The 118212-nt window shown below is 33.2% G+C and overlaps 3 protein-coding genes and 1 long non-coding RNA gene across 4 annotated transcripts; 3 read left to right on the top strand and 1 right to left on the bottom strand.

The window, feature by feature from the left end:
- The first annotated feature begins 5817 nt into the window (after positions 1 to 5817).
- Positions 5818 to 25817, top strand: LOC134267197 (uncharacterized). The gene is made up of 3 exons (XM_062749419.1): positions 5818 to 5903; positions 18989 to 19078; positions 23087 to 25817. The coding sequence occupies exons 1-3, from the start codon at positions 5882 to 5884 to the stop codon at positions 24010 to 24012; spliced, it is 1038 nt and encodes a 345-aa protein (XP_062605403.1). The 5' UTR covers positions 5818 to 5881; the 3' UTR covers positions 24013 to 25817.
- A 21236-nt stretch (positions 25818 to 47053) lies between these two features.
- Positions 47054 to 53524, bottom strand: LOC134267195 (mannose-6-phosphate isomerase-like). The gene is made up of 8 exons (XM_062749418.1): positions 53360 to 53524; positions 51916 to 52043; positions 51242 to 51442; positions 50888 to 51029; positions 50270 to 50455; positions 49980 to 50153; positions 49239 to 49450; positions 47054 to 47917 (listed from the first exon to the last, which is right to left on the bottom strand). The coding sequence occupies exons 1-8, from the start codon at positions 53376 to 53378 to the stop codon at positions 47702 to 47704; spliced, it is 1278 nt and encodes a 425-aa protein (XP_062605402.1). The 5' UTR covers positions 53379 to 53524; the 3' UTR covers positions 47054 to 47701.
- On the top strand, positions 53438 to 107522 carry LOC134267194 (equilibrative nucleoside transporter 1-like). The gene is made up of 14 exons (XM_062749416.1): positions 53438 to 53571; positions 60005 to 60111; positions 64520 to 64643; positions 65115 to 65196; positions 102462 to 102601; positions 104097 to 104191; positions 104419 to 104469; positions 104781 to 104866; positions 105281 to 105329; positions 105815 to 105912; positions 106043 to 106150; positions 106252 to 106354; positions 106471 to 106556; positions 107316 to 107522. Exons 2-14 carry the CDS (start codon positions 60033 to 60035, stop codon positions 107520 to 107522), a joined length of 1308 nt encoding a protein of 435 aa, XP_062605400.1. The 5' UTR covers positions 53438 to 53571; positions 60005 to 60032.
- Positions 76659 to 81577, top strand: LOC134267196 (uncharacterized). The gene is made up of 2 exons (XR_009992110.1): positions 76659 to 76755; positions 77178 to 81577. It is a non-coding gene; the product is annotated as an uncharacterized LOC134267196 (long non-coding RNA).
- Positions 107523 to 118212: the final 10690 nt, after the last annotated feature.

Below are 118212 nucleotides of genomic sequence, written 5' to 3'. Positions count from 1 at the left end.
TAGGTCACCTGAGTAACTCAGGTGACCTATTGCTATCAGTTTTCGTCCGTCGTCGTGCGTCGTGTGTCGTGCGTCGTGTGTTAACATTTGAACATTTTTAGCTTCTTCTCTGAAACCACTGAACCAATTTCAACAAAATTAGGTATACATCATCTATGGGTGGAGGGGAACAAAAATTGTGAATTTCATGGTCCCCGCCCCCCTGGGGCCTGAGGGGTGGGGCCAAAACCACTATAATTATTGCAATCTTTAAAAATCTTCTTCTTTACTCATGGACATCAAGCAGGCAAACTGTTTGCACGAATGTAATGAGCATTGAGTCCTCTACCAAAATTGTGAAATTCATGGCCCCAGGGTCAGGGCTTCTAGTGCTAGGGCGGGGTTCTATAGATTATATAGTGAAAATGCATTATTTCTTTGAAAATTTTCTTCTCTGCTCCTGGGTATTAAATATACTAAGCACATAGTTATGATGAGCAAAAGTGCCTCTTCCAGATTTGTGAATTTTATGGCCCCAGGGTCAGGGGTTCTGGTGTTAGGGCGGGGCTCTATAGATTATATAGTGAAAATGCATTATTTCTTTGAAAATCTTCTTCTCTGCTCCTGGGTATTAAATAAACTAACTAAGTACAAAGTTATGATGAGCAAGAGTGCCTCCTACAAAATTATGAATTTTATGGTCCCAGGGTAAGGGTTTCTGGTGTTAGGGCGGGGCTGTATTGTTTATATAGTGAAAATGCATTTATTCTTTGAAAATCTTCTTCTCTGCTTTTGGGTATTAAATAAACTCACTAAGCACATAGTTATGATGACCAAGAGTGCCTCTTCCAAAAATTGTGAATTTTATGGCCCCAGGGTCAGGGTTTCTGGTGTTAGGGCGGGGCTATATTGATTATATAGTGAAAATGCATTTATTCTTTGAAAATCTTCTTCTCTGCTTCTGTGTAATAAATAAACTAACTAAGTACATAGTTATGATAAGCAAGAGTGCCTCCTACAAAATTGTGAATTTTATGGCCCCAGGGTCAGGGGTTCTGGTGTTAGGGCGGGGCTCTATTGATTATATAGTGAAAATGCATTAATTCTTTGAAAATCTTCTCTGCTTCTGTGTATTAGATAAACTAACTAAGTACATAGTTATGATGAGCAAGAGTGCCTCTTCCAAAATTGTGAACTTTATGGCCCCAGGGTTAGGGGTTCTGGTGTTAGGGCGGGGCTCTATTGATTATATAGTAAAAATACATTAATTCTTTTAGATATTTTCCTAAACAGGGGGTAGTGTTTGTTTATATATACACAACAAATATGCCTTTATACAGCTGGAAGGTTGCTTCTGGGTTTTATGCCAATGATCCAAGTATATATATATTTATGATGAAGAAAGGTGCATCTAGCAAAGAGGTTTTTTTATGCCCCCAGGGTCAGAGGGGGAGGGGGGTTACATAGTCTGAAAATAAATTAATGCTTTGAAATCTGCTCTTTGGTATTAATCAACCATTTTATGATTAAATTTGCAAAATTTTGAAAAACATGTATGTGGCCTATGGGTCAGTGGTTCCTTTAGGGTGAGGTGCACAACTGGGTATAAAGTGGAAGTGCATTTTCTCTTTGTTACTCTGATCTACCTCTGGGTATTAAGTAAACTGAGTAAGCATGCTAAGTTAATAATTATGATAAGCAATGGTGCCTCTTTCAAAATTGTAAATTGTGAATTTCATGGCTCTGGTTTAAATCACGAACCAAATTTAATTGTTTGAAAGTTGTTACACAATACTCAGGTGACCTATAAGGCCCGTGGGCCTCTTGTTTATATTGTTTGTAAAAAGTCAGTTGATAATTTATTTGTATTTTAATATTATAATCTTTGTTGGGTCTTGTCGACAATATTTAAGTAGTTTTAAAGATCAGGTCTTTCAGCAAAATCTTGGGCCTCAAATGACAAATAAGTTGATGGTCACGAATTTAGAGTCTTAGTTTAAAGTCACCTTAAGGTATTCGATCTCTAATAGCAACAAATTCAATAAAATTGAATTCATAATACTATATTGGGAAATGTTCGCCCCCGTTTTGTTTTCGCCCATTCGCCCTCTTCTTGATTGGGCGAATTTAAAACGGGGCTAATTCAAATTACACAGTATAATTTCTTAAACGGAACTATGACTGGGCGAATTTAAAACGGGGCAAAATTGTTTGCAAGTGCAAGAGGGCGAAAATAACACGGGGCGAAAAATCCCTGTATAAAGTAGATATGTAGGTGTTGAATACTCGGTATATTTTGTCAAAATAATTGAATGATATATCGTTTATATGTCGTAAGGGACTTCAGAGACAAATGAGGATGCTGACTGAAAATATCGTGACTTTTCAGAACACTTAAAAGTGACGTTAAATTGAAACTGCTGCTGGTGTTCAAACTTTAAAAGTACTTGTCTTAAAAAATTGGTTGATTCAGAATTACTTCAACTTTCATATTAATAAGATTGTTTGGTTATGTGATTTTCATTTTTGCAAAAAAAAGAAAAGAAAAATATTTCGTTTTTACTGTCTTACTTTTTATTGAGGCCCCACAGTCGGGGACATGATTGCTGAAACACCCTGTATTATGTATCCAGGTATCCAGGTGAGCTTTAAATAAAAGATACCAGAGACTTTTATTGATGTATATTTCACTTGAAAGAAAAAAAAACCAAAAATGGTAAGAAATTTGCCACTTAGTTTTATGATAGACGTGATTTCACCTGCAGACGGGGTTTATATCTCTGTTGATTAGATACTCAAAAGCATGTTCTACATATGAACAATTTCCAAAATGAGGTAAATTAAAAAAAAGTCACCGAAAGAAGTCTTATTTAAAGTCATCATTTCGTAGGTCCTGTGGTCGATACAATGACCCATTCAACAAATTTATCATTAACGAGGTTCGCTTCTTAGCTTTTCAGCAGAGTTTTGTCCTAGCCTCTGTTTAAAAAAAAATCTACATAATCTTTTAGTTCTTACTATAAATTTGGATTCTATATTGCTAATTTAACTATAGTCAATTAAATCCCCATGATTAAATTCCATACCGATAACATTTGGTGAGGAACTGCCGGGTATATTTGTGGTGAATTTGTTTTTGAGAAGAGAATTCTAATTCTCATTAAAATCCATTTTTCCTCATTCGAAATATTCAGTATTGTTAAGTTTGGATTCGTATTTCTTATTTGCAGCCTACTAAAAGATTAATTTTGTGCAGTGAAATGTTCTATGCTGGTCCTGAATTATATATTAAATTTTTCATGAATTCTATCATCATGTTTGGCAAATATTTTTTTTAAATATACTAGTATTACTTAAGTCCTTAAAAAGAAATAGCCAAATTAAAGATCAAAATTGGCATTTTTTTTTTTTATTAATATTCAAAAATTAACATCACAGACCCTCACTGTTTATTTTATTTTCTGGAAATATAAGATAATTTTAACAACTCTGACATTACTTTCAAATGATTTTATTGCTTTTTTAATTTTTAACATATTGTGACAAATTTTAATGTGACTATCCAAGAAGAAAAAAAGACTGTGTTTGTTCCAATTATTCATTTGGATAAAGTATATTAAAGGAAAACCATTATATACATACTAAGTTGTGTACAGATTTTTCTAGATCAAAGAAGGAGCACACGGCAAGGGTTGGTCATTCCTCCATGGGACATGATCCTATCTCTAATGTTTTAAAAGTCTGTGTTTGCTTTGCTCCAATTTTGTATAGCTTAACACACCTTAAACTTTAATACTGTTCCTTATTTCCATATATTTTATTGACTTTTATTATCAATTAATAGTAGTTACATGTATTTTTATTTTTACATATCTTGAATACCACATAGTCTGATACATTTGTTTCAAATTTGTAATTTTACTAGAAAAATACGAAAGTGGTTTCTTAACAATAAATCTTTAAAAATCTTTTTAAAAAACTTCAGCTTTTCAATTTTCGACTTCCTTTACTAATGTATCTATATACCCTTATTACCTACATCTGGGGTTTATATCTCTCAGTTGATTTGATACGCAATAGCATGAACTGCATAGGAACAATTTCTAAAACAATACAAGCTATTTGCAAACAAGTTAGTAAAACAAGGACATCAACAGTGTCTTTTAAAGCCATCATTTGGCAAGTTTTATGGTTGATACAATCACCTCCGCAGTAAATACAACCTGAGTCAATTTCTGACTGACGTTTTTCATACCAGTTGTAATTAATTACACACTAAAGTATCGAGGTATGTTTCCGGTTTTTTTTTTCAGACAATGACATACATCACACGGCGGGTACGAAAGGTTGACAGGGAATGTCCACTGCTCAAGTACAGCTGATCCCACCTCTGATAGATTTGGGGGTATGTGTTTTCTCTGCTCTTGATTTGTGTTGCTTGAACGGACTATGAGCTTGAATGCTGTGCATTATCTCAGATTCTACATTCAGGTTATCCCTGGCAGTAAATGCCATATAAGTAATTCATGGCTGCACCTCAATACTATCAATATCATGGTACATCACAGGTGAGCGTGATGTCCCTGGCAGTAAATGCCATATAAGTAATTCATGGCTGCACCTCAATACTATCAATATCATGGTACATCACAGGTGAGCGTGATGTCCCTGGCAATAAATGTCATATAAGTAATTCATGGCTGCACCTCAATACTATCAATATCATGGTACATCACAGGTGAGCGTGATGTCCCTGGCAGTAAATGCCATATAAGTAATTCATGGCTGCACCTCAATACTATCAATATCATGGTACATCACAGGTGAGCGTGATGTCCCTGGCAATAAATGTCATATAAGTAATTCATGGCTGCACCTCAATACTATCAATATCATGGTACATCACAGGTGAGCGTGATGTCCCTGGCAGTAAATGTCATATAAGTAATTCATGGCTGCACCTCAATACTATCAATATCATGGTACATCACAGGTGAGCGTGATGTCCCTGGCAATAAATGCCATATAAGTAATTCATGGCTGCACCTCAATACTATCAATATCATGGTACATCACAGGTGAGCGTGATGTCCCTGGCAATAAATGTCATATAAGTAATTCATGGCTGCACCTCAATACTATCAATATCATGGTACATCACAGGTGAGCGTGATGTCCCTGGCAGTAAATGCCATATAAGTAATTCATGGCTGCACCTCAATACTGTCAATATCATGGTACATCACAGGTGAGCGTGATGTCCCTGGCAATAAATGCCATATAAGTAATTCATGGCTGCACCTCAATACTACCAATGTAATGGTACATCACAGGTGAGCCTGATGTCCCTGGCAATAAATGTCATATAAGTAATTCATGGCTGCACCTCAATACTATCAATATCATGGTACATCACAGGTGAGCGTGATGTCCCTGGCAGTAAATGCCATATAAGTAATTCATGGCTGCACCTCAATACTATCAATATCATGGTACATCACAGGTGAGCGTGATGTCCCTGGCAATAAATGTCATATAAGTAATTCATGGCTGCACCTCAATACTATCAATATCATGGTACATCACAGGTGAGCGTGATGTCCCTGGCAATAAATGCCATATAAGTAATTCATGGTTGCACCTCAATACTAAACATATAATGGTACATCACAGGTGAGCGTGATGCAGATTCTATGGACAGAAATTAGAATTTAAATGCTGCTGGCATCAGTATTGAAGTTATCGATTGGCGAGGTTCCGCTTCACGCCTGATGACCAGGTCGCTTGAATACATCAATAACAGTTTGTCACTGGAAGTTCTAATAGAGAGCCGTAAACAATGAAGAGTGGAAGACATTCTCTAAGGATGCTGAAATTGCAGCAGCTAGTATTGTTTTAATACATGCACAAATTGGAAATTCGAGGTAGGCTTCAGAAACTTTCAATTTTCTTGTATTGAAAATTCTTATGCCTAAAATACGTAAAGTGTATTCTTTAGATAATATATTTACAAGATACTTAGTACATCGTTTGAAAAATTCACCTAATTAGTCTTTTCTCATTGAAATAACTTAATTAAAAATGTCTGCCTTAATTAAAATGTCTCGTTGAGAAAAAAATACACTGTAATTGTAAAACATTAGCACGCAATCAAATCCTCTGGTTTGGAGACTTTATATATTTGTTATTTTAATTGCAGCATTTGCAGAAATGTTTAACCACCAAAATGATAATCCTGTTTCAGAAAGTTTTCATTATCTTTTTTAATACTGTATATATTTCAAAATCCTGCAATGTTTCAGTTACAAAAACGGAGTAATGTAAATGTAAGAATTTATTTTTGAGGGGACATTTATATTTTCAAATAATATATTTTTTTATGAAGTTTTATATACTTTTTTGTATAGCTTTTCTTAAAATATAGGAATAAATTTCCTTACAGTAAAAGATAACTAAATCTTGTTTTCATAGGATTTTTCTCTCATAAAACTTTAACTTTTTATTTCTCAGTACAAATGTAAATACATTTCTTATAATGGTTTATCGACAGAGTTAAATAATAAAAGAGATAAGCAGTTGAGGAAACTCAGTATTAAATGTCTTCTAGATCTGATGGATATAAACAGATTTCAGGGAATATAAAACTAAATGTCAGTTTAAAATAGTACGGCCCTCCTGCAAAGCTGTTGATATATAATTGAAAATGTTTACAAAAATGTCTTTGAGATCTTAAAGTGATGTGTATTCACCAACGGTAATTCTTTAAACTTCAGTTATTACATTTGATAATATTTTTAGGGGAAATAAGTAAATCTAAAATATTTTTCACAAATGCAAATAATAACGCCTACTTTGCATTAATTTAATTAAAAATTGATAAACAAACATCTTTTGGGTTAAAAAAAAATTCCACTTATTTCATAATTTAAATATATAGTAATTAAGCTTCCTATATACTTTTGATACTTAATAATGCATAGTGTAGAAAAATTCCTGTTATTGCAAAATATCACAAATTATTTCTAATTTACGTAAAATTAAAAGTCAAAATAAAGAATACATGTACAGTATCTATTCTAAGCAGATGCAAATTCATTATGCAGTATTATAAAAGAAAAAATAAAGCTCTGTGAATTACAGAGATCATTTTAGGCTTTGTCATATCAATTTATACCTGGTAACCTTATTACAAAGCTTCACGATAAACTTGATGACTTCAAATTATAATTCATCATGTTTACTTACTTGTGTAGCAATATTAACTATAATCATCTGCATATGGTTTTATATCTCTTAGTTGACTCGATTCGCAAGAACATGCTCTACGCATGAACAATTTTGAAAACGAGGTAACTTATTGACAAGATGATTAAATAAAAAATATCAGCAGCTTTATCGTTAAAAGTAATAATTTCGTTAGTTCTATGGTTGATACAATAACCTTATCAGCAAAAACATCTATCATAGTTGAAAACTGACTGACCTTTACATACTAATTTTTAGACAAATATTATAAAACTTTCCGTTTTTCCATGATCAATGAGCATACGGCGGGTGTGACCGATCGTCAGGGGTAGCTCACCACTCCTTCCTTACACCTTTGATATTAGAAAGGCCTATGTTTGATATTATAAAGGCTTATGTTTGATATTATAAAGGCCTACGTTTGCACTGCCCCTGATTTGTATTGCTTGAATTAACTTAATACGTTGAATACTTATCGTCATCTCCAAATTACATCAAAAGTACAGAAATAATGTTTAAAAAATAAAATAAAACTAAGACACGGAGATTTGGCTTAAAGGCAGAGATTTTAAGCACTGCTTTCAAAAATACCTGGTCTGGGTAGCCCTGTTAATCAAGTGCTTGAAGGTCCATCCTTGGATGCTGGAACTTGATTTACATTTACTTACTGTTCCTTGTGTATACCCTATACACCTTGTTTGGCACTCGCGGGGACCTTCAAATTAATTTTTGATCCTTCAATGTTTACCGAACATGGTATAGAGAAACTGTATTACTATGAACATTTTTAGCTTGATTATTTGAGAAAATTATCATATAATACACATTTTTAAAAAAAATTAAACTTTGGAACATAAAAATTTTTTAACCCGATATTTCTGTATTAATTTTAGTATGCTACACGGTAACCTAGGTTGAAAATGTTATTGATAAAGTTTAGAGCAGCACTGTGTGAAGCAATTAAATTTAAAAATACTTCTAAATGTTTCTAATCATGGGTAACATATTTTTCTTTTCTTATTCAGATAAGAATTTACAAGCAATCTTTTTAGCATGCTTCATGGTGACAAAGCCTTATTAAGATAAGAATAAACCTAGATATTTTTTATGAAATGTTTGTTAACACGGCTCTCTTTACAGGCTGTTACAGGAGGTTTTTTTTTTAAATTAACACATACACCAACATCCAAAATAATCTTTGTTGTAATATTTGAATTTATAGTATGATATCATCATATTTTTTTAAAGGGTTAAGGGGTGTTTTCAAACATTTAAAGATGAATCAATATAGATTGTTGAGAAACTTTTACTTCTAATTTAAAATTATCTCAAAATCCCCAACACAGGTAATGTTTGACACCTGGGTATTTCACTGTATATTAAATCACTTCATGTGTATAGGGATTAGGAGACAGATAACTACAGGTAGACTGCTAGCTCCCAAGGCATTCACACCTGTGCAAAATAAGCCCCTCCCTCACCTGGAATTTACCACCCGGTAAGAAATCTCTGCCTTTAAAGAATTGATGTCAGAATCTTCCTTACATTTGGTCAATACCTGTGAACGTTGATGGGGCGATGCGTTTAAATACCGTTTTAGAGAATCTTTAAAGATAGATCACTATTCCTTATCTTCACTTTTAAAAAAAAAAATTAAAAACATAAATTATGATATTTAAATAATAGCCCTTTATTGTTTCATAAAATGTGCTGTGTTTCTTTACGTAGATAGCCCCCTGGTATTTACTCTAGCAATTGTTTTTTTAAGAGAGAGAGGGGACGCTCATCATGTGAAAATTGTAAAGAATAACAAAATATTGAATTCTTTCAAAATGTAAAAATGCCAAACATTTTGTCCAAAGCAAACTGCATATTTTAAATCACTGAAAAGTTAATTATAACGTTTATAAAAATCAACTTGTATAATCAACGTACCGGCCAATCCTGGCATTTGCCTGTTTGTCTTTTAATTAGCAATTGCTATAGATTACGTTTCCGTCCAACAAAACAAGACCTGCATTATCTATACAAAAATGAAAATGCTCTCTGGCTGTTTTGCAACTATCATTGTGATTAGTGTTTGAATGGAACTAGGGACCAATTGTGCAAGATCAATATATTTTAATGTAACGACAACACAGTTTCTTGGAAAACTTGCGTCTATTGTCATTTATATGAAGAAAACTAAGTTTAAGAAATACTGCCGGCCTCACCTTTCAAAACACGGTTCAATACCTCCCGCAGGTCTGCAAATCATTTATGTGTGGATAAGACATTCATATTTCATAGCTTAGTGAAAGCATATCTTATTATTGGCAGTCTCGTTTAAAGTCATCATTTCTTAAGTTCAGTGGTCGATACAATGACATTGTCAGCATATACAATTTATCATTAAGTCAAATGCTGACAGACGTTTTTCATACTAATTGTTCGTCCATTATTTACAAATTAAATTAACAAGAGCTTTCCCGTTATTTCCCGATCATGACAAGGAGCACACGGCGGGTGTGACCGGTCGACAGGGGATGCTCACTCCTCCATGGCACATGATCCCACCTCTCGTGATTTGGGGGTCTCTGTTTGCTTTGTTATTATTTTGTATTGTTTCATGGACTTTTGCTCTAGAATACTGTTCGTTATCGCGATATGTTCCATTCTATGATGTTGAAAAATACCTACTGCTTCCCTATCGCAATTAATCCTTTGCATTGGTGCTTACTTAACAAGTTAAATTGATATGAAAACCCTTGAATTGACACGTCATGATTTGTAAACCAGGAGAATGATATAAAGGAATCCAAGCATTCTTAACAATCGTATTAATAGAAAATAGAACAAGTGTCCATTAACTTCGCTTTGGACAACAACACAAAAAAGTTCTTTTACTATCTTATAATTTTAGATCCCTAGAACTAAGATAAGTAAAATCTATCATTCAAGAAATAAAAAGTCATGAACAAATTTGGTCAGAATATGTTTTTGGAATAGAAAAAATGTCGATTCAGCATCTTTAATTGTTTCTTAGATGACTGTTTATTGATCATGGACCAATTATTGAAATATCTGATGAAATCTTTAACAAAAGAGGTTAACAGTGATCAAACAAAAAATACAGTAAACAATAAGAATAGGGAACATGGACCTTTGCAGGTGAAAACACAACCTGTGGGATCAGCTGCCTTGGAGGAGTAAATATCCCCTGTCGATGCTCTGTATCGATCACGTAAACAGCGTAATATGTATTTAAAAGAAGTGCATTTTAAACAATGGTCTTATAGTTGGTAAAACATCTGTAAATCCAAGTTCTATCAATGTTAGGGTGATAATTTCCATACCATAGGCCTTTATTTTCATTACATTCTCAGAAATTAATAAAACAAATATGTGAAGCTAACCTCTATGAATCTATCGAATAGGTAAACTTACGTGTACTCAAGCAAAATATTTCAAGAATAGAGAATTGTTCAGTTCCATAGAAAATGATAACTATAGCATTTAATTACTTTACGATTGACTCTCTATGAAGTGTCATTAAGATACATTGCGTATTTAAAAGGTCGGATTGATGTTAAAATATAGTAAAAGCACTGGATGTTGGCTAGATAATGGTAATAGCAAATGTACATGTATGTAAAGCTACACACTTTCTGATCAATCATTGCTCCTGACCCCTGGTTTTGTTTGGGGGGTCTTGTCATACAGGTTTTCTAACATGATTGTTCACTTTGCTCCCGATCAGGAGAGAACAGGAAAAGGCTTACAGTGACTTGTGTACTACATAAAGCACATTATGAATAGGGAACCCAGAACGATCGGCCAGAAATCAATTTAATAACTATTACAAAACGTTTTTATAAAAGGTGGCCAATAAGTGTTATTAGGTTCTTCCTATGAGAATCAGGTTATAAAAATTGATTGATATTACAGATAATAATAACTAATTTAAGGGGGAAATTATGAGGATTGATATTTCATCGGATATCGACAAAATTTCAATTTCTGGCACCCAGTCTCAAAAAGATTTTTCTTGAATACGACAAATATAAATGTAATAAATACTCTTAAATGGATGCTAGGATTAATAAACCGGTCGTCGTATTCTCGCAAGCTTTTTGAGCTTTAGATAACCAATCATTTGCTCTTGTTCACATACAAGATTTATCTTTAACTTAAATACTACGAATTAAAATTAAGTTGGAATATTTTCCTGACTTAATCTTTATGAAAGAAAAGAAAGTTTAAGAATGACGTCATCATAAAGTAAAGTCTTAACATGTTCATATTCTATAAATAAATTAAGTCGCTTTTTACGCCACTTGTTAAATAGACGTGTCTTAAATTTTCCTTCAAAGTTTTCAACAATGAGACGGAAACACAGGAATAAGCCAGTCCTAAAACTACAGTAGAAATTCGTTAATGAACACTGCAAGAAAATGTTCATCATTGAAACTGTTTATCTTGAATTGCATCAGCAAACAACTAGTTATCAATTTTTATTGTGTCTGGACTAACGCCTCTGTTTCTTTACTTCATTTTTATTCAACATCTTGTGGATTTCATATTATAATTCTTTTCATTGTAAATGAAAAGTAGCCAATCAAAAGTATTATAGAAAGTGAAAATTAATAGTCTTTTCAAGCTGCAACTAATCAATATACTGCTTACTCTGCATGAATATCTCCCATTGTTTGTTGTGCAACAACTAATTATGACAGCTAATTCTAAACAAACATATTCATTCCACAGTATTGAAGGCTCTAAACAGCTCAATCCAACTGAGCAATTTTATTTCATTATTTGAGACAATGTTCCATTTGCATACATATGCCTTACTTTTATGAGGCAAACAATCACTCTACAGAGAAATTATCGTTCTTTTAAAACTAGTCAACATTCTGCAGTTGTATTTGGTTTTGTGGATGTCTATATTTTTCTTCTAAGATACCTATGTAACAAACTTAACCGTTTCTAAAAGATTGCCTTTTGCGGTCTCCGTTTGATACCACCTTCTTTTGTTAAATATTTAGGCGTATCTTTCTTAAATGTCTTTGTGGAGTATTAGCTTTGTGGAGAATTACATGTAGCTCTCTATTTCTTGAATTTGGATTCGAGATAAAAGATATAACAGAGTCCGACACATCTATTTCATATTTGGATATTTTACTTGAAAACGACATTTATGGTAATCTAACAACCAAGCTCTATGATTTTAATAAACTTGATGACTTTAACTTTTCAATCGTTAAATTTCTTTACTTATGCTGCAACGGGGTTTATATCTCGAGATTCGATACGCAAGTGCATGCTCTACGTATGTACAACTTTTAAAACGAGGTAAATTATGGACAAACAATTTGATGAATAAAGAATTTCAGCAGTCGCATTTATAGTCATCATTTTGTTAGTTCTATGGTCGACTGCATGATCTTTTCAGCAAATATGATTTATCATTGAGTCAAATGCTGACCGACGTTTTTCATACTAATTGTTAGTATTTAAACACTGAATTAAGGACGGGTTTTTGTCCCCCGCTTGAAAAGTGGGGGATATTAATTTGGGTCTGTCCGTCCGTCTTTCAGTCTGTCTGTAACGATTTCGTTTCCACAAGATATCTCGAGAACCCCTTGAGCTTTTGCAATGAAATTTTGCATAGCAACTCCCTATGGACTAAAAAAGAACCCTTGAGGTCAAAAGGTCAAAGGTCAAGGTCATAAATTCGCAAATTCTGTCTTTTATAACACTTCCGTTTCCGCGCGATATCTTGATAACTCTTTGAGCTTTTGCAATGAAATTTTACATAACAACTCCCTGTGGCCAAAGAAAGACCCCTATTGATTTTGAGGTCAAAAGGTCAAAGTTTAAGGTCGTAAATTTATACATTCTGTCTGTATGAAACACTATCATTTCCGGGCGATATTTCAAGAAGATTTTGAGCTTTTGCAATGTAATTTTATACCAAAATCCCCTAAGACCTCTCTCACCCCTCTTAAAGTGTCCCGCCTCGTTTATTTTATTAGTATTTATTGTATTACATGTCGCTATTTTTAGCATAGGGGCATGAGGAGAGTTATTACGTATAAAACAGGTTCTCGGTGGACTTTATATTCTTATTACATCTATAAGAACTGTTTATAAAGGTTAAATTAGATATCACGCATCGTGTAAAATTTTGACAATATCGAACATGAATATATATACATGTATGTGACTTCATCTTTGCATACAATTTTCGCTAGTTTAAAGTAGTTCCGTGGTCTAGTGGTATGTCTCTGTCTCTCGCTTCACATGTGAGAGGGTCCGGGTTCGTATCCCGGGCGAACAAACTTCTTTTTTCGAAATACTTTTTTTTCTACTAAATGATAGCATTCAGGTGAAATGAAAAAGTTATGAGGTCTGTCTTGTACAAACTAAAAAATCATCATTACAGTGTGATAAATATTCCCCATAAAAAGAATCTTCTATACACTTAATAAAGAATAAGCAATCAAACCTTTATATCCATATTGGCATATTTTATTTGCTTCAGTATACATGTATACATTTACATGTAATAATTCTACAACGTCAGTCAAGGGGATCCGACCCCCCTCCCCTGAACTGCGCATGGTTGACTTTTTCCCTAAGCGGGGGACACAAATTCTCCGAATTAGCTTGTTTCCTTTATTTCCCGATCATGATAAGGAACACAAGGCGGATGTGACCTGTAGGCAGGAGATGCTCACTCCTCTATGTCACCTGATCCCACCTTTGATATTTTGGAGGTCTGTGTTTTCTTTGCTTCTATTTTGTATTGTTTTTGGACTTTTGATCTTCAATATTTTTCGTCATCTGTACGAAATCACAATCTTCTGAAACCCACATGACATAACATACATTTAAATATGAAATCAAACCTGTTATTAATTATCAAACATAGAATGTGCATGAAAATTTAAAAAATGCGAGCAGATGCTCTTATAGTTACGTGAAACTAAGGTTCTGGGGGAAATAATTAAGAGAATATAAATAAACTTATAATTAGTCTTTTATTCCTGGGAAGGTGATGGTACTTAAATAATTATAACAGCAATGTTATGTATGTCATTTCTGTGGATAATTATAACAGTAATGTAATGTATGTCATTTCTGTGGATAATTATTATAGCAATGTGCCCAAAATCCAGTCTTTAATATTAATTATAACGGTAATCAGTCACCTAACTCTAAGGGATGTTTTTTTGCAAACTGTTAATTTTAAGATTTACCCAATTATCAGTAATATAGAAACTGATATTATGCTCAGTCAATACACCGGAAAGAAAAAAAATCTTACTTTTAGTTATGTTTGAAGCTTAGTTGCAATTGTCTTAAATTATGACAGATTATAATAGTTCTAATCAATAAACTTCAGGCACTTTATTCAATGATATAAATAAATCATACAACAAAGAATTCAAATTGAAAATCAATCGATATAAATTCGACCCATGCAATGCATCAGTGTACTTATGCTACATTCAATGCATCAGTTTACAAAAGATATTGAGTAGTATACTGCATTCATCATCCCTGCTATTCATTATGTCATAACAAACCTTAAATCGAAGCCATGATACCATTTATCCTATAATTATTTGTTTCCTCGTCACCCAGACAATTAAAAATGTTCCAATCGATAGCCTGATTCTTCGCATTACCTCTGGTTGTCATCTATTGATTGTACATTGCATTGTTTTTAAGGCCTGCATTTATTGTCGCTAGTTTGAATTTCATTGCAAAACTCACAGGACTACAGAAATTGTCATTTAATTAGATCACTGGAGGCTGACATGTGTATAGAACGATCAATCTGTAAAATAAACAAAAATGTTCGTCTAATATGTCCCCGTAAAAGGCATAATTAACTTGTATAATTGAGTAGTTTTATTTCATATACTGTAGCATGTGTAGTATATACTTTTATGTATTCCATCAATTTACTGAAAGCCTTTAAGTTTGACCGACTCCAAAGTGTGAAATATGATTTTCAACAGCTTTGTTTATTACTTGTCTAGATAAAAAAGTTATATTTTTCTAAACTTTTTTCCCCTTATAGAATTGCGTAGTTCTCATTCACATTCAATATTTTGACAATTTTAATAGATAAACGCTGATATGAGGTAGAAGTGTATTTTTACATGGATAATAAAATCAGCAATTATCGGAGCAAACTTAACCAAACCGTATTCTAAATGCTGGAGGGTTCTAGGTTCATCCTATCCGATACATTCATCAAAAGTTACCACTGGAACTTAACCATACTGTATTCTAACTCCTAGAGGGTTGTAAGTTCATCCTATCTGATACATTCATCAAATGTAACCACTGGAACTTAACCATACTGTATTCTAACTACTAGAGGGTTGTAAGTTCATCCTATCCGATACATTCATCAAATGTAACCACTGGAACTTAACCATACTGTATTCTAACTCCTAGAGAGTTGTAAGTTCATCCTATCCGATACATTCATCAAATGTAACCACTGGAACTTAACCATACTGTATTCTAACTACTAGAGGGTTGTAAGTTCATCCTATCTGATACATTCAACAAACGTTACCACTGGAGAGCAATAATTAACGGAATACCTTGTTAATTCGATAATTCGATTATTTATTGTTCCAAGTAATTAGCGTTCCTTTTTTGTATATTCATTTGAAGAAGTATTAATTTAAAAATCTTCTTCTTAAAAAGAAGCTTGTTGTGGCCTTCAATTCGACATTCAGGGCGACGTTTATCAATAAAAAAAATTCATATTTATTTTTACATAGAATCATGTAAACAATTGAGGACAGATTTCTAGGTAGATCCACTTTAAACGACTTCTGTTTTAAGGTTATAAGAGGTTCGTGTTTACTCCACATGTTTTGATTCTTTGACTTATGATTATTATCACTGGATCAGGTGCCCAGGAGGAGTAAGTATCCCCTGCTGACGGGTCTCAGTCGTCATGAGCCCTGTGTATTGTTCAGATAGAGTAAGTCTCCCCTGCTGACGGGTCTCAGTCGTCATGAGCCCTGTGTATTGTTCAGGTAGAGTAAGTATCCCCTGCTGACGGGTCTCAGTCGTCATGAGCCCTGTGTATTGTTCAGATAGAGTAAGTCTCCCCTGCTGACGGGTCTCAGTCGTCATGAGCCCTGTGTATTGTTCAGATAGAGTAAGTCTCCCCTGCTGACGGGTCTCAGTCGTCATGAGCCCTGTGTATTGTTCAGATAGAGTAAGTCTCCCCTGCTGACGGGTCTCAGTCGTCATGAGCCCTGTGTATTGTTCAGGTAGAGTAAGTCTCCCCTGCTGACGGGTCTCAGTCGTCATGAGCCCTGTGTATTGTTCAGGTACAGTAAGTATCCCCTGCTGACGGGTCTCAGTCGTCATGAGCCCTGTGTATTGTTCAGGTACAGTAAGTATCCCCTGCTGACGGGTCTCAGTCGTCATGAGCCCTAGATATTGTTCAGGTAGAGTAAGTCTCCCCTGCTGACGGGTCTCAGTCGTCATGAGCCCTGTGTATTGTTCAGATAGAGTAAGTATCCCCTGCTGACGGGTCTCAGTCGTCATGAGCCCTATGTATTGTTCAGATAGAGTAAGTCTCCCCTGCTGACGGGTCTCAGTCGTCATGAGCCCTGTGTATTGTTCAGATAGAGTAAGTCTCCCCTGCTGACGGGTCTCAGCCGTCATGAGCCCTGTGTATTGTTCAGATAGAGTAAGTCTCCCCTGCTGACGGGTCTCAGTCGTCATGAGCCCTGTGTATTGTTCAGGTAGAGTAAGTCTCCCCTGCTGACGGGTCTCAGTCGTCATGAGCCCTATGTATTGTTCAGGTAGAGTAAGTATCCCCTGCTGACGGGTCTCAGTCGTCATGAGCCCTATGTATTGTTCAGGTAGAGTAAGTCTCCCCTGCTGACGGGTCTCAGTCGTCATGAGCCCTAGATATTGTTCAGGTAGAGTAAGTACCCCTGCTGACGGGTCCCAGTCGTCATGAGCCCTATGTATTGTTCAGGTAGAGTAAGTATCCCCTGCTGACGGGTCTCAGTTGTCATGAGCCCTATGTATTGTTCAGGTAGTCAAATTCCGTATAAAAAACAAAATACTTAATTGTTATGAAGCAGACCGGTCAAAATATGACCCAAACATAGTTTATATTTTCTTACAAGTTCTTATTACGACCAAAGAACAAGACAAAAACAAGCATTTATTATAATTCTGTACAGGGAAGACTGTGGTCGTTCTCTTGGCAGGCTACGGTAACCAGATCACGATTTTCTCTTCATCTACCGTTATGGCTTTCACTTCTGTAACAGAATTCCGAGATACTTCTAAATTTTTTGAACGTTTGATTGGATAATTGAAAGACCAAATGAGATGACGTGAATGGGGTTTCCTCATATCCTTGTGTAGCAATCTGTGTAAGCGGATCCAAGGATCTGATTTAATTAGATGGTCTTTTTGCTTAATAATTGCTCTCAGTGTAGAAAAGTCATCCTTTTTTATGTAACTAACTTTCTAAAAAAAAAATGTATATTTAAGTTTTCTGCACTCTTTGCGAATCCAGATCTGATTTATACAACTTATGTGTATTATCAGAATAGTTTTTAAGTTTCTCCGTAACAACAGTCAATATCTTCTAAGTTATTGTTGTAAGGATAGGGGTGAGTGGAGCATGAAATTGACTTTCCAATGCTTCTTTGTAAGGATTTTTATGAAGTTAAGGAATTCAATAAAGGTAGAGTAGATCGAATTCACTTTGGTTGATTGGAATATTCAAAATAATGCTGAAATAAGATTTTGAAAAAATCTTTATAAAAATAAACTGCTACTATAAATTTGGGTTTACAAAAGTAGAATTAAAATCCAGTGATAAAATTTTTTTTAAATAAAAAAGATATCATTAGAATCCACCCACTGGAACTTGTTGTTTATATAGTCTCTCTTATTTTCTTAATTTTTCTTTTTTCTTTGTTTTTTATTTATTTAGTGAAGACAATTGGCTGATTATGGAAAGTTGATTTATATAACATTTTTTTTTATAAAACATATACATGTAAAACATATTTTATCCAGTTTGATATCAGAGGTAACTGGTAAAAAAATGATATGAAATTGTGAATTGGTATTCAATTTATCGAGTTTTAATTATCAATAATAGAAGAAAGTATAAATTATTCAATTTGAGGCATAGTGTTTTGCTAGACCAATATCTTAACGATTTTTTGTACAGTAGAAATAGATTTAATGACAAATCCCAGTGGTTTCCTCAATAAATATGCGAAACCAGGAAATGGTTGCCACTTGGCTTTAGAAGACGGTGCTTTCTTGCTCTCTGAGATGGCTGATAACACAAATTTTATTCGTGTGTTCTGGGAGAACAGTAGACCTGTTTATTGATTTTGTCCATTAAATGACCGACATTACCTGTTTTATTTCTGTGGATGCATTTCTCTTTATTTTGTTTAATGTGAAGTGACTGGTCACGTGGTGGTCACGTGGTACAGCTGGTCACGTGGTACAGGTGTAATTTTATATTCCAAACTTGTGTCATTAGCTAACACAGCAGGTTATTGATAAATTATGTTCACCGATAAAAATATTTTCTATACATCGATTTATGTAATAAATAATATATTAACCAAAATTCGTGACTTTTTATTTAATGTGGCAAAAGCTGCCTTAACGAATACATTTATTATGCAGTAAACATGGTATTATTAACAATAGCCAATCCAGTTGTACAATGCACACTTTTCTATTTCAGTGGAGATGTTTCATTTACTTAAGAGGGGGATAAGAACATGTATTCTTCTACAGTTACAGTGGATGTGGTTCTATCTATGTATGATCAACGGTAAGTCACTTTTTAATCAATAATAAGTCATACACTTGTATAAGTGGTAAATAAATTTCTTATGGTGGTAAGATCCTTTGTATCAGAGATAAAGATTAAAAATATATCAAAGGTATTTCAGTGGTAAATAAGTCACTGTGTATTATAGTAAATGAGTCCATTTATAGCTTTGTATAAATGAGCCGAATTATAGCATTGATATAAATGAGAAAATTCATAGCAGTGATATAAATGAGAAAATTTATAGCAGTGATATAAATGAGAAAATTTTAGCAGTGATATAAATGAGAAAATTTGTTTTAAGGGTAATAAGTCCCTTTATGCAATGGTTAAAGTCAGTTATTTTGTATCAGTGTTTAGCTATGTTAAGGAAGATCTGAATTCACAGCTATTTATCATGTAAAAATGGAGCATTGTATTTAATTGTTATTCCTTTTGGAACAACCATACCAATGTATGATCGCTTTTCATGTTTTAAACAGACGCTTTGGCTGACAAAAGTATATAAAAAAGAACTAAAATGGAAAAAAGAAACTCAATAAACAAAGAACGAAGTACGGTGTCTATAAAACGGCCGTGTATTTCTTCTAAAATTTATAAGTGATGTAAGAAACTTCAATTCATCATTTCTGATTTAATGAAATTCCATGCAGTAAAAACGTACAAATCGTTTTTCCAATATGATTTCTTAAATGTTGATTGTGACGTCATGAACTTTTCCCGTATTTTCTTTAAAGTCGCAGAAGACATCAAATTTCCGTCGAAATTTCTTTCGGGAAATATACAGTGCATGCATCGCCCACAAAGAATTTGAGATATGTGAATTTTCAAACCAAGTTACAAAACATATCCAAACATTGATGTGGTCGACGGCTGCAGACACTATTTTCTAGAGAAAAAAGCACATAAATGAGTCATTTCGAAGCTTTTCTGCATAGAAATTAGAAATACACCAAATTAATGTCGTCATCTATTTCCAGAATAGTCCTTCCTTGCGACATACTGTGAAAACACAAATTTTCGTGGGGATTTAATTTTTGTTGTTTTCGAGGTGTGAAGAGGCCCACAAATTCATGTCCACCACGAACTGTTAAATGTGACATACATAACTACTCAACAATTCTACCTCCACGAAATCAAATCCCCGTGAACCAAGATTTTTTCCTCAAAGTACGAAAATTTGACGCCACGAAAATATAGGATTTTACAGTATTTTAAAAAGTAATTTATGATAATCTACCCAATTCATGTTAAAGACATTTTCAGAACTTTTCAAGATCATTAAATTCTTGGGGTATGAGAAAGCCCAAGCCGTACCTTCTTCTTAAGATTAAATGTATGCGTATAAATTATGGTTTAGATGCATGTTACAGATTTTGTTTTCTTCAGATGAGAAATATGGGGACTAAAATGTGACCGAATTGATATGTAACTGACAGAAAAGAAACGTAAAAAAAAAAAAACAATGAGAAAATATAAATTATCACAAAAAAGAATAAAAAGAAATTTATCCATGGCACCTGATCCACCTATGATGTTTCGGAGGTCCGTGTTTGCTCTGCTCTTATTTTGTATTGTTTTATGGACCTTGATATTGAATACTGTTCGTTATCTCACATCCATGTTATTAAATAAGTAAACGTAGCATTCAATTATATCCGGGTTTATTGGAAAACATATAATGTAAAACACAGGAGAAGTAATGTTTATATAATGAAATAAATGGTATTTTAAAAGGATATGATTCAAAACAATTTTCAAGTATTCATTTGTTTCCATGGCATGTTTACAATGTATGTTAACGCCGATAACTTTCATACACACCCTTACATAAATAAAACTTTAGTAATGAAATATATGGAGATAACGAACAGTATTCAAGATCAGAAGTCCATAAAACAAATAGGAGCAGAGGAAACACGGACCTCCAAAACATCAGAGGTAGGGTCAGGTGCCATTGAAGAATGAGCATCCCCTTCCGACCGGTCACACCCGCTGTGTGCTCCTTGTCATGATCGGGAAATTACGGAAAAAATCGGTCGTCAATTCAATGTTTGAATTTTAACCTAACAATATGTATAAAAAAATCAGTCAGCATTTGACCCAATTAATAGAAATTCAATTTCTGTAATTTCATATAACAATATAATGGTAGAAAAATTATGCATTGCCCGAACAAAATGGAATATTAGTAACCAAAACAAAATAAAAATTTTAATTAAAAAATAATCTTAGAACTATTTCTAAAAATAATTCAAAGTCTTGTACCAGTTTTGTTAAAGAATAGGACACTTAGCGCAGGAAGTTTGGCAATTGTTAAATAATTTACAGACAGATAGCTAGTTTGAATACAGACACCCGGGAATCTTCGATTAATGAGGACATTTTAACAGAAAACAAATTAAAGATTTATAAAAAAGAACCTTCTGATACAAGAAACCCAAACATTGGATCGAACATATTGAATAGAAAATAACTCAGCGAATCATATTGCAAACATCTAGCAACATCTTAATATTTACATTAAATCAAATAGAAAAACGTTTATGTTTGCATAAATATAGACCCACAATTAAGTATAATGATTATATTTACTGGGAACTTGTATTTTCATACATGTGATTTGCTGCTTTACAATTATGTATACTAGCCGCTGAAAAAAACTTGTTTTAAGTCTTCGACTAAAGATTATACAGTGACAGAAAAAATGTCTTCAACTTGAAAGCGTCCATAAACCTTTTTATACTAATTTTGTTTTAAGCAATCTAAAAGAAATCTTGTCGTGCACTGCTTAATCTTTCTTCCAAACCTTTTGAAACAAAGCTCGGGTAATGATCAGGCTAAGGGTTACTTGCAACAAAACTTAGAAAACTGTACATGCACAAATGTAATTCCTAATGCTATGATTTCCACCTTTATAAATCTGCCTGTCATTTTTGTGCCCCACAATTGGAGATGATTTCCTTAGATTTTTACCCACTTTTTAAAGCCTTTAAACCTGACCATGACCTTTTAAAGTCGAACGTAGCTATAGGGCTTTCCTATTTCACATGTTTACATGTATTCCTTGTGACAAGACCTTCCTTTGAATACCAACAATTTTGAAATTTTGACCTTGACCTTTGGAGTTTGACTTCAACCTTCACCACGATCTGCCATACGGGGGTATCAGTGTTTCACAAACACTTCTATTATTCTGAAACTGACTATAGCATACACGGTATAGCAGGGTGGTAACTTTTGCTTATTTTAGCAGTTTTGAAGTAGCCCGCTAAAAATTTAATCACTAAATTTGCACATGAATATATAGATACGGAAAATAAAGGTTTCTTACATGAGTATGCTCTTAAACAATATACATGTATCTTAACATCTTATGTTGGTTTTTACTCAATTTCTTGTCAATATCGCTATTCAGATATACATTAAACATACTGAAAACGCATGTAGAATATAAAATTCTCTGTTTTACCACTTCATGGAACTGAGTATTCACCAAACATTTACTTCATCAAAGTTTTCATCCGCTTAAGAAACCGGCTTTACTGGATATTTCTGTCATCACCTTAAGTTAGGTTTATGTCGTGCAAATAAAATCACTGAAATAGCACAATTATATTCAATAGTTTTATTTGAATATCAAAAATTTAAATGAATTTATTTAAATATTAGGAATGAGTCTATATTAATAAACTGATCTTAATTGAACAAACAAAAAAACAAAAAACCAAAGTCTTCAACAAAGTAGTAAATTAAATCAATTATAAAAATGAAAAAAAAATTTTAAAAATTAACAAAATTCAAAATAAAAAAAAAAACAAAAAAGAGGAAAAAAATTAATAAACGTTAGCGATAATTTGATGGATACTTATTGAATTGAATTCGTTTTTTAGTTGGGAGCATAAAAAACATGTTGTTCATTCAGTTGTTTGGTATACAGTATAAATAATTCCGAATTGGGACTGACTTCGTAGTAGCTGTTAAATTTTAACTATGTATTTGTTTCAGAGTTGTTTCCTAGTCAAGCGTTTCCAATTTCAACAGAGCATCCAGACAAAAATTGGTGGTCAAACATCGAATTAACCGACACAAGCATCTCAGGTAACGTTCATGTACGTGTAAAGCGATCCAACGATTCGGCACCGCCTCCCAAACAATATGCAAACGCAATCGAGGAATTCTACGCCGATCCGAATAACAGGGCGATGTACTTAGTCCTGCCTCTTATAGTTCTTATTTATGGGGGATGTAGTTCTATCTACTGCATTCACAAATGTTGCCGCTACGTCAAGAGGAAGAAGTTAGAAAAGGAAATGCAATCAAGGGAGCGCTTAACTTCTGAAACTGAAAGTTGTTCTGGCATAGAAGACACAGAAGAAAAAATGACTATAGAAGCAGAGAGGGAATCATCGCCCGTATATAAAGAAAATATACACATAACAGAAAAGAAAAATTCACCACCGCCTGCTTACGAGCAAACACGACAAAAAGTCGAAGATTTGCCACTTGAAGATGTTGAAGAACCTACGGACCCACATAACCAAACCATTGAAAAACATTCAGAAAACATTCAACATAAAGAAACTAGTTTTATAGAGAGGAAGGATGATGAGCAAAAGGTGAAAAAAGTCAAGACTCCTGAAGTGAACAGGAACACTCCTCGCAGTAACATCGACTCACGACCTTCGAGTATGACGTCATCAATCCGACCAAAGCCGTCGCCACCTCCAGCCTATGAAAAGAGGACCTCTCCGGACGGGAAATCATCAAAGGGCAAGGAGATGTTCGAATTGACACCACGTGACATTGAAGACATTCTGAACTACTACAGTGACAAGAAACACATGCCGGATGTGATTCCTGACGATACTGAAAATGTCATTCCATTGAGAAAGAAAGTTACGAAATGGAAACACAGAGTTTTTAATGGGTGAAAAATATTATCGGCTAAATACTTTCCTACAAAGATGATACGAAGCTGGAAGCTAGAAATTTGTCAATCAGACCGCATCATAAAATCTATATAGAATGACGATGCAATATTTTTTTCTTTTTCACTTTAGTGAAAGTTTAAGGCACCTTCTTCTTTGCGATTAAACAATTGGTCAGGTGTTCGAAAGATATCGCCTAAATAGAACAACTTGACCTACGGTCAATGCTTTTAAAATTGTTTTATGTTGTTGTTCTACAGAAATACAGCAACCTGCAAATATATCAAAAGCAAACAGAATATAGCTAGCATATCAATTCTCTGATTTGGTATCTTACAGCATTTTTTAATCGTGTGAATCGGGTTCATTATGCAAAAGTGGTACATTTATTTTTTTTGTATAATGCATTAAAATTTCTTCCTCTGTCTGTTAGAGATCAACAGAAAAAAGTATGGTTTGTTAATCAATATTTTATGTAATATAAATGCATTAACAACCGAATATGATGTTAATTCTAAAAAAAAAGAAAAAAAACTGTTGACAAGTCAGTCGACTTGGGTAAGCTCTGGTCTGAAATCAACCAAAATGTCCAATCTTATGATGCAATTTATACACCCTTCCGTCCAAATGTTCATTGAAAACACAAACACACACAAAATTTCCGATTATTAAACTCGTTTATAGAACTCAGAGGTTTTTACTGCTTAGAAATTTGCTTCGAAAGAACGTAACATTGATTCAAACCTGAAGTAACATTTTTCAATTTTTTAAAATCTCAAATCCTCTCAAATTATATCGGATTAATAACTCAGTCAAAATCATTTACCTTTGATATTTGATTCGTAATAGTTTAATGAATTTTTTTTAATAATTGGTTTTCTTAAAATATTTTAGATTGTACCTCATCAGCTTCAAAATACCGTAATCAATGACGCATTGTTTTTTTCTTTGAAATTATGTACATGTAACTGTGATAACTGTTTTGTAGCCAATCATATTTTTTAAACAATTGTATATATAGAAATTGTTATATTTAAATGCAACTTGCGAATTAATGTTAATCTTATTTTGAAAAAACAGAGCAAATATAATTGTAAAAATTGTCTTAATATTTTGCACATTAATGTCAAATGAAAAAAGAATAATGGAATGATCAGCTCTGAATTGATTGTTCTTTTAAAAGGGATATCAAGATACTGTAAACCAACTTTTATTCTCGAGGAAGAAATTTCCGCAAGTTTCGCGACCAGGTTTTATTTGGGAACATTTCTCCTAATTAACCAATGTTTCACTTATGTATTTTTGTGGAAGGTTGGTTCAGTCGGGAAATACGATAGTAGATTAGAACAGAGGTATCACAAAAAGATGTCTTAAATAATTGTTGGTTTAAGGTGCTAAGACACAGATTTGAAGTTGATGTTTTTTTTTAATTTTAACAACTTCCAGATAAAATAAGATCTTTGTTTTATTTCCGTGTGAAATGCTATAGCAACATATAAGTTCGATATATAACACAGAAAATTTGAGAGAATATGAACTTCAAGTCTGTGTCTTGGCACTTTTAACATAGAAAAGCATTTTAAAAGATCGTAATTAAAAGTACATTTGACGATTTAGAAGCAAATAACTGTTAATAGGATCATACTATCCTTTTCAGATATATTGCATTGACACTATTATGAAAGTTAATGTAACGTGTACATAAAACTCAAATTGTTTTTGATTGAATTGTGTGTAATGCAAATCATTTTTGTGTCATTTTTACAAAGGTTTCAGTCTTAATTTTATAAAATATATTTATGGAAAAATTTGATGAAAATGTTGATTAAATGAGTTATGCACATTACTTTTTCTTACTAACTTATAATTGCTCCTTACAAGTTAGAGCTATGACAACTAGAGTTCTAAGCAAATTCATAAAAATTGTCTTAATAATAATGTCTTACCAAAGAAGACGATAAACTTTGGCCAAATCGCATGTTTTACCCTTATAATACTCCTAACCCTAATGTTACGTTTTATCTTAAAATGAAAAAGGCGAAAAATTGTGATAAATGTCGTATACCATAGAGCATACTAACAGATGAGAAAGGTAAAAAGGACAAAAAAGAACACTAGGAGAAGAAAAGTAACCTTATTCAGCATCCGACAGATTGATTCTTATTTGATGAAACAAATGAAGGTAACGAACAAGCTCAAAAGTCCATAAAACAATACAAAATAGGAGCAGAGCAAACACGGACCTCCAAAACGTTAGAGGTGGGATCAGGTACCATGGATGAGTCAGCATCCCCTGCCGACCGGTCATACCCGTCGTGTCCTCCTTGTCATGATACATTGTATGTTTCATACCAAATCATGATACATTGTATTTTTCATACCAAACGTTAGGCTTTTGTTTTACAGTAGATTTGACTACACAATCCTCCATATCAATACAGAGGGTACACGGCGGGTGTTACAGGTGAACAAGGACTGCTTACGATTTCTAGACACCTGATGGTACTGTTTGCTACTCCAGGGGTCCATAGTTTGGTTCTGCACAAAATAAGCATAGTTTATACATAGATAGAATGTTCTACATAAATAGAATTTTATATAATTATGTTTATTTTTATTCATTTTTAAATTCTGCCTTTAAACTAAGTGATATGTAAATAATAACAGTACTTTAACATCAACAATCTTTAGCTCATTTATTAATTTCATAGATTCTAAATATTATAAAGAAATATAACATCTCACGACAAAGTTATCTCAGAGAGATTTAATAGCAGTTTTTGATCAATCTTCGTATTTTCATTGCATCAAGCGAAAGTTCAAAATTTTTTGAGGTTTCATACAATTCTTGTTGAAAAATAAATTTGTGATCGAATGTTTATATTGATGAATATTTATTTTTCATTGAACAAAAGCTATTCTGTCCAGACATCTATTATTTAATAAATTCAAGTATGGAGTATATTTTAGAAAATAAATCTTTTCCTTATTGTACACAGTAGTGGCCTTGGAGCTTCAATGTGTCAACTTAAATTAGAGAAACCCATGAATAATGTAAAGGTATCAGGAGACTTTGTCTATAGAAGTGGAACTACTGAAATGGAAATTGATTCCCAAAGGGTCTTCTTAGGGGTTATAAATATGTTCGTAATGAAATTTCTTCAAATTGTAGATTAATTTGTGCCAGCAGTTGACGCAATATAATTGGCAGTTCATATCTAATGATTTTTATTCGTCTCTGTATTTAATTGAAAGTAGAAAATCCTAGAAGAAAAATAATTTATTTTAAAAAGGATTTGAAAATAACTATATTTGTGTAACGATACGTGTAAATGTTTTGTGTTGGAGTTCATAGGAAATATCAACACTCATTTGCACGTATTAATTAGCAGTTGTTGACTTAATATACTTGTCAGTGAGTTAATAATATTGATAAAGGATACAGGACGTAAATTCGTTTTAAGTGTCCCTTGCATGTTTCTTTCTAATAGAAGTGTTTTACTTTTCTTTTAATTATTTGTTCATGATATAAATAATTAAAATGAAAGAGTACTAATTAAATACAAAAATTATATATATTAGATAAAAAGTAAAACACAAATATTATGGAGAGTACATATCCTATCCTTAAAATCTACAAAATGTATTCTTTCAGGTTAATTAGCAAGATAAATAATACCGGTTTTACATTGGATTATAAATTATACAAACCTTATCGTTCAGAATTATCAAAACAGCATTATAATTCAGTATACAACATGTCAACTTTTTATCACATATTTTAAGATTCTACATTAATATACACAAGAAAAAAAAATTTACTTTTCAATAAATCAAAGAAACTTTTCCAAATAGTACCCTTGTTAACGACCATGTTCTTTTATTCAGAGTAAATCAAAGTATAGAGTTAACCATCAATAATGGTGCACTTTGTTATTTGTATAAACTTTGTACTTTATAATTTCTAGACCGATTGACAGTGATTATTTGAAAACTGGCGATTAAAGACGTCAGTTGAAATAAATTCCTCATCTTTTGTTTGCAGGGAAATGAAGTAACATATGAAACTTAAACACTTTAATCTTCCGTAATCATTAAGTCAATAGCTTATACTATTACTATCGTAACATTTTCAATCTTACAGTTTTGCTTTACACTTAATTAACATCAAAGATCTACTTAGGGGGAAGATACTGGTGATTATCAAGGCTCCGGTGGCTGAAATAATGAAAGATGACTGAGACAGTTCGGTTTCCTGGTAGAATCTTTGTTGTCTGTGGTAAATACTTTAACATAAAAACTTTCACTTTGATACTATGGATTACCTAAAATTATTGCTATTTATTAGCATTTTAACTTATTTTATCTAGGTTATCAGTTAAACTATGTTAAGTCCGACATTTAAACAAAGTGAATTGCTTCAATACATGTACTCTGCACAACGATTTATCGAATTTAATTTCTGGATTAAACTGTTGATTAATTGAAGTTTATCTGTAATTCTATAGAAAATGTTGATATGTTAAATACTTTTTACTGTGTGTAATAACTATAATAATTATAATATAAAGAATATCAACCCATGTGATACTAAATATTTTGCAATCTAATATTTCTGTAATTTCTCTTTTTCGATTGATATTTTGAAAAGAACGTTAAGTTTTAAGTATATTTTGAAATAATTAATCTGGTGTGCAGACTGATAAAGGTCTTTTATGATTTAAGTCTTTTCCGTTGAATATTCGTAGTTGTTTCTTATATTAGAACTCTTTCAAAGCATCTTTTTTTAATGAATGGGTAACACTGAACCTGATCACAGTGTAATTGCCATTAATTAATATTGACCTAAACCAAGGCCTGAGCAGTCCATTTACATTATAAGTTAATGTATTGAAGCCCTGTTGGTCCGGTGGTAATGGCAGTTTAGAGCTAATATTGACTACTCGAGAGTTTGTTCATCTGTATCACTAAAGCGATATAGATTTAAGTTTCAGCGCGGAACAAAGAGGACCCCACTTGAAGTTCAGCTTTCCTACACAACCAAATTCCTACTCGACATTTTTTTCCGATACAGATTAAAACTTCATAATGAGATTTGGTTAATAATTATAATTCCAAACTATTGTTTTGGGGGCTTAGTGATATTCAGTTTTTGTCAATAAATAAGCACGTTTGTGGCAACGCACTTTGAAAAAATTACGCACTTTGAAAAATTTTTTCAAAGTGCGTTAAAATTGGGACAAAATCAACGCACTTTGAAAAATTTTTTGAAAGTGCGTTAAATTTGGGACCAACTCAACGCACTTTGAAAAATTTTTTCAAAGTGCGTTAAGAGTCTACATCAATATATTTTACCATGAAGACACTTAACGCACTTTGAAAAAAAAATTAAATCATATTTTAGTAATGGAAAGATATTATTTGTTATTTATCTTTCAAAAAACTTATGGATTGATTAACTCCCGTCGAAAAGAGGAGAAGACAGGTGTAAGATCCCTCAGTCCAAATCTTTATCTTTTGAATACATAGGTGTCGGTAACAAACGGGGGAGGGGAGCAATAAACCCAAAAAGGGTAAGCTGCATTTTCAATGCTTATACGATGTATATATATTTTTCCAGAATTGGGGGGCTTTTACTCAACGTTGAAAACTTTCAATATTAAATGAGTTAATTAAAACAGGTGTAAACTAGAAATATTGAAGTACAGAAAAACGTATGAGAGAGAAAGAATTTTCATTGTTTTGAACAATCAAAGTGCCCCCTTTTTATTATGATAAATGCTAAGTTGCTTTAAGCTGTCCACTGTTAGTGCCCCCTTTACATCTTTACATATACTTATCAAAGACTAGAATTTAAAGGAAAAAAAATAATGATCTTAAACAATCGTCACTCTTTTTTTCAAGACCCTTTTCCCTTTTATTTTATCAAAACCTCAAATATTTAAAACGTAAACTTCTCAGGTCCGGAAGTGACTTCATCATAAAAAAGTCATCCATCCAAGATCTGTTATTTATCATACCGATTATTTGTAAGAATATTGATCAATCTACATTTTTTTTTCAAAGTGCGTCAATATGGTCGATATCAACGCACTTTGAAAAAAAATAATTTTTTCAAAGTGCGTTATAGCTTGGTCCCAAATTTAACGCACTTTGAAAAATTTTTTCAAAGTGCGTAATTTTTCAAAGTGCGTTGTAACACACGTTCTTCTACGTGAAAGGAAGAAATCACTTGCAATGGCCTTCAAATCGACATTTAGATATATCGACGACGTATTGTCAATTAACAACAATGTTTTTTTTTTCGTTCTTACGTCTTTAAGTATGTCTGTATCTCGGTAATCTTAAAATAAAGATACCAGAGTCTGATACATTTGTTTCATATTTTTGATATTTACTTGAAAAAGATATTATTGGCATTCTACCAACCAAGCTTTATGATAAAAGCGATGACCCTAATTTTCAATCGTCAAATTCCCTCACTTATGCAGCAATAATTCTTCATCACCTGCATACGGGGTTTATATATCTCAGTTGAATCGATATCCTAAAGCATGCTCTAGTCGTATGGCCTTTTTTTAAAACGGGGTAAGTTACTGACAAATAAGTTAATTAAACAAGAATATCAACAATCTCGATTTAAATCACCATTTCGTAAGTTCTATGATCTACATAGTCACCTTTTCACCAGATACTATCATTAAGTCAAATGCTGACTGACGTTTTTCTATACTAGTTATTGTTAGACTATTATTTACACACCGAATTCCCGATCATGACAAGTAGCATAGCACACGACGGGAGTGACCAGTCGGCGTAAATATTTAATTCTCCAGGGAACCTGGTCCTACCTCTAATATTAATGTTTTAGAGATCCATGTTTGCTCTGCTACCGAATTCGTACTGTTTAGTAGACTTTTGACCTTGAATATTGTTTGTTGGCTCCATACAGTTCACGTAACATTATTAGTGAATTTCCCGGGGATTAAAAGATTTAAGTGGCCGTCAACCAATACTAGATATTTTTCTCTGCTTCAATTTTTCAACAAGCTTTCTTGTAGATAATATATATATGTTGCATATGCGCAAAAGGCAAGCTTCTAAGTGATTCCTTTAATAAAGCATTACCAATTCTCGTTTGTTTAATTGGTTTTTATTGGGTTTTTTTTATCATAAATAGTAATTTTACACTTATTTTCTCATTTTAAATTCGAAAGAAGCTATATTCAATCCAGAAAAAAAAATTTTTACAAATTTTTGAAAAAAAAAAAATGCAAATTTCAAATTCTTATTATTTTTATTTACTTATTCGTGGGTTTGAACAGTCTGGAAACTCAAAAAACGCTAAAATAATTTGGAATTTTGTGTCAAGGAATCTTGATGTAAACATGTTTGGTTTTGTTAATTCGTGGCAATGCGACAACTAGCCTAACATATGAATATAAAAAGAATTTATATTTGACTTGGACAAAATAGTTTTTCAAAAATGGGTCTATTTCAGTGACATTTGTATCCCACTGACTTCTATGCAAACATAAAATGCAACACAAGGGAAGGGTGAATTGTTTAGAAGAAGATAAAATAACAAAGATATAAATCATTCCTCGATAATAACTGGAGGAGATCGCTGTTTACCTTACATAAGTTATTCTCTCTGGCAATCCCTGATGTCTTCATTTGGTACAGGAAATATGCGAGTATAATATGTTAATTCAGACAACATTTTGTTCTGTCAAGTTTTTGCGTTATCAATAAATACTTGTAAATTTCTTCAGCGCTTTTGAAATGTAAACATTGGTTCAGACTCATCTTAAACTGGTTTAACGAAAAGGTTTTTCTTCTAACAAATTGAAAATTTGTTCAAACAAATATTTTGATTTTCAATATATAGCGTTAATGGCGGATGTGATCGGTCGGCTAGTGAAGTGAAGCACACATTGTATTACCTCTAGAATTTCCGAGGGTCGGTGGAATATATATGTCCTGGTCTCAGTTTTATATTATTTGTAGGTTGTTGACTTTTTCAGTTATCCTATTTTTTTCATTAAGTGAAATTCATATTATACTTTTCAGAAAAAATCAGAGAGTCGGATATTTGGAAGACTTTAAATTTCGGCAGATTTTCTTATTTTTATTGCTCTGATTCCCAGACATTAGATATATCTGTAAGATTTAGAAAAAATTAATCTGGCCAAAATTAAATTATGAAGCATTCGAACCAACAATATATATATATAAGTATATTTGTCAGATATAATATTTAGTTCATTAAATATGAAGATATCAAACAAAAATCAAACACAGAAGTCCAAATATACAATACAGATTTAACACAGAAGTCCAAATATACAATACAGATTTAACACAGAAGTCCAAATATACAATACAGATTTAACACAGAAGTCCAAATATACAATACAGATTTAACACAGAAGTCCAAATATACAATACAGATTTAACACAGAAGTCCAAATATACAATACAGATTTAACACAGAAGTCCAAATATACAATACAGATTTAACACAGAAGTCCAAATATACAATACAGATTTAACACAGAAGTCCAAATACACAATACAGATTTAACACAGAAGTCCAAATACACAATATAGATTTAACACAGAAGTCCAAATACACAAAACAGATTTAACACAGAAGTCCAAATATACAATACAGATTTAACACAGAAGTCCAAATATACAATACAGATTTAACACAGAAGTCCAAATATACAATACAGATTTAACACAGAAGTCCAAATATACAATACAGATTTAACACAGAAGTCCAAATATACAATACAGATTTAACACAGAAGTCCAAATATACAATACAGATTTAACACAGAAGTCCAAATATACAATACAGATTTAACACAGAAGTCCAAATATACAATACAGATTTAACACAGAAGTCCAAATATACAATACAGATTTAACACAGAAGTCCAAATATACAATACAGATTTAACACAGAAGTCCAAATATACAATACAGATTTAACACAGAAGTCCAAATATACAATACAGATTTAACACAGAAGTCCAAATATACAATACAGATTTAACACAGAAGTCCAAATATACAATACAGATTTAACACAGAAGTCCAAATACACAATACAGATTTAACACAGAAGTCCAAATACACAAAACAGATTTAACACAGAAGTCCAAATACACAATACAGATTTAACACAGAAGTCCAAATACACAATACAGATTTAACACAGAAGTCCAAATACACAATACAGATTTAACACAGAAGTCCAAATACACAATACAGATTTAACACAGAAGTCCAAATACACAATACAGATTTAACACAGAAGTCCAAATATACAATACAGATTTAACACAGAAGTCCAAATATACAATACAGATTTAACACAGAAGTCCAAATATACAATACAGATTTAACACAGAAGTCCAAATATACAATACAGATTTAACACAGAAGTCCAAATATACAATACAGATTTAACACAGAAGTCCAAATATACAATACAGATTTAACACAGAAGTCCAAATATACAATACAGATTTAACACAGAAGTCCAAATATACAATACAGATTTAACACAGAAGTCCAAATATACAATACAGATTTAACACAGAAGTCCAAATATACAATACAGATTTAACACAGAAGTCCAAATATACAATACAGATTTAACACAGAAGTCCAAATATACAATACAGATTTAACACAGAAGTCCAAATATACAATTATACAGATTTAACACAGAAGTCCAAATACACAATACAGATTTAACACAGAAGTCCAAATATACAATACAGATTTAACACAGAAGTCCAAATATACAATACAGATTTAACACAGAAGTCCAAATATACAAAACAGATTTAACACAGAAGTCCAAATATACAAAACAGATTTAACACAGAAGTCCAAATATACAATACAGATTTAACACAGAAGTCCAAATATACAATACAGATTTAACACAGAAGTCCAAATATACAATACAGATTTAACACAGAAGTCCAAATATACAATACAGATTTAACACAGAAGTCCAAATACACAATACAGATTTAACACAGAAGTCCAAATATACAATACAGATTTAACACAGAAGTCCAAATATACAATACAGATTTAACACAGAAGTCCAAATATACAATACAGATTTAACACAGAAGACCAAATATACAATACAGATTTAACACAGAAGTCCAAATATACAATACAGATTTAACACAGAAGTCCAAATATACAATACAGATTTAACACAGAAGTCCAAATATACAATACAGATTTAGAGCAGAGCGATCACGGAACCCTGAAATCTTCAGAGAGAGGATCAGGTGTCATGAAGGGGCAGGTACCCCCTGGTTTACTCACATCAGATTGTATTTGTAAACAAGTTCATAATATTGACCTTATAATTTGCAATTTTTTTAACTTTAAAGAGATTGTTAATTTCCTTGTAACATCCAATTATTTTCAGTGGCCTGTCTTGGTTAAGAACTTGAACATGCTCTGCTATTTATAATTAATTGTGCTCTTACGAAACAGATCAATCTGGAGATATAAACACCATATGCAAATTGTAATTTTATATTGCAACAAAATATAGGATTAAGTTGACTGCTTCTACTCGCTCATGAAGATGCATACGACTTCTGTTCAAATCTACACAGAGAACTAAAGGATTCGTCAATGTTGTGTTTATAATATACCGTATATAGAGTGTTTATAATATACCGTATATAGAGTGCTTCTCCGGAGTAAATTATACTTCTCGATTTATCGACTTTATTGTTTTCCTATGAAATTGTTAAAAGTTCAGCAGTTACTAGTATAATGTGTGTTCAGTCCTCCATGGAATTTGATCCTACTTCTGGTGTTTTAGATGTTCATGTTTGATCTGTTCCTGATTTGTATTTGGAATCAACTTTTGAGCAGGAATAGTCTTCTTTTCTCCATATTTTATGCATTTTTCCAAGAAAAATTGTCCATGCTTTAATCAGTCAGGTAGAATGACACGTACATATGTAGCAAAATTAAAAAAAAAACAATAATAAAGGAAAGAATTCTAAACATCAGAAAGATATATTCAGACAGTTACTGCAATTCCTCAAACTTTAACATATACACAAAATCAAACAGAACATATAAAAAAGGATCAAGGAACGGAATTGACGTCATCAAAGATGGACTTAATAAATCAAAATTATGGTGTTACAATTATCATCTTAATTGATTAACTTTATTGAGGGACATTGGGGTGTTACACCTAGGGATTACAATTACAAGAACTGTTTTATAATCGTCATTCTAATCAATAACTAAACAATTGGAATAAAATCGTCAACGTTGATCAAACGATCGACATATATTTCACAAATGTCACAAGAACTAGTTTATCAAACTATCGGCTTTTGGGAGCGAAAATAGGCAGATAAAACTGAATTATTGATTGATCCATTTCATCACGACGCCCCGGGGGAAGAGGGAGATATAACCTGATTTTATTGTCACCATAACACATTCAATGACTTCAATAATATCCGGGGACATTCCAGTCCCGCGTCAGTCGTTTGGGGGTTCGATAGACAGAATTATTTGCATCCCTACGAAAACAATGGTTGTCTTATCAAAGAAGACACTGAGATTTGAATGACACAGCCTCCATACGTCTTTGCATCATTTTTTGTTTCAGTTTAAAGGTTACCGAAGTCACCACGTCATATCTTGTATTCTGTCAGTTCACGTACTTCTGAGAATTTAATTGCAACCAATATGAAAGGATTAAAGAAATAGGAAATTTCAAAAGATTTTCTTTCATAAATGCACTGCTTTCATTATTGACGCATATCACTTTGTGAAGTAATTACGAACACAACAAAATATACCATTAATTTTATATGCAAAGTGACATGAATATTCTTCTGAATTTTTCTCCTTTCATCTAGAATTTTTTTGATTTTTAATTGTTTCTCGGTATTAATAATAAATCTGTCTTTTTGTAGTTCTGAGTAGGAGTGAAACTGTATATTAGATTTGTTTTTATGTTGGTTATCCTAAATACCCGGGTTAACTGGCAATTGTAAATGGGTATTGTTGGGAACTGTGTAATAAAAGATAAAAAAAAAGAAAATTCCAAAAAAAAAAAAACAAAAAACAAAAAAAAAGCTGTATATTAGTGTTGTGTAAACAATGTTTTGTCGAGACTTTGCATTTAAAAGCAAAAAAAAAAAAAAAAAAAAAAAAAAAACCTTGACCCCAACCCTAACTTTAACATTATATATGTATAAAACAAGAACCTAACACTAACCCTAAACTACACATAACATAACACAGGACCTTGACCCTAACTCAAACCTACACATAACATAACTCAGAACCTTGGTCCTAACCCTAAACTACACATAACATAACACAGGACCTTGACCTTAACTCTAACCTATACATAACTTAACACAGTACCTTGACCCTATCTCTAACCTTCACATAACATAACAAAGGACCTTGACCTAAACTCTAACTATACATAAAATAACACAAGACCTTGACCTTAACTCTAACCTACATATAACATACCACAGGACCTTGACCATCACTCTAACATTCACATAACATAATCCCTAACTCTAACCTACACATAACTTAACACAGTACCTTGACCCTATCTCTAACCTTCACATAACATAACACAGGACCTAGGTCCTAACTCTAACCTTCACATAACACAGGACCTTGACCTTAACTCTAACCTACACATAACATAACACAAGACCTTGACCTTAACTCTAAACTACACATAACATAACAAAGGACCTTGACCTTAACTCTAACCTACACATAACATAACACAAGACCTTGACCTTAACTCTAACCTACATATAACATACCACAGGACCTTGACTCTAACTCTTACCTTCACATAACATAACACAGAACCTTGGTCATAACTCTAACCTTCACATAACAAAACACAGTACCTTGACCCTAACTCTGACCTACACATAACAAAACACAGTATCTTGACCCTAACTCTAATCTACACATAACATAACACAGGACCTTGGCCCTAACTCTAACATTCACATAACACAGGACCTTGACCTAAACTCTAACCTATACATAACATAACAAAGGACCTTGGTCCTAACCCTAACGTTTACATAACAAAGCATAGTACCTTTGCCCTAACTCTAAACTACACATAACATAACAGGACCATGACTCTAACTCTAACCTACACATAACACAGGACCTTGACCTTAACTCTAACCTATACATAAAAAACACAGGACCTTGGCCCTATCTCTAAACTACACATAACACAGGACCTTGACCTTAACTCTAACCTATACATAACATAACAAAGGACCTTGGTCCTAACCCTAACGTTCACATAGCAAAGGATAGTACCTTTGCCCTAACCCTAACCTTCACATAACAAAACACAGTACCTTGACCCTAACTCTGACCTACACATAACAAAACACAGTATCTTGACCCTAACTCTAATCTACACATAACATAACACAGGACCTTGGCCCTAACTCTAACATTCACATAACACAGGACCTTGACCTAAACTCTAACCTATACATAACATAACAAAGGACCTTGGTCCTAACCCTAACGTTTACATAACAAAGCATAGTACCTTTGCCCTAACTCTAAACTACACATAACATAACAGGACCATGACTCTAACTCTAACCTACACATAACACAGGACCTTGACCTTAACTCTAACCTATACATAAAAAACACAGGACCTTGGCCCTATCTCTAAACTACACATAACACAGGACCTTGACCTTAACTCTAACCTATACATAACATAACAAAGGACCATGGTCCTAACCCTAACGTTTACATAACAAAGCATAGTACCTTTGCCCTAACTCTAAACTACACATAACATAACACAGGACCTTGACCATAACCCTAACCTACACATAACATAACACAGGACTTTTACCTAACTCTAACCTACACATAACATAACTCAGAACCTTGGTCCTTACTCTAACTTTGACATTACATTACACATGACCTTGACCTTGACCTTGACCCTAACCCTAACCTAGAGTGGAAGTTTACTCTGTAGATTTTTTGTTATTACCAAACTGCAATGTTAGTAGTTAACATTGCATCAGTGACATTCTTTGGGAGGAAATTTACCCCCCAAAATGTTGCTGTCTATTACACTGTTTCATTGTCATTTTGAGAGGAAATTTACCCTGTAGATTTTTGCTTTTTTCAAACTGTAATGTTAGTAGTGAACACTGTTCATGTATCGATGATATTCTTTGGGAGGAAATTTACCCCCTAAAATGTAGCTGTCTATTACACTGTATCAATGTCATTTTTGAGAGGAAATTTACTCTGTAGATTTTTGCCTTCTTCAATTTGTAATGTGGTAGTGAAAACTGCTTCAGTGATAGTCTTTTGGAGGAAATTTACTCCGTAAAATCTACCTATGTAAACGATGGTTGCTTTGGCTTTGAAATAATGAATGTACAATGCACCAATGTGAATTTAGAGTTTTTGCTATTTCTAAATTGTAATTGTTGTAGTGAATACTGTATCAGTGATATTCTTTGGGAGGAAATTTACTCCGTGAAATCTTGTTATATCAAAGATAGTCGCTTTTGAATTGCCTACTGTATGTTAACTGTATCAGTGTCATTTTTGAGCGGAAATTTACCCTGTAGATTTTTGCCTTTTTCAAATTGTTATGTGGTAGTGAAAACTGTTTCAGTGATAGTTTTGGGAGGAAATTTACTCCGTAAAATCTAGCTATGTGAACGATGGTTTGCGTTCATTAAACTTTTGATATTCGCACCAATAAATATCTTGTAAACTGTGTTATTTGTTGAGTTTTGTCAATACCAAAGGGGGAAAGGCTTAAAACAGAAAAAAAGATTTTCTGTTTTGATTTTGGAATGCGTTAATACAGATTTAACACAGAAGTCCAAATACACAATACAGATTTAACACAGAAGTCCAAATATACAATACAGATTTAACACAGAAGTCCAAATATACAATACAGATTTAACACAGAAGTCCAAATATACAAAACAGATTTAACACAGAAGTCCAAATATACAAAACAGATTTAACACAGAAGTCCAAATATACAATACAGATTTAACACAGAAGTCCAAATATACAATACAGATTTAACACAGAAGTCCAAATATACAATACAGATTTAACACAGAAGTCCAAATATACAATACAGATTTAACACAGAAGTCCAAATACACAATACAGATTTAACACAGAAGTCCAAATATACAATACAGATTTAACACAGAAGTCCAAATATACAATACAGATTTAACACAGAAGTCCAAATATACAATACAGATTTAACACAGAAGACCAAATATACAATACAGATTTAACACAGAAGTCCAAATATACAATACAGATTTAACACAGAAGTCCAAATATACAATACAGATTTAACACAGAAGTCCAAATATACAATACAGATTTAGAGCAGAGCGATCACGGAACCCTGAAATCTTCAGAGAGAGGATCAGGTGTCATGAAGGGGCAGGTACCCCCTGGTTTACTCACATCAGATTGTATTTGTAAACAAGTTCATAATATTGACCTTATAATTTGCAATTTTTTTAACTTTAAAGAGATTGTTAATTTCCTTGTAACATCCAATTATTTTCAGTGGCCTGTCTTGGTTAAGAACTTGAACATGCTCTGCTATTTATAATTAATTGTGCTCTTACGAAACAGATCAATCTGGAGATATAAACACCATATGCAAATTGTAATTTTATATTGCAACAAAATATAGGATTAAGTTGACTGCTTCTACTCGCTCATGAAGATGCATACGACTTCTGTTCAAATCTACACAGAGAACTAAAGGATTCGTCAATGTTGTGTTTATAATATACCGTATATAGAGTGTTTATAATATACCGTATATAGAGTGCTTCTCCGGAGTAAATTATACTTCTCGATTTATCGACTTTATTGTTTTCCTATGAAATTGTTAAAAGTTCAGCAGTTACTAGTATAATGTGTGTTCAGTCCTCCATGGAATTTGATCCTACTTCTGGTGTTTTAGATGTTCATGTTTGATCTGTTCCTGATTTGTATTTGGAATCAACTTTTGAGCAGGAATAGTCTTCTTTTCTCCATATTTTATGCATTTTTCCAAGAAAAATTGTCCATGCTTTAATCAGTCAGGTAGAATGACACGTACATATGTAGCAAAATTAAAAAAAAAACAATAATAAAGGAAAGAATTCTAAACATCAGAAAGATATATTCAGACAGTTACTGCAATTCCTCAAACTTTAACATATACACAAAATCAAACAGAACATATAAAAAAGGATCAAGGAACGGAATTGACGTCATCAAAGATGGACTTAATAAATCAAAATTATGGTGTTACAATTATCATCTTAATTGATTAACTTTATTGAGGGACATTGGGGTGTTACACCTAGGGATTACAATTACAAGAACTGTTTTATAATCGTCATTCTAATCAATAACTAAACAATTGGAATAAAATCGTCAACGTTGATCAAACGATCGACATATATTTCACAAATGTCACAAGAACTAGTTTATCAAACTATCGGCTTTTGGGAGCGAAAATAGGCAGATAAAACTGAATTATTGATTGATCCATTTCATCACGACGCCCCGGGGGAAGAGGGAGATATAACCTGATTTTATTGTCACCATAACACATTCAATGACTTCAATAATATCCGGGGACATTCCAGTCCCGCGTCAGTCGTTTGGGGGTTCGATAGACAGAATTATTTGCATCCCTACGAAAACAATGGTTGTCTTATCAAAGAAGACACTGAGATTTGAATGACACAGCCTCCATACGTCTTTGCATCATTTTTTGTTTCAGTTTAAAGGTTACCGAAGTCACCACGTCATATCTTGTATTCTGTCAGTTCACGTACTTCTGAGAATTTAATTGCAACCAATATGAAAGGATTAAAGAAATAGGAAATTTCAAAAGATTTTCTTTCATAAATGCACTGCTTTCATTATTGACGCATATCACTTTGTGAAGTAATTACGAACACAACAAAATATACCATTAATTTTATATGCAAAGTGACATGAATATTCTTCTGAATTTTTCTCCTTTCATCTAGAATTTTTTTGATTTTTAATTGTTTCTCGGTATTAATAATAAATCTGTCTTTTTGTAGTTCTGAGTAGGAGTGAAACTGTATATTAGATTTGTTTTTATGTTGGTTATCCTAAATACCCGGGTTAACTGGCAATTGTAAATGGGTATTGTTGGGAACTGTGTAATAAAAGATAAAAAAAAAGAAAATTCCAAAAAAAAAAAAAACAAAAAACAAAAAAAAAGCTGTATATTAGTGTTGTGTAAACAATGTTTTGTCGAGACTTTGCATTTAAAAGCAAAAAAAAAAAAAAAAAAAAAAAAAAAAAAAAAAAAAAACCTTGACCCCAACCCTAACTTTAACATTATATATGTATAAAACAAGAACCTAACACTAACCCTAAACTACACATAACATAACACAGGACCTTGACCCTAACTCAAACCTACACATAACATAACTCAGAACCTTGGTCCTAACCCTAAACTACACATAACATAACACAGGACCTTGACCTTAACTCTAACCTATACATAACTTAACACAGTACCTTGACCCTATCTCTAACCTTCACATAACATAACAAAGGACCTTGACCTAAACTCTAACTATACATAAAATAACACAAGACCTTGACCTTAACTCTAACCTACATATAACATACCACAGGACCTTGACCATCACTCTAACATTCACATAACATAATCCCTAACTCTAACCTACACATAACTTAACACAGTACCTTGACCCTATCTCTAACCTTCACATAACATAACACAGGACCTAGGTCCTAACTCTAACCTTCACATAACACAGGACCTTGACCTTAACTCTAACCTACACATAACATAACACAAGACCTTGACCTTAACTCTAAACTACACATAACATAACAAAGGACCTTGACCTTAACTCTAACCTACACATAACATAACACAAGACCTTGACCTTAACTCTAACCTACATATAACATACCACAGGACCTTGACTCTAACTCTTACCTTCACATAACATAACACAGAACCTTGGTCATAACTCTAACCTTCACATAACAAAACACAGTACCTTGACCCTAACTCTGACCTACACATAACAAAACACAGTATCTTGACCCTAACTCTAATCTACACATAACATAACACAGGACCTTGGCCCTAACTCTAACATTCACATAACACAGGACCTTGACCTAAACTCTAACCTATACATAACATAACAAAGGACCTTGGTCCTAACCCTAACGTTTACATAACAAAGCATAGTACCTTTGCCCTAACTCTAAACTACACATAACATAACAGGACCATGACTCTAACTCTAACCTACACATAACACAGGACCTTGACCTTAACTCTAACCTATACATAAAAAACACAGGACCTTGGCCCTATCTCTAAACTACACATAACACAGGACCTTGACCTTAACTCTAACCTATACATAACATAACAAAGGACCTTGGTCCTAACCCTAACGTTCACATAGCAAAGGATAGTACCTTTGCCCTAACCCTAACCTTCACATAACAAAACACAGTACCTTGACCCTAACTCTGACCTACACATAACAAAACACAGTATCTTGACCCTAACTCTAATCTACACATAACATAACACAGGACCTTGGCCCTAACTCTAACATTCACATAACACAGGACCTTGACCTAAACTCTAACCTATACATAACATAACAAAGGACCTTGGTCCTAACCCTAACGTTTACATAACAAAGCATAGTACCTTTGCCCTAACTCTAAACTACACATAACATAACAGGACCATGACTCTAACTCTAACCTACACATAACACAGGACCTTGACCTTAACTCTAACCTATACATAAAAAACACAGGACCTTGGCCCTATCTCTAAACTACACATAACACAGGACCTTGACCTTAACTCTAACCTATACATAACATAACAAAGGACCATGGTCCTAACCCTAACGTTTACATAACAAAGCATAGTACCTTTGCCCTAACTCTAAACTACACATAACATAACACAGGACCTTGACCATAACCCTAACCTACACATAACATAACACAGGACTTTTACCTAACTCTAACCTACACATAACATAACTCAGAACCTTGGTCCTTACTCTAACTTTGACATTACATTACACATGACCTTGACCCTAACCCTAACCTAGAGGTTTGATCGACCTCTAACCGCTACGTAAGAAAGGAACGTTTTACTAGACAATGATGATTGATTGTATATATTATTTAACGTCCCTCTCGAGAATTTTCCACTCATACGGAGACGCCGCCACTTGCCGGGGGAGAGCTGCAAATTTTGTTCTATACTCGGCACTTAGGGCCATTGAGCAGGGAGGGATCTTTTTTCGTGCCTGAACCTACTGCGACAGGGGACCTGGCTTTATACGGTCTCATCCAAAGGACAGGTCTCCACGTCCCACAGTGGGATTCGAACCCTTCGCGACTCAATAGCAGACGCTCTAGATAACCATTGCGCCACGCGCGACCTAGACAATGATGAAATCTGATTCAAAATAAGCAGATAAATTTTGTTTTTATTCAAAATAAATTTATTTTGTCATATCATCTTGTCTAATCAAGTTTTGTACTTTAATTAATTTATTTATTTATTTATTGGAATTTCACAGTTGGGATCGTTACCTAGGAGTAGATAATTTCCCAATAGACTATTTACATTCGCAGTAAGTCCTATGCATTGATCAGATAGTTACCAAAGTCATAATAACGGCCAAAAAATCAAAATGTGAAATGTTTTATAGATATGAAATTTAAATAAATATACGTATTTATTTTTGTCCTGTTTTCAGCTTTGTATTTTATTTCCTGTAAGATATACTACCGCTCGTTTTCTTCGCCCTTTTCATTCTTTACACTGTATATAACTTGCTTAAAATATATTGTTTCCATAGAAATCACGCGAATCTCTATCTTATAGCACAATTAAGCTTTAAATTAAAACGGGTATTGCACGTATGATTTTCTTGTCAACCATTCGTCAAATAAACATCAAAATATCATATAGAAGATGCTTGAGTTTCTGATTGACAATATCTATGTCCTTTTTGGAGACCAGGTCTTCCTACCATCTATTGGAATTCCCATGCCCTGTACCAAATTAAATGCTCTCCATTATTAGCAGACCTATATTTGTATTCAAATAAAGCAGAATTTGTGCAAAATCTTATGCGTGAAAAGAAGAAAACACTTGCTGTGGCCTTCAACTCAACATTTAGATATATCGACGACGTATTGTCAATTAACAATGGTAATTTCCATTCTTATGTCGATAGGATATATCCTGGAAAGCTTGAGATAAAAGATACCAAAGAGTCTAAAAAATCTGTTTCATATTTGGATATTTTACAATGTACTTGAAAAAGACGTTAATGGTAATCTAACAACCCAAGCTCTATGATAATCGTGATGACTTTAATTTACAATCGTCAACTTCCCTTACTTATGCAGTTAAATGCATGTACTTTCATCATCTTCATGTGGAGTTTATATATCTCAGTTGATTCGATATGCAAGAACATGCTCTATGAGCGATTTCTAAATTAATTATTGACAAATATTTTGATGAAACAAGAATATCAGCAGTCTTATTTAAGGGGTTACGACCCTCTGATAAGATAACTTTCAAATTACAAAATATGAAAACTACTCACAGTTTTCTTAATAATAGTTTCCTAAGTGAGACCTTTGAGTAGTCAATTCGATAAAATCTAACATAAGATCGAAACATTACTTTCTATTTCTTTTGCCAATTTCTTTTTAACTGTTTGATTATATTCAACAATAAAACACTAATAACCAATTTCAAAAGCCTTATCAATTGAATTCTAGTTGTATCTTTTTAAGGACCATTTAAAAATGGTTTAATGTTTCAAGTACTTAATATAGAATTTTCATTTATATGACATTTTTTCACATGAAAAAATATTAGAAGAAACTCCTCCTCACAGATGTACTTTTTCTGGCAACCACATAAAACATTTTGATTTTCTGACTTAGGAAGCATCGCTTCATGGTGTTTTCTAACATGATTTTAATAGGTATGATACTAAGTATTATTTTCATATACACCTCACATTTAAAACTTAATGTTATGATAATAAATTGTCACTATTTCTATTCTCTATGTTGAAATTACTTTTTGATATAAAAATCATTACTTTAAAAAAAAATCTGCGCTTCATACTTCAAACTATTTTCCATGTGGCTCTAATGTTGATGTTCATGAAAACCAATATCAGAAATTTTAAATTTTAAATCGTGAAATTTATAGCAGATGGTCGAGATTAAAGTCATCATTTCGTAATTTCTTGGTCGATACAATGACCTTTTCAGCAAATACAATTTATCATGGAGTTAAATGTTGACTGGCGCTTTTCATACTAATTGTTCATCCATTATTTATTTATACACTGAATTGACGACGGATTTTTTCCGTTATTTCCCGATCATGACAAGGAACACACGGCGGGTGTGACCGGTCGGCAGGTGCTTACTACAACATGGCACCTGATCACACCTCTGATGCTTTAGAGGTCCGTATTTGCTCTGCTCCTATTTTTTATTGTTTTATGAACTTTTGATCCTGACTACTGTTTGTTATCTCCATATGTTTCATCAAGCAGCTCTAATATTTTGTGTGTGTACAAAATAAAGCGAACAAACAAACCCCTTACAAATATTTCCTCTCACATCTTTACCTTAAAGTATACTTCAAAGCAAAAATTATAGATAAAGATATTTTTTTCTTATTTGCTACCGTATAAGCAGAGTACTAGAACTTTTAGCGAGGATTTCATTCTGGCATTATTAGCGAAAGTGCTGAGATTACTAAAATTGAATATCGCTAAAAATTAATTGTGTTTTACTTGTAATAACTTCTTAAGTGAGCATTTTAATATCATTTAAATTATATTTAGCTATAAAATAATACCTATTTTTAAGGACAAATCGCTAATTTTTCTTCTCCGTAAAGAACTCCACTTATACTTATTACAATGCAATAAACTAATCCATCATGACCATTACACATCCATGTACTGGAGATCAATTTATTGTTATTCTTCTAATGCTATGATTGAAAAGACCTATTATTGAATGATACATAAAAGATAAGTAAAGACTGGTGCAGAGTATCATATCAACGGCAAATATAAAGCATGATGTTTTTTTCACAAGAAAAAGTCCAGTGGTCCGTTTTACAAAAGAACTTCTGACTAAGATCAAACCTTTATTCTGATTTAACTTTTTAATTTATGATAAATTTGGTATGGTTTTTATATTTTTCATAGGAATATACAGTTTGTATAGATATTTTTAAGATAGGAATTTAAAAAAATTAATTAATTTTGCACTTTTTAACAAACTTTAGCATCCACGACATTAATATTGCACATCTGCAACACTTTCATAACATTGTTACACTAACCCAGGAACAGATCTTACGGATTGGGGCTCAAAATCACTGGAAATTTCATCAAATAAATTCTAAATAAATCTTCAAATATTTTTTTTACTGATATGAACCAACTTTTGAGCAAAAGTTCATTTGGTAACTGTTTACATTAAGATTTTTGCCCCCCCCCCCCCAATCTTATTTTGGCCTTACTCACTTATAGCAAATTTAAAATGGAGTGAATGCAAAGAATTCAGTACTGAATAATATATTCAACAGATCTGTGGATTGGCAAATTTTAAACTGGGGACATTGTATACAAGTATGCAAGGGCAGAGAAAATTTCACTCTGTGATTTATCTGACAAAAAGTCAAGTAATAGTTTTATCCCAAACATTGCCTAAATGTAAAGATAAAAGAAAATAACAATGCTATGATGTTAACAGATCATGAGAAATGAACGATAAATAACAAAAAGCAATTTGAAAAAAGACACAATTTCCATCATAAGCCCTTTATTGCATTTGATACAATAAACAAAGAACTTTGGTTTCACCTTCATCATCGAGAACTAATTTTTAAAAGTGGAATAATGATCCATCGGATAGAGGAACAAAAGCTCATATAGAACAAAATAAAATAAACAAACATCAAAAAAGGAATAAAAATTAAAAGCTTAGCTTTACATACATTTTGAACAAATACCACACAAATAATGCACCATTAAAGATATCTCATACAATAACTACACGTAGCCCAGTCACGATACAAGTTGACAGTCAAGTATAAATTAAGTTTTAAATATCAATGGAAATTTCCATTCTGGTAACAAAAATATCAAATTAAAACTTTAATTCCAAGTTATGTTAATTTGTTTAGACTTTCTAACTTAATTTCACTTGTGTGAAATCGTAACATTTGGCATGTCTAACTGCAATTTATAATGATAAAGATTAAGAAGAATAAATCAAGCAAATTAACATTATATAAAGCTATTAACAGATTATAGATTGAAACAGGGAGATCATCCTAGCAAGGGAAAAGCTTCAACTATACATAATAATATATTGGGAATTATGCAAGAAATAAACTGTCAGCTTTAGACAAGGATTTGAGGTCAGGCACTTCTACTGTCTATGAAAGCCTTTACACCGCAGCGTAGGCCTGGAACAGAAGCATGGATTCCGAGGACACATCTATCGTAACCTCCTGATTGACCGACGTGAAGAAGATCTCGCCCCGATTGACAGGAAGTGATGACTCCAGTGTTGCGTTGTTTGCGATTCCGTTTCCCTGAATCACGATGGTAATGCTAGGGCTGGGTAAAGCGGCGAGCTTTAGAGACGTACAACCAGGGCTGGTCTAAATAAAAATGTCACAAGTCTGTTTACAGCAATAAAAAGTTACATTTAATATATTCTAGTAAGACTTCAAAAACTGTGAAATCACAAATTTCTGTGGGGGTTCAATTTTCATTGATTTCAAGGTATGATGAGTCCAATGCATTCATGTCCACGATGACATGTGAAATTTTATGTTACAACATAACTACTCAACAATTCTTCATCCTCAAAATCAAATCCAAATGAAACCCAGTTTTTTCTCAAACCACAAAAATTTGACAAATATTTGATTTTAAATTTCATGTTCAATCACAAGAAGTGAAAATAAATTGCAGGTAAGATTATTGGGCATCTTAGAGAAATATTTTATTCAGTACTAGTGGGAACATTGACATAATAGCCAGAATCTAAGCAAGAAAATCATTTTGTACAGTCATTCTCATACACATTTCCAGAGAAAATAGTAAAGTGAAGGTTCATGTATACTTAACATTTTAATTTCTTGGATTTTATATTACCGAGTCTCTTTGTAAACCAGAAGTCTCTGTCGAGACTGAAGCTCTACTGGTTTGTACTTATAGCAAAGGAAGAGAAAAGTACTTAAGCAGTTGGAAATTGAAACTTTTCAACAGCAATAAATAGAATAATGATCCTTGATTAAGTCTCTTTATGTTCTTAGTGCAGTCTACTTGCATGCCACATTTATATTATAATCAGACTAATATTGTATTTGGAGTAGCATTTTGAAAGAATTTCACAAAATGTCTATTTTTAGTAACCACGGCAACACCGTTCATCGAAATCAAAAACCGATATACAGAATTATGTATCTTATTGTAGTCTACTTGTGTGCCAAGTTATATTAAAATCAGACTAAAACTGTAGAAGGAGTATCATTTTGAAAGAATTTCACAGAAATTTCTATTTTTAGTAACCACAGCAACACCGTTCATCGAAATCAAAAACTGATACACAGAATTATGTATCTTATTATAGTCTACTTGTGTGCCAAGTTATATTGAAATCAGACTAAAACTGTAGAAGGAGTAGCATTTTGAAAGAATTTCACAGAAATTTCTATTTTTAGTAACCACGGCAACACCGTTCATCAAATTCAAAAAACGATACACAGAATTATGTATCTTAGTGTAGTCTACTTGTGTGCCAAGTTATATTGAAATCAGACCAAAACTGTAGGAGGAGTAGCATTTTGAAAAATTGTTTACAGACGGACAGACAGCTAGACAGACAGATGAACGGACGACGGACGCATTACTATCGCATATGCTCTTCTGGTCTCTGACCAGTAGAGCTAAAAACTGCAGTAATTCACAACAAACCTGGAATTTCTTGACAGCGAAGTCTCTGATTGCCGGACTGAAGGTCGTTATTGTGACTTTATCCTCCGTGACGGATTTTCCTGTGAACTTGGTTTTACTTGCTGGTTTACCCGTGTAGTCTAACATTTCACACAGCGTATGAACATCTCGGAATTTAGGGGTCAGTCCTGCTCGCACCACATTGTCTGAACAAGCCATACACTCCATCGTATCTGTAAAACAAAAATCATTAAAATATTGAAGAAGTTTTCGTGTATGATTCAAAAAATCTCAAAACAATGTCAATTAAAATGTTATTAGTTATCTCGAGGTAAATATTGAAAACAGAATCTTATGAGAAATAAATACAGTCATGTTAAGAAAAAAAAGATCTGTTCTTCAAAAACACATGATAGCATTTAAGTCAAGTTTTATCTACCTAACCAAATTTTGTTTTCTTTATCTTTAAAAAGGATAAGCAGTTGTCTCCTCTTCAAAAATTGAATATTATCTCATTAAGAACTAAGCTTACGAGGGGGACAAAAATTTATACTTACCCCCGAAGATAAGCATGAGGTAGATTTATACCTACCCCATGAAAGATATGAGTGAGGTACATTTATATCTATATGTCTAATACCCTGAGAGATATCTCTGGGGTAATATTTATTTCCTCCTGATTTACGTACCCCGTGAGAGATGAGCGTGAGGTAGATTTTTACCTGGGTGGGGTAGTATTGACTTACCCCCTGATTGACTTACCCCCAGAGAGATAAGCGTGAGGTAGATTGGCTTCTAAGAACATGCTTTCTCCCGGCTGGAGTGTTATCACGTTAAGGAAGTACACAGTAAAACAGCCCACATCTCCAGGGAACTCCTTGTATAACTTATAGAGAACCTCACTCTCAAACACACTGGTGTCAGTCCCAGCATTGTCTACAACAAATAAAACAATACAGTTAAACAGTCGAATCTCCAAAGTACAGATAAAACATCAAAGTGTAACGGCTCACATCTCACTCTTTAACTGTGTGATTGTGTGTCACTCTCACCTAGATTCTGTAATCTATTGATGAGAAGTTTGAGCTCTGATTGGACGCTCTCTGGGTCCCGTTTCATCAGCGCCGTGAAGCAGTCTTTCATGGCCTCCCTCTGGAGGGGCATGTCGGGGGTCTTACTCGCCGAGATCAGTTTACAGGCCTTGGGTCCACCCACCACGGCTCGTAACTCCTCAATCTCTGCTCATAGGAAACATGCATAATATCAACAAATTGTGATAAATAAAGAACAAAGTTAAAATCTCAATAATAATATCACCTTACAAAGAACCATACTAAACATCGATCAGTTTTAATCTGTTTGATTTTAAATGAATTAATAAAAATGAATACATTCCTTTTGTATCTTGTTTCATGTTTTACATTACATTTTACCTGTGCCCCTACATATTGTTCGAATCTAGTCTAAGATTGTTTTAAATGCTTTAGCTAATGAACTATTAATAAACAGTTATCTCTGACTAGATTGTAGCTCTAGAGATGTGTACTTTGTGCACCAGTGTACCAAAGCATGACATAACAACCACCATATGATGTTATTCAAAAAGCAGTGCTTAAAAATGACTGTTTGAACAACAGAATGATGTTTTTTTTTTTTATCTCTCTACGTACTTGACAGGAAATCAGCAACTTCCTGAATGGGACGGAATCCACACAAGGCTTTGAATGGCGTCAGGGCGATGGCCAGTTCAGGTTTGTGATTGTCATCCTTGTAAATGTCAGGAAAGGTTTTATGAAGCTTCTCTGCCTGAACCTGCAATTATTCACATGACATACACTTACATTTTTGGTATTAACAATACCTCACAGAATAAAAGACTATGTTACAATTTAATTTTGTATATTTAACCACTTTTTAAAAATCAAAATGTAAATTACTTCAGTGTAAGAATTTTCACTTATGAGATAAAATTCACCTGAAGGAATAAAACTAACTTTAACACAGATTATCCTCTTTCTACAAACCTTGTTTGGGTGAGCTTGAACAGACAGTGATTTGTTGACACTCAGAACCTTGAACAAGAATGGTAGGTCATCCCCAAACTTTTTCCTGACTGCCTCTCCCAGCTGCTCGGGATGCTGGGTAATCCAGTCTTTCAGGGAGAGGTTGCTTCCCTTGGGTGTTTTTACCTTTGATGGGCAGTTGACATGTGTTCCCATCCATAACTGAAGAAAAAAGGATGACTCTTAAATTTTTTATCTGTATTGTTTTAACATACTTCTAAAGAAAGAACTGACATTGGTCTTAATGTCATGATACATCTGAGACATAGAAGAGGGTAACTCACTCCAGTACCAATCATTTGTAAGAAAGTAACTTAAGAATAAAGCTAAGTGATTATTTAAAAAATAATTGCTGACTTTTTCATTTCAAAGGAGCAAGCATTATTTTTCACGGATGAAAAAAATGGTATCCACAATGGTTTTGATGACATTATATCCAACCCAATTATTGACTTATGAGATGGTCATAATGGTTTAAACATAACATGTTTAATACTCATATAATTTCTTTTTTATACATATACAGCTTGTATTTCTTCAATGGAGCCAAACAATTACATATTGTCATGATTCTTAATGTCATTTGAACAAGATAAATTAGTTCAATGAAAGAAGCTTAGTAAAATCTGTATAACCTCAGCGTAGGGAGTATCATCATCTATCTGGAAGGATGGATCAGCGGCTTTCTGAAGTGAGGCCACTTCACTCTCACTGCCAAGTTTACCCCAGGCATAGTTCTGTACAGAACACTTCAGAGGAAACACTGTAAAACATAAAGAATTAAATACTGCATGAGAGTCGAACCCAAAGGTTTAACTGGTAATCGCTATCAAAATTTATGAACATAAGCAATCAAGCCTATCTTACAAAGAGCAATCAGAACAACTTTACTTTATCGGTCCCCAGACAAACATACTTAAATATAATGTCACGTAGCTGACTTCCATATATATGAGATCCTGTGAATGATCAATTGATGGGGACCAATCCACATAATAAACACAGAAGAAAGACATACTATTGTCTGTGACTGTGAACACGAACCTATATCAGTATATAGGTCACTGTTGTGTGACCACAGGGGCTTGTCACGAAATATTTATCTTCTTTTAATAAGTTACCCCTACTATAAAAATACACAAGGGAGGAATCTAAAAATAAGAAATTCGCTACCACAAATTTTGACCGGACTTTCTATCTTGTTTCTGGGCGACTTTCGTTGCGGACCAAGTAGGAGTGAGTGGAGTATAGATTCAATTTTAATATTCTTCAGTCAAATTCTAATCAACCTGTACCGTTAGTCATATAACTAACCTCTTTTCTCGATATTTGGATCTGGCGACAGTTCTTTCCATATGCGTCAATTGAAAGCAGCGCTCTGATTGGTTGCTTTCTGTAGATAACTCGTACACAAAATATAAACTGTAAGGATTGACATGCTTAGTAAAGGATATTTAACATGTTTATATAAATAAATATAACCAAATATAGTAAAATATGTACCATGAAACCACAGCTGTATTGTTAAATCCCATCACAACAGTTTGATTTCCCTCCGTTTTGGTGCACTAAATTAAAGAGCTACTTTGTGTACGAGTTATTTACAGAAAGCAACCAATCAGAGCCCTGCATTCAATTTACGCCGGAAATTCATATGGAAAGAACTGTCGCCAATTCCAAATATCGAGAAAAGAGGTTAGTTATATGACTAACGGTACAGGTTGATTAGAATTTGACTGAAGAATATTAAAATTGAATCTATACTCCACTCACTCCTACTTGGTCCGCAACGAAAGTCGCCCAGAAACAAGATAGAAAGTCCGGTCAAAATTTGTGGTAGCGAATTTCTTAATTTTAGATTCCTCCCTTGTGTATTTTTATAGTAGGGGTAACTTTACTAAAAGAAGATAAATATTTCGTGACAAGCCCCTGTGGTGTGACTGTTTCAAGTAACACAATTTACACTTCTCTCTTTAACAAATCTTATCAACCGGGATATGTGCCCCTACAATCTATTTTTTTTAACATAAAATATATTCAGTGCATATTGTAAAATAAAAACTGCAGAATAATGCATACCAAGCTCGCCTTCTGACATTCTTTCGTCGATGAGATTTTTAACTTCAGCTGGTTTGCAGTGTATTTCCGGTGTGACGAGAATTTGTCAAGTTGTTCGTGTTTTAATCTCCCGAGGAGTTCCGAGATTTTAAGCGCCAGGGAACTAAACAACACTACACACTAACAAGGACCAAGGGTTTTACTCTACTGTGTTTAGGATATCCGTTTGGCAGGTTTGTCTTTGGCAGCATTGTCTTAAAGACTCTTTTGTGGATAAAATTGATTGACGTATACTTGTTTTACGTCGATGGTCACTTTGGACACGTGCCAAATACGAGCACGTGCTATGTCAACATCACCATTTTAGTGTATGATAATACGAGAAATCTACAATATTATTCCAATTATATCGCTATGTACTGGAGTATTCAACATAATTTTCATCAGGATGTCTTATGACACTTTCACGTTTCTCCTTAATTTGGTGTTTATGTGGTTACTGTCACAGTAGCAAGTCAATACAAGTAGGCCAATGTCCTCCTACTGAAAAAAAAATATAAGGAAATATACATTGAGATTTTTGTTTGATTTAAATAATTAACTTTCATATACATATTATAAGTAAATTTAATAGTAAGTGAAGTATGCTACATTGCAGTTGCTTCAAATCTTCACCTTTGCCAAATTTTAACATCAAAAGTGGGACTTCCAGAAAGAGAAATTTATCAGTTACTTAAACTGTTAAGAAAAAATCTTGATAAGTATCTGAGGAAATAAAAGCAGAATTATTAAATGACAAATTACAGGAAAAATTTCTAATCGGTAAAGGATAATATTTTAAATGCGCAAATTATATTCTGTTATAGTCTAAGCTTTGTTTTCTATTGAGGTCTAGTTTTAATTAACAGTCAGTGGTGTGATTGAAATCCATCATTTTTAAAAATGATGATTTTCAGTCATTAAATTGATTTTTAATAATGATGGAAATTCATCATTTTTTAGTAAAATGATGAAAAACAGTCATTTCTATTTTGAAATTTATTTTAGAAATAGAGTTATCTCTGATATTAAAAATGACTGTTTTTCATCATTTTTTATCAAATTGTTAGGTCTGGGCGCACTTAATTATCTCATTAGTTTTACGGGGCGCACTAAATTATTTTGGTTTCAATTACTTGTCAAGATGTTTCTCTTCACAAGGGTCTATGGCAGGATAGTGTACTATATCTAATTACTGTAGTAAATGGGATGGGAAAATTGACTTGAGAATGGAAATATGATGAAAAGACGTCATATTTACAAAAATCAGAAAATTGTGTACATTATATACTTAGAAGAAATGACCATTATCCATCATTTTCAAAAATGACTGATTTCAGTACCACCCCTGACTGATTAAATTTTGTGGAGTAGATAATGATGAAAATAACATCCTGCTCTGTTGTCGTTTTTCCTAATTCCTAGTCAGGTAGAAGGAGTGGTTCTAGTGTGTTTCATTATGTTTTTGGATGCTGCATTTAATACAATTTTATCCATTCATGTTTTTGGACTCCCAAGTATAACTATATTAAGCTCTAGGATGACTACAGTTGCATGGTTGATGCATCTTTTATTCTAGGGATACAAAATTGTAGACTAGCTTCAGATGCTGAATTTGACAATAACAGGTTAATCATTTGGAGCAGGTCCACTCCTAAGTAACGCTGTATGGCAATTAAACATGCATTATTGAATCTAGTGATGCAAACTACCAGCTCTGCTTTCCTGGCCCGAGGATCACAAACGGACAAATTTTTGATTGCCTGTAAAATGTTTAATAACTATCATGACTATTGTATGAATCTCTAAATTTGCAGATAACAACACTTTTGTAAATCAATATTTACAAATATTTTAATTTTTGTCAGCTTCACTTAATCAAATTTTTAGTATGACATGAATACATGTATTTTGACTTAAGTTTAGGATGTTTCATGGTCCTGGAGCCTGGATCTAACCTACAATTTCTACCTGAGTGACCATTTTGAAAGTTCAAGAGCAGGTTAATTCCTAAATAATTCTATTGTATGTAGCAGACATGTGATAATTTCCAGACCCAGATACTGTACAGCAGCCTTCAAAATTCTGGAATTTGGGTGAAAATACTGTACATTGCTAATCAAAAAACGGTACAAAATATTGACCAAAAAACAATGTAAGGTGTTTATTTTTTTTTTAATAATAAATTTCAAATCAATGTACAGGTGCACCACTGCATAACATATATTATGATTTATTATTCATTTCAAGAACAGTGTTTAAAAACAGGAACAGTGTTTAAAAACAGTTTATTGTATGAGTCTGTTCGTTTCCATTCAGCTGCAATTTTTAAATTGTACTAAAAAAAACATTTCTCTTAATCTGTGTTTAAAAAGACAATACGTATGCCTAATCAAATATTGGACTAAATTTCGTTTTGCTGTCACAAAGTGTCTCCAATTCTTGTGAATGGTGTTTCCTCTTTGAAATGTCTTTAGTTTTAATAAATTACAATTTAAAAATTCCTTGATAAAGGTCCTATTAAAAAGCAATCAGCCAAACAAAACGCTTTGATATCCTCTAATTACGATGTAATTATCACGGGAATATTTCACACCTTCGTTCATGATGTTCTGTTTACATTAATCAAGCGCAGTAAATCACGCATAGTTTGAGATTTCTGGCGTTGTGAGAGCGGAAATGAAAGAAAAATGGCGATTTTCGGTAAACATTTCAAAATACGGTACACATTTTCATTTCCCGTGAATTTTGGTGTACTGCCGGGACACATTGATGGGGGTCGAAAATACGGGACATTTCCTGTACAGCCAGTACATATCACATGTATGTATGTAGGGATGTACATATTATCTCAGCATGTTACTAGTTCAGGAGAAGATACTTTTGATTTGGCATCTGATAACCCCCATCGTCTATAGTATTTTATGAATTTCTTGTCACTTGAACTTTCTAGTGGAAATGAATTGCTTTTTTTAAAAAAAAGAAATACAGGTTTGACATTTAAGGATGTCATCAACGATTGGTCATCATCTGCAATGAAACTTGTATTTGAAATATTGTTTATTTTTCTTCTTTAGAGGTCAGTGTTTTATTTTGTAAAATTACGGCAAAAATCAAGACAGGTTTAAATTGACCGTTTCACGGTAACTGCGGTACTGCTCTTTTGCAGGGCAAAATGATATATTTTCAATTGGTGAAATATGACGTAAAAGTAATTGTTAAATATTACATTATTTAATTGTCTCTCAACAAAAACTTCGCCAAAAGTTATTATTTTGCCCTGCAAAAAAGTAGTACCACAGTGACCGTGAAGAGGCTAATTGAAGAATCACCAATCGATACATTTTTAAAAAAAATGATTAAAAGAAATATGAAATACTCTAGTCTTTGTTTTTCCGAAAAGCAATCTAAGCACATTAAATTAATTAGAAGTCAAATCATGATGATTTCATAAAAAAATTCAATGTTATTTAACGAACACTAAGCATACTGATTAATTTAAAAATGGATTATACAAATTCTTCTGACTTCAGTACCTCATGCAGATATGGTATACTTGAGAATAACTTGTTTACAATCTATTTCATGCATAAAAAATATGTTCTGACCAGATTTAAACTATATTTCGTTGACAAATAAATGGCCGATATGGCAAGGTTCGGAGGATTTTAAAGAGCAAAGGGGCATTAAACTTTGAAGGCTCTTACTTTTACCACATTTGGAATGCGCATTACATGGTATTGTACCTAAATTCATTTGTTTTAAGACTTTGATCTCAAATTTATAAAGATAAGTAACATTTGTCAAAGTGAGCTTGTAATTTTTAGCTCACCTCGACGAAGTCGAGATGAGCTTATGCTATACCCCTGGCGTTGGCGTCCCAGGTTAAAGTTTTAGGAGCAAGTCCATTCCCAAGTAACTATAAGCCCTACCTGAACCAAACTTGCATGGATGATGCATATAGGGATGGACACTACCAGACTTGCTTCAGATGCTGGATCTGACCTACATTTTCCAGATGAGTAACCAGGTTAAAGTTTTTGGAGCAGGTCCATTCCCAAGACAAGATGAGTGACTAGGTTAAAGTTTTTGGAGCAGGTCCATTCCTAAGTAACAATAAGCCCTACCTGGACCAAACTTGCATGGATGATGCATCTACGGATGGACACTACCAGACTTGCTTCGGATGCTGGATCTGACCTACATTTTCATTCCAAGTAACTATAATACCTTCCTGAACCAAACTTGCATGGATGATGCATCTAGGGATGGACACTACCAGACTTGCTTCGGATGCTGGATCTGACCTACATTTTCATTCCAAGTAACTATAATACCTTCCTGAACCAAACTTGTATGGATGATGCATCTAGGGATGGACACTACCAGACTAGCTTCCTGAACCAAACTTGCATGGATGATGCATCTAGGGATGGACACTACCAGACTTGCTTCGGATGCTGGATCTGACCTACATTTTCATTCCAAGTAACTATAATACCTACCTGAACCAAACTTGTATGGATGATGCATCTAGGGATGGACACTACCACTCAGCTGACTTGCTTCGGATGCTGAATCTGACCTATATTTTCCAAACAAGAGACCAGCTGGTTATAGTTTTTAACAGATTAATCCCGATGAACTTGAAGTACTTGATATCTGCAGTATTAACAAAGTTATGAATATTTGTTTACACTATACATGTTTTTCACGCTACAAGCGTAGAAATGTGTATATGCCCTGTAAGGGGTTAAACACAACTTGCAAGAATATTGTTTTTGGGATAAATACTAGATATTAAGAAAATGTGATGTGAGATTTGCATTACTTACACTGATAAGATTCGTCGAGGTGAGCTTCGTAATCTTTGATTACCTATGTGTTATATTAATCGTACATATTATATACCTATAGATTTCTAGTACACCAGTTAGCACACACCTGACAGTAAATCTGACAGATTTGTTTATGTCAATTCTGATAAATCTGGTACATATAAAGAGCCTTGCTTGAAACTAAGGGAGTAAATTTATAATGAACATGATGAAGAAACTAAGAAAGTATATACATGTACATGATATAACTACCTAGAATGGAAGAAATTGTCATATCCATAATTTAGATGTGATACAAGTGGATGTTTGACACAGGCCACTAAGGTCAGAGGTAACCACAAGGTCAAAGGTCATCTGAGTTGAGTGACCTGTGTAGATTTGTGATGTGTCTGTCCCCATTAACATAGGGGTATGATGCTCACTACTGTCTCAGTCTTGTTCTATTACAATCAAAGTGCAAGTTTAATGATTGACATCAAATTGACCAACATTTTTTATTCAAGTACAAAGTACAAATGACAACAAATTATTTTATCCTCATTTTTTTTTTTTTTTAATGTTTGCTGTCGACTTGTACTGAATCATCCCACTTCTAGTTATTTTAATAATATCCGTTCCAAGTTTTTATTTCCTTTCAGTGTAGATCTTGTTTAGAGTCTGATTGAGTCTTATAAAGGGACATTAAAGCTGTCTAATCCCCCGCACACTTTCTTCTTCCTTGTGGCTTTTGAAATGACGACATGTTGAAAAAGTTGATCACCTGATTAAGAATGCAATATTATCATTGACAAGGATATTTTTGGACAAGTAAAGGGAGAATGTTTAATATAGTCATTGAAAAAAAAAATCGTCAAAAAACCGAATCAATGGATTCAGAATAAAAAAGCTGAATGGTTCAGGGTTAGAATATTGACACAGCACTGTAGCACAAAGATTATAATGTCATTTTTACAAAGATATTTCTTCTCTCATTTTCCCATACAGTTATGAACAGAGGAATATATTATGTAGAACACATTTCATCTCTACAGGCTTTGTCATGTTACAAGTCAGCATTGTTTTAGTGAGTTACAAATGCCAAATGTAACCATGATGAGGACCATTGATCTCCATATGATAATATAATGCACAAAACACGGCCTGAAGTGTAGAAATGTGTTGACCATGTTTACATAGGACAGCTGAGACAGAAATTTATAGATATTTATACCCAGATCTATCCCTATTGACCTTGAAACCAGAAATCAATAGTGAATTCTGCCATACCTTTATAATTAAGCTATATCTGTTTGATTTATAGGGAAGCTATTCTGTGATGTAATCTTGTATCATAATAAGATAATGTGTTAATTCATTCTTCTGTAGGAAATGTCAAAATATCTTGGCTTTCAAACCTCTGTCAATAAGTTGTATTTATTATACATAATATTTAAAGGTACAATGTTATTTTATTTATTACCTAGTTAAAAAGCTGTGAACTCGGTATTTCTCTGTGTATTATATAACAGCTATATTTGTATATAATGTAGTAATGTTTGCCAGCTTTGTGATTGTTGTTAGGTTTATGTTTTGAATGCTGGTCAGCTCCCATGTGACCTAGTTTTTGGGTCAGCTTCAGAACTCTAGCTGTTAGTAAGGAACTGCCTGTGTACACACTGATTAGCTGCAGTAGTAATTAACTCCTGTCAAGACTGGCGGTGATTTCTGTTTTATTTTTTATCTGGACTTTTCATTTCTTACCTGGATAAAATTAAAGTGTGCTGAAAGAGTGTTTTTTATGTCATTGTAGCTATAAATAGATTTAACCGACCGATAAGATGAGCAGTAAGGATTACTACCCAATGGAGACCAAAGGAAGTCCAAAGAGCTACAGCCCCCACAAAAACGGAAGTCTTAGTAAGTATAACGCTCTCCTTGTATATAGTACAATATTGTCTGTAGTAACATGTATTAATTCATTAGTAAATCTTAGTAAGTATGTACTTATTGACTATATCTACAATGTCTGTAGTATTAAACCTGTATCAACGTATTAGTAAATCTTAGTAAGTACACAGATACTAACAATATATAGCACAGTGTCTGTTAATACTCTTGTAACATATATATATATATATATATGTATATATGAATTAATAAGTACATCGTACTATGTACAAACTTATTCACTGTAAAGTACATCTGTCTCTAGTATACACATCATGTAAACTGTACATCAATTGTCAAGCACTGGTACATGCTTGTCACATCTGTATACGGTACATATCAATTTGTGACACAAACTGATGGTAGATGCAGACAAAACTTAAATTACAAATAAAAATGAATAAAAATCCTATATCTCATTCTGCAAAATGTTAATTTCAAAATAAAGTTTATACAGCATAACAATCTTATTCATAAAACCTTTAATAATGTCTTAATTAACAAATTAAGAAACACACATGTACATCATATTTTGATATACAGGTACAATTTGTATCAGAACAGGCTGAAATTTTGAGAAGTCTATTAACTGAAAGAAAAAAAAATCCAACAAATAACATTCATGAACTTTTGAATACTTGAATTAATTAACTTAAAGGCCTTTTCCTCAAGGAGAAATGCTGCCAGCGATAAAAAGCTATTTCATGGTTTCTTGCAAATGTAAAAGGATACAGCTACCCATCCGGAAAAGAAGGGCAAACAAACTACTATAACAAATTACTAACAAACCACTATGGTTTGAAAGTAGTTTAATAGTATAGCAAATCACATGCAAATGAGCTAACAAACTATACTCTAACAAACTACTATCAAACCACACTTAACAAACTACTATCAAACCACTCTAACAAACTACTATCAAACCACTCTAACAAACTACTATCAAACCATTCTAACAAACTACTATCAAACCACTCTAACAAACTACTATCAAACCACTCTAACAAACTACGAACAAATCACTGGGAACAAATCCATCACCAAAACACTGTAGATTTGAATTTTCCTTTACAAATCCACAAGTCTTAATTGAAAACACCTAAAACAATCACATTTTGAAATATTCAACAAGTCTTGTTTCAGGGTATTTAAATTCCAGGATTCACAAGTTTAGCCAATGCAAGTGCAACATCCAACATGTTTCCTTTTGTTTAGGAGATGCAATTCCAAGTCAATGTCCATGTACTTATCACATATTCTCCTTCATGTTGTGTACATCTTCATAGTATTTTTCACCAAAAAATGTTCTTCAAGCTGATGATTGACATTTAAATATTTCCCTGCTTCCTCTGGCATGGAAAAAACTGCAATTTTTCCTTGTTTCTGACCTCATTGCAACTTTGAAAGACATCTTTATTGTCTTATTTTCAAGTATACTTCCCATAATCCAATGCATAACTGATCTAAACTAGGATAGGAATTATAGGTCAATCTGAAAATGAATAAAAATCCAAAGCTAGTAAAAAGCATATGCATCCACATTCACAGAAGGTTAATTACTTCATGACATGCATTAAATACCTCTTCTGTATCCAGATCCATCTTTTAATAATGTTAATTGCTGCTTTTTCCAGTCAGGGATCATACATATAAAATGATACTATAACAATTTGAATGTCCCTTCACCAGTTCCTTAATTTGTTTCTGACCTGCTTGGTGGTTTGAAAATTGGCGCAAATAGCTATAACACCGGATGTAAAGAGATAAGCTGTTCTTGGAAACTTCAACAATTCTAGATAATTCAACCCTAAACACATCTGTAAAGTAATTTCCCATGTGGTTAGATGCAAATGCTATACTAATAAAACACTGTTGCAAGATAGCAAGTCTAACAAACTATAAAGAAATCACAATCACCAGAAGTGAAAGACTAACAAACCACTGCAGCTATTTTTAGAAAAAGTGGTTTGTTAGTGGTTCATTAAATGCTATACTATCAAACTACTTTAACAAACCACAAAAGTATAGTTTGTTGGTAGTTTGTTGATGGTTTGATAGTAGTTTGTTAAAAATCTTTTCCGTTTGGGTAACTTGTGGTAAAAAGAAACATGCTTAATGGAAAACACATTTGTTATCAAATTACCTGTGGAGTGACCTTTGACCTTTTCTCACCAGAGCTGTCAGGCTAATTATGACCAGATATTTACTAACAAGAAATAATTTACATCATGTACATGAGTTATGAATGTGCATTTTTGTATTTTGATTAAGGGTAAACCTGTATTTAAACTATATGTAAGAAATAAATTGTTACAGTTAGCAATTGTACATGTTGTAAGAGGCAGGAAATATATAATTTTCCCTATAGAAACTTTTATTGTTTTGAAGACTTCAACACATGGATGCAAGCATTTACAGGGTAGGGGTGGGGGTGGGGGGTCATCATTATTATGTAAATAATTGTAAGCAATTGTACAGGAAATAATTTTTTCCTGTAAAGATCTGTTAATATTTTGAAGACTTAATTCCACATCATACAAGTAATTACAGGGAATGGTGATGTGGCCTCATCATTATTTAAATGACATTTCTTAATTAAAAACACTGATGAGCTCTTATCTGTGGAAATAATTGAACAATTTTTTTCCCTTGCCCAGTCCTTTTCTCTGTTAAATCTTATTAATATAAAATATGAATATCCTAGTAGTCATAATTTTCACATTGGCTCTGGTTTAACCTGGAACATTAAACCTGCTGCTGTCAGATGTACTTGTCTGTTATTATACTATAGACATGCTAGGTGTGAGCCAAATGTGGAGTGTCCTGAAAATAGACTCTCAGTCACTGGGTTTATATCATATTATAAACAGATTTTAATAATGATCATTATTAAAATCTGTTTATATGATTATAGATACTTTGAGTATAGATATTGTAACAGTTTGGTTAATAATTGTGGAAAGCAATGCCATAATTAACTTAGTGTTACCATTTTTGTTGCAGGGATATTATCTTTATATCAGATGTTAATGGAATAACAACCAACCCCAGGTGTTGAGTTCATATTGAAGTTTAGTTCTGATGAACGAATTGGCAGATTGAATGAATAAATGGCCTTATAAAATAAGAAAATAAACATGAAGTAGTCATCTTCAGTGAATTGGTATTGATAATAAATTGTATACAATATAATGAATATATTTTATAGATCAATGTACCAAAAATAAGTGTAACTATAAAACATCAAAAGACATATCTCCCTTAATTCAAATATTTAGCATGTATAAATTAATAAATCACATACTGTACAATTAATCTTTCTTAACACAATTATTAATTACAGAAGCATTGCTACTGGTGTAACGATATATAATTAAAAACTTAAAATATACAAAAGGTAACATTAAAAGTAGCTCTCTAAAGAGACAAACCAAATTACTTGAAACATCAAAATGAATAGCCTGGATGCTTCATGCAGGTCTACATATGTAAATATATTATATGAAATACTATTAACTGACTGTGCAAGCTAAAGTACATGTACTCATACAGGGATATGAGATATGGCATATTTACTACCGATATTCGGTATTTTTCCCCAAGGGAATATTTCCCCTAGATATCCCATTTTCCCCCTTTGATGATTAAAAAATTCCCATGGCAATGATAAAAAGCTCAAATATTTTTTTTCCTTTGTAAAAAATGGAAATTTAAAGTAAAAAGGTTCAGAAGATGTGAGATATGGCTTTACTTTGCTATTTTATGCACTTTAAATGATCATTAAAATGAGGAAATCCAGTTGGGACCACAAATTATGCCTGCCCTGCACAAGCTAGTTGGGACCACAAATTGTGCCTGCCCTGCACAAGCTAATACATGGCTTAGGGGTCTTGAGTGGCCCCCAGCTGATTTTCCCAATTTCTCCAGAAAGGGTAGTTTCCCCCAAAACCTAGATTAATCCCTGTCATAATTGACACAAATAAGTACATACATGTACTAAAACATGCTGGCACATTAAAAAAAAACTGATTTAGCAACATATATATTAATTAGTGTAACAATTCGACATATCAAGGTTCATCATTACTCTGATAAGAGAGATAACTCTTAATGACATAAATGTTAATCATTATTCCTTTATAAATTTTGTCAGGTGAAGTGTCTTTTTCGTCCAGTTTTGATCCTCAAGCTATGTTATAATTGTTTGTATTGTACTTATAATAATAAAATACATTTCTTTTGGAAAATCATTAAGGTTCAGGCAACATTTTATATGAGTTAGCAGAGGGTTTATGAACCTTAATTTGTAACTATTGGCCCATTCATTATTATTGTCTGATTTGTTTGCATGGTTTTATTTTGTCTGATTTAATTGTAGTGGACAAGAATTCCTCTGAACAGACAGAGAAGTTCCTTCCTGTTATAGAACCAGGCTTGGACTCCCTCAACAAGAACCCAGAGGATGTGGATTTTATCCCCGTGGACCACACCCCACCGGACAGGTCAAGTATCAGATGGGGGAAGTTTACGGATTTAATTTACTCTATCAACTTACTTTGTCTACCCGTCTGTAGTTCACATCCCACCGGACAGGTCAAGTATCAGAGGAGGGGGCTGGGGAGATTTTCCATATATTTGATTGACTCCATTAACTCACCCTGTCTGTTTGATGACATTTCATCCTGGTTGATCAGATTCCATCAGTCAGGTAATGAGGTAGTCATGTCTGAAAAATCCTAAAACTATTCATGGACAAGTTGCTGTCAGGCAAAAAATATAATCTGTGATATATATTGTTTTTGGTGTGTCTGACATGTCACTAAACCCAAGGAGACTCCTTATCAGGTCTCCACAATACTTATATTTCATTACAGACTTATTGTACCTAAACATTAGACTACACGTTATGTCATTTTTTTATCCTGTTTGATTCATGATCACCATTTAGATGACAATTATTATGTGTGTTGCAGGTACCGTATTGTATTCTTCATCATGGTCGTTCATGGAATTGGAATTCTGATGCCCTGGAACATGCTGATTAATGCTAAACAGGTAAGCTCTATCACCGGGAAACAGTGAAACTTTTAAAAAGAGTCAGATATGTGGTTCAACAAAAATATATGTACATAAAATGTAAAAATCTAGAATTAGGGGAGCTATTGTTTTTTACTTTGAGGAGCTATGTTTTTCTGATTTCAGTACTTTGAGGAGCTATTTATTTTCTGTTTTCAGTACTTTGAGGAGCTATGGTTTTCTGATTTCAGTACTTTGATGAACTATGTTTTTCTGATTTCAGTACTTTGAGGAGCTATGTTTTTCTGTTTTCAGTACTTTTAGAAGCTATGTTTTTCTGATTTCAGTAATTTGAGGAGCTATATTTTCTGGGGTTTTTTTTACTTTGAGGAGCTATTTATTTTCTGTTTTCAGTACTTTGAGGAGCTATGGCTTTCTGATTTCAGTACTTTGATGAGCTATGTTTTTCTGATTTCAGTACTTTGAGGAGCTATGTTTTTCTGTTTTTAGTACTTTAAGAAGCTATGCTTTTCTGATTTCAGTAATTTGAGGAGCTATATTTTCTGGGTTTTTTTTTTACTTTGAGGAGCTATTTATTTTCTGTTTTCAGTACTTTGAGGAGCTATTTATTTTCTGTTTTCAGTACTTTGAGGAGCTATTTTTTTTCTGTTTTCAGTACTTTGAGGAGCTATGTTTTTCTGATTTCAGTACTTTGAGGAGCTATGTTTTTCTGTTTTTAGTACATTTAGAAGCTATGTTTTTCTGATTTCAGTAATTTGAGGAGCTATGTTTTTCTGTTTTTAGTACTTTAAGAAGCTATGCTTTTCTGATTTCAGTAATTTGAGGAGCTATATTTTTCTGATATTTTTGAGGGGCTTTTTTTTTTCAGTAATTTGAGGAGCTATTTATTTTCTGTTTTTTTTACTTTGAGGAGCTATTTATTTTCTGTTTTCAGTACTTTGAGGAGCTATTTTTTTTCTGTTTTCAGTACTTTGATGAGCTATGTTTTTCTGATTTCAGTACTTTGAGGAGCTATGTTTTTCTGTTTTTAGTACATTTAGAAGCTATGTTTTTCTGATTTCAGTAATTTGAGGAGCTATCTTTTCTGATTTTTTTATTTTGAGGGGCTATGTTTATTGATTTCAGTAATTTGAGGAGCTATATTTTCTGGTTTTTTTTTACTTTGAGGAGCTATTTATTTTCTGTTTTCAGTACTTTGAGGAGCTATGGTTTTCTGATTTCAGTACTTTGAGGAGCTATGTTTTTCTGATTTCAGTACTTTGAGGAGCTATGTTTTTCTGTTTTCAGTACTTTTAGAAGCTATGTTTTTCTGATTTCAGTAATTTGAGGAGCTATATTTTTCTGGGTTTTTTTTTTTTCTGATTTCAGTAATTTGAGGAGCTATATTTTCTGGGGTTTTTTTTACTTTGAGGAGTTATTTATTTTCTGTTTTCAGTACTTTGAGGAGCTATGGTTTTCTGATTTCAGTACTTTGATGAGCGATGTTTTTCTGTTTTTAGTACTTTTAGAAGCTATGTTTTTCTGATTTCAGTAATTTGAGGAGCTCTCTTTTTCTGATTTCAGTATTTTGAGGGGCTATGTTTATTGATTTCAGTAATTTGAGGAGCTATATTTTCTGGGGTTTTTTTTTACTTTGAGGAGCTATGTTTTTTTGTTTTCAGTACTTTGAGGAGCTATTTTTTTCTGTTTTCAGTACTTTGATGAGCTATGTTTTTCTGTTTTCAGTACTTTGAGGAGCTATGTTTTTCTATTCTAAGTACTTTGAGGAGCTATTTTTAGGTCACCTGTTTTCAGTACTTTGAGGAGTGCGTCAACATTTGAACATTTTCAGTTCTTCTCTGCAACCACTGAACCAATTTCAACCAAATTTGGCACAAAGCATCTATGGGTGAAGGGGAACAAAAATTGTGAATTTCATGTTTTAGGGGTGGGGCCAAAACCACTAAAATATGCAATCTTTAAAAATCTTCTTCTTTACTCCTGGACAACAAGCAGTCAAACTGTTTGCATGATTGTAATCAGCATTGAGTCCTCTACCAAAACAAATTCATGGCCCTGGGGTCAATGCTAGGGCGGGGCTAAATAAGTATATAGTGAAAATGCATTATTTCTTAAAATCTTCTTCTCTGCTCCTGGGACCAAAAGTACATAGTTATGATGAGCAAGATTGCTGACAAAAATTGTGAAATGGGGGTCAGGGGTTCAAAGTGTTAGGGTGGGGCTCTATTGATTATATATAGTGAAAAAACATGATTTCTTTGAAAATCTTCTCACACCTTTGTATTAAATAAACTAACCCCCCCAAGTTATATCCTGTTTTACATATTGTGAATTTTATAGCCCCAGGGTGTTCTGGTGTTAGATTATGTAGTGAAAATACATGAATTCTTTGAAAATCTTCTTCTCTGCTCCTAGGTATCAAATAAACTAACAAAGTGCATAATTATTATGAGCAAGAGTGCCTCTACCAAAATTATGAATTTTATGGCCCCAGGGTCAAGGGTTCTAAGTGGTGGTGGGGGTAACATTTTACATTATATAGTGAAAATGCATGAATTCTGTGTGTCCTCTGCTCCTAGGTATTAAATAAACTAACTAAGTACATTGTTATGATGATGCCCCCAAAATTGAGAATTTTATGGCCCCAGGGTATTCTCTCTTAGGGTGGGGCTATCTTATATATAGTGAAAATACATGTTTCTTTGAAAATTTCTTCTCTGCCCCTTTGTATTAAATAAACTTAAGTGCATAGTTATGATGAGCAAGAGTGCTTTTACCCAAATTGTGAATTTTTAGCCCCAGGGTCAATTTTGTTGGGGGGGGGGCTCTAATTATGTAGTGAAAATACATGAATTCTTTGAAAATCTTCTTCTCTGCTCCTAGGTATCAAATAAACTAACTAAGTGCATAGTTATGATAAGCAAGAGTGCCTCAACCAAAATTATGAAATGGCAAAGCAGTTCTGGTGTATTCGCAAAATGCATGAATTCTTGAAAATCTTCTTCTCTGCTCCTAGGTATTAAAAATCTAACTAAGTACATAGTTATGATGAGCAAGAATGCCTTTCAAAATTATGAATTTTATGGCCCCAGGGTAAAAATTTGTTAGGGCGAGGCGCTATTGATTATATAGTGAAAATGCATTAAATCTTTGAAAATTTTCTTCTCTGTCTCTGGGTATGAAGCAGACAAAATAGTTATGATTTCACTTTGTGATCACAATTAGTCCTGTATATACTGAAAATGAATTAATTGTTTGAAATCTGCTCAATTTATATAACATTTATTTTTTTTCTTTTTGGGATAGGCAATTTTAAGGGTGCCTTTAAAAAAATTGTGCAATATGTCACCTAGGGTCAGGGGTTTATGTCATGTTAGGGGCATTCTCCATCATTGCTATATTATGATTAGTTGAAATGCAATTCATCACCACGGTATGATTCCTAAGCAACTGCTAAGTGTATTGTTATGATGATCTCCTCTTTCAAAATTGTGAATGCCATATAGCATCTGTTAAAACATAAATCAAATTAATAACTGGAAAGTTGTTGCAGCTCATGACCTTAAGGCCCATTTTTTGTTTTGTTTTCAAGATTGAAAGCCATAAGAAAGCCATAAGAAAGTAATTGCTTCTTCAGCAAATTTGTTATGAGTGTTATAAAGACAATTTTTTAAAAAACTTAAATTTATTTAAATTTTCTCTGCATTGAAATAACTTTGAAAGGGGGGAGCAACAAAGTGATTTGAGGCCAATCTTGTTAAGGGGACACCTCACACCTCACCCCCCCCCCCCCCCCCCCCCCCCCAGTCCCCCCTTACTATTGAAATATCCTGTTTTCATGGGTTCGAATTTTTGTAGCTTGTGGAAAAAAAAAACCTCTTTGTTCATGTAGGGTCTGTGGATGAATAATTGTATCATTTTACATTTGGTAGTGGACATGAATTTGTGTCCCTTCATACCATGAAAACAACAAAATTTAAATCCCCATGAAAATTTGTGATTTCACAGTATATTCTCTCTTGCTATCTTCAAGGTGTATGTTTCGCATTTCTCCTACTTTGTCCTTACAATCTATCTGACTTTCACTTTGTCATCACAATTAGTCCTGTTTTAATCCTTAAGCAGACAAAATCTATCTGACTTTCACTTTCCAGACAAGCGTCACCCCGGAGGATCATCATCTCCATCAGTATAATGATTATTGTCTTCATCACCACGGTGATCCTAGCAATGGTGGACTCCTCAGACTGTAAGCTTGTTACTTGGATTATATATTTTTGTTGACAATATTACTGATAGATTTTCACATTAATTTGTTTATTTTAACATTTGCTGTTGTTAGCAGATAAGAAATAATGGCAAATTGTTATATGAAAATGGCCGCGAAGATGTCGATGGGGCACCACTTCCAAGTTCCATTTTCGACAGAAAGATATGGCACAGAGGATAAATAAAGTTACTAAAAGGCAACACCAATCAACCACGTAATTCATTTGGATTGGCAGCCATTCTTTCCTTATTTCTTTTTAATATTGAGATCGTTATGACAAATGTGGTTAGGTCGTTTGATCCTATTGGTGAACAAAAATTTAAAATCACAGGGAGATCTTACCGTTTCTATTGTGGCCAAAAGACTTTGTAAGCAAATCACCAATATTTTTATGTTTAGAATGATAATTTATATGAATTAAATATTGGGTTTGCAAGGATTTGTTGCCCATGTTTCATCTTTTAAAACCAATGACCAGTATCTTTATTAATTTGGATTTCCAAATTTCTTGTTTTTGTAATTAGAACATTAGGTATTTTCTTTGTTTTCTTGGCTTTACATACCATTTTATCTTAATAAACCTTATAAAACATGTATAAGTATAAAACATTATTTATCAAAGTATGTCTTATGATTATGATGATCAAAGATTACTGATTTTATACAAAAAAATAAAAAAAGATCTATTTCTTCTGGTTATGAAAATCGAGGTTTTTGATGGTGGATAAAATTTTCTGATTGGCCTTAACTCCATGGATACAATATAATGATAAAAAAGGAAGGCATGAATTTGAGCCCATTTTGTGTTTTGTCTAAAGATTGAAAGCCATAAGAAAGTAACTGCTTCTTGCAAATGGTGGTGCTATAAAGACATTTTTTTTTCAACTTTTATTTAGATTTTCTCTGAATTAGAATTTTATAAAAGCTTAAATCATTCCAATCTTGTTCACTCATCAAAGTCCCATAAAGTGAGTCTGATTCCTTTTTCCCTGTAGGGTCTGTGGAGTTTTTCTGGATCACCATGATGACAGCTGTGGTACTAAACAGTGAGTAGATATGTTCCTTGTAACAAATTAGTCATGCAATTAATGACTTTGAATGCAGTCTCCAGGTGTAAAGTTACAATGTATGTACTAGATATACAGGAATATATCAATATTTATCTAAATTCAAGTTTAGTTCAATAAGTAGTTTGATTATGACCTACAGTATCTGTCTATAAATTGTCCTGGTTATATTTTATTGACAATATTACTGATAGAATTTCACATTACAGTCAAACTTGTTTTAAGAGGCCACCTTTGGGAATGAAACTTTATGATAATTTCGAAACAGCCAGTCGGTCAATAAAAAAACAACAGTAAGCACTACAGTTAAATTTATTAACCAGATAATTAAACAGGTGAATTTCACAAAAGTTTTTTAGGTGTATATATAAATTCATGCTCTTATACCATTTTAAAAATATAAATAATTCCAAATTGTTAAGGTTTTGTGCATGTTTCTGTTCCTACATATCAGTTAAATGTCATACATTCCTCAGTGTGATTTTTTACATTGAAATATTAAGTAAACTCTTTTAATTAGCATTTGAAGAAATACATGTGCTTTACTGTTATCTCTTTTTTATTAAAAAAAATTAACAAAAACATACTAATTAAAAGACAGTTTAGTTCTCAATAATATAAAGTCTAGAAATTTAAGTAAGTTCAAGTAATGTTCAGCAGTGTAAGTCCCCCCCCCCCCCCCCCCATTTAATTAATATTACCTTACTTGCTGGAATTTTTAATGTCTGGTCTTTATTTTTATATAAAGTTGTCAGAATTTCTATGTAATATAGATAGATACACAAATAAGATTAACCAGTTGACCAGAGAGGTGTAATTTACACAGTTGAAAATCATTCTACAACACAGGTGTCCTGTGCAGTAGAGCGTAACTTATCCCTATCAATCGTCTCTTGATAGTGAAACTCCCAAGATAATCATGCAATTAGGGTTTCTACATGGAATCAAAATTTAAAAGGTGTGAAAATATCGATAGCCCTGTATTATGTCACATACCTTACAGTAAACAGTCAAGGTTATGATGAATTAATATTGAAAAGTACAACATCTAGTACATGTAGAAGTAAGCTTTAAGATTTAATTTCTTTAGCTGTGGAAAAACTATTAATTGTAATTAAATTCTTTTAATTTTTCAATTGTTGATCTTGAAAAAAAATTACAAAATGGTCTAACAGGAGAAATATATTTTTTTCATTAACACAAGCAGTTAAGCGAATCTAGAAGTAATTGCTTTAATAGGTCAAATTGACTATCGAGCATATAATTACCCAAGCGAATGTGTTAAACAGACGTGATATAATTGCAACAAGTGACGAAATGGCCGCTTATTACAGTGTCCATAAGACTGTGGGTGATGATTTGAGTGGCCGCTGGCCGTGTTATACAGGTGGCCGTTTATTCCAGTTAAAATATATAGTAAAAGTCGTCGGGGGGAACTGAAAGTGGCCGCTGACCGCGAGTGGCCGTTGATTGGGGTGGCCGCTAAGACAAGTTTGACTGTAATTTGTTAATTTTACTTGGGAGATACATGTTTTATGATTAGTTGATATTTTTAGTGGCCACAGGAGTTTACCAGAACAGTACATTTGGACTGGCAGCCATTCTGCCCATGAAGTACACAAATGCCATCGTCCTGGGAACAGTAAGTTCAAGGGGTCATATCGGTCGAACAGTTCTCTCGGAGAAATTACTGCCTTAATTGTTTTGCTAGCTTTCAAACAAAGGCTAAGTTTCAAACAGAGGTTAAGTTTCAAACAGAGAATGAATGGACTACTGTAACAGTTACTATTACAGTTACTATTACTCAAAGACTGGCTGCTGGGGTAGTTCGATGGTTTTCATTGTTTTAGATTTTTCATTCTTCTTTTTTATATGACTTCATTCACATGTAATTCTCCTTTTCTTTTTTAAAAGGAATCATTTCATTCAACACATTTGAAATAATTCTGTTTGATCTGAGTAAAATACTAGTATGAAGGTATTGCAGATTCTTTAACAAATTAAGTCAACTAATCAGAAAGTTACTTCTAATGATCAATATCGGCAGATCACAAGGCACAAATGTAAAACATGTCAAAATTTAAAAAAAAAAAACTGTTATTTCCTGATTGAACATGCTGTTTTTAATTTCAGAATTTTTCTGGTGTGTTTATTGCTGTCATCAATATCATATGCATTATCAGTGAGTATAAGAAGATTTTTTTCTTAAGAGTCTTCAAAGTTAACAAAAAATATTTGATACACTTTATATCTTTTCAAGGAAAGAAGTGATTTTGATTTAACTGTGTGAATGTACATACTGGGTAGACTAAAGAAGTTCTCAACATTATATCATTTACAGGTGCCCCTCACCCAGGCTATCTACTATTTTGTGTGTGCTATAGCTGTCCTGTTGTATGTATTTGATGTTTATATATATATAAACATTATTTTGTTTAGGCCATATAAAATTGAAATTTTTGTGTGTGCTATAGCTGTCCGCGCGCATCCGTTTTATATATATGTTAACATTATTTTGTAGCCGCATTGCTAATTTTGTGTGTGCTATTTTTGATAAATATATAAAAGTTGGTATTGCGGTGCCCAATAGGAAAAAAATTTTGTGTGTGCTATAGCCTCATTTGTTTATGTGTGATGTTTAGTATTCAAATATCACTTCCGGTGGCCATTTGCAATGAGATTTTGGCTACTTCGTTTGAAAATACATTTGAGGACATAACCTACGATGTTTACACGCTGATTAGCAATGGATAAAGCAGGAATTTTGACCAGAAATGGAAAGTATATCATTCGGTGATTAAAAACATTATCTTTATGTTAAAGAAAATTCGAAAATTAAAATTAAAAAAATACCTCCCTTTTCATGTGTTTTATTGCCAATAAAATGATTGCTGCTGTCTAAAATGCCGCCCTCCCGCATCTGTTTTGGAGAAAATTGGCCTGAGAACCAGAGAATTAAATTTAGATAGCCTTACAGGTGCCCACTAGGACCCAGGCTATCTATTATTTTGTTTGTGCTATAGCTGTCCTGTTGTATGTATTTGATGTTTATATATATGTTAACATTATTTTGTTTACAGGTGCCCCGGACCTTAGGACCCAGGCTATCTATTATTTTATCTGTGCTATAGCTGTACTGTTGTTTATGTGTGATGTTTATACATATGTTAACATTGTATCATTTACAGGTGCCCCGGACCCTAGGACCCAGGCTATCTATTATTTTGTGTGTGCTATAGCTGTCCTGTTGTATGTATTTGATGTTTATATATATGTTAACATTATTTTGTTTACAGGTGCCCACTAGGACCCAGGCTATCTATTATTTTGTTTGTGCTATAGCTGTCTTGTTGTATGTATTTGATGTTTATATATATATGTTAACATTATTTTGTTTACAGGTGCCCCAGACCCTAGGACCCAGGCTATCTATTATTTTGTGTGTGCTATAGCCGTCCTGTTGATCGCATTTGATGCATACTTTCTCCTACCATTAATGGTGAGTCAGCTTTACTCTGGGTGTGTAAAAAATGAATTATAAAAATATCAGCCAAATCTAACGTTATTTCAGTTATTCAAAAGAGATAAAGATGAATTTTTTTGCACTGCTTCACAGGAGTAACGATTCTCTAACTTTTTTCATGTGTTTTTTATTTATAGAAATTTTATCAGCATCACCGTGCGGTGGTGCGGCATCAACAGAATACATCAGGTCCTTCAAGGTCATTCTCGGAGACCTGTGCCCTGTTTGGTCAAGTCCTGAAAAAGGTGAGAATATTGTGTAGAGAAAGTTTTATATTGTATGAGAAAACAATCCTTGTATGTCTCATAGTTACTTATTTTCTTATTAAATGACCTTGACCTATTTTACAGATCTGGGTCCAGGCTCTGTGTGTGTGGTTCATTTTCTTCGTTACCTTGACAATATTTCCTGGAATTTGGAGTAATGTCACCAAAAAGGATTTCCCAATAGAAAGTAAGAAGTTTGAAATAAATTAACCATTTTTCATGCCCCTCCATGAATATGGACGGGGCATATAGTGTTTGTCATGCCCATGTTCCGTCATTCCGTCTGTCCTTCCATCGTGCTTTGCATTCAGCTCAGTTCAAAGCTAAATTTCAAAGAAACTATTCAAGATAGTTTTATCAAACTACATTTGCTGATAGTAAGTTATTCAAGTACATCAGCATTTTTTTTATCTTGACCTTTCATTTACCTTGACCTCACTTTTCCTAAAATAGTGTTTAGCTTCATTTAAAGATACCATTCAAGATAGTATAATAAAACTTAATATGATATTTTTTTTTTTTGAATTTGATTTATGCAATATTTTTTACATAATACAAAGATTTAAATGACTGCACTTCATAAGAGTAAAGCTCAAAACCCGACACGGAGACATTGGACATTCCTGTCTGACTTAAAAAATGACAAATCGGACCTGAGGCACTGCACATCGGTAAGGTCAGGTCACTGCACATCGGTAAGGTCCGACGGTACAATGACCTGAGGCACTGCACATTGGTTAGGTCCGACGGTACAATGACCTGAGGCACTGCACATTGGTTAGGTCCGACGGTCCAATGACCTGAGGCACTGCACATCGGTTAGGTCCGACGGTCTGATGCCTTTTGCATGGCCTGTCTTGACTTGTTGGATTACTTCTCTAAAAATTGTCGTGGTCTCTCAGGACTGTTAATTTTGTTCCTTGTTTTACAGATAAATACTGGACGGCCATTTTCTGTTTCCTGAGCTTCAATGTGTTTGCATTCCTAGGAAACATTGTCTCAGAGTGGAAGAAGATTGTAAGTTTTTGCTTTATAAGTTTGGGAAGTTTAATATTGATAAAATTTTAAAGTGTTTTGTACAGTTTGTGGACATTACTGACTTCTTGTACATGAAAGTGACCATCCACAAACATTTAGCTTTGCCAACAAACACAAAATAAGATTTTTCAAATAAGCATAACCAAGATTTGGTCAGTGTTGTTTTTTTAATATCAAAAGAACTAATCACAAAGCATGGGAGGCCAAATATAAATACACAACAACTGATACCTTTATCATTTGTGTTTATGCTGTTTTCTTTTACACATTTTATCATAACTATTACAGCCTGGTCCCCGATTTGTCTGGATCCCCGTCCTTTTACGAGGCCTCTTCATCCCGTTTTTCCTGTTCTGTCGATTTGAGGTGGAGAACAAGGAGAGAACATTCCCAATTCTGATTGACAATGATTACGTGTACATCGTGGGGGGAATTCTCTTGGCCTTCACCAGTGGTTACTACAGCAGTCTTACCATGATGTACGGACCTAAGTAAGTAATGATTCTGATTGACAATGATTACGTGTACATCGTGGGGGGAATTCTGTTGGCCTTCATCAGTGGTTACTACAGCAGTCTCACCATGATGTACGGACCTAAGTAAGTAATGATTCTGATTGACAATGATTACGTGTACATCGTGGGGGGAATTTTTCACCAGTGGTTACTACAGCAGTCTCACCATGATGTATGGACCTAAGTAAGTAATGATTCTGATTGACAATGATTACGTGTACATCGTGGGGGGAATTCTCCTTGCCTTCACCAGTGGTTACTACAGCAGTCTCACCATGATGTATGGACCTAAGTAAGTAATGATTCTGATTGACAATGATTACATATACATCGTGGGGGGCATTCTACTGGCCTTCACCAGTGGTTACTACAGCAGTCTCACCATGATGTACCTTCTGATTGACAATGATTACGTATACATCGTGGGTGGTTACTACAGCAGTCTCACCATGATGTACGGACCTAAGTAAGTAATGATTCTGATTGACAATGATTACGTGTACATCGTGGGGGGAATTCTCTTGGCCTTCACCAGTGGTTACTACAGCAGTCTCACCATGATGTATGGACCTAAGTAAGTAATGGTTCTGATTGACAATGATTACGTGTACATCGTGGGGGGGATTCTGTTGGCCTTCACCAGTGGGTACTACAGCAGTCTCACCATGATGTACGGACCTAAATATTTATGATTCTGATTGACAATGATTACGTGTACATCGTGGGGGTTTATTCTCTTGGCCTTCACGAGCGGTTACTACAGCAGTCTCGCCATGATGTATGAACCTAAGTAAGTAATGGTTCTGACTGACAGTGATTACGTGTACATCGTGGGGGGAATTCTCTTGGCCTTCACCAGTGGTTACTACAGCAGTCTCACCATGATGTATGGACCTAAGTAAGTAATGATTCTGATTGACAATGATTACGTGTACATCGTGGGGGTTTATTCTCTTGGCCTTCACGAGCGGTTACTACAGCAGTCTCGCCATGATGTATGAACCTAAGTAAGTAATGGTTCTGACTGACAGTGATTACGTATATGTACACTCTGTTGTTTGTGTTAAATATGGGGGACATAATTAATGACCACGTGTACATTGTGGGAGGCATTCTAATGACCTTGACCTGCATACTTGAGCAGCCTCACTATGATGTATGCACCAAAGTAAGTTAGTAGAGGCTTAACCTCTTGATTATTATATCAATGTTGGGGACGCACTCATTTCATGGCTACATACATGTATACAATGTTAGAGGATTCATCTTAGTGGATATTATTGTAGCTCTAATAACATTTATGTTCCTTTTCATTGACAGGTTGGTAGAACCAGAGGTTGCTGGAATTGCCGGGATGATCATGGCGTTCTGTCTCGTGATGGGCATCACAACTGGTGTCAACTTCTCATTAGCTGTCGCTAGTATGGCAATACAGTGACCATGGAAACAAAAGATCAGAGAGATACTGCCGAAATTATCATGTACTGCCCAACGAGAATCGGGGGTCCAAATTCATGCACCAAGATAGTTCCTGAATCACCAGGGACCTGGTTTTTCTATCATTCACAGCTTATTGAAGAAAATGAGAGTAATAATAAATAAAAATGTGAAGGTCTGATTGAAATTTACAGTCCCAACCTTGTTATTCAAGTACAAGAAAGTTTCTTCATTTGATTAATATGCATTAAGCTATAAAATTGCATCGTCACTAAGAACCAGTTTAAAATGATATAAAATTAAATGTTTTATGTCTAAGTAATTAAAGACGTAGATATCTTGCAAAATCCTTTAACAACAAAAAAATAAATAGAACTTGCTTCATTCATTCGTAAAAGAATTTGATTAAGAGTTCGCCATATTTTTTATCCCTTGTATGCAAGACAACAATCTAAATAAATTAGTGCTTGTAAAGAAAGATAACTGGACAAAAGGAATCATGAGTAAAATCCATCATGTCAAACAATGATTGATTCAGCTCTAGAGAAAAAGTGGAGAGACCAGAGAATACTGTATGGCACAACTGTCCTGTCCCAAAATCAGTTGTCAAGATCTCTTCCATGTATATGTGCTATTATGATATTCTCTATAGTCATGCTCATTTATTGAGAAACACAACATTTATTTTTTATTTAAGGAATGAAGCTTATTTCAACTTATGTTATTTGATATAACATAACATAAATGCCCCAAGTTTTGTTATATCAGATAACATAAGTTGAAATAAGCTTCATTTCTTATGATTTAATTTCAATGTAGACAATGAGACAAGATTTCCTCCAGAAATAAGCTTCAAAGTGAGCATTATTTTAAAAGTAATGTCAAGCGGAGTGATACATGTTTGACGTAACTCACTGTGACAAAGGCAAGTTAACGTTATACAAAATGGATAAAACCGTTTAACCAATCAAATGACGCGTTACAACTGAAATTAAATTATTTAGAATTATCTTTCTGTACAATGCCCTGCTTATTAAACTCTGAAAACTTGCTATACATGTAGGTATTTAATGTAGAAAGATTAAGCCAAACTTTTTGATTGATAAAGCCTACCTCCATTGTGTTAATGTGTCAGAAGTATATCTCATAAGAAACCTATAGAGACAGTCTCCCATAGGAATATAAATGACTGCATTATAATTATCACTTTTTATGTTCATACTGTTTGAGTCTTGGTTTCACTACATCTTATATTAGCTTTGCTATCTTTAGTTATTTGTTAGTACCTGATAGGTTTGTTGGCTTACTTGTTGTCTGATGGCTGACTAGTAGTGTGTTGGCTGATTCGTTGTTTTTAAGTATTGCTTTTTTAGGCAGCTTTATCATCACTTCTCTGGCATTACTGTATGTTCTGTTTTATGAGACTAGTACAAGTGTGGTACCCTTTCTGAAATGTACTTATTTTTGATCACCACTTATAAAGAATATCACACAATTAGATGTGATTAATTAAAAGGCAGTGTTATTTTAATACTGCAATAATTAGTACACCAGTAGAAGTACTTACTTTAAATAGACTGAAATAAATACATGCATGGTAATTTCTTAGGACAAAAGCAATGTGTTTATGTACAGTTTACACTATTTTCTACATATACATGTATGTATAAAGAAGAAAAGTCTCATCCTTTAGAGAGATGATTCCTTTTGTTTTAATGGGACAATGACCTGAATGAAATGTTAATTCTAAAATGTGACTACTAACTTGAACTCGTTTTTGGCTGTGTATTTAAATCATCTTTAAAGTCACAAAATTCAGACATTTAATAGTTTTCTGAATTTTCAAATTACTCCTCTTTGTAAAAAAGATTGAGTCAGAATAATAATAAATTGTTGACAATCCATTGCTTGACACAAGTATATCGTAAAAATCTGCCTCTGAAATCCAGGGTAATTACATGTAAGTCAGCTGAGTTTGAACTGACTTAACTGTAAATATTGGTGTTTTATTCTGAAGTGAAATGTTAATGATTTATTGTGCCTGTCTTTACTTCTTGTACACATGCTGTATCTGTTTCAATACATGGAATTATTCAGACATGTTTTGGTCATTATTGTAATCTTTTGTGACCTAAAATGAAGTTATAAGATGATTCATGTAGACATGCTACTACATGTGCATGCTTTTTGTTTTTATTACCCAGTAGAAAGAAATTGTTCTTTTTATGTTTTTGTATTTTTGTAAAGATAGTAATTTGTTGCATTAAAACCTACATGTAGGTTTTAAGAAGTGCTGAATTTTAATTATTTGGGATTAATTCTTAAATGTCAAACTGTTATTGTTACCTAAATGCATGTACAGTAGCTTAGAATGATTCAGTATATGGTTAAATAAAATCAGGTTTGAATTATTATGATAAGTACATGTGGGCATTACTGTAATCATGTCTAGTTTACAATTAAACAGTCAAATGATGTTAAAAAAAAGGAATTAGTATAAACACTACTTTATACATTTATATGTATTAAAGAAAAATAGAATGATTTCTACACTTTGATGTAAGGTATTAGAATACTGTGAATGTACTTAATATAGTGTATTTTGCACTGCTTTATGTCCAGTTATTCATGTACATATTAATACACAGTTTGAACAAATGTTGTTCTCATGACTAAAGTGCACTATAATGTAATCTGGTTACCCAGTTCTAGAGGAAAGTTGTACTTAATTTTGAGTGTGCCAACTTATACAGTTGTTTCTACATGTATATGAATATCGGGTGCATTCAATATGAAAAACATACAGAATATTTGTAGATTAATGAAATTATTAATTGTTTTAGTCTTTAGTCTAACAGTGGGCAAATCAGACAAACAAGAATGCAGATGTTAAGCTTTAGATATAATAGCTGTATATAAATGTAACTTATGATTTGAAACTGCTTCTTTAGATAAACTTATTATAAAAACATGAATACAAAGTTCTACAAGGATAAAACACTTACCGGTACTTCCAGTTCATTTTAGACTATTTTGATCTCCTTTAGAAGAAGAGCTCCACTCACTTCCAGTTCAGGATGGCTGAAATCCAATTTATCCACAAGTGTATGAATAAACAAAACACTGCTCAGAATGATTTCCCCAAAAGGATTTATGTCAGTGTGTTTAAGTGGTGAATAGCAATAGAGACAAAATGGCGATTTTTGAAGGAAAAATTATCTAGGTGAAGCTTACTAGTTATAAGTAATATTTAATGCTGTAAAATGCGTAAAGTAAGATGATTTAAATGAGTTGTATTCCTAGAGTGTTTGTTAATTATATGACATGGCATTGTTTATTTAGTTGTTGTACATTGTCTCTTTCTGTTTTACTGTATCCTTGTCTTAGCACAATGCCAAAATTTTGTTCATTTGGCTTAATATTCATTTGACTCGCTAATTATATTTTTGTTTTATTCTCATCTATCTTCATGATCTTTTTGGAAAGAGTTTTCTTTTTTTTCGCATGATTTACTGTTGATTATTTTCAAAAATCAAGAAAGTTCTTTATGAGATAAATTATATTTCCTCTGCACTGTACATTATTAGTTTTCAAAAATTTCAATCATTTTCACATCAAACTAGTGTTTATGGTATTTTCCTTAGAACATTATACATGATGTATAAGAAGTTATAGGCACAGCACATAGAATGACGTTGATGTATTTGTTGACTCCATAGATTTTTGCTTCATCTACATTTTGTAACCATGCATGTTTTCTTTGACCCATTTGTATTTATGATTGCTTTTATTTATGCCATGGATAAACTTTATAAATTGTTTTTAATTGATGCTCATCAGTTCTCAGACACTTATCCTTAGTTCACCCATAACAGATAAGAATTTTACATTCAATACACATAGTGCACTTTCCTTTATGAAACAATTGTAATGTAAAAGTGCTGTTTTATTTTTTGAGGACATTTATTTTAATTATCTTTTTGTTTTGATGTTTTGAATTGCCTGTTAATTTTAATTGACACATTAATAAAGGTGACCAACTGAATTGGTAAGCCTTTTATGATTCACAATTCATGTATTGAACTACTGTTGAAGTGACACGTATCTGCTGTAAGGTTTTTTTTGTTTTTGTTTTGTTTATTTTGTGTGTACATGTGTGTGTGAGTATTCAATATTTTCCCTTCATTACGTATATTGTTGTGCTAGGTTTAATCTTTAATGTTTTGTCTGTGTTGAAGTATAGGACATTCATGTTTTTTAAAATAAAAATTAAAAGAATGTTAGTTTGAGATGTGCTCCTTTATTAGCTGACCTGCTTTAAGATTCCTATGAAGCAGAATTTATATTCAAAAACTTCTACAGAAAAAGAAGAAAACACTTAGTGTGGCCTTCAACTCATAATTCAGACATATCAATGACTTTTTAGCTCACCTGAGCCAAAGGCTCAAGTGAGCTTTTCTGATCAGAATTTGTCCGTTGTCTGTCGTCGTTGTCGTTGTAAACTTTTCACATTTTCATCTTTTTCTCAGGAACCACTGGGCCAATTTCAACCAAACTTGCTACAAAGTATTTTTGGGTAAAGGGGATTCAAGTTTGTTCAAATGAAGGGCCACGCCCTTTTCCAAGGAGAGATAATTATGAATTAGAGAAAAATTAATGGCATTTTAAAAAAATCTTCTCAAGAACCACTGGGCCAGGAAAGATGAAACTCCTGTAGAATCATTCTCAGGTAGTGTAGATTCAAGTTTGTTCAAATCATGAACCCCGGGGGTAGGGTGGGGCCAAAATGGCCGATCAAAGTTTCATATAGGAAAAATCTTTAAAAATCTTCTTCTCAAGAACCACTGGGCCAGGAAAGATGAAACTCATGTGGAATCATCCTCAGGTAGTATAGATTCAAGTTTGTTCAAATCATGACCCCCGGGGGTAGGGTGGGACCAAAATGGCCGATCAGTTTTACATATGAATATACAGGAAAAATCTTTAAAAATTTTCTTCTCAAGAACCACTGGACAAGGAAAGATGAAACTCACGTGGAATCATCCTCAGGAAGAGTAGATTTAAGTTTGTTCAAATCATGACCCCCGGGGGTAGGGTGGGGCCTAATGGCAGATAAAAGATTTACATAGGAATATATAGGGAAACCTTTTAAAATCTTCTTTTTAAGTACTTCAAAGCCATGCTTAGTGATATTTATAGGGAATCATCCTTAGGTAGTGTAGATTCTAGTTTGTTCAAATCATGACCCCTGGGGGGTTAAAATTCAAGGCCCCCTCCCCCTCCAGTAAACTTTCAGTTCTGATCTGATATGTGCTTTTCACTAGCCAATTGCTCAGGTGAGCGATGTGGCCCCTGGGCCTCTTGTTATCGATTGACATTGAATAATTCCATTCATATGTCGACTTGATTTTTCCCATTTTGAACTTGAAATTAAAGACGTCTTAGAGTCTGCCCCATCTGTTTCATAGTAAGATGTTTATAGACTATAAGACAACAAAGACCAACTAAAAACTAAATTGTATGACAAACAAGATGGATGGTTTTTCCATTGTTTGCTTTCCTTATTTATGTAGTAATATTCCACTATCACCTGCATGAAATATAGAGATAAGTAAAGGTATTCAAGCTCGGAGTGTATTTAAACAATGCAAACCTGGAGCTAAGCAAACACAGACCACCAAAAACATCAAAGGTGGCATGAAGGTGTGAATGTCCCCGCCCACCGGTCACACCCGCCGAGTATTTCTCGTCATGATCGGGGAAAATAGAAAAGTCCGCAGACAATTCACTGTGTATAAAAATAGCCTAAGAATTAGTATGAACAACGCCAGTCAGGATTTGACTTAATGATAGATTGTATTTGCTGACAAGGTCATTGTATCAACCCTAAAAACTTGCGAAATGACGACTTCAAACGAGACTGTTGACTTGCACAGGTGCTTATGTCTCCCAACTTATTTGCTACTGAAGAGCATGCCCTGAGTGCGATCAATTTTTATACCGGGGCAGGAATTTTGGCTTAAGAAAATTTTATATATTATGATAATAAACTGCTACTCTCACATAAGTTGATGTTGCAGGAGATTCAACAATCTCTTTTAAAGTCAGCATTCTTTATTGTTGTAATGACCTTATCAGCAAATCTAACCTATCACCGGGTTGTATTTTGGCTGACGTCTTTCATACCGGTTTGTACTAACCCTGACTATGGAATGTTCCGTCTATTTGATCAATACGGCGTGTGTTACCGGTCAACAGGAGATGCTTTATCCTCCTAGGCACCTGATCCCACCTCTGATATTTCCAGAGGGTCCGTGTTTATGCCGTGTTCACATATTTGTATTGTTTGTAGTTATTTTATTACACAGATTATCCTCTTTCATTTGGTGTAAAATCAGACTCAACATGTTCTACGTATGAAAATCAACTTGACATGTTGTGTTTCTGTTCACTATGCTGGATTAATCCGTTCAGTGTTCAGAATAGTGGGTTAATAGAGAGGTTTAGCAAGCTCACTTGTACGTGTACAAGTACGTATAAACTACAAGTTAGAATTACACGTACACGTTAACATTTTTTTCTTGTTTAGCAAAGTAAAACTTGTACTTGTACATATAAGTTTTTAAATGTAAAAGTGGTTTACATACGTTTTTCATACCAATTGTTAGTCCATTATTTATACACTGAATTGACCACGGATTTTTTCCGTTATTTCCTGATTATGACAACGAGCACACGGCGGGTGTGACCGGTCAGTTCTTTGGATGCTATTAAATATCCATGGCACCTGATCCCACTTCTGATGTTTCGTAGGTCCGTGTTTGCTTTGCTCTTATTTTGTATATTTGTTTAATGGACGTTGAGATTGAATACTGTTCGTTATTTCCATATCCTTCCTTACATTTAAAAAACATCCGAAAAAGCAATGATTTTAATACGTATATTACCGTTTTACATAAATATATGTATGTACTTACATGCATGAGAAAAAGATTGTACAGATTTCTTATATTTTTAATCAGTCAAAGCCTGTTTCAAAAAAATCTAGATGTTGTGATTTTAACTCCCTATATATTAATATTTTTCAATTACTGACGTTCAGTTCTTTTATCAGTATTTATTAAATATTCAGGATTTAGAAAACGCACTCTTTTTGAAAAATAAACACTGGTTAAAGAATTATAAGCTACAAGTTTTGACTTACGTGTACTTGGCAATCTACACGTAACCTGCGTAAGAAATGTAGAAATTCGTCATTAGCAAAAGTGATGACGTAATGAACAGATTTCTGGTGCTACACGTACACGTACGCGTACACGTTAACCTCTCTAATGCCACACAAGATTTAGAAATCTAACAATTACAGTCCTCTATTCTTGCCGTTAGATACATATACCTAGGCAGGGCCTATGTTGATTCATCCGTTTGTTAGATATCTGTAAGAAACTTTGGTGTGTGTATATGTCTGTTAGATATCAGAGAGGTTTAGCAAACCAATGTGTACGCGTACGTGTACGTGTAGCACCAGAAATCTGTGCATTACGTCATCACTTTTGCTAATGACGAATTTCTACACGTATCTTCTTACGAAAGGCTACGTGTGGTACACGTAAGTCAAAACTTGTAGCTTATAATTCTTTAACTGCTGTTTATTTTTCAAAAAGAGTGCGTTTTCTAAATCCTGAATATTTAATGCAAATACTGATAAAAGAACTGAACGTCAGTAATCGAAAAATATTAATATATAGGGAATTAAAATCACAACATCTAGATTTTCGAAACAGGCTTTGACTGATTAAAAATATAAGAAATCTGTACAATCTTTTTCTCATAAGTACATACATATATTTATGTAAAACGGTAATATACGTATTAAAATCATTGCTTTTTCGGATGTTTTTTAAATGTAAACCACTTTTACATTTAAAAACTTATATGTACAAGTACAAGTTTTACTTTGCTAAACAAGAAAAAAATGTTAACGTGTACGTGTAATTCTAACTTGTAGTTTACACGTACTTGTACACGTACATGTGAGCTTGCTAAACCTCTTTATTTGTAAGAAACTTTGGTGTTTGTATATATCTGTAAACACAAACTGCGTTGCTTTTCCATGTTTGATTGATTGATTGATTTTATATTGTTAAACGCCGAGTCGGCAATATTTCAGCCATATTTCGGCGACCCCTTCCGGGCCTCGGCTCCATTACTAATAGGAAATGGAGCGCTACTCGTAGATTAATCCTTACATAATCTTGTCTTCCTCTTTTGGACGTATAATTAAGCTTCTGATAATTGTAGACTTCTTGTTGTCCTTTGTTGATTATCTTTTCTTTTATGTTATTCTTGTTGTTCTCTGTTGTTCTTGTTGTTCTATGTTGTTCTTGTTGTCCTCTGTTGTTCTTGTCCTCTGTTGTTCTTGTTGTCCTCTGTTCTTGTTGTCCTCTGTTGTTCTTGTTGTCCTCTGTTGTTCTTGTTGTCCTCTGTTATTCTTGTTGTTCTCTGTTGTTCTTGTTGTCCTCTGTTGTTCTTCTTGTCCTCTGTTGTTCTTGTTGTTCTCTATTGTTCTTGTTGTAATATGTAGTTCTTGTTGTCCTCTGCTGCTCTTGTTGTCCTCTGTGGTTCTTTTCAGTTGTTGAAATGGTTGACTCTGTTGTTCTTGTTGTCCTCTGTTGTTCTTGTCCTCTGTTGCTCTTGTTGTCCTCTGTTGTTCTTGTTGTCCTCTGTTGTTCTTGTTGTCCTCTGTTGCTCTTGTTGTCCTCTGTTGCTCTTGTTGTCCTCTGTGGTTCTTTTCAGTTGTTGAAATGGTTGACTCTGTTGCTCTTGTCTTCTGTTGCTGTGTTGTCATTTGTTGTTATTATTATCTTCTGATGTTCTCTGTTGGTCTTCTTGTATTCAAGTTGTCCTCATTTGATTCTTTACTCTGTTATTCATCAAAATTTATTAATAAATCGTGTTGTCCAGTTGTTGTCCTCTCTTGATGTTGTCTCCTATTATTATAGCTGTCTTTTTTGTAAAATCCGAGAATATGTTGGTTTTTTTTCCACTAAAATGACAAAATTAGGTTTTGATAGCAAAAATACGTCAAAGAATTACATTAGAACATTTGTCTTTTATCGTAAAATGCATTGAAATTTCCAGTTGATATTTTGATAATTGCTGACCTTGCAAACTCTGATATAGATAGCATTATACATGTATTATTTTTTTTTATTACTGAAGCTTAGGATTATATAATGATTGGATCCCGGGACTCCCCGATTGTGGACAAAAGAACTTAGTTTACTTTTTATAAATATATACACTATACACTATACTATGCATGTAGTCAAATATATACAGCATATATATTATCTGACAACAAAGGAGACATTAAGAACTTGTTTTTCGTTGACTTGCCGTTTTTCCAGTGGTAAAACATCTAAAGACACTAATCTATATTTCTGGTTTTGTCTTCTTTACAACACCCACTGGTACGGTCAAATTATGCACATCAAAATAAATTGACTTGTTCATAACAATATCAGTATGTGACTTTAATTCAGAAGAGTACGTGCCTCTGGATTTTATTTTTTTAAACACAGATAAATGATAACTACAAATATATCTTGAGTTTAACTTTAATCTTTTCCAGATTAAAGTGCCTGTATTTCAATGTGACTAACAAGAGCCTAGAGTCAGTGTCTCTCATTTTTTAACCCTAACCTCGCCATTACTGTTATCTAACGTCCTATTTAACGTCCTTCCGGAGAATTTTTCACTAATATGGAAGCGCTACCACTTGCTTGTGGAGAGATACGTTTGTCCTATACTCGGCACTCAGGACCAATGAGCAGTGAGGGATCTTTTTCCTGCCAGCACCTACTGCGACACGGAACCTCGGTTTATACGGTATCATCCGAAGAACCTGTCTCCACGCCCCACAGTGGGATTCGAACCTGCGACGTAAGGATTAACTCCTTACTTCGCGACTCTAGATCAGACGCTCTAACCACTGCCACTGCGCCACGTGGGTGACGGAAGGAGGGGTGGGGTGGGGGGGCTTTTGGTAATTTGATTACTCAATCACTTCCAAATAGATAAATCAATTAATTAAAATGTTTTTAAAAAACCTTGATAAATATCTGAGGGAATAATAGCAGAATTAATAAATGACAAATACAGGAAAATTTTGTAATTGATAAAACATAATATTAAATGCACAAATTATGTTTTATTGGTCTAAGCTTTGTTTTCATTAAAGTCTTTATTAAGTTTTGTGGTATAAGTCATGATGAAAATAACATCCTGCTCTGCTGCTTTATTTTTCTAATCAGATAGACGGAGTGATTCTAGCATGTTTCATTATGTTTTGATTGCTGCATTTAATACAATATTATCCATTCATGTTTTGGGACTCCCTAGTAACTATAAGCTCTAGGATGACTTACAGCTGCATGGTTGATGCACCTTCTTTTCTTCTAGGGATACACAATTGTAGACTTGCTTCAGGTGCTGAATTTGACAATAACAGGTTAATCAGTTAGAGAAGGTCCACTCCCAACTCACTATAAGCTGTATATGGCAATTAAACATGCATGGATGATGCACACACTACCAGCTATGCTTTGGATCCTGAATCTGAGCGACAATGTCCACTTGGGCGACCATTTTAAAAGCTCAAGAGCAGGTTAATTCCTAAGTTATACTATTGTGTCTAGGGATGCAAATACTTCAGCATTTTACAAGTTCCGGGTAAGATACATGTACTTTTGATTTGGCGTCGGGTAGCCCCCTAGCGTCTATTGTAATTTATAAATTCTTGTCACTTGAACTTTCTAGTGGAAATGAATTGCTTAAAAAAAATGCAGGTTTGACATTTAGTGGTTGCATCAATGATTGGCCATCATTTGCAATGAAACTTGTGGTTGAAATATTGTTTAATTTTTCTTATTAGAGGTCAATGTTTTATTTTGTAAAATTAAAGCAGAAATCAAGACAGGTTTAAATTGAGGAATCATCAGTCTAATACATTAAAAAAAAATGATAAAAAGAAATATGAAATATTCTAGTCTTTGTTTTTCTGGAAAGCAATTTACGAAAATAATGTGAAGTCAAATCATTATGATTTAAAAATTCATAAAAAAAATAATTTCATTTAATGAACACTAAGCATATATACTGAAAAAGTGGATTATACAAATTCTTCCGACTTCTATGCCTCTTGCAAATATGGTGTACTTGAGAATTATTTGTCTACAATCTATTTCATGCATAAAAAGTATATTCTGACCAGATTGGAACTATATCTCATTGACATATGACCTTTATAGGCAAGAATGAAAGGATTTTAACGAGCAAAGGGGCATTGACTTTAGAAGGCTCTTACTTTTTGATATTAAACCTACATGCATACCTAGATTCCTAGGACACCAGTTAGTACACACCTGACAGTATTTCTACTTGCCTTGCATACAGTTTTGTGTATGTCTGTTTTTCTGATTTATCTGACAATGAACCTTGCTTGAAACTTCTGCAGTTAATATAAATTGTAGTTACTACAGAGAATGGAAAGAATTGTATTATCTTTGATTTAGTAATGGAGATGTTTGGGTCAAAGGTCACCTGAGTTGAGTGACCTGTGTAGATTTGTGATGTGTCTGTCCCCATTAACATAGGGACATGGTGCTCAATACTGCGTCAGTCTTGTTCTATTACAATCAAAGTGCAAGTTTAATGATTGACATAAAACTGACCAACATCTTTGATATAACTACAAAGTACAAATGACAACAAAGTCATCATCATTTTTTTATTATATTCAATGTCGACTTGCACCGAATGATCCTACTTCTAGTTGTTTAAATGTGATCTGTTTCAAGTTTTTTTTCCCTTTGAGTGTGCAGATCTTGTGTAGAGTCAAATTGAGACGTGATGGACATAAAAGGTTGTCTAATCCCCCGCACAATTTCTTTTCCTTGTGGCTTTTGAAATGACGTGTTGAAATTTGATCACCTGATTAAGCATTATCTAGGATAATTTTTCTACAAGTAAGGGAAATGTTTTTTAAAAACATCATAGATATTGAAAAAAAATATATAAAAAACCTAATGAATCAATGGATTCGGAATTTTAAAAAAAAACGCTGATTGGATCAGCTGCCTAGAATTATTCTCTATGAATATTGACTCAGTACTGTAGTGCAAAGATTTTATTAATGTCATTTTCACAAAGATATTTCTTCTCATTTTTCCATATAGCTATAAATAAAGGGGGATTATGTGTAGAACACATTTCATCTATACAGTTTACAAACCGTAAACTATAGTTAACGATTCGTTAAGTATAGTTTTCATCTGTAAAACTATATTTAAAGGTTGTTAACTATAGTTTACGAATGCTAATCTAAGTTTATCTGTCTCTAATCAAACGTTAACAATAGATATTGTTGATAAACATAGATTCACGTCTGTAAATCATAATCGTTAATTATAGTTAAGAGTTGTAAACCATAGTTTACAATCGTGAAACTGTATTTATCAGATAATCTATGTTCTGCGATCGCAAATGATTTTTTTTTGGTGTTAAGTATAGTTTACGGTTCTGAACTATAGATTATCGCGTTAACTATGGTTTACAAATGTAAAATATAGATTAACGTTGTTAACTATATTTAACAGTCCATAAACTATAGTTTACAACCGATAAACCTAGTTTATTGACTGTGAAACTATGGTTAGCTCATTTTTGTGAATTCGGCGTGCTAAACATAGTTTCACAATTGATAAACTAGGTTTATCGACTGTAAGCTATAGTTTACAAACCGTCAACTATGGTTTACAATTCGTTAAGTATAGTGTTTATCTGTAAAACTATATCTAACGGTTGTTAACTATAGTTTACGAATGCTAATCTAAGTTTATCTGTCTGTTATAAAACGTTAACAATAGATTTTGTTGATAAACATAGATTCACGTCTGTAAACTATAATTTACGATCGTTAACTATAGTTAAGAGTTGTAAACCATAGTTTACAATCGTGAAACTGTATTTATCAGATAATCTATGTTTTGCAATCGCAAACAATTGTTTTTGGTGTTAAGTATAGTTTACGATTGTGAAACATAGATTATCGCGTTAACTATAGTTTACAGATGTTAAATATAGATTAACGTTGTTAACTATAGTTTACAGTCCGTAAACTATAGTTTACAACCGATAAACCTAGTTTATAGACTGTGAAACTATGTTTTGCTCATTTTTGTAAATTGGCGTGCCATACATATGATATTTAGCGGAGGTTCATGTTTCAACATTTTAGCGTAGATTTGATTTAGCGCTTTCTGAATGTGCTAGATATAAATGTATGATAAAAAAGACATTTAGCGATGTACTTGATGTAGCGGACGATGCTTACCGCTAAAATCGCTAAATAGAATACATCGCTAAATGTAATACGGTAGTAGTATGATCTGTACAGGGAAGCTTTTCCATGATGTAATCTTGTATCATAATAAAATAATGTGTTAATTCATTCTTCTGAGGGAAATGTCAAGATATCTAGCTTCAAATCCTCTGTCAATAAGTTGTATATATATTATACGAGGGGTTATCAAAAAGTTCGTGGACTAGCGCCATAAAATTAGAACCGATTTAGGTACATCAATGAATTTTAAAATATTTATTAAGCATCATCTTTTCTATCTGAAGAATAAACAATAAATCATAAATTACATTTTTTAACAAATTAGTAAATTTTTTTGTAAGAAATGGTATGTCCAGGCGGCGCAACCTCGAACACGACGTTTTTGCGACTTAAGTGTAACTGAGAAAAACTCTTTTGATATGAACATTTGACATCCCAAGACCCCCTTAATTCAAGTATATATTGGGACACAATTGTTACATAAAATATGAAATTTTTACTTCATTCTGAAAGTTCTATGAAATTTTATCGTAAATTTTACATGGAGTGTCTAAACAAATAAGGCCTTGAAATGACGTCAAAAGGGGGGAAGGGTTTCCTTTTCCAAAATTCTATAAAGTTTTGCCCGTGAAAAAACTGGTATAGACCTAAGAAAAGTTCAAACTGGCTACAGAGAAATAATACGCATCCAGAGTACTTGTCTTTTAATGTCAAAATAGATTCAGAGAGAAAAGGGGTTCGCAGTTAATGTCGATCTTTAGTCAAAGTGTAAAAATCAATCACGTCAAAAAAATGACGTTGTTCTATTGATCTATTGTTGCAGATATTAATTTCCCAAAAGCAAAATATGCTGGTACAATCAAGTGAGGATCTCTTCCACTGTATACATTTATTTGAAATACCGGTATTATATTCATTGAAAGCCGTGTTCATGACACTGTAAAGTCATATAAACAAGGCGGGATTAAGTCCTTACACAGCGCCAGAGAATCTCACGCAGCACACTTAAGGTAACAAATGGAAATATCGGCGGTTTTTAGAGATAAAAATTACATATACTTTATTATGATGAGCGATTCTTTTTAGGACTTCACTAATATCAAAAATGTAATGTGGTTTAAATCTACATGTTGGGGACATTTAGTTTTTTTACTTAGACTTGTCACGTGATGTCGACGTCACATAATTTTAGCAATTATACTTGCAGTTTATTTAGAGGTCATCTATAAATTCCAATATTGCAAGGGCATAACCAAGTTAAAAATCTTAGTTTAATTTATAATCCTTTTCAACACTATATGTAGTTTGTGAAAAGTGCTGCGAACCTATATAGATTCCCTTTTTAATTGCTAAAATTTAATTTGTTGGACGGCAGGTTGAATATTTAGCTGGTCAACTACATGACATATAGCTATAATTGATTTATTTGCAAAGATTTAATGAGGTTCGCAGCACTTTTCAAATATCTTAGTGCTTCTTGAGTTTATGTGTAAAAACTTGACAAGATACATTGGGGGTGTGCCCTTGCAATAAATAGATTTATTAGGACCCTTCCATTACTTTTTCAATGAATCTGCATACAAACACATGACAGTATTACTTGTCTGGAGAAGGTACGGACAGTTTATAAATAAAATACTAAAATAGACATCGCATCCAAGTTAACGGCCTTTTATTTAATTGCAAATGATATTTTATTTGAGAACAAAAGACATTTCCATTGTACAGAATGTGACTTGAACAGCCTCTCACTGTGTACAAACTGCGTCATTTTTGCGAGATGACGTCACATTGACAAGTGCATAGCGATCGATGCATCGTTATATAGTTGTGTGGATTTAACAAACGACAAAACTGCATGTAATAGTATGTTTGTATGTAGTATACAGCTATCCAGCTGTTTGAAATAGCAAATAATTTCATTTTGTGGTATTTTGAAGACCTCTTATTATATGCGACGTCATAGTAAACATTTCCCGTACAAATTAGGCCCCGCCTCCTTACTTTAACCTTTACTGTGCTGCGCATCAAAATAAGTGTAATAGGTAAAAGAAGCGGTTATTGAAAAACAATTACGTTGTCGGACGTCAAGAAACTAAACGGCGACAGCGCCGGGTGATCATATAATGTCGTTTTTGTTTTATAATAATTTGGCAAATAATAAACGTATCAAGCTAAAATTTTCCACATTTCCTTATATTTTGTTGTTTTATGTCCCATATAAATTTTGAAAGCACAGACTATATAGTACTAATTTTATAGCCTCAGTCCACGAAGTTTTTGATAACCCCTCGTACATAATAGAAATAATCAAATAGAAAACACGAAGACAGCAAAGTAAAGCAATGGCGCTTTCATTTAAAAGTCGTCATAGAGACTTTAAATATTACGTTCCGCTAGTTATGAAGTCATAGTAGGCGTTACTATGTGATAGTTTTAAAAAACTTGATTGTAAAGCATCTGAAGATTTTTAAATGAAAGCGCTAATGTTTAACTTTGTTAATGTTGTTCTCTTCATTTTTTCTATTTAATTATTTTTACCATATATCTATACCAACCACTGTGAATTCATGGACTTCTGATATATTATACATAATATTTAAAGGTACATATTAATTTATTTATTAACTAATTAAAAAGGTGTGAAATCAATATCTCTCTATATATTATAATTATATCAGCCATAATGTAGTAATGGCTAAAGGAGCTCTTTACCAGCTTTGTGATTGTAGTTTGTTTGTGTTGAATGTTGGTCAGCTCCTAAGTGACCTAGTTTTAAGTCATCTTCAGAATTCTAGCTGTATGAACTGTCTGTGTAAACGGATTACCGCTGGTAGCTTCAGTAGTGATGAACTCCTGTCTGGCTATGATCTATATTTATTTTTTTTATCTGGACCTTTCATTTCTCACCTAAATAAAATCAAAGTGTGCTGAGAGAGTTTTTTTTTCGTTAGAGCTATAAGTAAATTTACCCGATCGATAAGATGAGCAGTAAGGATTACTACCCAATGGAAACCAAGGGAAGTCCAAAAAGCTACAGCCCTCACAAAAACGGAAGTCTTAGTACATGTAAGTGCACAATTATTGACGATATATCGCACAATGTCTTTCGTAACATGTATCAATGAGTTAGTAAATCTTAGTAAGTACACAGTTATTGACAATATATAACACAATGTCTATAGTACTGATGTATCAATGAATTAGTAAATCTTAGCAAGTACACAGTTACTAACTATATATAATACAATGTCTGTAAATACTCATGTAATATATATTATCAATAAGTAAATCTTAGTATGTACAAACTTTTTTAATGTAATGTGCGTCTGTCTCTTGTACACATGAACACGTAAATCAATTAGTAAGCACTTTTACATGCTTGTCAACTCTGTATACATATCAACTTGTAACAGGCAGACCCGCTGACTGCTAGCAGATGCTGACAGAACTGGATGAGGAAAATAAATAAAATTACTAATGAATTTTTTATAAAGTGTTATTTTGAAAAGAAACAGAATTAATTTACAAAAAATGTATTCTACAATGATGTACAATATAATAATCATATTTAAAAAAAATCCTTTATGTCTTGATATTAATCAATCATGTTAATTAACAAAGAAACATATATGTATATTGTATGTATGAGTTTATTGTATAATATGTGTCAGAACAGGCTTTAATCTTGAAAAGTCTAATTGAAATGAAAAATATCCAACAAAAACATTCATGAACTTTAGAATACTTTAATTAATTATTTTAGAGGCCTTTGCCTTAAAGAGAAATGCTGCCAACGATAAAATGCGACTTCATGGTTTCCTGCAAATTTAAAATTATGAAAAACTTGATGTAAAAAAAAAATTCTGAATGGAAAACACATTTTATATCAAGGTACCTGTAGTTTGTGACCTTTAATCTTTTCTCTTTCGTGGTGTCTGGCTATATGACAGGATTTTACTAACAAGAAATAATTTAGGAATGATTGTGCACTTCGATGTTTTGATTAAGGATCTGTATCTAAATGTTAATAAAAAGCCTTTGAATATACATGTATATGTAAATAGTTGTAAGCAAATGTAAAGGAAATAATTATTTCCCTGTAAAATCTGTTAATGTTGTGAAGACTTATAAATAATAATTCAATACCATGCAAGCAGTTACCGGGAATGGGGATGTTGGCTCATCATTATTTGAGATCATTTCTTAATTACATGTACAGACACTGATAATTGAAAAATTATGATCCTTGTCCAATCTTTTTCTCTGTTAAATCTAATAAAATATAAATATTCTAATTACGTAATTTTCACATTAAGGTCAGAGGAGACGTTCCTCAATATCTGTTTTGTATATCTTCGTAATGTATGAAAAATATTCAAAATCTTAATAACATTCTGATTTCTAAACCAGTTTCCGAACGTTTTACAAAACACTTAAACATTTGAAATTGGAAAATTAGTTTTCTTCCCAAAAGGATTATATAAGGAAAACTACCCCTGGTATCTTGCAGAAATGCCTGGTAAGTACCTCAATGTTTTCTGAGTAAACATGTTTAAGTAGCAATACTTCAATGACAAAAACTTTGAAAAATTTATCTATTACTAAGGAACGTCTCATCTGTCCTTAAGCTCTGCGTTAATATCTTACATTGAACCTTGACCGGGTCAGTGTACCTGTTTTCACTATCGGCCTCGGTGCTTGCGTTGTCAGAGGACAGAGGTACATGTCTATTATGATTCTAGACATGCTTGATGTGAGCCTAATGCGGATTATCCTTAAACAGCTCGAGGAATCTGCCATATATGGATATTGTTGTCATTGTGCACAGGGGTGCTTACAGCATGTACAGCGAACAATGGTCCAATCCAATGAATGAGCCGAAAAGCATGATGCTCTACTACATGTTTAAATTTTACTTCAAACACGTGGGTCATTGTATGATATTTATGTAATATATGTTATTTCGTAAACTGATGGGCTGTATTGCCAAAAGTTATATTATGAATAAACTAATATCATTTGGGACGCGATTTCAAATGACTGCGTGTAAGTCAACTAATAATTATTTTTAATGTTTTTTTTGTGAAAAGTACGAAAAATTGGTACTAATTAAGATTCCCCATGCTCACATTATCTAACAAAGTTAATTTTCTGTGTTACATACATGTAGGTCGTTGAAATACCGCTCACAAAGTCTTCACAAGTAAATAAGATTTGAATTTCAGTTTTTAACTTGATATTTGTAAATTCATGTTACTGGTGTTATTCGTCGTTGCTTTGTTATTTGTCTACTAGAAAATTAAAAGTTAATGCATTTATTAAAAAAAAAATAGTTGTACAGTATTTATTTTACACAGTACATTAATTCTCATGTACATTGATCATAGAACGTGTATTGAGTAGCATACACATCGAAGTTGTATACGTAGTAAACGATGACAATAGGTGAGTACACTTCAGAGTCGTTTGTTTTGGACTAGGGAATATTCACGTGAAATTCATTTCAGTGATAGTACATGGGTTTATACTACCTATATATTCCCACTTTTTGAAAATTTGGTTGGAAAAGATAATATTTTAAGTTGGAATAGGTGGAATTTTTGTGAAAACAAAATAATAAACTGTATAAACATAATTACTGTAAAAACAGTGATTAATTATCCGCTGTTGGAATAGAGGACATGTAAACTGGCTATTTAAATGTTACTTATATTTGAAATAGAAATAAGACATTTCAACTAATATCTAAAATAAAAAAAACAAATAGATTGATTAATTAATTAATTATTTATTTATTTAAAAATCACATTGAAGAAGACTGATTTACGTAGGACATTTCATAATATACAGAATAAATAACCACTAAAAAATATAAAATCTATAATAAATTCACATGATAAAATTCAGTTAACAAATTTCAATAAAGGCATTTTAAGCAATGTTTAACACTTTATAGCAAAAAATTATCACATGTATCTTGCATTCTCAAAGTCACTAAACAAAAGTTTATGAAGGTTCAGAAAATTATTTTTTTCTATTCCTTTCATTTTTATTTCTTTCATAATACTGTTTACACATTTAAATGCAGAAATTTGAGTGAACTAAAGTATATTTTTCTGTTAATCTATTCATTTTATTTTCTAAAACCCAGGTATTAAAATGCATTTTTCTTAACAAATCTAAATCTATTCAAATGAAATAATACGATTTTTAAAATAAATCTTTATATTTTCAGTCTAAAAATGTACAAAATACAGGTAAAATACAGGTAAATCTAAGAGTTCATTCTACCTAGTCCCACTTTTTGAAAATTAGGTAGAAAAGGTAAGATTTTACGTGGGAATAGGTGGAATTTTTGTGTAATCAAATAATTAACTATATAAACATAAAGATACTGTATAAATAATGATTAATGAACAGATGTTGGAATATAGGATAGGAATATCTGCTTTTTAAAATTATAAATCAGACTTTTTTCTTGATATTTGAAGGAAAAAATGGAAATTTTTAAATGAATTTCATCATGCTTTCCCCGTTGATTGTGTTTTTTGAAAATGCAGCTATTTAAATTAGTTTAAAAATATAAATCTAATCATTTAATGTTTTAAAATCAATATATTAAAGTGGGTATCCTTTTCTAAGACTTTAAAAAAATATGTTGTAAACTACATATACCTTCATCAAATTAAAATAAATCATTCTTATCATAAGACTATTTGTTTTTTGTTTTAAAATGTACAAAATATAGGAAAATCTACGATGGGATGTAATTAGTCTAATTACTTTAAAAACATAATTATCAAAAAATCTATTGTTATTTGCAAGTGGAAATTGGTGGAATTGAGATTTTTTAAAAAGAGGCAATAGTTGGAGGACGCCAGTGCATGTAGTACAGCGCGGGAAAAGCTGCCAGGCAACTGCTTGTATAATGCAGTGTAGAAAACATAAATGTTTACGTTGTAAATCATTTGTATGTAAATGTGAGCATAGAATTAGTAGATAATGATGTTCATGCGTAGAATGCTTGGAAATATGCATCTTGTCTTTCTAAGAGCGATTTGAAAAACTTTTTTTTTCGAAAGGTACATATAGTATTTTTGTAGTTACCCATAATGCAACTCATTTTAGCCGATTGTCAGTCACGTTGGTTCCTCATTTAGAATGTAAATTTATTCTGACGTCACAGAAAATAGTTTCCTCGACCTATTGAAGTTTAGTTCTGATGAATGTAATTGCAGATTGAACAGATAAACTGCCCTTTAAAATAAGAAATTAAGATATAGTTGTGGTTTTCAAGGAATATCATATTATATTGATAGCAAGTGTATACTGTAATTACTATACAATAAATATAGATTACATGATCAAATCAGATCGGAGAGAACTAATATAGGCCGTTGGTCTGCTGTTCAATCCATGTTCATTGTATACTTCTTTGTATATTATGAATAAAATACTTTTTAAACTATAATCAGATCAATGTACACAAAAATCAGTGTATAAAATATAAAAGTTGTATCTCACTTAATTCAAATATTCAGCATGAATGCATAAATCACATATGTACAATCAATCTTAACACAAATTTATATATTACAAAAGCGCTGCAACTAATATAACAATATAGAATTAACAACTTAAAACATACAAAAGTTAATATTAAAACTAGCTCTCTAGGGGGACAAACCCAATTACATGAAACATCAAAATAAAAAGACTGGATGCTTCATGCAAGTCCACAGTTCTAATATCAAATACTATATATGCACTTATGCATGTACTGTACTATGCATATCTACATATCTAATATCAAATACTACGAGGGTTGTCCCAGGAAAACGCAAACTTTTTGAATATTTTAAATACTATTCAACCAAAACTAGTAATTTTTTGGATGGTGTTTGAAAACGGCCTTTTGTGATGTCACGTGCATATAAAACAGCATTTAAAGGGTGTTAGATATCGGTGGTCGGCACACGACAATTTTTTATGACTTTTACAAATAGCATTGTCAATAAAGTTTTCTTTGTTATCAGGCTACACGGGAATATAATGTCACAAAATTTACCTACATAAATACTCTATAATTTGGCGTACTCCTCTTTAAAAATTCATTTATTTGAGATCATTAATGAAAATTATTATTTTTCTTTATTGTTCCAACTATCTGATTGGCTCAAACTGGATCACATGTTCAAGTATAAAAAGTGTTACAGACTGGATATTCCTATTTTAAAAATTTATAAACCTGCTGTTTCTAAAATTGGAAACGTTCTTCTGTGAAGCAACAATAGTGCTGACGTCACAAAAGTCTTAATAAACTGGATGTTTCTAAAAACAGATGCTGCAGCTGGTTTTCATTACTGTGACGTCATAATAAACAATTGTAGCCTTTTGATTCGGTACAATCCGGATACTGCAGATTGTCAATTCACACACATTACCAGCTTCGTTTTGACGTCGTCGGTGTTGCGCTGACAGCTGATTTGTTAGATTCGTTTACTTAAGAGGAAGAGATATTTCATTAAAATATTCAGGCATTAATTAATAGAAAAGTTTTGATCATGCTGTATATCAATTTTTACGTTATAGTCTTAGTAAAGCAAAAGATATTGAAAATGTTCACTTTTTCTGGAGCAACCTTCGTACATACATGTACTGTTCTATGCATATCCACATAATTATCTAATATCAAATACTATATACATGTACTGTACTACGCATACTATAATACTCATAATTCAAACAAATACATACGTGTATATACTAAAACACACTGCTACATTTTTTAAAACAACCTAATTTAGCAACATTTATAATAATTATATTTTTGTCTTATTTATTTGTATGTTCTATGTCTGATTTATTTGTATGTTCTATGTCTGAGGAGCAATTTTTCTGTTCTCAGTTCATTGAGGAGCCATGTTTTTTTTCTGTTTTCTTTACTTTGAGAAGCTTTATTTTCTGATTTCAGTTTTTTGAGGAGTTGTATTTTTCTGTTTTCTTTATTTGAGGAGCTTTATTTTCTGTTCTCAGTTCATTAAGGAGCTGTGCTTTTCTGTTTTCAGTTTTAAAATATGGAACTTGTTTATGTAATAATTGAAAATTAAGCTTTTTTGTGTTATTTAGTACTAAAATAAATATAAATCTAGTACACACATAGCTAAACTAAGACACACTGACATTTTTTAAAACAACCTAATTTAGAAGTGGTGGAACTGAAAGGGAAGTTTATGTTTTATCTGGGAATCTTCTCTCAGGTCCCTAGTTTTGTGATGAGTGGCATCAATACATTTATGATAACTACTGGTACAATTTGGCATATACATTTGTAACTATTGGCCTATTCAAAATTATATTGTCCAATTTTTTCGTATGGTTTTTGTCTGATTTATTTGTATGGCTTTGTTTGATTTATTTGTATGTTCTATGTCTGATTTATTTGTATGTTTTATGTCTGATTTATTTGTACGTTTTATGTCTGATTTATTTGTATGTTCTATGTCTGATTTATTTGTATGTTCTATGTCTGATTTATTTTTATGTTCTATGTCTGATTTATTTGTATGTTTTTGTCTGATTTATTTGTAGTGGACAAGAATTCCTCGGAACAGACAGAGAAGTTCCTTCCTGTTATAGAACCAGGGCTGGACTCCCTCAGCAATAATCCAGAGGATGTTGATTTCATCCCCGTAGATCATACTCCCCCAGACAGGTAAAGTTAATTTTTATAGAATTGATCAACTCAACTTGTCTGTCTGTCTGTCTTATGTTGAACTTATCGCGGTCGATCACACACCACCAGACAAGTACCAGGCGGGGGTGAGGTTTTACAGATTTAATTGTCTCTATTAAATCACCTTGTCTGTCTCCCTGTTTGTTTGCCTGTCTGATGTTGATTTCATCCCGGTATATCATCAGATTCCATTGTACAGTTAATGAGGTCGGGGTTGTCATGTCTGGAAATTCTTAGAAATGACAAGTTGCTGTCAGTCAAAAATATAATCTTGTGTCTGACTTGTTACTAAACCCAAAGAGATTTCTTTTGAGACCTCCGGAATACATATAATTTCATTACAAACTAATTGTGCATAAACATGAGGAGTACACGTTTTGTAATTTTTTTTTCATGTTTGATCTATAATCACTATTTAGACACATTGACATTTACTATCTATGTTACAGATACCGTATTGTATTCTTCATCATGGTCGTTCATGGAATTGGAATTCTGATGCCCTGGAACATGCTAATTAATGCTAAACAGGTAAGATTAATCACTGGAAAACTGTGAAACTTTAAATAGTAAGATATTTGGTTCAACAATAAAATATGTGATGATAGGGTACAAAAAGACATTCTGGTGCAGGAAAAACATCCTTAGCGTATAATTGATACTCAGTACCTGTTTTACTTAACTCTAACCACTAAGAGGTGTAGGTAAACAGTGTATAGTTATATATTTGCATATCCACTGCTCACTCCCACTATGAACATGTAGGTATCAACTGCGTTCATAAGTCTATAAACGCAACTGCTTCTGCTATGAGTGTAATTGCTCTATCACACTCATGTAGAACAATCTCTACTACAATTGTAATATGAGTCGGGAAGTATATATATGAAATGTTGCTTAAAAGGAATAAATATAAGTTTTTAATAATATTCTAAATGAAAAAAAAAGAAATTCAAAATATTTAAAATTGCTGATTTTTATTTTTAAAAATTCAATTTGGTCAATGTATTTAATTGTATAATAAAACTTTTCAAAAAATTGTCAAGAACTGCCATACTTTTATTTTTTCATATCATGCATATTTGTACAAAGAACGATATCTCTTCACACTTGGGTAATAACATTCAGAAAGAGAAAATTTCTTTAACTAGTATATCTACTTCAAGAATGATTTCAGCTATTAAAAATAAATAGAAAAACTAAAAAAAAAAATCATAGAAAAGCATTTTGGAGTAATAATCATTATAAAAACATTCTCATTTTTCATCATCGGCCCCTACTAGTGTTGAATTATTGATTTTTGTCAGAGGGTTTCAATAACATTGATCGATGACGTCACAACTGCATCAAAACAAAAATTATGAGAATGTCTGCTTGTATCCAAATTGTGTCAGGATTTCCTCTGATATTCTTGAAAAAATCAAAGAATGCAAATATAAGTAATAAACAACGATTATTCAGTGAACATGGCATTATGAATAGCAATAGCTCTGCTGGCATATTTTCCATGATGCGCCAGCGCGGATCATGGAATATACCAGCAGAGCAATTACTATTCATAACGCCATGTTCACTGAATAACGTTGTTTATTTCTTAAATACCAGAAGATTGTTGTCAGCTTTTTAGTGCTATAAACTCACCAGCAGATATGATCTATTAACTGTATTTGGAGATGCTAGTGAGGAGCTATATTTTCTGTTTCAGTACTTTGAGGAGCTGTTTTTTTTTCTGTTTTCTTTACTTTGAGGAGCAATTTTTCTGTTCTCAGTTCATTGAGAAGCTATGTTTTTCTGTTTTCAGTACTTTGAGGAGCTATGTTTTTCTGTTTTCAGTACTTTGAGGAGCTATGTTTTTCTGTTTTCAGTACTTTGAGGAGCTGTGTTTTTCTGTTTTCAGTGCTTTGAGGAGCTGTGTTTTTCTAATTTCAGTACTTTGAGGAGCTATGTTTTTCTGTTTTCAGTACATTGAGGAGCTGTGTTTTTCTATTCTCAGTACTTTGAGGAGCTATTTTTTTGTTTTCAGTACTTTGAGGAGTACAAGCTGGGTAAGAATGAGACAGAAGTGGTGGAACTGAAGGGGAAGTTTATGTTTTATCTGGGAATCTTCTCTCAGGTCCCTAGTTTTGTGATGAGTGGCATCAACACGTTCTGTCAATGTGGGGGGTAAGTATTTTTATATGATTTCTTTATTAGAAATGTCTGGGAGGGGGATAAGAAGTAAGATAGCAGTGCCTGAAATGACTTTAAAAGGGGGAAGGGCAAGAAAAGTGCTCAGAGGCTAACTACTCTTTCTGTAAAAAAAAAAAGGGGGACAGCAACCCTTCCTTCAACTGTAAAAAAATAAGGGGACGACAACCCACCCTTCAACTGTTAAAAAATAAAGGGACAGCAACCAACACTTCAACTGTAAAAAAAAAAAAATAAGGGGACAGCAACCCACTCTTCAACTGTAAAAAATAAGGGGACAGTAACCCACCCTTCAACTCTAAAAAATAGAGGGACGGCAACCCACCCTTCAACTTAAAAAAAAAAATAAGGGGACGACAACCCACCCTTCAACTGTAAAAAAATAAGGGGACAGTAACCCACCCTTCAACTCTAAAAAATAGAGGGACGGCAACCCACCCTTCAACTGTAAAAAATAAGGGGCAAGCAACGAACCCTTCAACTGTAAAAAATAAGGAGACAGCAACCCACCCTTCAGCTGTACCCTTCAACTGTAAACAATAAGAGGACAGCAACCCACCCTTCAGCTAAAAAAAAGGGGGACAGCGACCCACCCTTCAACTGTAAAAAATAAGAGACAGCAACCCACCCTTCGGCTGTAAAAATAAGGATAGGGCCACCCACCCTTCAACTGTAAAAAAAGGGGACAGCAGCCAACCCTTCAAGTGTAAAAAAAAATAAGGGGATTGGAACCCACCCTTTAACTGTAAAAAATAAGTTGACAGCAACCCACCCTTCAGTGGTAAAACAATAAGGGGACAGCTACTCACCCTTCAACTTCTACCTCTTCCCCCTCACTATAGTCTGTGTTAGTCTTCATATGGTATGTTTTACGTTTCCTCCTACTTTTTCATTACAAGTAGTACTGTTTTATTCCTAAAGCACTTAAACCCTTCAACTGTAAAAAAAATAAGGGGACAGCAACCCACCCTTCAACTGTAACAAATGAGGGGACAGCAACCCACCCTTCAATTGTTAAAAAATAATGGGACAGCAACGCACCCTTAGACTGTAAAAAATAAGGGGACAGCAACCCACCCTTCAATGGTAAAAAATTAGGGGACAGCAACCCACTCTTCAATTGTAAAAAATAAGGGGACAGCAACCCACCCTTCAACTGTTAAAAAATAATGGGTCAGCAACCCACCCTTCAACTGTAAAAAAACAACGGGACAACAACCCACCTTTCAATGGTAAAAAAATAAGGGGACAGCAACCCATCCTTCAGCTGTAAAAGATATGGGGATAGCAACCCACCCTTCAGCTGTAAAAAATAAGGGGACAGCTACTCACCCTTCAACTTCTACCTCTTCCCCCTTACTATATTCTCTTTTAGTCTTCATAGGGTATGTTTTATGTTTTCTCTTACTTTGTCAAGTAGTCCTGTTTTCTTCCTAAAGCAGACAAAATCTATCTGACTTTCACTTTCCAGACAAGCGTCACCCCGGAGGATCATCATCTCCATCAGTATAATGATTATTGTCTTCATCGCCACGGTGATCCTAGCAATGGTGGACTCCTCAGACTGTAAGCTTGTTACCATGGATACAATAATAGAAAGGAATATTTGAATTTGAGTCCATTTTGTCTTTTTTTTCCTCAAAACTGCCATCTGGCATCAGAATGTAATTTTTTCCTGCAAAACATTTTTTTTTAAGTTTTATGTGGAATTTTTAGAATATAAAAAAGAACTTTAAGCATTTCAAGCTTCTTTTTACTCATCAAAGACTGTAATAAACTGATTGTTTTCCCAGGGTCTGTGGAGTTTTTCTGGATCACTATGATGACAGCTGTGGTACTAAACAGTGAGTAGTTATTATTTCCTTTTAACATGGTTAAAAAATAACCATGTAATTAATGACTCTCAGCACCGTCTCCAGGTGTAAAGATATGTGTTTATATATATCGAGTTTAATATGAACATAAATCTAAATTTGAGTTATGTTTCGATATCTGGATAAAAATTATAAAAGACTATGTCTCCATATGCATTGTATTATGACAGACATCTGTCTATAAATTGTCCTAGTCATAGTTTTGTTGAGAACATTGTTGATAGATTGTGCGTTTAATTTACTTGGGAGATACATGTTTTATGATTAGTTGATATTTTTAGTGGCCACAGGAGTTTACCAAAACAGTTCATTTGGACTGGCAGCCATATTGCCCATGAAGTACACAAATGCCATCGTCCTGGGAACAGTACGTTCAAGGGGTCATATCGGTCCAACAGAATATTTACTGTCTATACTGACTGAAAGTGCTAGCTTTCAAAGTGGGGCTAAGTTTCAAAGAGAGGCTAGATTTCAAACAGAGGCCAAATTTCAAACAGAGGCTGAATGTACTACAGACTGTTGAAATAGCTCAGCTTGAAACAAGATGACTTTCATTGTTTTAGTTTACTCCCTCCTCTTTATATGTAAATATTTTACTGCTCACAATTGAATATCATTATGCTTATTCTGAGTAAAATGTGGTGTTGTGCAGATTCTCAAACAAATTAAGTCAACTTATTCTGAAAATTTCTCCTAATGAACAAATTCTGCAGGATTATAAACAGCAGCCAAAGAAAAAAGGCAAAATATTGATATTTCTAGATTTTGTTTTAAATTTCAGAATTTCTCTGGTGTGTTTATTGCTGTCATTAACATCATCTGCATTATCAGTAAGTATGAGAATTATTGTTCAAAAGTAGCTTCCAATTTAAGTTTAAAAATTTAAAATTGATCACTTAATCTTTATCAAGGAAATAAATGATTTTGATGTTAAAATACTTGACAAGAAGTTGCATATTACCTGCATATCATGTTTGATGTTTATACCATGTATGTGTTAACATTGTATCATTAACAGGTGCCCCTGACCCTAGGACCCAGGCTATCTATTATTTTGTGTATGCTATAGCTGTCCTGTTGTTTATATATGGTGTTTATTTGTGTTAACATTGTATCATTAACAGGTGCCCCGGACCCTAGGACCCAGGCTATCTATTATTTTGTGTGTGCTATAGCCGTCCTGTTGTTTATGTGTGATGTTTATACATATGTTAACATTGTATTATTTACAGGCTATCTATTATTTTGTCTGTGCTATAGCCATCCTGTTGTTTATGTGTAATGTATATATGTGTTAACATTATATCATTTACAGGTGCCCCGGACCCTAGGACCCAGGCTATCTATTATTTTGTGTGTGCTATAGCTGTCCTGTTGATTGCATTTGATGCATACTTTCTCCTACCATTAATGGTGAGTCCAGTTTTACTCAGAGTGTAGAACATATCTATCTCTTAATATGAGAGAGATAAGGATGATTTTTTATACTGGTTTGTAGGAGTAACTATTCCTTACCTTTAAGTATTACACTGTGTTTTTATAGAAATTTTATCAGCATCACCGTGCCTTGGTACGGCACCAACAGAATACATCAGGTCCTTCAAAGTCATTCTCGGAGACCTGTGTTTTGTTTGGTCAAGTCCTGAAAAAGGTGAGAAATTTGATTAGAAGTTCTAAAATGTATGAAAAATCAAACTTGTATGTCACATAGTTGCTTATTTTCTTATTAAATGACCTTGACCTATTTTACAGATCTGGGTCCAGGCTCTGTGTGTGTGGTTTATTTTCTTCGTTACCTTGACGATATATCCTGGAATTTGGAGTAATGTCACCAAAAAGGATTTCCCAATAGAAAGTAAGAAGTCAGAAATAAATTAACCATTATTCTAATTATTCCACATCATATTTACTCTGTAGATTACTTGGCACTAGGGACATTCACTGTGCACTATTCCATTTCTTATTTTACAGATAAATACTGGACAGTCATTTTCTGTTTCCTGAGCTTCAATGTGTTTGCATTTCTAGGAAACATTGTCTCAGAGTGGAAGAAGATTGTGAGTTTTTGTTGTTACAGTATAGCCACGGTCTTGTCAAAGACTTCTGGATGTTACAGTATAAAGTCAGGCAGTTGAAACTGATAGCATTTTGTGCAGTGTATGGACATTCCTGTTTCTTGTACGCAAAAGTGACCATCCACATACATTTACCTTTTTCAACAAACACAGAATAAGATTATTCAAATTAGCATTGCCCAGATTTGGTTAGTGTTGCGTTTGAAATATCAAATATATGTTTTGGTGGTCTTTTTGTTTTGTGTATTTAGCTCAAAATGGCTGAAAGATAGATTGATTGATTGATTGTATACTGTTTAACGTCCCTCTCCAGAATATTTCACTGATATGGAAACGTCACCATTGCCGGTGAAGGGCTGCAAATTTAGGCCTATGCTCGGCACTTACGGCCTTTGAGCAGGGAGGGATCTTTACCGTGCCACACCTGCTGTGACATGGGGCCACGGTTTATACGGTCTCATCCGAAGGACCGCCCCATTTAGTCGCCTTTTACGACAAGCAAGGGGAACTGAGGACCTATTCTAACCCGGATTCCCACGGGGCCTGAAGGATCTAACCCCCACTGATTAAAATCTAAAAAATTTTATTACAAAAGAGGGGGATCCCAATGTAAGTATATAACAACAGATATCTGTTTTGTAAGTATGTAGGGCACAGCTTTATTTGAGGACCCCTTTATCCTTTGTGTTTTAGCTGTCTTTTCCTTTTCTTCGTGACACGTCTTATTGTATTTAATTACAGCCTGGTCCCCGATTTGTCTGGATCCCCGTCCTTTTACGAGGTCTCTTCATCCCGTTTTTCCTGTTCTGTCGATTTGAGGTGGAGAACAAGGAGAGAACATTCCCAATTCTGATTGACAATGATTACGTGTACATCGTGGGGGGAATTCTCTTGGCCTTCACCAGTGGTTACTACAGCAGTCTCACCATGATGTACGGACCTAAGTAAGTAATGATTCTGATTGACAATGATTACGTGTACATCGTGGGGGGAATTCTATTGGCCTTCACCAGTGGTTACTACAGCAGTCTCACCATGATGTATGGACCTAAGTAAGTAATGATTCTGATTGACAATGATTACGTGTACATCGTGGGGGGAATTCTCTTGGCCTTCACCAGTGGTTACTACAGCAGTCTCACCATGATGTATGGACCTAAGTAAGTAATGATTCTGATTGACAATGATTACGTGTACATCGTGGGGGGCATTTTCTTGGCCTTCACCAGCGGTTACTACAGCAGTCTCACCATGATGTATGGACCTAAGTAAGTAATGATTCTGATTGACAATGATTACGTATACATCGTGGGGGGCATTCTCTTGGTCTTCACCAGTGGTTACTATAGCAGTCTCACCATGATGTATGGACCTAAGTAAGTAATGATTCTGATTGACAATGATTACGTGTACATCGTGGGGGGCATTCTATTGGCCTTCACCAGTGGTTACTACAGCAGTCTCACCATGATGTACGGACCTAAGTAAGTAATGGTTCTGACTGACAATGATTACGTATACATCGTGGGGGAACTATCCTGGCCTTGTACATTATTGGTGAGGTTCTAAACCAGCGGTTTCTATAACAGTCTTACCATGATGTTTGGATCTAAGTAAGTCTTGATTATGTTAACCATTGGGGACATAAACAATGGTTACACGTACATTATTGGTAAGGTTGATTACCAGAGGTTACTAGATTTATGGACTGAAGTAAGTTATTCTTTCCCTAAGTCCTTATCATTTAAAAACATTTTTCAAGATAGGGTATACCTTCATTGATAATTAATTGTTAGAGGTTCATCTCAGTGGATATTATATCTAAAGATATTTACGTTCCTTTACTTGACAGATTGGTAGAACCGGAAGTGGCCGGTATAGCAGGGATGATCATGGCATTCTGTCTCATAATGGGGATTACGACCGGCGTCAACTTCTCATTGGCTGTCGCTAATATGGCTATACAGTAACCATGGAATCAGAAGATCAAACGGAGAGATACTGCCGAAATTATCACGTACTGCCCAACAAGAATTGGGGTCCAAATTCATGCACCAAGCCAGTTCCTAAAATAACGGGCATCTGGTTTTTCTACCATTCACAGCTTATTGGAGAAAACTTAGACCTATCATTGAGAGTTATAATAATTAAAAGTACAGGTCTGATTGAAATTTTCTGTCCGAAGTTTATTGTTCATTTGCAAGAAAGCTGGTTTTCAAAATTAATCACTATATATAGCCATTTTGGAAAATAAAATAATGTCATAAAATAAACTCTCACTAAAGAATGAATTAATTACATTGTACTGTAACCAGTTAAACTGTAGTTTGAATTTAAAATTAATCTATTTATATAGTAAATATGCCTTTTAACTAATAAAATAATGTGGACACAGAAACAAAACTATACATAGAATGAAAATTTTGTTGGTACATACATGAACGAACTAATTATCGCTTGTATACAAACAATATAGTAAGTCAACATGTTCTCCGTCAAAGTGTGCCCTATTGTGATAAACCGTACAGTTTAGATGTTTAACGTTTTTTTTCTCTGATGTTCATTCTTGTTTACTTTATTGTGGTCAAGATACTTTGAAAATTTTTAAATACAAAAAATAAATATTTTTTTTTTTACAAATAAACATTTCTTAAAGCTTCACAAAATATTTCATGTACATGCACACGACATTATTTTCGGGAATTTGTTTATCAGTATTTAGCTCTGGAGCTTAATTTTTAAAATTTCTGCAAATGAAATATTGATAAATAATTAGCAAAATTATTTTTAGAGATTCGCAAGCATTGAATCAATGGAAACATGGATACATGTATATATAACTTGTAATTTAAGTAATTTCATGCTGCGTTTTTTTCCAAATATGCTTCAAAAAATCCAATTTAATCAAATTTTACGGTCCACCTACATGTACTCTGATAGAACAAACAAATCAAGTCTGAGAATTACCTAGATAATTAATAATCAAACATTAAAATAACCTTAAATGTATTTAGTATAAAAAGTCAATGAATAATATTGATAATTCTTTGAAATCTTAACTTTTATGTAAGCCATTTCGTTAAAATACTACTGTTGGCAAAAATTTAAAAATAATATTGTTTAATGACTGTTTGATGTTGGTTTTAAGACTGATTTTCTTGAGCTACAATACACATTTGATATTGAAAAATGTACTAAAAATACTAAAATTTTATTTCAAATTATACTGAATGGCAAACATATATTTTAGGGACCTTGCAACACGAAAACTCTATAAAAGAAAAAAGTTGGGTAAAATTTAAAACCACATTATCAATTTAATTAGCTCTAAAAATATTTAATTAACAATATTTGCAGACTGTTCATAATTCTAAGACAAGTGTAGTTTGAAACACGTGTTACTTAAATAATTTTTGTGTAATTCGTTTTGTCTTGCATTAATTATTATACATTCATTAATTTGTCGTCTTTAACATTATGTACAACAAATTCTTGGTGCGTAAAGCATTTGTACATTGTAAATTTAATATTTTAGCACTGAATTGTAATAGGTATATATTATAAAATTTGATGAAGAAAGTAACAGCTGTTGACAATAAAAATATAAATACCATAGATAATTTTTGCAATGAAATAATTATTCTTGTGAACTTTATTATTTAATATCAAACCTTACTGTAAGTCCTTTCACTTCGGAGTTAAAGCATCCACGATAAGTGATTGGATGACGCAAAGTAAAATTATAGAGCGAACGGTTAACGTTTTGTGAACGGTGAACGCGATACGGTGAACAGTGAAAAGTTTGTGAACGGAGAGCTGAACGCACGCTGAACGAACGGTATGAATGAACGAACGGTGAACGGGTGAGCGAAGGAAAAATATTTTTCAGGTTTTAATGATTCTGATTGACAATGATTACGTGTACATCGTGCTTATTTCCATCACCAGCGGTTAACAGCAGTCTCATTTACGGAATCTAAGTAAGAATTTTGATTCACAATGATTATGTGTAAATCGTGGGGGGAATTCCATTCATCAGTGGTTAAAAATTGATCATGATTTACGGACCAAAGTAAGTAATGATTTTGATTACAATGATTACGGTACATCAGATTAAAACCTTCACCAGTGGTTACTTTGCAGTCTCACTGATGTACGTATAAAAACCTTCTGCTGACAATGATTACGTATACATGAAATATCATATTTTGTTTATTGGTTTCTAAGTTTCTATAACAGTCTTACTTTTTACTATTATTTTGTTACCATTTAAACAATGGTAAAATTGCTTTTTATTTTTACGTGTATGACTTTGTAAAATTCAATGAATATTCTTCTTTTACTTTTAATACATTTATTAAGATAGGATATACCCTCATGATAATAGTTGATTTATCAAACATGTTTATTATATCTAAAGACATCTGACCTTTAACAGATTGGAGAACCTGAGTGGCCGGTATAGCCAATGATCATGCTTTGCCACAAATGTTAACTAACTGGGGCTGTCGCTAAATGGCTAAAAACCATGGAATCAGAAGATCAAACGGAGAGATACTGCCATTATCACTATAAAACAAGAACCAATTTTTGCACCAAGAGTTCAAATTAACGGGTATCTGACTTTTATCCATTCAGAGCTTATTGGAGAAAACTTACACCTATCATTGAGAGTTATAATAATTAAAGGTACAGGTCTGATTGAAATTTTCTGTCCAAAGTTTATTGTTCATTTGCAAGAAAGAAGGTTTTCATTCATCACTAAATGCCATTTTGAAAATGAAATCTCATAAAATTAAACTCTCATTGAACAGTGTTGAAGAAGTTAATAACTTTCAAAATCCATCCACAAAAAAAACTTGTTTTGTTCATTCCTGATAAAATGTTATAAAGGGTTCTCCAGAGATAATATCGCTTGTATGCAAGACAGCAACCTAAATATGTAAAGATAGATATTTGGACAAAAGCAATAATGATTCAAATCCATTGTGTCATACAAAGATTTTATTTGAGAGAACTCAGTTATGGAGATCTCTTCCATTTGCAGTAAAACACATAACAAAGTACCAGGGATGGACTATTTCGCTTCCTTATATGGGTAATTCGTTTTATCCATTGACTATTTCGCTTCCTTATATGGGTAATTCGTTTTATCCATTGACTATTTTGCTTCCTTATATGGGTAATTCGTTTTATCCATTGACTATTTCGCTTTCTTATATGGGTAATTCGTTTTATCCATTGACTATTTCGCTTTCTTATATGGGTAATTCGCCATTGACTTTTCGCTATATGGGTAATTTCTCCATTGACTTTGCCCTTTTTAATTCGTTTTATCCAATATTTCCACATGAATTCCCATTTATTTGGCTTCCTTAATGGGTTTTTATGTCCAGACTATTTTGCTTCCTTATATGGGTAATTCGTTTTATCCATTGTACTTTGCTGTAAGCGTCAATTGATTATAAGCCTATTTTACTGTATATGTATATGCACTTGTAATATTTTCTCTACTTTGCCCTTTTTGTTAAATCCAGAGAACCCACTTTATTTGTAAGGGTTTTGATATAGAAAAATAAGTCAACCTTGTTGATGGATAAGAACCTATATAGAAATTTTAATTGTGAATAAGTAGAAACATCTGCATTAAGAACCTTTATAACTTTCTGTATATAGTCAGTGCATTAGATATATAACATATACTTTGTGAGTCTTGGTTTTACTACATCTTACATAAGCTTTGCCATTTTTAGTTACTTGGAAGTGCCTGATTAGTTTGTTGGCTGATTTGTCAAGTGTCGTCTTATGGCTGATTTGTTGTTGTGTGTTGTTTGTTGACGTTTGTTGTTAGTTGGCTTATTTGTCAAGTATCGTCTTATGGCTGATTTGTTGTGTGTTGTCTCTTGGCTGATTTGTTGTATGTGATGTTCTCAAGCATTGCTTATTTTTGGCAGCTTTATTCTCATTTCTTTGGCATTACCATGTATTCTGTTTTATGAGACATGTACAGTTGTGATACTCTGTCTGTAATGTACTTAATTTTAATCGCCACTAGTGTTAGATTTCATACAATTAGATGTGATTAATAAAAATGCAGTGTTATTCCGATTAAGCACAGATGATACAAACAAATTTGTTCTTTGGAAGAGATTCTGTTTTATGTCACAAGTTTAGAAAAGTGGTATGTTCTTAATTTTTTCTCCTAAGAATTTCAAAATTAGATGATTAATAAAAATTAGTGTTATTTCAACATATGTAGATCATTTATTTTTCGATACAAACAAATTCTCTTTATAAGCGAGACAAAATTTTCGCGAATTATGGTCATTACTCTATATAATCATATGGAATTCTATTATACGCGAGAATGAAATTTTCGCGAGCATACCTTCTCGGGTAATTACGCGAAAATAAAGTTCTCGCGAATAAAAAGTGATTTACAGTAATTACAAATATGGACAAAACACACTCAGTAAAGGTTTACAGATGAAACAAACTTCAGAATGTGTTACCTTGGTGCTAAAAGTGTAATTTAAACTTAAGAAAAATATACCAAGCCGGGTGAATTTTATTAAGAAAAGCAAAATGGTAAAAATCAGCCTATGGTTTATTGCTGATTTTTTGTCATTTTGTATTTCCTCATAAAATTCACCTGGCTTGGTATAATTTTCTAAAGTTTATATTAAACTTTTAGCACCAAGGTAACATATTCTGAAATTTGTTTTCATCTGTAAACCTTTGCTGAGTGTTATTTGTCAATATTTGTTTTTTCATTGAATTATTAGTAATATTTTCCAAGTCTATTTCATTTTCCAGTTCTTAGGAGAAAAAATGCTACGAGTTATCCACTTTTCTAAACCTGTGACATGATATTGAATCTATTCCAAAGAAAAAAATGTTTGTATCATCTGTCCTTAATACAGCAGTAATTAGAACAGTAGATGTACTTACTTTAGATAGACTGAAAAAGATACAATCATGTTTAGAAATTTCTAAAGACAAAAAAAAATGTATTTTTTTTTACAATGTACAATATTTTTTTTACATATCCTCTGCATGCATTTCCACAGAAGGAAAATCTGAGAACCAAAGAAAAGGTTACTTTCTTTTTTAAGGGAAATTTACTTTCTCTTTGAAGGAACAATCTTCTGAATGCGATCAATGAGTTGAACTGAATTTTGGCTGTATATCTTAAATCGTTTGCTGTATATCTTAAAAGTGATGACTTTAACTTTTCTATCGTCAATTTCCCTTACTTATGCAGCAATATACCTTCATCACCTGCATACGGAGTCTATATATCTCAGTTGATTCGATACGCAGGAGCATGCTGTACGTATGAACAATTTCTAAAACGAGGTAAATTATTAACAAGCAAGTTGATGAAACAAGTATATCAACAGTCTCGTTTAAAGTCATCATTTCGTACATTTTATGGTCGCTACAATGACCTTGTCAGCAAATACAGTTTATCATTGAGACAAATGCTGACTGACGATTTTCATACTTATTGTTAATCCATTATTTATACACTGAATTGAACGACGGATTTTTCCGTTATTTCCCGATCATGACAAGGAGCAGACGGCGGGTGTGACCGGTCAGCAGGGGGTGCTCACTCCTCCATGGCATCTGATCCCACCTCTGACGTTTCAGAGGTCCGTGTTTGCTCTGTTTTTATTTTGTATTGTTTTATGGACTTTGAGATTGAACACTGTTCGTCATCTCCATATCCTTCTTGTTAAGTCACTAAATTCAACGATTGGTTTTCTGAATTTTCAAATTGTTCCGCTTTCAAGAAAAAATTAAGATTATTAAGTCTGACACAAGACTAAGACACAAGTACATGTACATGATTAAAACTTGTCTCTGAAATCCAGAATATTTAAGTTAGCAGATTTTGAACTGACTTTACTGTCAATATTGATGATTTGTACCGTATTTGAATGGTTTATTTTTTTAATGAAGATAATAGTTTGGTGCATTATACCTGTACCTACATGTGGAGTAGGTTTATAAGTGCTGAATTTTAATTATTTGGGTTTATATTTAGGTAAATATCAAACTCTTTTATTATACTTTCATGGTGAAACTGTTATAGTTACTTGTAGCTTAGTTTGTTTATGATTTTTAACAGGATAGATTCATTGTTTTGTTAAAGCCAGGTTTGAATTATAATAACAACATACATGTGGGCATTACTGTAACCATGTCTAGTTTACAATTTCATCGTCCGATGATGTAAAAATGAGCTCAAAATGACAATAAGGAACAAAGGAAATATAAGACAATTAGTTATACACTTGATTATACATGTATGCGTATTTAAACTAAATAGAATAATTCTACACTCTGATGTCAGGTATAAGAATACTGTAAATGATATTCTAATACTTAATTTAGTACCTTTTGCAAATGCTTTATGTCCAGTTATTTATTTACATATTAATACATTAATACCGGTAGAAATAAATGTATTCATGATTGAAGTGCACTATAATATGTTTGGATTACCCAGTTGTAAAGGATATTTCTGAGTGTGCTAACCTACATAAATGTTTGTATATGTATTTTATTATCAAATGCACTCTTTATAAAAAAAAAAAAAACTTGTTGAATATTTCTTGTTGCCAAATTGTATACTGAGTATGTTCTACAAGGATATAGCCCTCACTTACAATTCAAGATTGCTGAAATTCAAGTTATTCACCTGTACACAACTGAATGTTTAGAGCACTGCTCTCAATGATTTTTGTAAAAAGATTTGTGTATGTGCATTTACATGATGAATAACAATGGTGATATTTAATGACTGTTAAGGTGAAGCTAAGAATCTTACAAGTTTAAGTAATATATATTTCATTTAAATTCTGGGTATCGGCTGGGAATGTCATGTTGCCATATACATGATATACAGTGATAATTTTAACTGTATTGTGATGTCTTGAAATATTTTCAATAAGATGATCTTTTTTCATTTTATTTATCTTTTTCACTGGCAAAGAAAACTTTTCTGTTTGACACAACTTTAAAAAATGTCTCCGACACATCTCACTCTTCAACTCAACATTCAGATATATTGAAATTTTATCAATTTACAATAGTTACTATAGTTATTTCCATCGCTATATTGACTCAATATATCCAAGACAATTATATAAAAGACAACACAGAGTCTGCCATATCTGATTGTATCATATTTGGTCTCTAAAGTGAATTAAAAACAGGAAGACTTCACGTTTCCATCGTCAGATTTCCTTATTTATAAAGTAATATTCCGCTATCACCTGCATGAAATATGGAAATAACGAACAGTATTCAATCCAGAAGTCCATTTAACAATACAAATCGGGATAAAAACAAAAACAGACCTCTAAAAAATTAGAGGTGGGATCAGGTGCCATGAAGGAGTGAGCATCTCCAACCTCCCAGCCACACCCGCAGTGTGCTTCTTATTATGATTGGAGAAAACCCATAGATAATTCGGTTTGCATAAAGAATGACCAAACAATTAGTATGAAAAATGTCAGTCACCATTTGATAAGTATTATATGCTATCAAGGTCAACGTATTGACCATAAAATTTGCGAAATGATGACTTCAAATTTTACCGTTGCATATGGTGTTAATATTTCTGTACTTATTTGCTACTCAACAGCATGCTCTGAGTATGTTAAATTTTTTAATCAACGCAGACTACTCGCACATAAGTAGATATTGCAGGTATTTCAACAGCCACGTTTAAAATCGACATTTCGTAAATTTCTATGATCATTACAATGACTTTAATAGCAAATATTACCTATCACTGGGTCATATATTTTGGCTGACATCTTTCATACCGATTGTTTAATCTTTGTTTTTGTCATAAACTTGACTACGGAAAACCCTGTTTTCTTGATCAATACATAGGACACACAGTGGGTGTGACCGATCAACAGCGTGTGTGGCCGATCAAAAAAGTGTGTGGCCGATCAACAGCGGGTGTGGTCGATCAATAGCGGGTGTGGCCGATCAACAGCGTGTGTGGCCGATCAACAGCGTGTGTGGCCGATCAACAGCGGGTGTGGTCGATCAATAGCGGGTGTGGTCGATCAACAGTGGGTGTGGCCGATCAACAGTGGGTGTGGCCGATCAACAGTGGGTGTGGCCGATCAACAGCGTGTGTGGCCGATCAACAGGGGATGCTTACTCCTCCCATCTCTTATATTTCCTCGTGTCCTTGGTCAAGCCCTCTTCACATAATGATATTTTTTAGGAGAGAGAGAGAGATTACTGTTCAATTAATTTAGCTTCATTATTTATCATTTGGTGTAAGTCACCCACGTGGCGCAGTGATTAGTGGCTCTAGAGTCGCGAAATAAGGAGTTGATCCTTACGTTGCGGGTCGAATCCTTCTGTGGGATGTGTAGACCGGTCCTTCAGATGAGACCGTTAAAACCGATGTCCAGTGTCGCAGTAGGTGCTGTCACGTAAAAGATCCCTCACTGCTCAATGACCCTGAGTGCCTAATATAGGACAAAATCTGCAGCTCTCCACTGGTAAATGGTGGCTTCTACATATATGAGTGAAAAATTCTCAAGTGGGACGTTGAGTTAAAAATTCTCGAAAGGGACGTTAAACAACATACATGTACAATCAATCAATCATTTGGTGTAAAATCAGGCTCAACATGTTCTACGTGTATTAATGCTAATGTTACACAAGGTTTAGAATTTTCACAATCACAGCTCTCTTATGCCCTGTTCACACGGAGAGTTTAATTCGCAGTAAAGTAATGCGAAGTAAACTAATGCGAATCAAACTAATGCGAATTATGCCCTGTTCACACGGAGAATCTAATTCGCAGTAAATTAATGCGAAGTAAACTAATGCGAATCAAACTAATGCGAATTAAATTGCGTTCACACGACAGCTAATGCGAAGTAAACTAATGCGAATTAAAAGTTTACTTCTGCAGCCTGGCGTCAGCACGGCTATTATGACGTCATTTGCAAATCACGTCACCTTATGCTGAAGCAGATCCATTTGGCATAATGACAAAGTGTCTGTATACACATTTTAATGATTTACAAACTTTTCCTTAGTTTTTCACTCAAAAATAGCAAAAGTTCCTATAGCTGACCACCGACAAGTGGCATTTGACTTAATATTGCCATTACGCATGCGTCAGAATTTAATTCGAATTAGCTTCGCTTAGCGTTCACACGGAGCTAATGCGAAGTAATTTAATGCGCAGTAAACTAATTCGAAGTAAACTAATTCGCATTAAATTCTCCGTGTGAACGCTAAGCGAAGCTAATCGCAGTAAACTTACGTTTAATTCGAATTAAACTCTCCGTGTGAACAGGGCATAAAATTGCGTTCACACGACAGCTAATGCGAAGTAAACTAATGCGAATTAAAATTTTACTTCGACAGTCAGGCGTGAAGACGGCTATTATGACGTCATCTGCAAATCACGTCACCTTATGCAGAAGCAGATACATTTGACATAATGGCACAGTGTCTGGAGACATATTTTAGTGATTAACACATTTTTTCTTAGTTTTTCACTCAAAAATAGCACAAATACTTAAAGCTGACCACCGACATGACGCATTTGACTTAATTTTGCCATTACGCATGCCCCAAAATT

The sequence above is a fragment of the Saccostrea cucullata genome, unplaced genomic scaffold, assembly GCF_032062105.1.
Source record: "Saccostrea cucullata isolate Sc308-1 unplaced genomic scaffold, CSIRO_AGI_Scuc_v1 ctg225, whole genome shotgun sequence".
In the NCBI taxonomy this organism is placed as follows: Eukaryota; Metazoa; Mollusca; class Bivalvia; order Ostreida; family Ostreidae; genus Saccostrea; species Saccostrea cuccullata.
This window is presented reverse-complemented; position numbering and strand designations above follow the sequence as displayed.

Bases quoted from the DNA above. Each gene is read 5' to 3' on its own strand.
- LOC134267195 (XM_062749418.1), bottom strand. The intron at 51,443-51,915 runs GTTATACAGATT...TTTTTTCTTCAG, and splicing joins ATGATACTCCCTACGCTGAG to TTATGGATGGGAACACATGT. The intron at 49,451-49,979 runs GTAAGTCAATCA...TTTGTTTTACAG, and splicing joins TCACGCTTATCTCTCTGGGG to ATACGATGGAGTGTATGGCT.
- LOC134267194 (XM_062749416.1), top strand. From the start codon at position 60,033: ATGAGCAGTAAGGATTACTACCCAATGGAGACCAAAGGAAGTCCAAAG. The intron at 105,913-106,042 runs GTGAGTCCAGTT...GTGTTTTTATAG, and splicing joins ACTTTCTCCTACCATTAATG to AAATTTTATCAGCATCACCG. The intron at 106,557-107,315 runs GTGAGTTTTTGT...ATTTAATTACAG, and splicing joins TCTCAGAGTGGAAGAAGATT to CCTGGTCCCCGATTTGTCTG.
- LOC134267197 (XM_062749419.1), top strand. From the start codon at position 5,882: ATGCACAAATTGGAAATTCGAG. The intron at 5,904-18,988 runs GTAGGCTTCAGA...TTTCTATTTCAG, and splicing joins GCACAAATTGGAAATTCGAG to TGGAGATGTTTCATTTACTT. The intron at 19,079-23,086 runs GTAAGTCACTTT...TATTTGTTTCAG, and splicing joins CTATCTATGTATGATCAACG to AGTTGTTTCCTAGTCAAGCG.